We start from the raw sequence: 144,179 nt of genomic DNA, 5'->3' as shown, positions 1-144,179 counted from the left end.
TAGTAGTACAGTTGTGGGGAGTGGGTGGATTTGGGGGGCTCAGCACACAAGGTAAGGGAGGTATGCACCTGGGAGCAATTTTTGAAGTCCACTGCAGTGCCCCCTAGGGTTGGTGTCCTAGCATGTCAGGGGGACCAGTGAACTAGAAATGCTGACCCCTCCCATGACCAAATGCCTTGGATTTGGACAGGTTTGAGATGGCCGGCATCAGTTTCCATTATCGGCGAAAACCGATGCCAGCCATCTCAAACCCGGCCATCTTTGACATTTGGCCAGCCCCAACCGTATTATCAAAACAAAAGATGGCCGGCCATCTTTTTCGATAATACGGTTCGGGACTGCTGTTTGCGGTGCCGGCCATATAGATGGCTAGCGCCGTTTGATTATGCCCCCACATATAAACTTAGAGCAGCCTTCTTTCTGTTCTAACTTTATGAAATTCCTTAGCGGACTGCAAATCGATGCTAGCTAGCTACGTTTCTGCTCCATCCTAACTCTGCCTCCTTACTGCCCACAAACTAACCAGCTTTGGTATGGGTGGTTAGAGGAGATATTCAGCATCACTATCTGGTATAATATCACTGAATATCCACAGTTAGCCCCAGGCAAGTAATTTAAATGGCCAGGAGAAGCTGTGGAAGGTTCCTGTGATATACCTACAGTATTATTTATCTAACTAGTAAGAAAGGCCCATTTCTGACACAAATGAATCGGGCGCTAGCAAGGTTTTCCTCGGAGTGTGTATGTTTAAGAGAGTATATGTGAGAGTGACTGTGTGTGAGAGAAAGAGTGAATGTGCAAGTGTGTGTGTGTGAGAGAAAGAGTGAGTCTGGGTGCGAGTGTGTCTGTGAGAGAGAGTGTGTGTGTGAGAATGAGAGTGTGTGCAAGTGCGTATGTGAGACACAGTATGTGAGAGAGAGAGTGTGTTTCACACAGATACAGTGTGTGCGAGAGAGAGAGTGTTTGTGAGACACAGACTCTCTGTGAGATTGAGTGTATGAGACCAAGAGAGTGTGTGAGTGACTGTGTGACACATAGAGAGTGAATGTGATACAGTGTGAGACATAGAGTGTGTGAGAGACAGTGTATGAGAGTGAGAGAGAGAAAGACATTGACTGTGTGAGAGAGAGAATGTGTGTGTGACAGAGATACCTCCCCCCCCCCTACTCTCTGGTGTCAGGTCCCCCCTCCCTCCCTCCCTCTCTCTGGTGTCAGGCCCCCCCCAACTCTCTCTCTGGTGTCTGAGCGTTACTGTGCAGGACGCTGAGCTCTGGTTGTGCTTCAAGGAACTGACCAATCCTATTTAATAGAATGCACCTCCAACATTCTGAAGCCGAGAAACCTCGTGTGGTTGGTCACTTCTGCTTGTGATGAACCCGGAAGTACGTGATGTCAATTCAGGAGATGGATACAGAGAGCAGAAATGACTCAGCCATGCAGTCAGCTTCAGAATGTTGGAGGTGCGTTTTATTATATAGGATGATATAGCTGAATCAAGGAGGGGAAAAGAAATACTGAAAGACAAGAATTTGGAAGAGCTGAAGAGAGGGAGGGACGTTAACCTCCTTCTGAGGTCATGAGTAACTCAACTACTTGCCTATTTAGGAGAAGAAACTTCAAGAGGGCGAAGAGACTTGTTGTAATTTCCATTTATTTATTTATATTATTTAACAATCTGCTCAATCTCAAAAATTCTTGGCAGTTTACAACAAAATGTTCATAATAAAAGTCATAACATCCATGTTCAGTTGTATGTTTCTCTCCTAGGTAAAACTAAATACTGAGATGGGGAGGTAAATAGTATGTAGTGGACTTGAATGGAAATAGTTTCAGCAATAAAGCTGTAGATTCCATTCGTATCTATACTGCATGTTTATAAACTTACTTACATAAGTATATAAGTATACAAGTATTGCCAGATTGGGACAGACCGAAGGTCCATCATGCCCAGCACTCTATTTCCAACAGTGGCCAATCCAGGTTAGATTAAAAAAAAAATACAATACATTTTATGCTGCTTATCCAAGAAATAAGTAGTGGATTTTCCCCAAGTCCATTTTAATAATGGCTTATGGACTTTTCTTTTAGGAAGCTATCCAAACCTTTTTTAAATCCAGCTGCACTAACTGCTTTTACCTCATTCTCTGGGAATGAATTCGAGTTTAATCACACGTTGAGTGAAGAAATGTTTTCTCCGATTTGTTTACTACTTTGTAGCTTCATTGTGTGCTCCCTAGTCCCTAGTATTTTTGGAAAGAGTAAACAAGTTATTCACGTCTACCTGTTCCACTCTACTCATTATTTTATAGACCTCTATCATATTCCCCTCAGTCGTCTTTTCTCCAAGCTGAAGAGCACTAGCCACTTTAGCCTTTCCTCATAGGGAAGTCGTCCCATCCCCTTTATGATTTTTGTCGACCTTCTCTGTACCTTTTCTAATTCCACTATATCTCTTTTAAGATGCGGTGACCTTAATTGCACACGATATTCGAGGTGCGGTCGCACCATGGAATGATACAAAGGCATTATAGTGCCTTATTTTTGTTTTCCATTCCTTTCCTAATAATACCTAACATTCTATTTGCTTTCTTAGCCGCCGCCACACACAGAGCAGAGGGTTTCAATGTATCATCAACGATGATGTCTAGATCCCTTTCTTGGTTGGTGACTCCTAATGTGGAACCTTCATTTTCATAGCTACAGTTTCGGTTCCTCTTTCCTACATGTATCACTTTGCACTTGCTCACATTAAACGTCATCTGCCATTTGGATGCCCAGTCTACCAGTCTCTTAAGGTCCTCTTATAATTTTTCACAATCCTCTTGTGATTTAACAACTTTAAATAACTTTGTGTTGTCAGCAATTGTAATTATCTCATTAGTTACTCCCATCTCTAGATCATTTATAAATATGTCAAAAAGCAGTGGTCCCAGCACAGACCCCTGGGAAACCCCACTATCTACCCTTCTCCATTGAGAATACTGACCATTTAACCCTATTCTCTGTTTTCTATCTTTTAACCAGTTTTTAATCAACAATAGAACACTACCTCCTATCTCATGACTCTCCAATTTCCTCTGTAGTCTTTCATGAGGTACCTTGTGAAATGCCTTTTGAAAATCCACATACACAGTATCGACCAGCTCACTTGGTTCAGCTTCAAACCTAGGTCATGATTTGTGAAGCACACAGGATCATATACCACAGATTCATCTCCCCAGAAATATTTAATTTTATGCACCTTAAATTCTGGTTAAGAGAAGGCAGTCCAAATGAGGACAGAAAGAGCCACAGTTGACTCTTAAGCATCAGAATATCAGTAATGTATAACTCCTTCCTGTGTGTGTAGGGTTCATATTTATATGACTCATACTTTGCACTCATGAGACCTGCCATGCATGTGATATGAGCCAGTCAGCCGACCTTCAGCTCTGTTGAACTGTTAAGTTTGCATGCAGCTGGAAATAATTACTCTTACTTAAACATATGGTGATTTGTAGAAGGAGCTGGTGTAGCAGTAAATGGAAATTGAAATTATGCCAAGACTACAAATACATATACATATAAATTACTACTAGTAGTAATTTATCAAATGTCAAATTACTACTAGTGAACAACAAGCCATTAGATATCAAAAATATTTAGAAACTTCAGAAAGCTAAGTAATTAAACAGCATCAATTTAAGTTATACTTTTTGATGCCTAGCACTTTGTTGCACTAAGTGTCAGTGTGAGTGGTGTTGACATGAGCTATTGGAATTTGCCGCCATCCATCCATCTTCTGAATCAAACATATAAATCGCAAGTGACCGACTCACCTGCAAATGCGCAGTAGAGACTTCCTTCTCTTTCCCGCCCTCGCGTCAAGACGTGATGATGTCAGAGGGCGGAACAGAGAGGGAAACGGAGTCGGACTGTCGGATGTTGCCGCTGCCGCCTGGAAACAAACATTGCGCGCACCAACCTACAGCCTCCCCCCCATCCCCGCCGCCGCTCCCGCCCCCCTCCGTATCGGGCCCCCTGCACTGACCTGACAGCGCCTCTCACCTCCGTGTGGAAGCGCTGCAGGCAGCAGCAGAGCAATCTGCTGCTGACTGTAGCGCTTTCACACGAAGGTGAGAGGCACTGTCAGGTCAGTGCAGGGGGCCCGGCACGGAGGGGGGAGGGAGCGGCGGCGAGAAGGGTAGCTGGACATGGGGGGAGGGCAGGGGGGAGAGGGCATGGTTGCTGGACATGGGGTGAGAGCAGGGCAGAGAGGAGGGTTGCTGGACATGGGGGGAGGGCAGGGTTGGTGGACGGGGGAGGGGGAGGCCAAGGGAAAGAGGAGGGTTGCTGGATATGGGGGGGAGGATCGGTGGACGGGGTGAGGCCAGGGGAGAGAGGAGGGCTGCTGGACATGGGGGGAGGGCAGGGGAGAGAGCAGGGGAGATAGGATGGTTGCTGGGGGGGGAGGCCAGGGGATACAGGATGGCTGCTGGACATGGGGGGAGGGCAGGGGAGAGAGGAGGTTTGCTGCACATGGATGGATGGAGGTGAGAATTATTACATTTTGCAAAACACAAATCTCGCCCATTTTAACGGGCTTAACGGCTAGTCTATATATAGTAGAACAACTATATTAATCCTAAAATGTTATTACTGCCAAACCCAGACAGCTAACAGATTTAAAATTACATTGGCTCTTGTGGAATTTGCTATATGTTGGAAGTCTGCCAGGTTCTTGTGACCTGGTCTGGCCACTTTTAGAAACAGGATACTGGGCTAGATAGTCCCTTGGTCTGACCCAGTAGGGCAATTCTTATATATTTATGGATGTTTAGGGCCCCTTTTACAAAGGTGTGCTAGCGTTTTTAGTGCACACTAAAAATAAGCATGTGGTAAATGTTAGAGACCCCATATATTCCTATGGGTGTCTCTAGCATTTAGCACGTGATAATCATTAGCACGCTCTAAAAACACTAACATGCCTTTGTAAAGATCCCCTTAGTTTCCTCTTCAGTATTGTCCTTAGCTATGTAGAGGTCAATATTGAAAAGCACTTTCTCCCTAATTTTATAAAAGTTACCAAAAATTACATGTGCAATTTGGGCATGCACCCAATTTGTGTGTGCCATTTAGTGTTTAACAAGCATTTATTGATATTAATTAGATTTAATTGGCATTTATATGCATAAATTTAGGTACTTAAAATTTACATTAAAATCTTAAAAAGGGAAACAGAAATGGAAGGATCATGGGATGCTCTCAAAATTAATATATGTTGTGACCATATGCATTCTATCACTGAGAAACATGTCCCCTGGCCAAGAGACGTTGTTCCTTGCCAACTATAGGAAGACCATTTGGGTTTAGTCCATTCCATCATACTCAGGGTAGACTCCTGGGACCCTGCTGGGGTGGTTGTAGTCCGAGGTAGCAAAGGGGGGGGGGGCGGTGGGGGCGGTCCGCCCCGAGTGCACACTGCTGGGGGGTGCCGCGCGCACCTGTCCTTCGTTCGTTCCATGCTCCCTCTGCCCTGGAACAGTTCCTGTTCCGGGGAAGAGGGTGCATGGAACGAACGAAGGACAGGCACGTGCGGCGGCACCCCCCCCCCCCCAGCGGCGTGCACCCGGGGGGGTTCTTTCACGGGGTGTCCTTTCGCTGGGGGGGGGGGCGCTGCACCTGGGGGATGGGGTGCATCAGCGATCCGCCCCAGGTGTCAGCCCCCCTAGGAACGCCACTGCGAGGTAGAGACTATGCAGGAGGTGGCAGGGACAGACTGACCCAGTCCTAAATAGTATTGGAGTGGGTTAGTATCATGAGAGAAACTGTGGACATACTGTGTTGACTTAACCAGTGATCTGCATATCATTTGCATACCAAGAGTCACCAAGATTTTGGAATACTTGGAAGCCCTACGAGAGGGGAAACTGGACCCAGTGGCTATTAGAGCCTGTAGGGGAGAACTGAAACCCCTGGACCTATTTGGGGTCACCTGGAGGAGTGTTTCTGGAAATAGAATATTTTCACACTGAGTAAAAAGGGACCTGTTCAGAGGATCCAGGGGCTCAGGCAAACCAGAAAGGCATAGTGTGGTCTTTTTGGAGAGCTGGAGTTGGTTTGTATTTTGGCAAGTAGTGCATTTGTATTTCAGCTTGTAGTGTTTAATATAGTAGTGGTGGAATTCTGCTGAATCATCCAAAGAAGAAGTTGGATCTGGCTATAAGTTCTCTCAGTGAAGACAATCTTGGCTTGGGGGAGTACACTCAAAGAGGTTGGTTTTCAGGGAAGACACTCCTCATCAGCTTGAGTAGGCAAAGGATACCTTGGCTTGGGGCAGTGTATTTAAGAGATTGGTTTCCAGAATTGGAGGGTAGTGTGCTTGGGTGTCAGAAGCAGTCTTAAAATAGATTACCGGCCAGATACAAGTCCAGCAAGAGGCCACAGAGAGGTGATTCTCCCAAATAGTGGAGTGGCAATGTCAACAACAACAGCCCATTTTGCAGTTGATGGTGGCGCAAACCAAAGAATTAGAGAGACTGGCCAATGGACTCCAAAAAAGTGTGATTCAACCAGACTCAGAGGTGGTCTAGACTGGTGGGCCTCAAGGGACAATTCCCCTGGAGTGGTGCAAGGGTTTGGCATTAACCAAGTTAGGGCCAGGGGATGACCCAAAGGCATTCCTTACCACCCTTGAGAGGGTAGCTACAGTGGTGGGATGGCCTAGGGAACAGTGGGCTATCCGACTGGCCCCATATTTGATGGGGGAAGCCCAGGCAGCCTATAAGGCCTTGGAGGCTGGCCAGGCTTTGGACTATCAGCAGATACAAGCAGCTATCCAAGACCACTTGGGACTCTATCCACAGCAGTACTGGAGGAAGTCCCAATTAAATCTAATTAGTGCCAATAATTGCTTGTTAAAAAGCCAATTATTGGCACTAATTGGCTTGTTATTCTATTAAATTGTGTGCGCAAATTCGTGTCTCGCCTAAATTTATGTGCACAATTACCACTCCTGCATGCCCTTATAGAACAGTGTTCAGGGTTCTAACACATGTAAGTCCTTTTTTTGTACAAATATATGCGTAAAGGGGCACCTAGCCACAGACAACTAGTTATTGAATTGTCCTTCACATGTGTTGATGCTGATATTCTGAGAAAAGCTGAGTCTTTGAAGGTCTGATACCAAATGCTAATGTGATCTTTTATATTAGAAGGCCCTGCTTCAGAAACATAACCATAATATTCTGCTGAAATGGAATAAAATCACATGGAACTGGTCAGTGGAAAATAAAATTACATTTCCTGTCAGATCTCAGGCAACTGACTCCAGATAGAGGAATTTGCTTATAAGCTATACATCAAGCACATGATAAAAACATTAATTATCAAAAAAGCAACTACTTTTTCCAGTTCACCACAAACTGAATGATGGACTGATAATGTAACTTGTTGAAAATAGTGTGGAGATACCAAACTTCTGTAGTGCACATGTACATATAAGATATTTCTATTAAATATGAAGAGCACATCATAGTTATTTGTAGGTGTTAATATCTCTCTATATAAAACGCACCTCCAACATTCTAATGAAGCCTCACTTTCCCAACGTTCTAAAAGTGAGGTGGCAGAGACCACTTTTTTGCTCCTTGAGTGTCTGCCCCGCCCACGCGTCAAACGTGATGACAACGGGGGCGGAGCAATGACACTCCTCCCCCCTCCCTCAGTCGCTGTCCTCTCACTCTCAGCACCGTCTACCTGCCTTTCTCGGCACTCCAAACTTCACTTTAACACTGCTGCGCTGAAGGCATCCTGCTTTTCTCACTCACCCAAACACACTCTCTCTCTAACATCCGACCCATGAACAGCACGTTATGTCAAAGGAGAAGAGAAACTAAAGACAGATGCTTCACTACTCCTCCCCCCTCCCTCAGTCGCTGTCCTCTCACTCTCAGCACCCTCTACCTGCCTTTCTCGGCACTCCAAACTTAACACTGCTGCGCTGAAGGCATCCTGCTTTTCTCACTCACCCAAACACACTCTCTCTCTAACATCCGACCCATGAACAGCATGTTATGTCAAAGGAAGAGAGAAACTAAACACAGATGGTTCTGCCAGGTAAAGCAGAATTCCTTCATCACAGCATGCACAGTCACAGAATTTGGCCAGCATTTCAGGCATAATATTTACTTCATTTAAATTTCTTATGTACTGCCTGCAAGCTCTTGAAACACTGTACATCACTCTCTCGCTCTCATACACTCTCTCGGTCTCACAGAGAGTCTGTGTATCGCACACATACTCTCACACACTCTCTCACACTCACTGTCTCACATCCGCACTTGCACACACTTTCATTCTCACACACACACACTCTATCTCTCACAAACACACTCGCACCCACACTCACTCTCTCTGTCACACACACACACTCACACATTCACTCTCTCTCTCACATAGTCACTCTCACACACACTCTCACAAACATACACACTCCCAGGAAAACCTTGCTAGCGCCCGTTTAATTTGTGTCAGAAACGGGCCTTCTTTACTAGTGGTATATAAAAGCAGTATCTGGGTGCTAGTGTAACCCATTCAGGCCTGCCAAGAAGTTAAGGCAGATTTTTTTTTCTGTTTTTCACACCTTGCTGGTTGTCATCCCTATCAATAAATAAAACCATTTGGTTCCTTTTGAAATTGCTGGGACAAAAAGCCAAACACATTCTCATAGAGCCATGATGACACTGTTGTATACAAAATATAATTGGGTAGTACTTCTACCAAGGAGAGTTATCCGTGGAATAAGATTAATATATAATGTGACATGCTGAGTTAGACTCAGGTCAGACAAGGTCCATTGAGCCCAGCATCCTATCTTCAACAGTGGCTGGTTGAGATCAAAAGTACCTGGCAGATTCCAAAAAGGTAGATCTGTTTCTCATGCCTTTTTCCAGGGATAACCAAAGACTAAGTTTACCTTTGTGGACTTTTTTCTTCAGAAATGTATCTGAACTTCTTTGAAATCAATTACATTAGTCACCTTGACCCCATCCTCTGGCAACAGATTCTACAGCTTTAGGTTTTGCATGATAAATATATATATTGCACTTTGTTTTAAATCTGTTGGTCATTAGTTTCATGGAGTGACCTCTTGTTTTTGTGTTTTTGAAATATAAACGATCTTTCCTATTTAATTTTACCAACCCACTCAAGATTTTATAAACTTTATAAACCAGTGTTTCCCAAGTACCCCTTACTAGTCAGGTTTTCAGGATATCCACAATGAATACGTATGAAAAAGATTTGCATACAATGGAGGCAATATTTGCAGATCAATCTCATGCATATTCATTGATGATAACTTGAAAACCTGACTGGCAAAGGAGCATTTCAGAACCAGCTTGGGAAAAACTTATAAATTTCTTCTATTTCCCCTTTAAATCATCTTTTCTGCAAGCTGAAAAACCCTGACCTATTTAGCCTTTCTACTATAGATAAGGGAGACATTCTGGCCCCTTTGTCATTTTTGACACTCTTCTCTGAAGCTTTTCTTATTTTACTATGCAGCTCATTTTTGAAAGAGAAAAACATCTAACAAGTGGAATAAAGCAGCATTTGAATGTGGGGGTTTTTTTCCGCCAAAACGTCCTAATCAGTATTTTCGAAACCCATTTTCAGGTGTTTTTCTATGCAGTTCATCTGCATTGCATCACAATTTCAAGGGGGCATGTCAGGGGCGTGTTAAGGGCAGGAATTGGGCATTCCTAAAATCTGGACTTTTTTGTTTTGTTCCATTATGGCTGAAAAACGTCCAGGACTAAAACTAAGATGTTTTGAGCGAGACCGCTTTTAATAACAACTAAGATATAAATGAAACAGTACACAGCAGTCTCTATGACAACTTCAGATATTATGGCCAGTCCAATTAGAGCAGCAAGCAGGTTTCTAGAGTAGCCTAGTGGTCAGTGCAGTGCACTGTAGAGAAAGGGTCCCAGGCCCATATCACACTCTAACTGTTACACTTGTGGTGGAAAGTGTGAGCCCTCTAAAACCCACCAAAAACCTACCTACCACATAGTGATGAAACCTGCAGGCCATTAGGGCTATTGTAGTGGTGTACAGTTGGGTAGAGTAGGTTTTTGGTGAATTTTGGATGGCTCACTATACAATATAAGGGAGCAACAGTGAGATGTGTACTTGGGAGCTTTTAGGTGATATCTACTGCAGTATCCCCTAGGATACCCCACTGGTCTGCTGGAATGTCTGTGTGGCCAGTCTACTAAGAATGCTAGCTCCTTCTACATCCATTTGTACATTTTTCACTTAGACTTTTTTTTTCAAAAACAGACCAAAAAGATAAACGCACAGGGCACAAAAACATCTAGCAAGTGGCCATTAAAAAAAAAAAAGATAGACTTTTTACTGTTTCGAAAATCGCTATATTTGCTATTCAGATTGTGGACATTTTGAGAAAAATGCCCAAAGTCGGACTTAGACGTTATATCAAAAATGCCCCTCCACATCTATTTCAAGCTAGGGCAACCTGAACTGCACACAGTACTCAACGTGTGGTTGCACCAGGGACCTGTACAAAGCTAGAATGATATTCTAAGTTTTGTTCTTTATTCCTTGCTTTTTAGCAGCCACTGCATACCGGGCTGAAAATTTTAACATATTACCTCATGATTCTAAGATTATTTTTTTTATTAAACTTTATTAATATTTTCAATGGTTTCAAACTTGAGCAGGCCATCACAAACAAATTATGTCACAATAATGCAAAAAGAAAGTGAAAAGCCATACAAACAGTGGTGTGCTGGAGCCGGCTTGCTCCGGCTCGCAAGAGCCGCTTGTTAAATTTTGACAGCTCTTGCGAGCCACTTGTTCTTCGGGTCGAGCCGGCTCCATTACACGAGGTAAGCATGGCAGTAGGGCGCCATCACAGGCCTCCCGCTCCCAAACATGTACAGCGATTGTCCTTCGCCCCACCCTCCCCTCCCGCTCCCATCCATCTTTTTTTATTACCTCCGTTGAAGCGCCGCATTATTTAAAGCCCTGCTGCCCGTCTCTAGCCTTCCCTGCTTCTGATGAGTTTGTGCCCTTAGTCCCGCCTTCTGACGTATGAAGCCGGCTCGCTCGACCTGAAGAACAACTGGCTCACAAGAGCTGTCAAAATTTAACAAGCGGCTCTTGCGAGCCGGAGAAGTGGGGCGGGAGAAGTATTGCTGGGCATGGATGGATAGAGGGGGGCAGGGGAGAGAAGACAATTGCTGGGCATGGATGGGTAGAGGGGGCAGGGGAGAGAAGACAATTGCTGGGCATGGAGGGCAGGGGAGAGAAGACAATTGCTGGGCATGAATGGATAGAGGGGCAGGGGAGAGAAGAGAATTGCTGAGTATGGATGGATAGAGGGGGGCAGGAGAGAGAGGAGAGTTTCAGGACATGGATGGAGGGAAGAGCAAGAGAAATTCTGGACATGGATGGAGGGAAGGGAAGGGAGAGAGAAGAAATGCTGGACATGGAGGGAAGATAGAGGAAGGAGATTAGATGAGGGAAAAGGAAGTGAGGAGAGAAACTGCACATGGATGGAGAAAATAGGCAGAAGCTGGATCCACTGTACAGTCAAGTCTGCGGAGGACCAGAAATGAAGAATAAAGGAGGAAAGAAAAGAAATAAATGGAAAGGAAACCCTGGAAACAGAGTCAAGGGAACAGATAGAGAGCAGGAGAATCAGATACTGGGCCAGCATGATCAGAGAAACAAAGTCACCAGACAACAAAGGTAGAAAAAAATAATTTTATTTTCATTATAGTGTTTGGAATATGTCCACTTTGAGAATCAGGTGCTGAACGTTAAAAGTTTATATTTATTTACTATAATGACCTTCCCTAGAATGAAAAATAAATAAGTAGGCTTGGGAAGGGGGGCATTTGCCACTTCCCCAGACTTCTGTCAACTGGCCCATAACCATTCCTGCAATTTCTCTCCACCTAGAAATCGGCATTTTTTTTTGCACTTCTCTCCTTCCCCCTCGCATACAGTACATTATCTCACCTTCTCTTTCAATCCCCCATCCCCCACCCCACTGATCTCCTGTCTACATTAAAATTTCTATTCTCTTTTCTGAGATGAAGTTTGTTGCTGGCTGCAGAGATAGGCATATGCTGCCTGTGGCCTATTTCATAGACTTTCCACTGACCCCCATTCCATCCCCTCTGATACAACATCTGGTTTCTGCAGGGGCAGCATGGCTCAGAGGAAAAGCTCCAGAACAGGCTGCAGATAGTATATGTTGATTGCTGTTGCTGCCTCCGCTGTTAAAAACATCCAGAAAACATGAAGACGAGCTGGAGCTTTAAGGTAAATGGTGATTGGGGGGACTGAGAGAGAGGAATGGTAAATTGTAAACAGGTATGAGGCAGGTGGGGAAAGGGCAAAGATGCTCGACCATGCATGGAGGGTAGAGGGAAGGAGAGAAAAAGGCATGGCCATGCACTGGTGGGGGAGGGGGGTGGAAGGAAAGAGAGATGCTAGACTCCTAGACAGGGAGGTGGAGGAACAGAAAATGTCAAACCATGTGAGGAGGGGGAGGGGAGAGAGATGCCAGGCCATACATGAGGGTGGAGAGAGAGATGCCAGACTGTTCATGGGGGGGGGGGGGGGGGGGGAGGAAGAGAGGGATGCCAGACCACGGACTGTGGGGTGGTAGATGGAGAGAGAGGGGCCAGACCAAACACTGGGAAAGGGGGAGAGAGATGCTGGACTACTCAGTGGGGAGTAAGGAGTGAGAGAGAGATGCTGGACTGCACATGGGAGAGGATGTGCTCTACAATACCAATAAGAAGGGAGGAGAAATGTTGGATCCAGGGGTGGAGAGAGGAAAGAGAGATGCTAGATTCAGGGTGGAGAAGAGGGAGAGAAGTGAGTGGGAGAAACGATAGACTTTTTTTTTTGGGGGGGGGGGGGGGGGGATAAAATATCCAGACAACAGAATATTTAAAAAAGTGTTTTATTTTGAATTTATTTACTGGAATATATTATTTTGGGAAATGCACATTGTGGATTTCTTTGTTTTATGGACAGTAGATGCTTTTCTGTTTTTATTTCTCCAGTGTTGCAGTATATGCTGAGTTTGACTTCTTGGGGTTCCCATTTCAATTTTTACCTTCTTATTTCTAATTTGTGATCCCTTGTTCTGTGTTTGATGAAGGTCTGTGTTTTGCTTGTGACAAAGGTTTAGTACTTCTGGGTACAGATCTGTAGCAATCTCACTTGTTCTGTCATAGTAGGTGTGTTGGTGTTTTAGGACCCAGTGGAACATCTATAATGTTACCTGGTCTTGATAGTTGAATCATAGGGTTAGTGCCACCATTGTATGGCATGCTTGCCAAATGTATGTTGAGTTAATTTCAGGTTTTGAATTATGTGGTTAGTGTAAAAGATTTAGGGGCCCTTTTACTAAGCAGCAGGGTTTTGAATTACTTAGTTGAAAGATTTAGGTGCACTTTTTCTAAGCAGCGGTATAAGGGCCCTGCGGTGGCATCAGCATGCAGGATTACTATCGCCGGTAAAATGCTTTTTTTTTGTTAAAGGAAATGGCCCTGAGGTAAGTTAACCACTTGCCATGAGGCCATTTCCTGGAGAAACCCTTACCATTTTGAAATGGACAAAAACCGTTAACTAATCTGGCAACATATATTACAAATACAGGTCGCTGGATATGTTGCACAGAAAAGACATAGTTAACATTATCTGTTACCTTTCACTTCCATATAACTGCCTGGCTCCTTGACAGATTGTGTGTTTTCTTACAAACAGAATAAAATTGAACAATGAGACTTACAGATGGGGCCTATTTATAAAGAAAGGCGAAAATAAAGTTCTCCACAAAAGTGGAGAAGTTGCCCATAGCGGCTAATCAGATACCTTGTTTCATTTTCCTAGAGAATAAAAAATTAAGCTTGATTGTTCACTATGAGAAGCTTCTTCACTTTTGTGAAGTGCTTTTTATTTGTTCAGCATTTTTATTTTGTAATAAATAGGAATGAGTTAACCAAGGCACCTCTCTACGCACATACCAAACGAAAACTACAAATAAATAACATAATATTCTGCTGTAAAAGAATAAAATCACAAGTACAAACTGTCTTCAGAAAGTACAAGGACTGCAATCAGAGCACTTAGACTCAAAATGTGGCCTGTTACCTCTTTTAGCATTCAGTGCGCGGAAAATTTGGAAATTAGCTGAGTTAGCATGATTTGTTATATTTCATACTCATGTCTAACACTAGCTAGGCAGCAGAGGCGTAGGAAGGGGGGGCGGGAGGGGCGGTCCGCCTCGGGTGCACGCGCTTGGGGGGGTGCCGGCCCCGCTGGTTCCCTGCTCTCTCTGCCCCGGAACAGGTTACTTCCTGTTCCAGGGCAGAGAGAGCAGGGAACCAGCGGGGCCGACGCAGCTCCGAGTGACGTGCATTCAGGGCGGATCGGCCCTCCCATAGGTAAGAATGCGGTCCGGGGGGGTTGCGCTCCGGGGGGGTGCGCCGCAGAGGGGAGGGGTCACGCCGTGCTGCACCTGAGGGGGTGTGCAGCGGCGACCCGCCCCGGGTGCCATTAGCCTTCGCTACGGCACTGCTAGGCAGATGCACATTCCAAAAACTGACATATTCTAATCACAACATGGAAAATAAAATTACTTTTTCTACCTTTGTTGCCTGGTCATTTTTCTAATCACGTTGTTCCCAGGCTCTGGTTAATCATTCCTCTGTCAAGGCCTTCTTGCTGTTTCTGGAGTGGAGGTGTAGCCTAGTGGTTAGTGCAGTGCACTTAGATCTCTGGGCAAGTCACTTAACCCTCCGTTGCCTGTATATACTATGTAAACCGCTTTGAATGTAGTTGTAAAACCACAGAAAGGCGACATATCAAGTCCCATTCCCTTTCCCTTTCTCTGAAGCTAGGAAGATCCCACCTCCCAGAGACACAGCAAGAAGGGCACCGTGGTCTCAACATATCACCCCCAGATCAACACAAGGAGGAGCTCAGTAGCCCAGATATATACCTTCTTTTACCCCAAGAAACTGCAGAAGAGGCTCAGTGTCTCCATCATATCATTTCTCAGTGGAAGCTTATAAGTTGGAGCTGTCAAGAATCTCTTGTTGTTTCTTTGAAACGGAAGCTTCCACCTCCTAGAAAAACAGGATGAACGGCTCAGCAGACCCAATATATCACCATTCAATCTCAGAACAATAACAAGAAGCACTTGACAGCTCCATATTACCTGTCAGTGGGAGCTTATAGATTGAGGCCATCATGCTCCTCTTCCTGTTTCTCCCTCTGAGGGTGGGAGGATCCTCCCTAGAGACACAGAAAGAAGGACCTGGAGTTCCGAAATCCAAGATGGCCGCATTCTATTGAGGCGCTGTGAGTCGTGTTTCATTGTTGCTTCTATAATGCCTAAACGAAGGGGGAGAGTGACAGCCAGAGCCCCGCTACCTACTCCCTCCTTACCTGGTCCTATGGACCGCTTTGCTCGACCGCAGAGAGTTGCTTTGGAAAGCGGGACGCTGCCAGTAGGGATGTCCGGCGTGTTAGGAGACTCGGTCTCCCCTGGATTAGACACCACTCTCAGCCCCGCTATGCGGACTCCGCCTCCCCACCCGGTTGGAGCAAGCTCCTTTCTTGTTGACTCGACGGGGTCTCCCAACGAAAGTGGGGTGGACCCGGAAGAACCTCGAGTGGAGGACTCGCTTTCATTGCAAGTCGGAGAGACGCTACCACCGTGGAATGCGGGGAGAAGCACCGAAGGACAGAGCGAGATCCATGTGATGGCGTCTGAGAGGTTTGAAATGCCTAAGGAATTAATTGTCAAACCAAAGGAGGTTACTTTAGATAAACTATGGGATTTAGTTTCTGCCTTGGGACATTCTTTCTTGAAACAGGCAAATGAAACTGTTCCAAAAGTGAACTTATTAGAGAAAGACTTAAGAAAGATGGAGGAAAAGACTAAAGAAATGGATAGTAAAGCCGAAAAGGTTGACCAAAGGATTATGAAATTGGAAACATTACAACCTCTGATGACAAATGACTTGACTAATCTTAGAAAAAAAATGGAAATCTTTGATAACTATACTAAAAGTCATAATTTAAGATTTGTAAACTTTCCTAAGATAAAGACTGTTCCTCCTCTTGATATGTTAAAGAGATACTTGCGAGATATTTTGAATACATCAGACCAGAATTTACCACCATTTACTTCTGTTTATTATGTCCCAGGAAAGGAACTGAATCAAATTCCTGAAACTCCAATAGATGTATCTCTTTTGCTCGAGACTTCTGATTCCGAATTAGCAACGGCGGCAACTTTGGTTGCTACCGTTGCGCTGTTACCGGATAAAAATTGGATCTTCCGTCTTTTCTTTCGTAACAGAGAAAAACCCTTTTTGGGTTACAAGATATTATTATTTCCTGATGTCTCTAAGGAGACAAGGAGACGGAGGAAACAATTCTTGCTCCTTAAGTCTGAAATAATACAATTGGGGGGCACCTTTTTTTTAAGGTACCCCTGCAAATGTGTAGTAAGACTTGATGGGAAGAAATATGTATTTACAGAGCCCGCGCATGCATCAGCTCTTATAACTTCTGTAAAAAAGGATAAACGCTAAAGGAATAAGTAATACACCTCAATAGAATTTGCATTAATTTAATTTAATTTCCTAAATTTGTTTTTTGATTCTCCTTGTATTCCTGAATCTTGGATTTCCAATTTATGGACTTGAGTATTAATAACCTCTTAATAGATTGTTAATCTTTAATGATATATGTTTAATTTTTTTTTTATGTTGCTTTTCCTACCAAGATGTTTTCTTGAAATTTTTGATGAAACTGAATAAATTTAAAAAAAAAGAAAGAAGGACCTGGTAGCCCCAGGATATCAAGTCCCACTCTCAAAGAAACAAAAAGATGAGCTTAATAGTTCCATTCAACTCCTTCATACCTGCCAAACCTCTACACGTTCTTTTATCTCTGTTCCATCATGCCTTCACTGTTGTGTTCTGTTTCCCAGACTTCCCTCACTCCACACCCTTACTTTGTTCGCTCTCCCCTCCTGCCCCTATTTACAAACCCATTCCCTTCTCTTTTCCCATCCTTCCCCTTCCCTTCTTGCTACCCCCAAAATCCCCCCTGTGTTCCCTACCCCTTCCTCTCCCTATCACCATCACTTTTTCTCTTGCTGTACCCACTCATCCCAACCCCACAGTAAAGCCTCTTTTTCCCCTTACCCAGTGCTGAGATTGCAACTTCTGAGCTGAAGAACTGGTTGCAAGGCCAGGGATTCAGAGGAAGCCAGGGGAGGAAGCTGCTTTCTGGCAGGGGTAGGATAATATGAGACAGGCTAAGGAGCAAGCTTGCAATCATGATAAAATGAGGTCTCTTGACCCAACTCTTACAGCCCTGGGGTTCAAAGGAGGCTAGAGAAAGGTGCTGCTTTCTGGCACTGACATGTCAAAGAGTAAGGCTGAAGCCACCATAAAATGGGGTCTCCTGACCCAACTCCCAAGGACACCAGGGTTCAGGGAAGGCATGAGAAAGGTGTGGCTTTATAGCAGTGGAGAGTCCGAATCAGATCGCTGCACATAAGCTACAGAGGCGCACTGCACATTGTACCAATAAAGCTCTTCTGCACATTTCCTGTATCGTTTCTGTGCCTGCTTCAAATTCAAGTGCTGCCTCTGAAGGACTGTGCAAAAAAGGGAAGGAGCAAAAGGGATCAATTTTCTTCCTGCTATGTACCCTCTGCAGAGTTCTCACTACAGAGGGCTCTAGTGCATGTGCCCTGTGTAGCTTCTGTGTCTGCTCCAAATTGAACTGCTGGTAGCTCAAGTGAAATGGTGGGCTGGGAATTCCTAATTTGGAAAAATACTATCAGGCAGCACAACATTAAGTCCCTCCAGGAGTGGCAAGTACAGCCTCCTAAGCAGTGGGTATTGGTGGAACAGGGCTATGGTGTTCTTCAGTTGCGGTTCCCCCCGTGTTCTGTCACTACATCCAGGGGCACTAGAGGGATTTCAAATCCCTTTATACAGGCCACTCTGGGGGTGTGGATCAAGACTCGTCCTCTCCTGATGCAGTGAATAATATGGCTTTATTATCAACCATTGAGGTATATGACTAGGTTTGCCCCGGGATGGGGTTTTGACTTGTTTCAGCATTGGGAGGGTCGGGGGGTCTTTTCTATTTTGCACAATTTGTAGAGAATGAGCAGCTCTTGCAGTTTGGTGCACTACAGGACTGCTATCAGTTGGAAGCTAAAGACCCCCCCCCCCCCCCCCATATCTTCAGGTTAAGCATTTTATGCAGCAGGAAAAGTATATAGTGGGGGATGGGGGTACTAAAACAGCTTTTGAAAAATTGGTAGGCTTACGAGTCAGCAGGAGATGTATGTCTCTCATTTACATTATCCTTAATACCCCAGATACATGGAAAGCTAGATATAGGAGAGTATGGGAGAAAGATCTGGGTCAGGTCTTTACTGCGGAGGAGTGGCAATTCATATCTTTGCAAACTCATTAGTTATTTTATGCACCTCAGATTATAGAGAATGGGTTTAATGTCCTGGTGAGGTGGCACCATTCCTCCTTTAGGCTGCAGGCTATTTTGAGGAGTGGGGATGGATTATGTTGGCGAGGTTGTGGATAGAGGGGGATCTATAAGCACCTCTGGTGGGATTGCCCCAATATCCAGACATTCTGGGGGAGATTTCTGCATATTTACACTAATTGGGGTTCCTTTAGTGTGTACTATTGAACTTGCTTTGTTGAATGGGAGAGTAGAAGGGATCACTGGAGCTCTGGGCAAATAAATACTTTTACTGCATCCAGGCTGTGTATTGCATCCCATTGGCGTTCTAAGGACGCTCCAACTTTGGTTATGGTTAAAGACAGACTTGGTACCTTGTGTGACTGCTATAGACCAGCAGCTATGCAAAATAAACAAATGCAGTTTCTTTTAGGTGATGTAGGGATGCTATCTTCAATTGGAAAGACGTGGATCGGGAGCAGGAATGGGGGAGGTACAGGGAGGGGGTGCAGTTTACTGTTTTTGTTTTTCTGATTGTTCAATGTGCTTGCAGCTAAGGGATTGGGTGGGAGAGCATTCTTGGTATTATCATTGCTATTTTTACTATTCCTTCTATTATGCTTTTTCTTGTTACTATGCCATTGTTGTGTGGCGTCTTGGTTGTCGGCCGAGTTTCATGCTTTATTGTTATTACTCAATAAAGATTCAATTATATTTAACAAAAGAAATCTTAATTCGGGAGTGAGCCCATCAAACTTTTCTGGACATAACCCCACAATTGCTAAGAACAGCCCTGCTTTCAGCGTAATTGACATCCCTACTATCTGGACCAATTGTCTGGGTGAGGAACAGCAAATATCTGTTTTTTGTACTATTGAGGGAATGTTTGAGTCTGACCTGGTCCAATCTCTACTAGTAATATTATTGCAAAATTACACTTGAGATATGGAAACATTCTAAAAGGATACTAGTTATGGCTGTTATCAAAATTGATGCATAAATTCCAGGGATTTGGACATTTTTGCTGACAGGTTTTGTTGAAATTATGTAGGACACGGTGTTCCTGTCTAACTTCATAGAATAGTGATGTGACTTTCAGAATGGCTCATTTAACAAATGCACTTAGCTTCTCACATTATTCTATGGTTTAATGAGCTGGTCTTTGTGCCACCTTGCTAATCCAAGAGCATTTAGGTACAAGGTGTACCTTAAAAGCTATATGGACATCAGTTGGAACGCTTAGAAAATGAGCCTTTATCTATGTTGTATAACATTAGCAGAGTAAAATAGTTGAGCCTTTCGTAGGTGAGGTTTTTATTAGGTCAATCAGATAATTTAATGATCATACCATGCTATTAACTGCTGAACAGCTATGTAGAATAGTTTTTTTTTCTCCCTGCCTGTTCAGTACATAACTAGTGGCTTACTGATACCTCTTCAATAGTGAAACTGGAGAGTAATTTCAAAAAGAAAATACTGTCTACCACTGATGAACCCAAAGATTATTCAGCCTTTAAGGCAAAGACAGACCTTTACTTTTTTTTTAGGGGTGGGCTTTCATTTGAAATGAAATAAGCATGTTTTGTTTTGCTTCTTTTTATTTAGAAAATTAAACCCAAAGAAATAAAAATTAAGGGGCTCTTTTGCTTTTTCTTAGCGGGCATTAACAGCAAAAATGAAAATGTGCTGTGTGGTAACTGGGATAATGCCAAACAAGTCCTCGGCAATTACTGCAATTAGCATGGATGCGCTTGGGGTCCCTTTTACTAAAGCTTAACGCACACTAACGGAATTAGCACACGCTAATTGCTAAGAAACCCATAGGTATAAAATGCATTTAGCGTGCATTAATTCCATTAGCACGTACTAAGCTTTAGTAAAAGGGCCCCTTAGTGCCTCTTATTGAGGAGATGCTAACCTGCTTATTTTCGAAAGACAAGGGCGGCCATCTTCCGACACAAATCGGGAGGTGGCCGGCCTTCTCCTAAGCCCAGCCAAATCGGTATAATCGACACCCAATTTTGGCCGGCTTCAACTGCTTTCCGTCGCAGGGCCGGCCAAAGTTCAAGGGGGTGTGTCTGCAGTGTACTGAAGGCGGGATGGGGCATGGTTAAGAGATGGCCAACCTCGGCCGAAAATGGAAAAAAGAAGGCCGGCTCTGACGAGCATTTGGCAGACTTTACTTGGTCCTTTTTTTGTTCACGACCAAGCCTTGAAAAGATGCCGGAACTGACCAGATGAGCGCCGGAGGGAATCGGGGATCACCTCCCCTTACTCCCCCAGTGGTCACCAACCCCCTCCCACCCAAAAAAAAATTTAAAAACATTTTTTTGCCAGCCTCTATGCCAGCCTCAAATGTCATGCCCTGCTCCATCACAGCACTATGCACTATGCAGGTCCCTGGAGCAGTTTTAGTGGGTACTACAGTGCACTTCAGGCAGGCGGAACCAGGCCCATCCCCCCCTACCTGTTACACTTGTGGTGGTAAATGGGAGCCTTCCAAAACCCACCCGAAACCCACTGTACCCACATCTAGGTGTCCCCCTTCATCCCTAAGGACTATGGTAGTGGTGTACAGTTGTGGGGAGTGGGTGTTGGGGGGTTTGGGAGGTTCAGCACCCAAGGTAAGGGAGCTATGCACCTGGGATCAATTTGTGAAGTCCACTTCAGTGTCCCTTAGGGTGCCCGGTTGGTGTCCTGGCATGTGATGGGGACCAGTGCACTACAAATGCTGGCTCCTCCCATGACCAAATGGCTTGGATTTGGCCGGGTTTGAGATGGCCGCCATTAGTTTCCATTATCGGCGAAAACCAATGGCGGCGATCTCTAACGTCGGCGATCTCTACGGGCGGCCCCAACCATATTATCGAAATGAAAGATGGCCGGCCATCTTGTTTTGATAATACAGTCGGGTACGCCGCTTTACGGGGCCATCATTAGAGACGGCCGCCCTTTTAGATGGATGGCCCCGTTCAATTATGCCCCTCCACTTGAACCTGTGCTAACTGCAAAAGGGACAGTTTACTGTAGTATGAAGTCTATGCTCCTTCTCCACCTATGACCTGTCTTAAACAACATGCAGTTAATGCACAAATTTACGCACACAAACTGACATGCCACCATAGTAATAGTTGTAGTATTTGTGTGAAAGTGGTTAACATGTTAATTTACACATTAACTGCTTAGCGCACATTAATAAAAGATCTCATTATTTTCCTTTGTTTTTTTGTTTAGTGCAACATTAAGGGCCCAGTTTACTAAGGTGGGCTAGCATTTTTAGTGTGCATTAAAATTAACGTGTGCTATACCCTAGAGACACCCATAGGAATATATGTGTTTAGTGTTTAGCACGCGCTAAAAATGCTAGCATACCCTTAGTGCAGCTTAGTAAACATGACCCTAAATTTTAAACAAATCTTCCCCACCATCCTTGAGCTTTCTTTTCTTCCTTCACGCATTCCAGGCCCCCTTTCCTTTCATCCTATTTGAGAGGGACGGGTCCATAAAGGGGAGGAGTAATCCTCATTAGTTCATCTCCACCTGACCAATACTACAAAATGACACTATGTGTGGGTCAATCAGGGCTATTTTAGAATATGATAGTGAATAAGATGAGGGAAGTTTAGAGGGAGTTAGAAAGGCATCCCTTTGGAGTGATATGAGAAATTCTGTGAGAAGGGGCTTTTTTTTTTTTTTAAATTAGATGATGTGATTTTGGTTTTAGTGCATGCTACTAATAGCACCATTAAACCAACAACAAAAAAACCCTACAAATCACTCCCCAACAACAAAACCAAACCAAAATGAAATTAACAAAACAAAAATATCACACACATCTAATGATTAAGGGGTCTATTTATTATCTTGCACTAAGGCTTTATAATTTAATTTAGCATTTATATTTAAAATACTGAGTGACTCACTTGTTTACTCTTTCAAAAAATACTAGGACTAAGGGGAATGCAATGAAGCTACTATTTAGTACGTTTAAAACTAACCAGAGAAAATATTTCTTAAATCAATGTGTAATTAAACTCTGGAATTTGTTGCCAGAGAATGTGGTAAGAGCAGTTAGCTTAGCAGGGTTTAAAAAAGGTTTGGATAATTTCCTAAAAGAAAAGTCCATAAGCCATTATTAAGACAGACTTGGGGAAATCCAATGCTTATTTCTAGGATACGCAGCATGAAATTTATTTTACTGCTCTGGGATCTTGCCTGGTACTTGTAACCTCGATTGGCCATTGCTGGAAAGAACATACTGGGCTTGATGGCCCTTCAAACTGTCCCAATATAGCAATGCTTATGTTCTTAAGGCTAGGCCCATATGGGACCTGACATTTCCTATAAAAAAAACATACGGATCCTAGACATGTAAGAGGAGGGTTATATAGCTGTAATGAACACGTCTATAATAGAGAAAGAAACCCCAAACCATGTGCCACTTTTGACTGTACTAAGGAGGGCACAAAGGGTTGGGGTGTATACTTTTGGCATACTCCTTCAGTATGATGCCTCAACAGAGCCACATCTTTTATAGCAGTGGGTAGATGATATCATCAATTAGCACAGGATCATTGAGGCATCTAGAGTGTCTGTAGTTCTAAAGTCCTCCTCCATCTTTGATATTTTGACAATTCTTCCATTATACCAAGAAATTTTACACCAAGAAAAGACAAACCAGTCATGATCTAACTCAAATCCCCACCTCTGAATTCAACAATGTTGAGGAGATTCATATAAAAATGAATTGAAATTAGATAATCTAGCCTAGTGCTTCTCAACCCAGTCCTCAGGGCACACCCAACCATTTGGGATTGTCAGGATACCTACAATGAATATGCATGAGATAGATTTGCATACCAAGAAGGCAGTTTATGCAAATCCGTTTCATGGGTATGCCCCAAGACTGGGTTGAGAAGCACCGATCTAGCCCAGAAATGTCACTTAAGTTAGAATTGTTAAAAGGTTTTGTGAATTTTGATAATAGGTTTGAGGTTGGCAGTGATGTACGAAAGATGCAACAATATGTCAAATCAGAATTTTCTTTATTGTTGCACTGTGAAAAAATGTCAGAAAAAAATTATAAAACCAGTTAGTAGTGCTTCACTTTCTAAATTAGTTAAATTAATCACCTTCTTTTCTAACTCCTCTTACTCTCTTAACTACCTATATGTTAACCATCTCTCTAACCTCATGTGCAACTTTCCTTAAATTAGTCATCTTACTTTATAACTCTTCTTACTCTGTTACCTGTCCATCCACCTTATAATTGAAAGAGAAAAACGCCTAGATTTCGACCCAAATCGGGAGATAGATGTTTATCTCACAAAAACGAATAAATCGGTATAATGGAAAGCCGATTTTGGACGTTTTCATCTGCACTCCATCGCGGAAGCGTACAAAGTTGACGGGGGCGTGTCGGAGGCGTGGCGAAGGTGGAACTGGGGCGTAGTTATCGGCCGAGGAGAGATGGGCACCTTTCGCCGATAATGGAAAAAAAGTATGCGTTTGTAGCTAGAATTTAGGGCACTTTTCCTGGACCCTGTTTTTTCACGAATAAGGCCCCAAAAAGTGCCCTAAATGACCAGATTACCCCCAGAGGGAATCAGGGATGACCTCCCCTGACTCCCCCAGTGGTCACTAACCCCCTCCCACCACAAAAAATGATGTTTCACAACTTTTTATTTTCACCCTCAAATGTCATACCCACCTCCCTGGCAGCAGTATGCAGGTCCCTGGAGCAGTTGTTAGGGGGTGCAGTGGACTTCAGGTGGACCCAGGCCCATCCCCCCCTACCTGTTACAATTGTGCTGCTTAATGCTTAGTCATCCAACCCCCCCAAACCCACTGTACCCACATGTAGGTGCCCCCCTTCACTCCTTAGGGCTATAGTAATGGTGTAGACTTGTGGGCAGTGGGTTTTGAGGGGGATTTGGGGGGCTCAACACACAAGGAAAGGGTGCTATGCACCTGGAAGCTCTTTTACCTTTTTTTTGTTTTTGTAAAAGTGCCCCCTAGGGTGCCCGGTTGGTGTCCTGGCATGTGAGGGGGACCAGTGCACTACGAATCCTGGCCCCTCCCACGAACAAATGCCTTGGATTTATTCGTTTTTGAGCTAGGCGCTTTCATTTTCCATTATCACTGAAAAACAAAAACGCCCAGCTTACAAATTGTCGAATAAAACAAGGACATCTATTTTTTACGAAAATACGGTTCGGTCCTTCCCTTCACGGACCCGTTCTCAGAGATAAACGCCCATGGAGATAGACGTTTTCGTTCAATTATGCCCCTCCATATGTTCTATCTTTGCTTATGCCCTTAACTGTCTATTAAAATGTTCTATTATATATTGTGTTCACATTGTAAGTAGTATACTATGCCATACTTTGTATTGTTATTTGAATATTTTTACTGCTATAATTGGAGGAGGAGGAGTAGCCTAGTGGCTAGTGCAGCAGACCTTGATCCTGGGGAACTGGGTTCAATTCCCACTGCAGCCCCCTGTGACTGTGGGCAAGTCACCCAACCCTCCCTTGCCCCTCCCCCTGACTGTGGGCAAGCCACCCAACCCTCCATTGCCCCAGGTACAAAATAAGTACCTGTTGTAAACCACTTTGAATGTAGTTGCAAAATACCACAGAAAGGCAGCATATCAAGCCCCCTTTCCCATTACTCATTTATTCTTACTGTACACCACCTTGAGTGAATTCCTTCAAAAAGGCAGTAAATAAATAAATAAGAGCTCTGAAATAATGTTACACATAATCCCCCCCCCCCCCCCCCCCAATATTCAGCACTATTTAACCACCCAGGAGCAGTTCCTGCCGGTTAAATAGTGCTTAACTGGCTATCTATGAAAATTCAGCGGGAGATAGTTATCTCCCACTGAATATTCATGGTCAGTGTTTAGCAGATAACCTGTTATATTGTGTGATATAACTGGCTATCCTCTAATATTCAGCACATCGCCATCTAAGTTTGGCGGCCAAATCAGGCTGCCAAAATAGCAGGCCTATATTTGGCCAGTTTAAACTTAACTGGCCAGCACTGAATATTGACTTGGCTGGTTAAATTTAAACTGGACAAAAATAAACTGTATAATCAATGTCATTTCACCGGAAACATCCCGGCATTAATTATCTGGTCTCAATATCGGTCCCAATAAATGTTACTACCTGAACTGAGGGTCCTTTTACTAAAATAATTAGGCTGTTAACACACAGTTTTATGCTTGTTAATAGTTAATGCATAAACACAGTAGTCACTTTTATGATATTTTTGCTATTACCATATGCTAAACCATGTGTTTATAACATTTTTTGCCAAGGGGCATAACTAGGCAGGATATGAAAAAGTTTTAGCAGTTAACTCGCTTCATTTATCATGCGTTAACACATAGTTAAGGGTCCTTTTACTAAGCTGTGGTAAAAAGTGGCCTGCAGTAGTGTGGCCGCACTGCCAATTGCCGCCGGGAAAGCCCCATGTAGTAGAAAACAGAAAAATATTTTCTACCATAGGAAACAGCGAGCGCCAATGTTGAAATTACCACCAGGCACCCATGCTACCACAGCAGTAGTGTTGATTTGGCGCGTAGTATCCATGTGTTAGCCTGCTTTGTAATAGGACACTTAACGGAACTTTTAATGTGGGACCTGTATTGAAAAATGTAGGCAATGCCCACAATAGGTGCTGCATTAAATATGCAGCTCCCACTTAGTAAAATCCCATGTTAAGCCATTGTAACTGGAAATTTTACCATGGTTTAGTAAGAGGAATCCTAAGAGCCCTGTTTACTAAGGTGTGCTTGCATTTTTAGTGCTAAAGACACCCATGTATTCCTATGGGTGTCTTTAGCATTAGTGCACACTAATTTTTTGCATGTGCTAGAAATGCTAGCAAGCCTGCAGTACGGCTTGTAAACAGGGCCCTTAGGGGTCTGTTTACGAAGCTGTGCTGGCTGCTCACTGTGCTGCAGCGGCTAAGAAAGCAAATAGAATGTTAGGTATTATTAGGAAAGGAATGGAAAACAGAAATGATGGTGTTCTAATGCCTTTGTATCGCCCCTTGGTGCGACCACACCTCGAATATTGTGTTCAATTCTGGTTGAGAAGGGCGACAAAAATGATAAAGGGGATGGGTCGACTTCCCTATGAGGTAAGGCTGAAGTGGTTAGGGCTCTTCAGCTTGGAGAAAATACGGCTGAGGGGAGATATGATAGAGGTCTATAAAATAATGAGTGGAGTGGAATGGGTAGACATGAATCATTTGTTTACTCTTTCCAAAAATACTAGACTATGATGAAGCTATAAAGTAGCAAATTTAAAACGAATTGGAGAAAAACTTTCTTCACTCAACGTGTAATTAAACTCTGGAATTCGTTGCCAAAGAATGTGGTAAAGGCAATTAGCTTAGAGGGGTTTAAAAAAGGTTTGGATAGCTTCCTAAAGGAAAAGTCCATAGACCATTATTAAAATGGCCTTGGTGAATAGCCACTGCTTATTTCTGGGATAAGCAGCATAAAATGTATTCAGCTTTTTTGGGATCTTGCCAGGTATCTGTGACCTGGATTGGCCACTGTTGGAAACAGGATGCTGGGCTTGATGGACCTTTGGTCTGTCCCAGTGTGGCAATACTTATGTACTTATGTATCAACGTGGTTGCTGGGAAAACAACAAAAAAACTATAAGTGATTACTTTTCTTTCTTTTTTTTTTTTGCCTCACCCTGGACATGATCTCTGGTGCAGTCACCTAAGTTTTAGTTTTGCAAAATTTGAATAGATGAATATAAAACACTATAGAATTTCCATGTTGTTCTCTTCATTTAACAATAGCACTGTTGTCAAATGGCATGTATCTGATTTCTGCAGCATTACCCAACAGAAATGCTATTGTAATAGGATTTGCAGCCGTGGATGAGTAATTTTAATGATACAGTACAACTCATGGAGCTTCTTTTTAATTCATATGGAGTGATATTTTAGAAAGGACGCCCAACTCAGAATATGGATGTCCAAGTTAGTACATCACAAATGGATGTCCATCTCACATGAATTTTAGAACAGGATAGAATCTGCTCTAAAATTCATGTGAGATGGACATCCATTTGTGATGTACTAACTTGGGTGTCCATATTTTGCAGCTGAACTTTGCAATAGCTGCAATCGGTTCAACTGCTGTTTACCGATTTTTTAGTATAATGAATTGCAGGATAGAATCTGTTCTAAAATACATATGAGATGGATGTCCATCTGCTGGGAGCATCCAGCATGAAACACTTATTTTACAAACTGAAATGTCCAAATTATGAACAGGGAAAACAAGGGACATGGATGTTTGTGTAGCAGCAAAGAAGTGTCCATCTTATAAAATGGCCACATAGAGGGGCATTTTCGAAAGGGACGTCCAAGTTGCGATTTGGACATCCTTGCAAAATGGCAAAATCCAGGGGCAGGGAAACCCGTATTTTCGAAACAAGATGGACGTCCATCTTTCGTTTTGAAAATACCGTCAGGGACATCCAAATCCTTAAATTTGGCCGTCCCTAGATTTGGACGTCCCCAGACATGGACATTTCTGACTTTCGCCAATTTTCGAAACCAAAGACATCCATGTCAAAAACAGCCAAATGCAAGCCACTGGTCCCCCTGACATGCCAGGATACCAACTGGGCACCCTAGGGGGCACTGCAGTGGACTTCATAAATTTCTCCTAGGTACATAGCTCCCTTACCTTGTGTGCTGAGCCCCCCAAAACCCACTACCCACAACTGTACACCACTACCATAGCCCTTACGGGTGAAGGGGGCACCTAGATGTAGGTACAGTGGAGTGGGTTTGTGGTGGGTTTTGGAGAGCTCACTGTTTCTTCCACAAGTGTAACAGGTAGGGGGGGGTATGGGTCTGGGTCCGCCTGACTGAAACGCACTGCAGTACCCACTAAAACTACTCCAGGGACCTCAATGCACTGTCATGGACCTGAGTATGACATCTGAGGCTGGCATAGAGGCTGGCATGACATATTTTGAAAGATATTTTTTTAGGGTGGGAGGGGGTTAGTGACCACTAGGGGAGTAACGAGAGGTCATCCCTGATTCCCTCCGGTGGTCATCTGGTCATTTCAGGCACCTTTTTGTGCCGTAATCGTAAGAAAAACAGGTCCGGGTGAAAACGTCCAAGTGTTCGTCAGGGACGTCCTTCTTTTTTTCAATTATGTGTCAAGGACGTCCAAGTGTTAGGCACCCCAAGTCTCGCCTTCGCTATGCCTCTGACATGCCCCCTTGAACTTTGGCTGTTCTTGCGACGGAGTGCAGTTGGAGACGTCCTAAATTGAGCTTCGATTATACCGATTTGGACGTCCATGGGAGAAGTACGTCCATCTCCCGATTTATGTTGAAAAATGGACGTCCTTCTCTTTCGAAAATGAGCCCAATAGATACCTATGCAGAGCTGAGGGGTAGCCCAGTGGTTAAGAGCAGTGGGTTAAGAATCAGGGGACCCAGGGTCAAATCCCACTTCAGCTGTTTGTGATTTTTTTTTTTAATCGTGAACCCTCCATGAACAGAAAAATATTGACTGTACCTGAATGTACACCACTTCAAAAGCTTCAGGCTGAAGTGGGATTTGAATCTGGGTCTCTTGGGCCTCAGTCCACTGCACTAATCATCAGGCTACTCCTCAGATCTACATATTGCTCTGCTAAGAATGACCATAGTACCTGAAACTGTCATAGATCCTGGCATCCCATGCAAGTGGGAGAAAGGAAGGGGTGAAACAATTACTGGGGGGATAAGTAAGTGGAATGCCTTAATCCCTCCAGTGGACAGCTGTTCAATCAGAGCACACTTCTGTAAGCTGGACTGCTAAGTATCAGCTCTAAATAACAACGGATATCTCTTTAAAAATGGACGTCACTTCCTCTTCTGTGATCGGAGTTAGATGCCCATATTTTGGCCGTCCCTAGTCCTGCCGAAAACATGACCAGTGGTCATATCCCAGTGTTAGATGTCCATATACTGGCTTTATATAATTGGGATGTCTATGCAATATGGACATCTAAATGCTAATTTTCTGGCATTCAAAACAAGAACACAGCTTCTAAAATAATAACCACCATCATCTGTAGATGATCACTTAGGTTCTTTTTTTAGCATTAGCTATTTTTTTCCCAGTTCTGAGATGGTTGACTGTTGCTACTGCATCTCAACCCTGGATGAGAAAGCTGAGCCATTTGCGGCCTGGGAGCCTCTACAGCCATTGCATGGGGTGAAGATTATAGCAAGACAAAGAGCAGTCCTAGTGTTTCCACAGCTTCTGCCTACAGGAAAGATTATAATGCTAAATAGTAGTAGTATAATGGGACTAGTTGCAATATGAGAGCTTCCCCAGTTGCTGAAATCTGTGTTGAGGCAAAGAGCAGGGATGGCCAAGAGCAGCCAAAGCCAGAGCCACAGCCTAGTGAAGGGAGCTAGAGAGTGGTGGGGATAGGCTGTGGTAAAGTGAGGCTGGTGAGGACAAACTGGAGGGAGAGGAAGACAAATAATAGTATGGCTAGACAGGAAGGAGAGACAAATAGGGATAAAGAAAAAACATGCTGTCTCATCCTCTCATCCCAACAAAGCGCGGACAACCCCACAAGTATAAACACCCCAGATTATACCCTCTCTATCTCAGACAGCCTGCAAATCCTTGGCGTTACAATGGGCCGTAACCTTACACTAGAGAGCCAAGTGAAATCCACAACAAAGAAAATGTTCCACTCAATGTGGAAACTAAAACGCGTGAACCCATTCTTCCCGAGGGAAACATTTCACAACTTATAACAATCAATGGTACTAAGCCACGTAGACTACTGCAATGGAATTTATGCAGGATGCAAAGAACAAACCTTAAAGAAACTTCAGACCGCTCAAAACACAGCAGCCAGGCTTATATTTGGAAAAACGTGATTTGAAAGCGCAAAGCCCCTCCGTGAAAAACTGCACTGGCTCCCAATCAAAGAACATATTGCTTTCAAAATCTGCACCCTGGGATACATGACAGACCTCATAGACTCACCAACCAGAAACGCATCCGAATCAACACGATCATATCTAAATCTCCACTACCCAAGCTGCAAAAGGACATAAATACAAATCAACTTACGCATCCAGTTTTTCCTACATAAGCACACAATTGTGGAACGCATTACCAAAAGCCTTGAAAACAACATATGACCACCTAAACTTCGGTAAATCACTAAAAACTAACCTGTTTAAAAAGGCATACCCTATCAATCCAACTTAAATGCTTGAACTCTGCAACACAACAAAACCAAAGCATGTAATGGGCATAACACAACTCTTCCGCTCTAAGATTCCCTAATGTGTCTGTTCCACATGAACCTTATCTTACCACAACATCACTTTGTATTTGTTCATACCGGAGTCAGGAAACGCCTCTCCGGTACTATGTAAGCCACATTGAGCCTGCAAATAGGTGGGAAAGTGTGGGATACAACAAATAAATAAATAGGTTGGGCAGGGTGATAGGTAGTGGAAAAGATAGACTGGGAGTAGAGATACTGGAGGGGTTAAGTTGCGAGAGATAAAGAGACTAGAAGAGATAGACTGGTGTGGTGACAGCCTGACTCCTAGCAGTAGTACCGTGTGATTTACCACTAGTGTCACAGGTAGTATTTTTGAAACCAGAGGTGAGGGTTCAGAAACAAGTGGAGATCATTACTGCTCCCACTAGACACCAAGCATCAGTAAAGCCAGGAATAGGATCTGGGGTGGGGCATATAGGGATCTGCCAGGAGAGTTCTAGTCAAAGGGATATTGTTTTTTGAGATGGGGGTCTGTCATAGGGAGTGTTAGTTGTTGGGGGTATATTCTTTGGGTCAGGGTCAGCAGAATACCATTTTGTTTAGGAGGGCCCAAGCCTCAACCCCACCCACCCCATCTCTGGCCCACTCCCAACTCCCTTATCTACCATCCTACAGTCCCACCACAGCATCCAGTGTTTCTTTCCTTCCCTACCTCTGAACCCTTTCCCCCTACCATAGTGTCCAGTATTTCTCTCGGTTCCTCTCAACCTCCCCCCTTGGTGTTCAGTGTTTCTTTCCTCCCCTACCTCTCAAACCCATCTCCTCCATAGTGTCTAGCATTTCTCTCTTTCCCCATGGTCTCCAGCATCTTTCTCCTTCTACCTGATACACAACCTGTCAATGATCTTACTTCCCTTCCTTGGGCAACAATCCTGCTAACAGCATAACACCACAAGCACTGGGGCTGATGCAGGACCTTGAGCATCTGTGCATGCTAAAGGCCTGCTGTCATTCGTCCCCTTCAAAAAATCCAAGAGGGTGATCTTTTCAGAAATAAATGATCAGTGAACCAGAATATACTCCCTAATTCCCAGAGTTACAAATTCCAGTCAATACTCCTTAGCAAGAATGTTGCCAGTTGGCACACTTTACTTAAAATAGAAAATAGTTCTGTAAAAGTGCCTATAGTGATATCTGTCAAATTAAAGAGAGAGAGAGAGAGAGAGAGATCTGTTATATCTTACCATGAACATCAGCAATAGCTTCATCTCAAAACTCCAAGTCTCCCCAGTGATTTCCAAGATGAGTTCCTGCTGTTGAAGTCTTTGGTGCATCCAGCAGCTCGAGACTGTGCTCAGAAAACTACAAGCACTGGTGACAATAGAACAGATAGAGCTGGTAAAAGGATTGCCCGGGGGGTCACACCAGTGAAAAGCTGCCAGAGAAACCATCTCCCAGGAAGGGGCCGTTCCATGTACTATCACCATGGGAACAGGGAACTGAGGCTATAAGAGCCTGGCAGCCAGGATAGAGCAGCAGCTGGCACTACACTATGTGATCTGTGTCAGAGCTCGAGCACCCACATCTTCCTGGAAACCAAGTAAACAGGCAAAATGTTCCCAGCATGCTTCACGCTGGACGCACTAGACAGCCACATTGTAAACTCTCATGCAGAGCATGTCCGCATCCCACTCATGTTCACCAACTGCCTGCATGACACTGTGCTCAATTTGTTCATGCACCTGCTGCTGGAGTAGGGTGTACATGTGAAGGAGTTGGACAAATTGGACTGGTTGCACTCAGCCTGGCCTGCAAGCTTGGCCACCTGAACACTGTCAAGCTGCTGATAGAGTTCAATGCTAACCCTAAGATCGCTGACTGCACTGGCAACTAGCCGATCATCTACAGCATAATACTACAAGCATTGGTGCCAATGGGTGTGAGGCCTAGAGCATCTGTGTATGCTCAAGACCTACTGGCACCTTCCCTCTTCAAAACAGGAAGTTCTAAGGAGGCAGAATAGAATAGAACAGGAAGTGAGGTATTCTCCCCAACTGCACCCTCTATTTCCTAGAGGTATCACAGAAGATTATACAACAGCTAGAATGACTCTTCACACAGGGGAGGCACAAAAACCAATGGGAAATTTTGTAAAATATACCTGACATACTCTTGTGCAAACTTATGAATATATGTATATTTTGTGTACTGGTCACACAACACCCAAAACACATCCCCTTAGAAATTAATACATCCTGTGGTATCTACACATGTGAACAGAGTCATTGTGAAATTGGCATTTTCACATGTATGTCATTTATACCACACAGCCATTCTAAAATAGCCTCCTTTGAACCTGAATCTTGATTAGTTGACCACAGATTTTATAGTGCTAGAGATCTGGAAATCTTCAACTTAATACTGTATATTATAAGCTACCCTTGTTTTGTAGTTGAAACTTGTTGGAGAGATGATTGAGAATAGCAATGACAACATTAGCAAGAAAAATATTATATTTATTGAATTTGATGCCCCCTTGATGGCTGTCAGGTTAAATTCACATCCTTTCTGTCAGATCAATTTCAGGTTGATTTTTAGATGATATAATTTAGTGATATTATGAAAGATGACTTTTTGAAATTGTTGATTACTCACTGAAGAGCTGAAGGAGATCAAATTTGTAATCTTTTATGTCTGCAAATTGCAGCCAGACTGAGGATCGTAGTGCAAAATATTAGTTTGATTTTTACTTGACCAGCTTCCTTGCTGTTGTTATCTTCACTTTAGCAAAGTCTGTGAAATGACTAGATAATACCCTTAAAATAATTCTACACCATTCAAGTTTGCTAGCACTTAGGTTGTTAAGGGATGAGATACTGATGTGCACCAAGCAAGAGGAAGATCTTAGGTTGATCAAATCTGATGATTTTGAGGTAAATTAAATAGCAAAACAAACCTGTAGTAAGAGTTAGAAGAATGAAATGATTTCTTGAGACCAGTATCAGCACAGAATATTAGAAGCACTGGGGTTTAAACAAGTGATCTAGAGATACTAGAGACAGAGGAACTAGGAGAAAGGCATAGAGACACAAGGGAGGTGGTGTCCCTGACATGTACATAGTCTCTTTGGAAATGACTAACACATACAGTGGTGGAAATAAGTATTTGATCCCTTGCTGATTTTGTAAGTTTGCCCACTGACAAAGACATGAGCAGCCCATAATTGAAAGGTAGGTTATTGGTAACAGTGAGAGATAGCACATCACAAATTAAATCCGGAAAATCACATTGTGGAAAGTATATGAATTTATTTGCATTCTGCAGAGGGAAATAAGTATTTAATCCCTCTGGCAAACAAGACCTAATACTTGGTGGCAAAACCCTTGTTGGCAAGCACAGCGGTCAGACGTCTTCTGTAGTTGATGATGAGGTTTGCACACATGTCAGGAGGAATTTTGGTCCACTCCTCTTTGCAGATCATCTCTAAATCATTAAGAGTTCTGGGCTGTCGCTTGGCAACTCGCAGCTTCAGCTCCCTCCATAAGTTTTCAATGGGATTAAGGTCTGGTGACTGGCTAGGCCACTCCATGACCCTAATGTGCTTCTTCCTGAGCCACTCCTTTGTTGCCTTGGCTGTATGTTTTGGGTCATTGTCGTGCTGGAAGACCCAGCCACGACCCATTTTTAAGGCCCTGGCGGAGGGAAGGAGGTTGTCACTCAGAATTGTACGGTACATGGCCCCATCCATTCTCCCATTGATGCGGTGAAGTAGTCCTGTGCCCTTAGCAGAGAAACACCCCCAAAACATAACATTTCCACCTCCATGCTTGACAGTGGGGACGGTGTTCTTTGGGTCATAGGCAGCATTTCTCTTCCTCCAAACACGGCGAGTTGAGTTCATGCCAAAGAGCTCAATTTTTGTCTCATCTGACCACAGCACCTTCTCCCAATCACTCTCGGCATCATCCAGGTGTTCACTGGCAAACTTCAGACGGGCCGTCACATGTGCCTTCCGGAGCAGGGGGACCTTGCGGGCACTGCAGGATTGCAATCCGTTATGTCGTAATGTGTTACCAATGGTTTTCGTGGTGACAGTGGTCCCAGCTGCCTTGAGATCATTGACAAGTTCCCCCCTTGTAGTTGTAGGCTGATTTCTAACCTTCCTCATGATCAAGGATACCCCACGAGGTGAGATTTTGCGTGGAGCCCCAGATCTTTGTCGATTGACAGTCATTTTGTACTTCTTCCATTTTCTTACTATGGCACCAACAGTTGTCTCCTTCTCGCCCAGCGTCTTACTGATGGTTTTGTAGCCCATTCCAGCCTTGTGCAGGTGTATGATCTTGTCCCTGACATCCTTAGACAGCTCCTTGCTCTTGGCCATTTTGTAGAGGTTAGAGTCTGACTGATTCACTGAGTCTGTGGACAGGTGTCTTTCATACAGGTGACCATTGCCGACAGCTGTCTGTCATGCAGGTAACGAGTTGATTTGGAGCATCTACCTGGTCTGTAGGGGCCAGATCTCTTACTGGTTGGTGGGGGATCAAATACTTATTTCCCTCCGCAGAATGCAAATAAATTCATATACTTTCCACAATGTGATTTTCCGGATTTAATTTGTGATGTGCTATCTCTCACTGTTACCAATAACCTACCCTTCAATTATGGGCTGCTCATGTCTTTGTCAGTGGGCAAACTTACAAAATCAGCAAGGGATCAAATACTTATTTCCACCACTGTACCCCTACAGATCAAGAAAGATGGAGCAGGCTTTTGGGGAGACAGACTGACTGGGGCTGCCAACCAGAACATAGAGCCTTTTTATATTCTTTTATATCTATTTTATTCTTTTATATTGTTTTTTTTTTCTTTTGCCTCCCTTTATGTGCTTCTCTCTCTTTCATATCATTAAACAGAGTTCTTTTCTCTTTCAAATTTGATTTTTAGTCTGTATATCGCTCTGTTCTGCCTTGGTAGCTAGAGCAGTCTAGCAAATTAAAATAAACTACATAAGGCTTGCAACCATTTAAAAAAACAAACAAAACCCTTTGCTGGTACATAAGTACATAAGTAATGCCATACTGGGAAAAGACCAAGGGTCCATCGAGCCCAGCATCTTGTCCACGACAGCGGCCAATCCAGGCCAAGGGCACCTGGCAAGCTTCCCAAACGTACAAACATTCTATACATGTTATTCCTGGGATTTTGGATTTTTCCAAGTCCGTTTAGTAGCGGTTTATGGACTTGTCCTTTAGGAAACCGTCCAACCCCTTTTTAAACTCTGCTAAGCTAACCGCCTTCACCACATTTTCCAGCAATGAATTCCAGAGTTTAATTACACGTTGGGTGAAGAAAAATTTTCTCCGATTTGTTTTAAATTTACTACACTGTAGTTTAATCACATGCCCCTTAGTCCTAGTATTTTTGGAAAGCGTGAACAGACGCTTCACATCCACCTGTTCCACTCCACTCATTATTTTATATACCTCTATCATGTCTCCCCTCAGCCGTCTCTTCTCCAAGCTGAATAGCCCTAGCCTCCTTAGTCTTTCTTCATAGGGAAGTCGTCCCATCCCCGCTATCATTTTAGTCGCCCTTCGCTGCACCTTTTCCAATTCTACTATATCTTTCTTGAGATACGGCGACCAGAATTGAACACAATACTCAAGGTGCGGACGCACCATGGAGCGATACAACGGCATTATAACATCCTCACACCTGTTTTCCATACCTTTCCTAATAATACCCAACATTCTATTCGCTTTCCTAGCCGCAGCAGCACACTGAGCAGAAGGTTTCAGCGTGTTATCGACGACGACACCCAGATCCCTTTCTTGGTCCGTAACTCCTAACGTGGAACCTTGCATGACGTAGCTATAATTCGGGTTCTTTTTTCCCACATGCATCATCTTGCACTTGCTCACATTAAACGTCATCTGCCATTTAGCCGCCCAGTCTCCCAGTCTCGTAAGGTCCTCTTGTAATTTTTCACAATCCTGTCGCGAGTTAACGACTTTGAATAACTTTGTGTCATCAGCAAATTTAATTACCTCGCTAGTTACTCCCATCTCTAAATCATTTATAAATATATTAAAAAGCAGCGGTCCTAGCACAGACCCCTGAGGAACCCCACTAACTACCCTTCTCCATTGTGAATACTGCCCATTTAACCCCACTCTCTGTTTCCTATCCTTCAACCAGTTTTTAATCCACAATAGGACATTTCCTCCTATCCCATGACCCTCCAATTTCCTCTGTAGTATCCAGTGACGTTTTTATGTTCTTCATGAGTGGTCTGGTGGCCTGGTTTCTGATTGGTCATGGATGTTTTTCCTTTGTCTGTTTCTTGATTCCTGCTTTCTACTCAGTCATTCTGATGACTTTCTTGTTTCCATTTGTTCCTTACATGAAATTCATGCCTATACTGGACTTTCACTAGCTACTGGATGTTTCAAACTTCTTCCTGATCCCCATTTCTTGACACCTGATTCACTAACTGGATGCTTGATTCTTGATCATTGTTGCTCTTTTCTTGCAGCTTAGTGTGTCCTGATTTGTCAAAGGATCTTTCAGGCAGTCACTAAGCCTGATTTCTATGTATCCTTGCTAGGTATCCAAAATGACCTTTAACTAGGTTAAATTCTAGTTGATTGTGCTGAGCAACCATAGACACCCCCTAATGGATCACTCAGAATTTATGAAATAACTGGTCTTGTCCACCTAATCCATTCAAGGTCAGATGGACAGATTGCCACAAGTAGATTCTTAGAAAGTTTTTAGATGTGGGCATCACTAACCTGCCAACAAGAAGCAGCATGCCCCCAAGGAACATATACTGTACCTATCATTGCATGAAAATCTGGGGGACAGCAAGAAGGCTTCCAGGGCTTTCTGCACTAGTGCTCATTGATGCTTAAGTGGAGTGGAGGTTTAGTCTTGTGGTTAGAATAATTGGCTAAGATTCAGAGAAGTCAGGGTTCAAATTCCACTGACATTCCTTATAACCTTGGTCAGTGGTTCCCAAACCGGGTCCTGGATGCACCCCAGCCAGTCAGGTTTTGGGATATTCACAATGAATATTCATGAGATAGATTTACATGCAGTAGAGGCAGTGCATGCAAATCTCTCTCATAAATATTCATTGTGGGTATCTTGGAAACCTGATTGGCTGGAGTGCTTCCAGGATCAGGTTTGGGAACCACTGACCTAGGTCATTTACCGCTGATTTTTATAAAAGTTGCTAAAAATTGCATGTGTAAATTTGGACATGCTCAATTTGTGCACACAATTGAATTGAATAACGAACCAATTATTGATATCTTAACAAGCAATTGGTGTTAATTGGATTTAATTAAAATTTATACATGGGTCCAAAAAGGGGGCATGGCTATGGGAGGGTCATGTGCAGATCAGCGTGTTACTTTAATTTATGTGCCTTGTTATAGAATAAAGGGAATCTGTGCCTAACTTAGGTGCAGGGATTTATACCAAAATTTTGTTGGTGTAACTGGTTGTGGTTCTCGGTGCTAAGCACTATTCTATAAACAGCGCCTAACTTTACAATACTTTTATTTATTTTATTTGTAGCATTTGTATCCCACATTTTCCCACCAATTTGCAGGCTCAATGTGGCTTACATTTGCCGTAGTGGCGATTGCCATTTCCGGTCAGTAGAATTACAAATAGTATTTCGTTCAAGTGCATACATACATGATAGAGGAATACATTAAGGTATTGCAAATAGATTCTTAAGTAATAGATTAGATTGTAACATATGTTGGGTCATTATTTATAGAAAGATCATTTTCGACATTAGGGTAAAAGTGGTAACGTTTGTACATTAAAAGCAGTGAGGCTAGCCAGTCAGGTGATTAGAGATTGGTTTTGTCTCGTTCCTGATCAGTCTTATTGTTTAGTAATTATGATGGTTGTTTGTGGTATGCCTTCTTGAATAGGTCAGTTTTCAGTAGCCTTTGGAAGCTAGCCAGATCTTGCGTTGTTTTTATGGCCTTTGGTAATGCGTTCCATAGTTGCGTACAAATGTAGGAGAAGCTGGTGGCGTATGTGGATTTGTATTTGAGTCCTTTACAGTTGGGGTAGTGGAGGTTGAGGAATGTGCGTGATCTTTTTGCGTTCCTAGGAGGTAGGTCTATAAGGTTTGACATATAGGCCGGGGCTTCCCCATGAACGATTTTGTGGACCAGGGTGCAAACTTTGAACGCGATTCGTTCTTTTAATGGAAGTCAATGTAGTTTTTCTCGTAGGGGTTTGGGGCTTTTGTATTTCACTTTCCCAAATATGAGTCTGGCTGCTGTGTTTTGAGCGGTTTGAAGCTTCTTAATGATTTGTTCTTTGCATCTGGCATAGATGGCATTACAATAGACTAGGTGGCTTAGCACCATTGATTGTACCAGGCTGCGGAATATTTCCCTTGGGAAGTAAGGTTTGATCCTTTTAAGTTTCCACATTGCATGGAACATTTTCTTTGCTGTATTTTTCGCGTGGTTTTCAAGTGTGAGACTGCGGTCGATTGTAACTCCCAGAATTTTCTTCTAAAGCGTAACTCACAACACTTTCAAGTAACAAAATGCTCACTGGAGTACAAACTTTGGCCACAGTCAGAGCATGTTGCAAGTGGAAGCAGAGTCGCATGAATGCTTAAGTTTGAATTTTATATTAATGTCACGCTGCTGCTGGGATCTATGAAAGCTGGTTTCATTGGAGCTTTAACAAATTCATTCTCAAGGGGTTTTTTAATACCTGTGAAGCAATTTTACCATGGATATTCCTACCACATTTTCTTCAGAAGTACAGTAGTGGAGGAAGGGTTCTGTGGCTTTTTCCCCTTTGAGTTTTTTTGTACTCTAGTGAGCGTTTTGATATTTGAAGGTATTGTGAGCTATGCTTTAGAATGTTGTGAAGAGAATGAATATATATATCAAATTATATCCATGTCTTAATTATAGTTGGACTGATAAGTCTACTGACATGGGATGTGCTCGATTCAACATTTCTCTATCTTTCAAAATGAAAAACAGTTGCTGAATGCCATATCCCAAGCGTTAGGGAACTTGACTAGAGATAACCAGAATGCACCTCATAAAACCGAGACAGCCAATCCAATCTACCTCAAACTAATAACATAAGGCAGAATGTTTTCATGAGCAGCGAAATGAACCAACCCTCCAATCCTGTTTTAAGGAAGTCTGACTGCTCCTATTAAAAATTATCTGACAGTAATCAATATTCCAGCTGATTTGGAATCATCTATTTCACTCTATATCCTGATTGGCTATAAATTCATGGAACATAATAAAGACTGAACATAAGAAGGAACACTAAAGCTGAGTGGAAAAGTAATCCTGCTCCAGTGTTGGAACCAATGTCAGTCAATGTGACCTGACCTTGACAGACCTTGAGGAATGAAGAGAAGTCATAATAGGAAGGGGTTTACTTCTAATTTCAAAAGGTTTAACTGGTTAGCCATGAGTTCACTGTTTGAATTTGACCCATTTGAAATACCCCTTTGACTAATTATATTTAACACTTTTCAGAATTATATTTAACAATTTTCAGAGCACATAAATTTAGTCATTTGAAAAAGGAGATGAGCCAAGAATTAGTTAGGTTACAGAGGGGAATGTAACTGGTTAGCACCAAACTTCAGCACTAGCTGATTAATTTAGGGGCCTATTTACTAAGCCACTGTACTGCACAACGTGTGTTAAATGCTGAATTTGGTGCTTAAGTCACTGGCTTATCAGTGGCATTTGTGCTAATATTTCTGACTAGTAAAAGAGGCTCGTTTCTTAACGCAATGAAACGGGTGCTAGCAATGTAATGAGTTCCTGCCATTAATGTTTCCACGGTTGTATTCTGAATATAATTGTTGTTTACATGTGTAAGATTTCTTTATATACAATATTTTTTGTGTAAACTGTGTTACAATGTGGTAAAAGTTTTCCTTGTTCAGGCCCTTCAATCTGTTTAACAATCACATCAGAAGAGCTCCTTACTCGTGAGAATGCAACATACAGTTGCCCATGTGAGAGACTTGAGAGTGACAGTGTGTTTTACAGACAGTGTAAGAGAGAGATACACAGAGTGATTGAGTGTGTGTGTGTGATGTCTGTATGTATGTGTGTGTGAGTGACAAAGTGATTAAATGTTTGTCTTCCCTTCCGTTCTGTGCACTTGCCTCCACTGATGTTCGTACCTCCCTGTATATGATTGTTTGTTAGAGATTCAATCCACTCCACTTCCCTCCTCCAAGTTCCGTTCTGTCTAATTGGTTCTTCATTCCTGTGACGTTGCGTTTGTTTGCTTGGCAACTATGCAGCATTCCGTTTCCTCGACGTGAGGGCGGAGACAGTGAGAGCCAATGAAACGCTGAACTACAGACTTATGAACCCTACACTGCCACAGTGCCACGGAGTCAGCTTCAGAATGTTGGAGGTGCTTTTTATTATATAGGATATTGCGACCACAAATCAGGCTCAGAGGGAGATACACTAAACTTACCAGGCCAGCAACATGATTTCTTGACCAGTTCCAGCCAGTTTAGTGAGCATATTATTCAATGTGGAAATGCACAAAGGGGCTCTGCAGGCTTTTTAATGTCTATGGCAACAGTCAACGGTAATAGCATGCTAATTCATTTAAATGAGCTTATCTGTATTCACATGTGCATTCTGAGGGATGCACAGCCATTCCCCTGTGATGCAAAGAAAGGAGTCCTTAGCATGCACAGATGGCAGAACTAAAAAAGAACACTTTAGTGTGTCCCACGTTAGGCCACTTACGTTTTGTTAGGCCTGCATTAGTGCCTAGCGCAGCTTAGTAACAGGCCCCTAAGTTACTTACCAGCTTATAATCGAACGAGAATAACGCCCAAGTTCCGACCTAAATCGGGAGATGGGCGTTTATCTCACAAAAACGAATAACGCGGTATAATCAAAAGCCGAATTTGGGTCGCTTTCAACTGCACTCCGTCGCGGATGCGGACAAAGTGGACGGGGGCGTGTCGAAGGCGTGTCGAAGGCGGAACTGGGGCGTGGTTATCGGGCGAACAGAGATGGGCGCCCTTCGCCGATAATGGAACAGTTTTGAGCTAGAATTTAGGACACTTTTCCTGGACCCTGTTTTTTTACGAATAAGGCCCCCAAAAGTGCCCTAAATGACCAGATGACCCCCAGAGGGAGTCGGGGATGACCTCCCCTGACTCCCCCAGTGGTCACTAACCCCCTCCCACCACAACAAATGATGTTTCACAACTTTTTACTTTCACCCTCAAATGTCATACCCTCCTCCCAAGCAGCAGTATGCAGGTCCCTGGAGCAGTTGTTAGGGGGTGCAGTGGACGTCAGGCAGGTGGACCCAGGCCCATCCCCCCCCTACCTGTTACAATTGTGCTGCTTAATGCTATTAGTCGTCCAACCCCCCCAAACCCACTGTACCCACATGTAGGTGCCCCCCTTCACCTCTTAGGGCTATAGTAATGATGTAGACTTGTGGGCAGTGGGTTTTGAGGGGGATTTGGGGGGCTCAACACCCAAGGGAAGGGTGCTATGCACCTGGGAGCTCTTTTACCTTTTATTTGGTTTTTGTAAAAGTGCCCCCTAGGGTGCCCGGTTGGTGTCCTGCCATGTGAGGGGGACCAGTGCACTATGAATCCTGGCCCCTCCCACGAACAAATGCCTTGGATTTATTCGTTTTTGAGCTGGGCGATTTCATTTTCCATTATCGCTGAAAAGCAAAATCGCCCAGCTCACACCTTGACGAATAAAACATGGGCGTCTTTTTCTTTTAAAAAATACGATCCGCCCCGCCCCTTCACGGATCCGTTCTCGGAGATAAACGCCCATGGAGATAGGCGTTTCTGTTCCATTATGCCCCTCTTAATGTATGTTAACAAAAACATTTTAATGTGCATTAAAAAAACAACAACTCATTAAAACAAATAGGTGAAGAGAAGCAAAGAAACCTTCTAAACTTTAAGGGAAAAAAGGCCAGTTGAGTCAGAAAAATTAAAATTAAATTTAAAAAATACAATAAGAATTGGCCATGTGTCAATAAAAGGTATGTTTCTTTTTATTTATTAATTTTTTTAATTTAGAGGGTTATGTTCCAAATTACGACTGAAATGCAGCGGTTCACTGGTAGCCGGCAGCTCTTCCTCCTCCTCCCTCCTCCCCCTCTGGTGTTCTGGGCATGTGCTCAAGAGCTGTGCTTAATGCACAGCTCTTGAGCACATGCTCAGGCACAATTCTCCTGCAGAAGTCCCTGATGCTCTGTGCTAAGAACATGCCTAAATTTTCATGGCATTTGCATTCAGCATTAAGGAGTTCCTTCCCCACGCTGTTGTGGTGGTATTTTTTTTTTTGAGCTGTTCAGTACAGCACCGAAGTTTTGAGCATCTGGGCCTCAACACTTAGACATCTAATTAGAGGTCCTTTTACTAAGGTGTGCCAAAAAATGGCCTGTGCTGTTGTAGACGTGTGTATTGGACGTGCACAGGTCCATTTTTTAGCGCACCTTGTTTATTTTCTCAGAATCTGCCTTTGCTAATCAAGCAGCGGAAGCAGTGGCCTGTCTCATCTCTCTCTCTCTCTCTCTCTCCTTCTGCGTCTTACACTTCTCGGGGTGCTTCCTTTATACTGTCTCAACCCAATGGATTCCAATGGGATCCAGCTTTGTCAGCAGAACTTGCTATCCCTTATCAGTTGATAAGGAACCGATAAGGGTGACTTCATTAGGTCCCAGGTTCCAACTATACACAAAAGGGATGCTGCAGAAAAATGTATTTTGTATCAGAGATGACTTTGGATTTTTAAGAGAAGCCCAGCTCTTATTATGAGCCATTTGCTTGCAGAGGCCTAGCTCTTTAGCCTGAGCCATTGACCTGTATTTTACTGAGAGCAAGGGCGGCCATATATATACAACCTACAAAAAAGGCCTTTTTGGGGGGCCAAAAATGGATATGCGACAAAATAAAAATTGGCATGCGTTCATTTTGGGCCTGAGACCTTACCACCACCCATCGACTTAGTGGTAAGGGTTCATGCATTAACCGAGTGGTAATCATCAGTGCATGCACACTGCCGATTACCGACCAGTGAGCGTCACGCGGTAGAAAATAAAGAATATTTTCTGCCGCATGTATTAGACAAGCATAAAAATGGAATTACTGCCCGGGACATGCGGTAGCCGGGCAGTAGTTCCAAATTGATGCAAGTTGGACACACATATGTGCCTATGCGCCTTAGTAAAAGGGCCCTTAAGTTAAGCAACCAAATCAGACTGCATAAAATACAGTCTTATCTTTATGTGGTGTCACTTAGGCAATTCAGTGCTGAATATTGCACTTAACTGCATAAGAGATAGTTGGCTGCATACACCTGGATATTCAATGTTGTTGGCTAGTCATGGCCCAGCTTTGAATATCTGGGAATAATGTTGCCATCAGCTGAAAATGTGTACCCCAGTGATACCCTTTGGTCATGGCATAGTTCGGAAGGGTGAGGAGGCATTATACCCACTCCCCCCCCCCCCCCCCCCGCCCCCTCTGCATACTCTGCAGTCTAAATGCTTATTTGACCTGGGTGAATTAAAATAATATTCATGAGGGCCAAAATGGTATATAAATGATTCAATACAAATTCAAATTTATAAGTAAATAAAGAGACTTCCAGGATTTTGGTAGCCATTTTTCTCTCTGATATTTATTTGATAATAAAAACAAAGCTTATGAGAAAGAAACGTAATGTACAAAAGTATTAGATTTTACAATTCAGAGTACAGAAGCACTGTCTGAACTACATAGAAATGCTGTTGACTTATGCTTTATAACATCATCAATAAACACTATCAAAAAATCCCCAATGGAGAGACAAAAAAATGGAAACTAATAGTGGAGTCAATCCCTAAATATACTAGTGAAAAACAATGAGTTGAAACAGGATGCTTGCAGAGAACTTACAAAATGGAGGATTGACACAGACGTACACTGGCATCCCTGAAGAAGAGCTTTGTTTTGAAACAGAAATCTCTGTAGTAAGTGCTGAACCCCTCAGTGAACAAGCAGTGAATACAGCAGCTCAGATAAGTTGGCTCCTGTGGGGTTCTTTCCAGGGGCATAGCCAGACCTTGGTGGGAGGGGGGTCCAGAGCCCAAGGTAGGGGGGCACATTTTAGCCCACCTCCCCCAGCTGCCACCCCCCCCCCACCACCAACCCTCCCCCGCTGCCAACGACCCTCCTCCTCCGCCGCCAGGTACCTTTGCTGGCGGGGGTCCCCAACCCTCACCTGACGTCCACATGCAGGATACGCGTGCAGGACATCAATCAGGACTCACAGCATAGATCAGCAAACGTGCTGGAGACTGGCGCTGAAGAAGACTAAGGCTGCCGGGTGTTGGTCAGCGGCAGTGGGGGGGGGGGGGGGGGGAGGTTGAAAGTAGAAGGGGCTAGGGCTAAATCTGTGGGGGCCCATCCCCCTGTGGCCCCACCTAGCTACACCCCTGGTTCTTTCATTCCAGTGTCTATTTTGGAGTTAAATTAGGTCTTGTTAATAGTCAAGATTAAGCTCTATTATTTCATAGTGATATCTTGCTTTTTTCTCCAGGTGAACATTGGGAACACAGTATACTCAGGGAGAACTCAAATATGTTATAGATTGATATTTGATCTTTTATCACTAGGGTTTAAGCATTCACTTTATATAAAAATATGGTTGGAGGGTTGATTCTAGAGGATATTTCATGATGTGTAGAGCTGTTCAGGTGAGCTGCTTTTTAGCGATGTGACTCACTGACATGTTGCTCGGCTGTATGTACAGCCTATACCCCTGATGGCCATTTTCGGTGACACGCGGCCGCATGTGGCCGCATACAGAGAAGCAGCGGAGTTCCTTGCTGACACCCGGGGCGGATCGCCGATGCGCCCCCCCCCCCCCCCCGGTGCAGCGCGACCTCCCCCCCCCCGGCAAAATCACCCCCCCCCCGGTGCATGTTTACCCGCTGGGGGGGTGCCGTGTGCGCTCCTATTGGCTCCCTCCCTGCTGCTCCCTCTGCCCCGGCTCCTGCACGGCCGTTAGGGGATCTTTGACCTCACTTCCGGCCGGCGGAGCAGAGAGCAGCGGAATGCCGTGAGGGACGCATCTCTGAGGGCCCTGTGATCACCATTACCAGCAACCATCATCCAATCTACTGTTCTGGGGTGTCGTGGATTTGTAATTGACCATCATTACTGAGATAGGTGAGGGGGAGGCTGGGAGAGGCGAGGGCATGTGCTTTGGGTGCCGTTTCCCGCCATTAGAAATAGCGGCAGCCATCTTAATTTACATAAGGTGGTCAGTTAGGCTAGTTAACCCCTAATTGCCTGCAGGGCTAACAGGCTATCTATAATTCTATCTTCTGTCTCTGCCCCCCTGATGGAGAACCCAAAAAATAAAAAACCAAGGTTAAGTAAAGGAAGTGGTAGTAGCAGTAGCCGACCCTTTCAAGAGACATGGACCGAGATGTATGGCATTATAGAAAAAAATGGCAGATCATTTTGCGTTCTATGTACTGAAACGGTAGTAAGCAGAACGTGGAATATAAATAGACATTTTGAAACTAATCATTCCCAGCTCTTGAAAAAAATTGAGGATGAAAGGAAGGAATACATTTCCAGGCAGCTACACTTTTATAAGAGCCAATCTAAGTCCATCCTTAAATTTGTAAAAGGTTCTACAAATTTAACATCTGCAAGTTTGAGCATTGCTCACTCCATAGCTCAGCATGGAAAAGCACTCAGTGAGGGAGAATTTATTAAAGAAACTCTCCTAAGATGTGCACCAGTTCTATTTCACGATATGCAGAATAAAGATGCAATTATTAAGAGAATATCTGAGTTACCACTCAGTAGCAGGGGCGTATCTGGAATTCGGCGGTAGGGGGGGCCAGAGCCAGAGAGGGGGGGCACATTTTTGCCTCCCTCCCCCCCCCCCCCCCGCCGCCGCCGCCGCCTCTCTCCACCCCCTCTCTCCACCCCCTCCCCGCCGTCAACCCTCCCCCGTTGCTTACTTTTGCTGGCGGGGGGCCCCAACCCCCGCCAGCCGAGGTCCGACCCGCAATCTCCATATTTCGTCTTTCTCCGTGGCCATGTGCTTCAAGGAAGTAACGCTGCAGTGCTGATTCGTTGAATCCAGTTCGGCGTCTGACAATGGTCTCACAGTTTTTAAAACTTGAACTTTTTGCCACAACCTACAGCATTAACAGATAACATCTAGAAGGCACACCAGGGCCTAGGTTAGTCTTCATTTCCACTCACTCTCCCCAAATCTCGCCCACCTCTTCATTTATAGTCTTAACATATAGTCAATTATTCTAATTAGGATAACAAGAGGGATGTTTTCATTACAGTTTTAATTACATTTAATTACTTTCTGAAAAGCAAACACTAAATAAATCACTCTTAAGGTTCTTTATATTAATCTACTATCCCTAGTACCTAAAAAAGTTTAAACAACACAATAATATTAAGATGCAGACAGCAGTCTAGCAGCAAGAGGGATGCTATCCAGTCTTTTACCACGTGTCATATGTATGGTTTTTCTCTCAGTTGGAGAGAGATTATATGTGTGTGCTTGATGCAAAGAGCTCCTAGCTCTCAGAGAACAAGTCTATTCTCTTGAGGATAGAATAGCAGACTTGGAGAAGCTGAAGGAGACAGAGAGGTACATAGAAGAAAAGTCCCATGTCTAGTCTGGCAGCCCATGTGCTACTTTGAAGGAGGGAGGTCTCCTAGAAGGAGAGCATCACCCTGGTGAAGTAGGAAATAATCATGTAGCTAGGACCTGCCCAACAGGGTATTCAACATCCTTTCACACTGAAGGTGTCTTCTATAAAAGCACGTTAGTGTTTTTAGTGAGTGCTAATGATTAGCGTATGCTAAACCCTAGAGATACCCATAAGAATATATGGGTATCTCTAGCATTTAGTGCATGTTAAAAATGCTAGTGTGCCTTTGTAAAAGGACCCCTGAGCTACTTCTCATGAGGAAATGGTTAGGAGAGCTGTTGAAGTTGGTGAATCGATCATTAGGCATGTAGATAGCTGGTGGATGGTGAGCGTGAGGATCGCCTGGTCACTTGCCTGCCTGGAGCGAAGGTGGCAGACATTATACATCACTTAGATAAGATTTTAGGTTGTGCTTGGGAGCAACCTGCTGTCTTGGTACATGTGTCTACCAATGACATAGGAAAATATGGGAGGTAGGTTCTAGAAGCCTAATTTGAAGGTCGTAGGTAGAAAACTAAAATCTAGATCCTCCAGGGTAGCATTTTCAGAAATGCTCCCTGTTCCACACTCAGGACCCAAGAGGCAAGCAGAGCTCCGCAGTCTCAAAGTGTGGTTGAGACGATGGTGCAAAGATAAAGGATTTAGATTTGTTAGAAAGTGGACAACATTCTAGGGAAGGGGGAGCCTGTTCCGAAAGGATGGGCTCCGCCTTAATCAGGATGGAATCAGGCTGCTGGCAGTAATATTAAAAAGGTGATTGAGCAGCTTTTAAACTAAAATGGGGGGGGGGGGGCGGTGAGCCAACAGCCACCCAGGAGCACCTGGTTCAGTGTGGAATATCCTCGAAGGGTGCTTCTGAAACAAGATTTTCAGGGAATAATGGTGAAATAAAGTCAGGAGTATTTAATAGGATAATACAGTTTAGGATGCAAATTATCCCCATCAATGTCAAAGCAGCTTGTAGATGCTAGGGGGGGGGGGGGGGGGGGGAACCACCATTTGAAGTGTCTATATACAAATGCTAGAAGCCTGAAGAATAAGATGGGAAAGTTGGAGTATACAGCAATGAATGAAGAGGTAGATATAATAGGCATCTGGTAGAAAGAAGACAATCAATGGGGCACAGTGTTATCAGGGTACAAATTATATTGCAATGAAAGACTGGATCAAATTGGATGGGGGTTGTGCTATATATTAAAGAGGGAATTGAGTCAAACAAAATAAATATTCTACATGAAACAGATAGCAGTGTGGAACACTTGTGGACAGAAATTCCATGTGTGAAGGGAAAAAGAGTATACAGGTAGGGCTGTACTACTGTCCACCAGAACAAACAGACAAATGAACAAATGTTTACAGAAACTAGCAAAGCTGGCAAATTGAGCAACATTTATAACAGTGGGTGATTTCAATTACCCCAGTGTTTTCTGGATAAATGCTACATCAAGAAGTGCTAGGGACATAAAATTCTTAGATGTAATAAATGACTGCTTCTTGGAGCAACTGGTCCAAGAATTAATAAGAGGGAGGGGGGGGGGAGCTATTTTAGATCTAGTTCTTGGTGGAGTGCAGGGCATAGTACAAAAGGTAATGGTGTTGGATCCACTGGGAAACAGTGATCATAACATGATCAAATTGGAGCTGATATCTGGAGTGAAGTCACTAAAAAACCTTACTGTAGCATCATTTAATTTCGAAAGGGTGACTATGACAAAATGAGGAAAATGGTTAAAAAGAAGCTGAAAGGGTCGGCCACAAAGGTTAGGACTTTAAATCTGGCATGGATGTTGTTTAAAAATACTACAATGAAAGCCTAGACCAGATGTATTGCATGCATTAATAAAGGTGGAAAGAAGAGCAAATAACAGCCATCATGGAGAGGCTATTATAGCCAAAAGAGCATCCTTCAAATAATTGGAAAAGTATCCAAATAAAGAAAATATGAAGCAAAATAAGCAGTGTCAAGCTAGATGCAAAGCATTGATAAATAAGGCTAAAAGAGAATATGCAGAAATACCGTGGAGACAAAAACTCATAGTAACACCTTTTTCAGGTACTTCAGAAGCAGAAAGTCTGTGATGGAATCTTTGGGACCGTAAGATCAAGAAGGAGCAAAAGGAATACTCAGGGAGAACAAGACCATAGTAGAGAGGTTGAATGAAGTTTTTGCTTTGGCCTTTAGGGAAGAAAATGTAAGAGATAAGAACATAAGAATAGCCATACTGGGTCAGATCAATGGTCCATCTAGCCCAGTATCCTGCTTCCAATCCAGGTCACAATTACTTTGCAGAAACCCAATTAGCAGCACCATTCCATGCTACCAATCCCATAGCAAGCAGTGGCTTCCCCCATGTCCATCTAAATAACAGACTACAGAATGTTTGTACATTTGGGAAGCTTGCCAGGTGCCCTTGGCCTGGATTGGCCGCTGTCGTGGACAGGATGCTGGGCTCAATGGACCCTTGGTCTTTTCCCAGTGTGGCATTACTTAGGTACTTATGTACTTATGTCTTCAAGGGTGAAAATGTGGAAGAACTGAAAGAAATCTAGGTGAATCTGGAAGACTTACTGAACCTAAGTTAAAGAGTGATGACTCATCTGGATCGGATGGCATACACTCCAGGGTACTGAAAGAACTGAAATATGAAATTGCTGCTTTGTTGTTACTGATCTGTAAAATAATTTATATTACCTGATGATTGGAGGGTGGCCAATGTAAAGCCAATTTTTTATCTAAAGAATAAAAGTATGGAATACATAGACAAGCATGGTTTAATGGGACATAGTCAGCTTGGGTTAGCCAAGGAAAATCTTGCCTTACCAATTTGCTTCATTTCTTTGAAGGTGCAAATAAACATGTGGGTAAAGGTGAGCCAGGTTGATGTAGTGTATCTAGAAGACTTTTGACAAAGTTCCTTATGAGAGACTCAAAAGAAATTTAAAAAGGCATGGGATAGATGCAATGTCCTTCTGTGGATTAGGAACTGGTTATTGGACAGAAAAGAGAGGTTAGGGTTAAATGACCATTTTTCTCAATGGAGAAGGGTGAATAATGGAAACAGGATACTGGGCTAGATGAACCATTGGTCTGACTGAGTATGGTTATTCTTATGTTCTTATGCTACCTTACCACAATACATCTGGGAGCTCAATCAAAATTTGATTTCTTACAAGGTAGACCTACACAAGCTTGGCCTGGTGAAATACATTGTTATTCTGGTTTTCAGGCTATCCCAGATGAATATTAATAAGATAAACCTGATTATATTGGAAACCCAGCATGCATATTCATTGTGTATATTTTGAAATCCAAGTTGCTGTTGAGTCACCATAATAGTTTTGGGAAGCCATGTTCCAACATGTCTCCAGGTCATCATCTTATGCTTCCAGTAATATTAACATAGTAGTTCATGATAGATTAGCCTTTTTCCCAAGTGAAAATGTAAACAGAAAATTGGCAACTTCAACAATTGCAAGTTACCTCTTGAGCTGAAAAAATTGAAATATTTTTGTCAAAGATAGTAGTTTCCAAATGGTTTTCTTTCAGTTTATCCATGGCATTCTGTTTGAATGTTTCCAAGAAGTTGTTCAGTCTGAAATTTATTTTTTAGATTTTGGTAAATGTTTGATTCCAGAAATCTGGGATATGAATCCCTCTCCATGTGCCTGTATACTATTTGTTGAGCTTCTGCAAAACAGTCCTCTGTTGGGGCTTGAAGATTCTTAACAATAGCTTCCCTTATAGGACTGTCTATGTTAATCTGAAAACAAAAAGCAAACAGATGAAGAGAGAGGATTGCTGAAGGATCAGTAATGTATTTTATACATCAATATGATACTGTTCTCTGAAAGCCTTACAATAATCTAATGAAAGTGCATAAAAATAGTACAAAACAACATATGACAAATACTTTTGGAAAAACAATAGAACTGGTGAATCTTCCTGTAAGTTTAGGGTTGAAAGACATGTGGGAAGGAAAGCTGATCCAGATAGAGAGATTCACTTATGTTCGTTTTGAACATACAAGGGCAAGTATCAGAACAAATCTGAAAAATAATTTTTGTTATTTGTGGAAGACAGATGGCCAAAAGAAAAAGATATTGGAGTGTGCAAGAAAAGCCACCATAAAAGACCCAGGAACTCTTTGTGCTCTGATTTCAGACCTGCCTTGAAATATTGATTCTCTTTTATGATGCTACTAGACATACATGCAGTGCTATACACTAAACACATATGAAACAGGTCCTGATTGGCAGAGATTACAATCTCTTCAAGACAAACAGGACGAATAAGGGATTAGAGAGCTACTTATTGTAAGAATGATTAAAATAGACATGGGCTCTGAACAAAGTGAATAGGAGTTAAAAGCAGCCTCAAAAGGTGGGATTTTAGCCTAGATTAATTGATTTGGATTTATTAACTGCTTTTATGAAGAGATTCACCTGATACAACCAGAGACACAGTTTGACATACTGACTCAGGAAGCCTCTTCCAGGCATACAGTGCAACAACATAAAAAGAACGGAGTCTGGAGTTAGCAGCAGAGGAGAAGGGTACAGATAACAGACTTATCCATGGAATAAGTTCCCATGGAGGAGTGTAGAGAGAGATAAGGGTGGAGAGATACCGAGGAGCTATAGAAGGAATGTACTTGTAAGTCAACAAGAGGAGTTTGAACTGTATGCAGAAATGGATAGGGAGCCGATGAAGTGACTTCAGGAAAGGGCTGATATGAGTGTAGTGACACTGATGGAATATAAGTCATGTAGCAGAAATTTGAACAGATTGTAGGAGATAGAGATGGTTTAGTGGGAGATCTGTGAGAAGCAAGTTGCAGTAATCTAAGTGTGAGATGATAGGAGTGTGGATAAGTGTTTTGGTAGTGTGCTTAGAAAGGAAGGGAACATTTTTGGTGATGTTATAGAGAAATAAACAACTGGTTTTAGCAGTCTGTTGGATATGTGCAAAGAGAGAGAGAGGAGTCAAAGATGACCACTAGTTTACAAGCTGATGAGACAGAGAGGATGAGAGTGCTATCTACAGAAATTTAGAATGGAGGAAGAGGAGAGGTGGATTTATGGAGGAAGATAAAAATCTCAGGGCTCCTTTTACAAGGCAGTGCTACTGATTAACGCACGCTGAATACAAAGACTAATACTACTTATCATTTCTAAAGCGCTAGACGTACTATGCAGCGCTGTACACTTGAACATGAAGAGACAGTCCCTGCTCGACAGAGCTTACAATCTAATTAGGACAGACAAACAGGACAAACAAGAGATAAGGGAATGTTAAATTGAGGATGATAAAATAAGGGTTCTGAACAAGTGAACAAGGGTTAGGAGTTAAAAGTAGCATCAAAAAGGTGGGCTTTTAGCTTAGATTTGAAAACGGTCAGAGATGGAGCTTGACGTACCATCTCAGGAAGTCTATTCCAGGCATATGGTGCAGCAAGATAAAAGGAACAGAGTCTGGAGTTAGCAGTGGAGGAGAAGGGTGCAGATAAGAGAGATTTACCCAGTGAACGGAGTTCCCGGGGAGGAATGTACGGAGAGATGAGAGTGGAGAGGTACTGAGGAGCTGCATAGTGAATGCACTTATAGGTCAATAAGAGGAGTTTGAACTGTATGCGGAAACGGATAGGAAGCCAGTGAAGTGACTTGAGGAGAGGGCTAATATGAGCATAACAACACTGGCGGAATATTAGTCGTGCAGCAGAATTTTGAACAGATTGAAGAAGAGAGAGATGGTTAGTGGGAGACCTGTGAGAAGCAAGTTGCAATAGTCTAAGCGAGAGGTGATAAGAGTGTGGATGAGGGTTCTGGTAGTGTGCTCAGAAAGGAAAGGGCGAATTTTGCTGATATTATAGAGAAAGAAACGACAGGTTTTAGCAGTCTGTTGAATATGTGCAGAGAAGGAGAGGGAGGAGTCGAAGATGACCCCAAGGTTACGAGCTGATGAGACAGGAAGGATGAGACAAAGAAGCCCATGGAAATTGAATGGGCTTCTTTGTAGTCAGAACACTGCTAATCAGTAGTGCTGCTTTTTAAAAGAAGCCCCCTGTCTTTGGCATATTCAGTTTCAGAAGGCAGTGATAGGTACCCATCTTTTAATCTCCTCCAGAAGCCCTCAGATTATGATGTTTTTATCCCCTACTGGCAATATAGCTGTCGGGAGCATGGGCATTCCAGTCTAAGGAGGCTTTTAATCTATTGTACATCTCCATTGCTATCTTTTCATGATTATAGTAGCATCAATAGTGCTCCATTTCAATGCTGTCAAATCAATTCAGAAACTTGATCCTTTCTATTTTTGTCAATTTGTTTAAATGTCCTTCCTTCTCTTGTAATTTATTTATTTAATAGGATTTATTAACCACCTTTATGAAGAGATTTACCTAAGGCAATATACAAGTATAGCTTGCATTGTATTAACCGCATAATAGTAAAATGTCCAAATGTCAGCAAAAGGCACAGTTGGAACAATATGGGAGACAGGAAAATTAAATCCTACAGTAGAAACTACTACTACTTAACATTTCTAGAGCACTACTAGGGTTATGCAGCGCTGTACAAAATAAACAAAGAAGGACGGTCCCTGCTCAAATGAGCTTACAATCTAAAGAACGAAATGTCAAGTTGGGCAGTCTAGATTTCCTGGGTAGAGGTGTAGAGGTTAGGTGCCGAAGGCGACATTGAAGAGGTGGGCTTTAAGCAGAGATTTGAAGATGGGGAGGGAGGGGGCCTGACGTATGGGCTCGGGGAGTTTGTTCCACGCGTGGGGTGAGGCGAGGCAGAAAGGGCGGAGTCCAGAGTTGGCGGTGGTGGAGAAGGGTACTGAAAGGAGGGATTTGTCTTGAGAGCGGAGGTTACGGGTAGGAACATAAGGGGAGATGAGGGTTGAGAGGTAAGGAGGGGCTGCAGATCGAGTACATTTGTAGGTTAGTAGCAGAAGCTTGAATTGAATGCGGTACCTGATCGGAAGTCAATGAAGTGACTTGAGGAGAGGGGTGATGTGAGTGTATCGGTTCAGGTGGAAGATAAGACGAGCAGCAGAGTTCTGAACGGACTGAAGGGGGGATAGGTGGCTAAGTGGGAGACCAGTGAGGAGTAGGTTGCAGTAGTCAAGGCGAGAGGTAACAAGAGAGTGGATGAGAGTTCGGGTGGTGTGCTCAGAGAGGAAAGGGCGGATTTTGCTAATGTTATAGAGGAAGAAGCGACAGGTCTTGGCTATCTGCTGGATTTGCGTAGAGAAGGAGAGGGAGGAGTCGAATATGACACCGAGGTTGCGGGCAGATGAGATGGGGCCGATGAGGGTGTTGTCAACTGAGATAGAGAGTGGAGGTAGAGGAGAAACTGCAATAATATGTACAGTATCAGTAATGTACACAATAAAACAGAACAATAGAGCATTCATGCAACAGAAATATAGATTTTGAATTAAATGTTATTATTTATGTCCCTATTTTCCAGGGCAGCAAACAAAACCAGCATATATAATGATTACATAAATAACAACTTAGTGGCCTAGTGGTTAGGGTGGTGGACTTTGGTCCTGGGGAACTGAGGAACTGAGTTTGATTCCCGGCACAGGCAGCTCCTTGTGATTCTGGGCAAGTCACAACCCTCCATTGCCTGCCGCATTGAGCCTGCCATGAGTGGGAAAGCGCGGGGTACAAATGTAACAAAAATAAATAAAATTAGTGAACAGCATACCCAGACAGCAGTCTTCAGTGATAACAAAAAAGAATAGCAGTCATGTTCCAATACAGTCCAAACTTCCCAGGCAGCTATTACCTATACCCAGTAGGGATGTGGTAGGCAACCTTCAGATGACGCTTTAAAGTCAATAAATGAGTTTCATTTTTCAGACCATAAAGCAGTTTATTCCATTCAGTTGGTCCAGTAATCGAGAAAGTCCCTTTCCTTGTTGCATCTAAACACACTTGATTCAAAGTAGGCTCTACCAAATCACAAGCCACCGGCGACCACAACTGTCATGATGGCACATACTTTTAAACCACATGTTTCAAATAGAAAGAAGAATCTTGATGTAACACACAATGGATCATCAGTAACAATTAGGGCCCTGTTTATTAAGATATACAAGCATTTTTAGTGCGTGCTAAAAATTAGTGTGCGCTAACGCTAGAGACATCCATAAAAATATATGGGTGTCTCTAGCATTAGCACATGCTAAAAACGTTACTGCGCCTTATTAAAAAGGGCCCATAAAATTTTATGTGATATGTGATAGGCATAATATAAAAAAGCATCATAGTAAACAGCATGATAGAATATTTATATAACACAAATATGATGCTCACAATGTCAGCAGAATACAAAAGAAACAACTTAATAGGCAACCATATTACATCATTTATGCAACATAAATATTATGCTCACAATGTCAGCAGAATCCAGCAAAGGGGACAAGTGCAGTTGGGATATGTGGAGGGGAATAATTGAACAAAAACGTCTATCTCCATGGGCGTTTATCTCCGAGAACGAGTCCGTGAAGGGGCGGACCGAACCGTATTTTCGAAAAAAATAAACGTCCATGTTTTATTCGACAATTTGTGAGCTGGGCGTTTTTGTTTTTCAGTGATAATGGAAAATGAAAGCGCCCAGCTCAAAAATGAATAAATCCAAGGCATTTGTTCGTGGGAGGGGCCAGGTGTCGTAGTGCACTGGTCCCCCTCACATGCCAGGACACCAACCGGGCACCCTAGGGGGCACTTTTACAAAAACAAAAAAAAAGGTAAAAGAGCTCCCAGGTGCATAGCACCCTTCCCTTGGGTGTTGAGCCCCCCAAATCCCCCTCAAAACCCACCGCCCACAAGTCTACACCATTACTATAGCCCTAAGGGGTAAATGGGGGCACCTACATGTGGGTACAGTGGGTTTGGGGGGCGGTTTGGAGGGCTCCCATTTACCAGCACAAGTGTAACAGGTGGGGGGGGGGGGATGGGCCTGGGTCCACCTGCCTGAAGTCCACTGCACCCCCTAATAACTGCTCCAGTGACCTGCATACTGCTGCCAGGGAGGTGGGTATGACATTTGAGGGTGAAAATAAAAAGTTGTGAAACAGCATATTTTGTGGTGGGAGAGGGGGTTTGTGACCACTGGGGGAGTCAGGGGAGGTCATCCCCGATTCCCTCCAGTGGTCATCTGGTCATTTAGGGCACTTTTTGGGGCCTTATTCGTGGAAAAACAGGGTCCAGGAAAAGTGCCCTAAATTCTCGCTAAAAACGCATATTTTTCTTCCATTATCGGCGAAAGGCGCCCATCTCTGATCGCCCGATAACCACGCCCCAGTTCCGCCTTCACCACGCCTTCGACATGCCCCCATCAACTTTGTCCGCATCCACGACGGAGTGCAGTTGAAAACGTCCAAATTCGGCTTTCGATTATACCGCTTTATTCGTTTTTGTGAGATAAACGTCTATCTCCCGATTTGGGTCGCAATATAGGCGTTTTTCTTTTTCAATTATAAGCTGGATAGATAGATAAGATGAGCAAGACAACAACACTGGGATACATATGTGAGTGGTTAGGTTAAGTTACATTATATCGATTCTTGAACAAGATATCTAGTGGAACTGTCTGAGTTATAGAGTGTGCGAGAAACTGGCCTAGATATGGAACGAGTGAAAAGTTAGTAGCCACAGCCATTAAAGGCTAAGAAAAAAGCCAGGTTTTCACCTGATTCCTATAAAACAGGTAGTCGTGTTAGGCATAGCATCCGTGAGAATGAGTATATGAACGAGTTACGTCTCATGAGGTTTATTGGTGGGTATCATATCTCATGATTTCCTTTGCTGAACGTACAGTTTGAATACTCCTTGAGATGACTTTAGAAGCCTAAAATATGTTTAGAGGGCTAACATATTCTTTATGTATTGTTTGAAGGCCTTTAAAATCAGAGGTAGAGTTTAAATTTGGACCTGTAAGGTATAGGGAAATAGTACAGATTTCTCCAGGAATGGCAAGAAGTGGTCACACCACATACAGCCATCTGTCAGTCATGTGAAGCATTCTGAATTAATTGGAGTTGGTAGAAATTCTTTGTGGTCTGACCAGAATATGGGGCATTATAGTAATCTAGCCGTTACATTATCACAGCATGGATTAGACTCATCTCTGTATATGGAGAGACATTTTGTAGCTGCCGGAGGTGATAGAAGCAGCTTTTAAATGTTGCCTGAATCTGTGGGATCAAAGTAAGGGATGAGTCCAGCAGTATTTCAGGATTCCTGATATGTGATTTCAGGGGGAGTTCGTCGCTTCCAAATGGAATTTTGATGTTAGGTACCTGTCTATTTATGTTAGGAACCTATAAAATCTCTGTTTAATTTAAGGGAAATTTACTCAAAACTTTGGGCATATCTGGTTCAATGGGTTTGAGTAGCTACACATCATCAACATAGATATAAAACTTTACATAAGTACATATGTATTGCCATACTGGGAAAGACTGAAGGTCCATCAAGCCCAGCATCCTGTTTCCAACAGTGGCCAATCCAGGTAACAAGTACCTGGCAAGATCCCAAAACAGCACAATACATTTTATGTTGCTTATCCTAGAAATAAGCAGTAGATTTTCCCCAAGTCAATTTTAATAATGGTTTAAGGACTTTTCATTTAGGAAACTATCCAAACCTTTTTTAAACCCTGATAAGCTAATTGCTTTTACTACAATCTCTGGCAATGAATTCCACAGTTTAATTACACGTTGAGTGAAGAAATATTATCTCCGATTCATTTTAAATTTACTACTTTGTAGCTTCATTGTGTGCCCCCTAGTCCTAGTATTTTTGTAAACAGTAAACAATCGATTCACGTCTGCCTGTTCCATTCTACTCATTATTTTATAGACCTCCATCATATCTCTCCTCAGCTGTCTTTTCTCTAAGCTGAAGAGCCCTAGCCACTTTAGACTTTCCTCATAGGGAAGTCGTCCCAACCCCTTTATCATTTTCATCGCCCTTCTCTGTACCTTTTCTAATTCCACTACATCTTTTTTGAGATGCGGTGACCAGAACTGTACACAATATTCGAGGTGCGGTCACAACATTGACCAATACAAATGTATTATAATGTCCTAATTATTGTTTTCCATTCCTTCCCTAATAATACCTAACATTTCTTAGACACCGCCGCACAATGAGTAGAGGGTTTCAACATATCATCAACGATGACACTTAGATCCCTTTCCTGGTCAGTGACTCCTTATGTGGAACCTTGCATTACATTGCTATAGTTCGGGATTCTCTTTGCCACATGCATTACTTTGCGCTTGCTCACATTAAACGTCATCTGCCGTTTGGATGGCCAGTGTCCCAGTCTCATAAGGTCCTATTTCAATTTTTCACAATCTTCTTACGGTTTAACACCTTTGAATAACTTTGTGCCATCAGCAAATTTAATTACCTCACTAGTTACTCCCATCTTTAGATCATTTATAAATATATTAAAAAGCAGCGGCCCCAGCACAGACCCCTGGGGAACTCCACTATCTACCCTTCTCCATTGAGAATACTGACCATTTAACCCTACTCAGTTTTCTATCTTTTAACCCATTTTAATCCACAATAGTTCACTACCTCCTATCCCATGACTCTCCAATTTCCTCTTGAGTCTTTCATGAGGTACTTTGCCAAATGCATTTTGAAAATCCAGATACACAATATCGACCGTCTCAACTTTATCCACATGTTTGTTCACCCCTTCCAAAGAAATGTAATAGATTGGTGAGGAAAGATTTCCCTTCACTAAATCCATGTTGGCTATCAGGCTTATTTTCGAAAGTGATCGCTGGGCATCTTCCGACATAAATCGGGAGATGGCCGGCGATCTCTCAAAAGCGGTGAAATCCATATAATCAAAAGCTGCTTTTTTGACAGCATCGCCGCTTTCCCGTTGCCGTGCTGGCGAACGTTCAAGGGGGCGTGTTGGCGGTGTAGCAAAGGCAGGACATGGGCGGGAATGGGCATGGCTACCAGATGGCCGGCTTTCGCGGATTATGGAAAAAAAGCGGCATTCATCAGTATTTTGCCGGGTTTACTTGGACCTTTTTTTTTTCATAACCAAGCCTCAAAAGGGTGCCCCAACTCACCAGATGACCATCGGAGGACATGGGGAATGACTGCCCCATACTCCCCCAGTGGTCACCAACCCCCTCCCAAACTAAAAAAAATAAAAATAAACACCTTTTTTTGCCAGCCTCAAATGTCATACCCAGCTCCCTGACAGCAGTATGCAGGTCCCTGGAGCAGTTTTAGTGAGAGCAATGCACTTCAGGCAGGTGGACCCAGGCCCATTCCCCCCTGCCTGTTACACTTGTGGTGGTAAATAGGAGCCCTCCAAAACCCCCTCAAAACCCACTGTACCCATGTCTAGGTGCCCCCTTCTTCCCTAAGGGCTATGGTAGTGGTGTACAGTTGTGGGGAGTGGGTTTGTGAGGGATTTGGGAGGCTCAGTACCCAAGGGAAGGAAGCTATGCACCTGGGAGCTATTTGTGTATTTTTTAAAAATTTTTAGAAGTGCCCCCTAGGGTGCCCGGTTGGTGTCCTGGCATGTCAGGGGGACCAGTGCACTACAAATGCTGGCTCCTCCCATGACCAAATGCCTTGGATTTCGCCGGGTTTGAGATGGCCGGCATTTTTTTCCATTATCGCTGAAAAACAAAACCGGTGATCTCAAACCCGACGAACTCTGGCATTTGGCCGGGCCAAACCGTATTATCGAAAGAAAAGATGGCCGGCCATCTTTTTTGATAATACAGTTCCGGCCAGCTATTGCGTCGCCGCCAAAATAGATCGCTGGTGACCTATTTTGCCGGCAACGTTCGATTATTCCCCTCCACGTCTCATTAATCCATGCTTTTGAATATGCTCTAATTTTGTTCCTTATAGTAGTCTCTACCACTTTACCTGCCACAGATGTCAGGCTTACCGGTCTATAATTTCCCGGATCACCTCTAAAACCTTTTTTAAAATCTTCCGGTACCATGCTTGATTTTAAAAATAAATTACATATTACTAACAGTAGCTCTGTAAGTTCTTTTTTTCCAATTCTAACAGTACTCTGTGATGAATATCATCTAGTCCACGCGATTTGCTACTCTTCAATTTCTCAAATTACCCCATTACATCTTCCAGGTTTATAGAGATTTCATTCAGTTTCTTTTCTGGCACTGATATCTCTCCCATATCTTTCTCAGTGAAGACCAAAGCAAAGAATCAATCTCTCTACTATGGCTTTGTCTTGCCTGAGTGCCCCTTTTTACCCCTTGGTCATGTAGCGGTCCAACTTATTCTTTTGCCGGTTTCTTGCTTTTAATATACCTAAAAAAGATTTTACTATGTGTTTTTGCCTCCAACGTAATCTTTTCCAAAGTCCCTCTTTGCCCCTCTTATCAGTGCTTTGCATTTGACTTGCCATTCCTTATGCTGTTTCTTATTATTTTCAGTCAGATCCTTCTTCCATTTTCTGAAGGATTTTCTTTTAGTTCAAATAACTTCCTTCATCTCATTTTTTAAACCATGCCAGCTGTTTGGTCTTCCTTCCTCCTTTTTAAATGCAAAAGTACTGCAAGACTGCCACTAGATGTCATGACAGCCATTTTGAAGGCGCAGCCACAATGAGCAGGAGTGAGTGGGCATTGATCTTGCCCATTCTCTGCTAGACCACAAGGGATTGGGCAGGTTAACCGAAGAATCTGGGGGCAGGTGTATGTTGATGTTCCGGGATGATGGGAGTGAAAAAAGAAAGTGGATCAGAACTTTTTTTTGGGGGGGAGGGGGTGTTCAAGACCTGGCCAAATACCCTTATGTGAGTTCTGGCCAGTATTTAAGCCAGAACTCATATAAGTTGCCATTGTGTCTTTCATAGGCAATCATGTGTCTTTATAAAATAGACTTAGAATAATAGCCTTGAGGCCCTCCCACATAAATTCTCTGTCATAAAATTAGACCCGTAATGCTGGATATTTGGGAGTAATTCTATAACACAGACACTGGCATTTACACACCCATTGTACACTTAAATGCTTAGAATAATGGCAGTTATACAATCATGTGTGCACAAATGTGCATAACTGCCATAATTCCATCTAAGTGTTGTCCTGTGAATATCTACTTAATTTACATATTAGATATTTCCAAAGAGGGTGTACACGTGGGTGTAAGATGGGCAGGGCTCAAACATATGCACAAAGCTTACAGAATACCATAAATTATGAAGGCATCTGCCACACTTAGGCAGTAACATGTACAGCAGCTCTATGGCTGGTGTAACTGCTCTATCCTAAGCAGCTACATACCAGTTACACTCAGTGGCATTCCTATGTCGGCTACCATCCGGGGCAGATCGCCAACGCACACACCCCGGCGCATCACCTCCACTCCCTAGTGCATCACCTCCTGGGGCTGCAGGTCGCACGGCTGTCGGCTCCGCCGGTTCCCTGCCCCAGAAAAGGAAGTAACGAGAGAGGGAGCAGGGAACTGGTGGAGCTGACAGCCTCACGGCTGCTCCCTGCACCCCCTTGTAGTGTGCACCTGGGGCAGACCACCCCCAATGCCCACCCCCTTGGTATGCCACTGGTTACACTAGCATTCTATAAAGGAAAGTAGGAAACTGCTTTCCTTTATAGAATAGGCTCCTACTATGAGCCCTTCTGGCACCTAATTGTAGGTGCCTTGATATAGAATTGCCCTCATCATGTGAGCGCCACCCTGCTGAGTTAGCAGGTGGCACTATAACAAGGCTGAGCTAATCATCTAAGTAAAACGTAACATAGTAACATAGTAAATGACGGCAGATAAAGACCTGAATGGTCCATCGAGTCTGCCCAACAAGATACTCTAATTTTACATGGTATGTGATACTTCATATTTATACCCGAGTTTGATTTGTCCCTGCCTTTCTCAGGGCACAGACCATAAAAGTCTGCCTAGCACTGTTCCTGTACTAAAAATAAACATAAACCACGTCTTTTTCACAAACACAGATACATCCCCACCCAGTATAGAATAAGTAACCACAAATTAAAACTAGAAGTATGTAGACAAAAATTAAACTCATTAAGTATGTAGACAAAAATTAAAATAATCATCCCGCACATTCCTTAATCTTCACTTCCCCAACTGTAAAGGTCTAAAATATAAACTAACACATGCGTCAACCTTTACTTACCTAAGCACACAATTCTGGAACGCGCTGCCGCGCAACTTAAAAACGATCTTTGAACTAACTAACTTCCGCAAACTATTGAAGACCCATCTCTTTAACAAGGCATACCACAAAGATCAACAAATGTGAACTCCTATACATATATCCAGATCTGTTTTACAATACTTGCTTGTTAAACTACTATCATGTTTTATCATTATCATGTTACCCAAGATCCTTCTGTAAACTAACGGTATATTTTCTTATATATTTCCACTATTCATGATGTATTGTAAGCCAAATTGAGCCTGCAAAGAGGTGGGAAAATGTGGGATACAAATGCAACAAATAAATAAATAAAACTGAACCCCCAAGAAGCCAGATTCTGCATACAACGCCACAGAAACAGTGATACTAGAGTACTGTGCAAAATATAAAGATAGATGTAAATTTGAAAAAAAAAAAGACTGTCAAATACCAATCACCACTTTACAAATTAACAAATAGAAATAAAACAAAAAATGGAAAATAAAATAATACCATTTTATTGAACTAATACATTTTTCAATTAGCTTTCAGAGGCCAAAACCTCCTTCCTCAGGTCAGTACAGTACACTGCTGTGAAGGAGGGAGGGGGATGGAAAGTGCAAGGAAAGTAGGCTGTAGGAGAAGGATAATAGTAAGGGGAAAAAGTTTGGTAGAAGGGAGGGAAGAACAGATGAGATAGGAGGGAAAAGCAGATTGGTGCAGGGATAGATCTTGGCAATCAGGTTGGGGTAAAGGTTGTGGAGTGGGAGACAGTTTTAATGGGAGGGAATCTTGGGTTGGGAGCCCAGGAGTTTAGTGAAATAATGTTAGTTCACTACCGCCTAACTATAACTAAGTGTTAAATTGTACGAGTTCATATGTTCCTGTAAATGTTGAAATGGTTTTGTTGTTGGAATAACTGTTAGTAATAAAGCTGCGACTGGTTTTGCCATTAATGGACTGGCTGGTTTATTTTATTAACAATGTGAGAAGTGATGACCACTGTTCCCTCTAAGCTGAGTGGGAGTCCTCCACCTATAGTCCTGCCAGTGGGGGGTGCTGTTTTACAATCACATTTTCAATAGTGAGGGGCAGGCAAGCTCTGCAGGACTTCAGGGAAACTGCCTGTGTGCTTGAAAACACAGTATTGAAGCACCATCCCCCTCTGGCAGAAATGCAGTTGGAGGACTCCCACTCAGCTTAGAGGGAACAGTGGTGATGACGTGCATCGGTTATGGGACAATTCTATAACCTAGGTTCTCACATTTATATGTGTATTATACATGTAAATGTTTGAAATGCTAGCGTTTATGTGTGTATGTACCTATGCAGATAAGTGCTAGCATGCTACAGAATAGCAAATACCTGCTTAATTTATATAATATGAGGGAGCATAAGCAGGGGCAGAGCATGGGCAGGGTATAAGGGGTGCTGCACTTATGCAGAGAACTTACAAAATAATGTAAGTTACATGCATCCCTGCCATATTCAGGCACTTACATTTATACCAGCTCTATGCAGGGCCACTGAGAAACTGAACTGGGATCAGGACAGGGCTGCCGCCAGGCCTGAGGCAGGGCCACCGCCCCCCCTCCCCGGATCGTGTCCACCGCCTCCCCGGATCATGGCCACCCCCTAATCGTCGCCACTGCCCCACCCTCCCAGATCGCTGCTCAATTGAAATACCTAGTTGGCTGGCAGGAATCCCGAGGCCCCACCAGCAGAGGATGTCTTCCTCCAGCACTGCTCTTCTGCTGATTGCCTGCCTCTGCTTTTTCTCTCACGGCATTCTCGGTTTCAAAACCGAGCATGTGCGTCTGAAAGGAAAAGCAGCCATTCAGCAGGGCAGAAGAGCAGCACTGGAGGTGCTCCTCCGGGTCCTCCCCAGCCTCCAAGGGGGGGCCCAGCTGCGGCACCAGAGTTTTCTCTCTCCTGCTCCTGTCAGGACGTGATCACTCAGATCCTGTCCGGACCACAAGAGAGAGAGAGACCCCAGCGCCGGGACCCCCTTGGAGGCTCGGCGAATTTTGCCCCCCCCCCTTCCCCCCCTCTCGACGGCCCTGGATCTATGACTAGCATAAGTAAGAGTGGCTATGTGTTAGGCGCATTAATACCCAGTTATGCTAGCATTCTGTAAAGGAAAGTAGTTCCAAGACAAAATCAGTAACTACTTTATTCCATTCTGACGAGGTCCAGAAAATACTAAAGTAATCATATATTTAAGGATTTGCATGGTGGTGACTGTTTAAAAGTTATTGTAATAATCATTCCTGGTTCCATGTCAGAAATAACAAAGCTGTAAGGAGCAAATATTTGTACCCTTTCTCCCCTGCTTTTCTCTTTCCCTCTACCCCCTCCACTCTGATACATAGAGGCCGATATTCAGAAGGATATGGCTTCTAAAAAGGCACTTAGACGCAGCTATCTGGGGCTGAATATCGCTGGTTAGTGTCTTAAACATAGCTGGTGGAATAACTTTGGCCGGTCTGACTTTAACTGGCCAGCCCTGAATATCAACTTGGCTGGTTAAAGTCAGACTGGCCAAAGTTAAACTAGATACTCAATGCTGGTCACCAGAAATGGCCTGGCATTGAATATCCGGGTTCAGATAGCATTTTATCCTTTTCCCATCTCTTCTTCCTCAACTCAGATGTCAGGAAGAAAGCTGCATGTTCCTTGCTTTTCATCTGCTACTAACCCACACTTGCTTTTGAGTCATCCCTTCCTCCTTCCCCCAGGGCTTTGCAGCTGGGGCAGTTTGTCCCTCTTGCCCAACCTTAGTTATGGCCTTGAGCCATAGCAGCTCTTAAAGTCTGCTACAGCAAATGAAATCCTTATAGGTCAATGTACTAACCCACTACATTTCTGATAAAGTTAGCAGTCTGTCTGTATGAACATTTTACACTGATGCTTTCTCTGTGGCAAATTTTCACTCATTCATTTGCTATGGGGAAGACTGCAAAAATTAAAGCTGTAACTCATTCAGGTATAGTTCTCAATTCACAGTTCACATTTATTTAATATACCGCAAATCATGACAGCTAAGCGGTTTACATCAGAAATCTAGTAGACATAAAATAAAATGGGAGGCACTAAGAGGAGGAGGCCTGGGTTACAGATGTAATTAAGCAAGCACAGTGGAGGAAATAATAAACACAAAATAATTAACTCCATTTAAACCATAAAACGCAGAGAGGATGTACTGGCAGAACACCTAGACAGGGACACTGTATTGCTGCCTGAGGATGGTCACATGTTTCAGCTAATTAGTCATGTAGGTTTAGGAAAGGCCTTGTTAAAGAACTGAGTTTTAATAAGCACTTTGTACTAAAAAAAAAAAAAAAAAACAGTGCTCAAGCTTAGTTTCAATTGGAAGAGAATTCCAAAGTGCAGGGGCTACCACTGAGAAACACAAATTAAAGGCTATAGGCAACTTGATTTGTAGATAAGAGGGTACAATAAGCAGTTTTTGTTGGGAAGAACACAAAACACATGTAGGGGAGTAAAGGATGAGAGATCTGTTTAAGAACTGAGGGGCCCCTGTATGAAGAATCTGAAGTACCAGGATGAGAAATTTGTAAGAAATACGGAAAGCTTAGCGGGGTTTAAAAAAAGATTTGGATAGTTTCCTAAAAGAAAATTCCATCAGCCATTATTAAGTTGGACTTGGGGGGAAAATCCACTGCTTATTTCTAGGATAAGCAGCATAAAATGTATTGTACTGTTTTAGGATCTAGTCAGGTACTTGTAACCTGGATTGGCCACTGTTGGAGAAAGGATTCTGGGCTTGATGGACCTTTGGTCTGTCCCACTATGGCAACACTTATGTTCCTAATGAGTTTAAGCACTGTATTTTGAACTAGTTGTAAATGATGTATTTGATATTGGGGTATGCCCTGAAGAACAGAATTGCAATAGTCAGGTTGTGAAATGATGAATGAAGGGGAAGGGAAATGAGACTTGATATACTGCCTTTCTGTGGTATTTTGCAACTACTTTCAAAGTGGTTTACATATATACAGGTACTTATTTTGTACCTAGGGGAATGGAGGGTTAAGTGATTTGCCCACAGTCACAAGGAGCTACAGTGGGAATCAAACCCAGTTCCCCAGGATTAAAGTCCACTGCACTAACCACTAGGCTACTCCTCCATTCAAGAAGATAGAAAGAAAGAAACATCAAAGAAAGACTGTGTAAATTGGATGCATCGCATGATACAAAAAGATTTCTTGACTAATGTTCAGTGAAGATTAGACAATCATCTATAATCATCTATTGTTTATTATATTTGATATACCATTTCTCTTGTAGTCAAATCAAAACGGTTTACAATAAAATCAAAACATTTATAATTGAATATAGATATATAGTACAAGGAACTCCAGTATAGATAGTAAATGACACTGAGGATCTTAATGGAGTGTTTGATTGAAATTTGGACATTGATCAGAGGAAAACTAGATAAGGTTGAAGAACCAATTAATGAAAATAAAAAGCAGTGGTCTTAGAAGGTTTAAGTTTAAGCATATTCTGTGCTATCCAATTAAAGATCAGAGACAGTAGTAAATTCTTGCACAGTATGATTTTAAATACAAAGGAGTTGAACATCGTAGGCAAAGATAAAAAAAAACAAAACACTTATGGAGTCTGTAATAGAAGAGCAAGTGGAGATAATGTATGTTGAAAAGATTAGGACCAAGCACAGAACCCTGAGGGACACCAAATGCGAGACTACAGGTATCAGAGAATGTAGAGAGAAAAAGATATCCTATCAAAATAAGAATTAAACCACTTCAATGCAGTTTCTCAGACACCTAGACTTTCTAAGAAGTTCAGCAGAACAGAGTGATCAATCAAGTCAAAAGCAGCACTAAGATCAAGAGAAGTTAAAAGAACTTCCTTACCACCATCATGCATCCAACATACATATTCCAAGTAAAGAATGTTCTATAGAGAAATATTGGCAATATCCAGTTTGACAAAGGTGTAATGCATTTGTCTTTACTATGAATGTTTTAAGCTGTTGGGCTACCAACTTGTCTGCAATTTTGGACAAGAAGGCATGCTAGGAAACAGTGCAACAAATTGAGGAATCGGTGGGATCACCAGAGGGATTTTTTAGATGAGGATAGAAAGTGATCAGTTTCCATTGCTGTGTGAAGACACCAGTGCTGAGGGGGGTGGAATAATAGGTTTGTTTCGGGAAGAAAGTTTGCATACGATCAGTGGGAGCCAATGAGGAATTGGAGGCCACACCAGTTTAGCAATTTCAGATTCATAAGGGACCTGGTAAACAGAGAGAAAAAGAGCTACAAAGAAAAATATTATCCTGATTATGAGTGAGAAGTGGATGGTGGAACAGTAAAGAGAAATAAGAGGTTTTGGCAAGTGCTAGACCATGTGCAGTGAAAGTTAGAGATGGAGATTAAGCACTTAGAAAACCAGTTATTTGAGGCAATATCTTGAATAAACAAGAAAAATTAGGGCCTCTATGAAGTAATGAGGATAAATAATCCTTCTTTGCAGAAAATATGGCACATTTGTAGTGAAATGCTGCCTGTCTGAAGTATAATGAGTTGATATATGAGATTTACATCATTAGTGTTCCAGGTGTCTCAAGTGGAGCCCCTGGTGATACCATGGATGAGATTGACAAGAGTTTAATTTTACAGGATGAATAGGTGCCACTGTATCCAATTATCAGAAAGAATAGTGTTCCAGATGGAAACCTGGTCATTAATTGTGAAATCTTTTTTGTGCACCATTGTTCTTCAGATTTTAATTAGGATAAACCTATTTGCATGATTTTGTACTGCAGTGGTTCATTAATATTGAAATTAAGTAAAACTTAATCTGCAAAAAACCATATGCGTAATTTTCCTAGTTGTAAAATTGAGAAACAAAATTGCAGACAAGTCTTCATGTGGAAAAATGTATGAAAATAACCAAATTTCAGGGATTCTGTAAAAGATTTTTACAAATTGTGTTAAGGTTTAGTAGCATATCATCTTCTTCCCAGCAGGCACACTACAATAACAAACAAAATTGTATGTATGTAAAATATTCATGATTTACCAAACAGTATTTTGAAAAGCTGTACTTGTTGAGAGTTTATGAGTCTTCTGTCTAACACCAAGGCCCTTTTACTAAGCAGCGGTAAAAGGGTCCCTGTGGTAGCGGCCATTTTTGCCACGTGCCAGGCTCCTTTTACTGCAGCAGGTAAAAGCCCCAAAATAGAAATGGCCATGTGGTAAGTTTGAACTTGCTGTGTAGCTATTTTGGAGGCATCACTTACTGCCACCCATTGAGGTGGCTGTAAGGGCCCCCATGCTAACCCAGCAGCAGCTGGACAGCGCGTGGCACTGCCCAGTTACTTCCAGATAAACTCCTGTGGAAATATTTTTCAAATATTTCGGCTGGGACTTGAAATTCTGTGCACTGGGGGTGCATCTACCGCCGGCGCATGCATTGGGCTGGTAGTTGTTCTGAATTGCTGCGTGGCAAGCCCATTGCTGCACTGCAACCCTTTTGTAAAAGGGCCCCTTTATACTGTATGGCCTGTTTACTAAAATGCAGTAAAGTTTTCCACTTGTTGCATGATAAAAGAAAAATTCAATCAGTGGCGTTCCTAGGGGGGGGGGGGTGGTGGGTGCGGTTACTTCCTGTTCCGGGGCAGAGGGAGCATGGAACGAGTGACGCCGACAGGCATGTGGCACCTGCCCCCCCCCCCCCCAGCAGGTAAAAATGCACCGGGGGGGGGGGGGTGTCGCTTCGCTGGGGGGAGGAGTCGCCGGGGGGAGAAGGTATCATTTCGCCGGGGGAGGGGGCGCATCGCCGATCCGCCCCGGGTGTCAGCCGCCCTAGGAACGCCACTGAATTCAATTAACTGGCCCCTATTTAAGGCACCAAGAATGTGACTATTTGGGATAGTAGATAGCATGAATGGGCAGACTGGCTAGGCCGTATGGTCTTTATCTGTCTTCATTTTTCTCTGTTTCTATGGAGCCCATTCTATAAGGAATAGCAGGCACCTACCTCTGGAACAGTTTTTTGGGTTGAGTGATATTGCGCTCACAGGACACCTCTTCCTTGAGTTTAATAGAGGACTAGAATTTAGTAAATACTTCAATCCTAGGTGATGTGGAGGGGCATTTTCGAAAGGGACGATCAAGTTGCGATTTGGACGTCCTTGCAAAGTGGCAAAATCCAGGGGCGAGGAAACCTGTATTTTCGAAAAAAGATGGACATCCATCTTTTGTTTCGAAAATACCATCAGAGACGTCCAAATCCTTAGATTTGGACATCCCTAGATTTGGACGTCCCTAGAAATGGACGTTTCCGACTTTCGGCGATTTTCGAAACCAAAGACGTCCATGTAAAAAATGTCCTAATGCAAGCCATTTGGGCATTGGAGGAGCCAGCATTTGTAGTGCACTGGTCCCTCTGACATGCCAGGATACCAACCAGGCACCCTAGGGGGCACTGAAGTGGCCTTCATAAAATGCTCCCAGGAACATAGCTCCCTTACCTTGTGTGCTGAGCCCCCAACCCCCCCCCCCCCAAACCCCACTACCCACAACTGTACACCACTACCATAGCCCTTATGGGTGAAGGGGGGCACCTATATATGGGTACAGTGGGTTTGTGTGGGTTTTGGAGAGCTCGCTGTTTCCTCCACAAATGTAACAGGTAGGGGGGGTATGGACATGGGTCTGCCTGTCTGAAGTGCACTGCAATACCCACTAAAACTGGTCCTGGGACCTTCATGCACTGTTATGGACCTGAGTATGACATCTGAGGCTGGCACAACATATTTTAAAGATGTTTTGTGAGGGTGGGAGGGGGTTAGTGACCTCTGGGGGAGTAATGGGAGGTCATCCCCGATTCTCTCCGGTGGTCATGTGGTCATTTTGGGCACCTTTTTGTACCTTATTCATTATAAAAACAGGTCCAGGTGAAAACGCCCTAGTTTTCGTCAGGGACTTCCTTGTTTTTTTCGATTATGGGTCAAAGACGTCCAAGTGTTAGGCACACCCAAGTCCCGCCTTCGCTACACCTCCGATACACCTCCTTGAAATTTGGACGTCCTTGCAACGGACTACAGTTGGAGACGTCCAAAATCGGCATTCTATTATACTGATTTGGACGTCTCTGAGAGAAGGACGTCTATCTTCTATTTTATGTGAAAAGATGGATGACTTGTCTTTCGAAAATGAGCCCAACAGCCACAATAAAATATAGCCCCCCCCCCCGCAAAATCAAACCCATGTGGTTTGTTAATACACTACTGCATCACAAATGGCTCTGTAGAAAGCTTGAAAGAAAATGGAGGAAAGATAGTTTAATTGACAATAAAGAAAAATGGAAATAAGTGTTAAAGCTGATTAAGTTTTTATTGAAGGAGAAAAAGAAGATGTTATTCAAAACTGATAGGTGAGAATAAAAGCTTTTTAAGTTGAAATTTTTAAAGAATCCTACTGATCTATTATAGAATACATGTACAAATTTTCATTTAGTTGATGATTTAACTTTTCCAGATTAAGATTGAATCAGTTCATCAATATCTATTATCACAACCTCTAATTCAATATCAGGAGGACGTTAGAAATCTTTTGGATGTATGACCTGCAGATAGATATTGGACAGATATTAGACTAAGTATAGCTGAGCAGTCAATACCCATTCTCAACTCATAATCCCCCAATTCTCTAAAGAAGCTTTGAGATGCACATGCAAATTTGGGTGCATACCCAAATTACGTGCACATTTTAACTGAATAATAAGCCAATTAGCCCCAATAATTGGCTTTTTAACAAGTAATTATTCATACTAATTGGAATCAATTAGGATGAACACGTGTAAATTTAGGCATGCGATCCATGCCTAAATTTAACATGCGTCTCGGAAAAGGCACATGGGTCATGGGTGGTTTGCAGCAAATTGTGGGCAGGAATTTTGGTTACATGCTTAATTACAGAGTAAAGGGGCTCTGTACCTAAATTTAGATGCTGGCATTTGCACCACATTTTCGTTGGTGCAAATGGATTTGCCTAAATTAGGCTTGACCCTCTGTGCTTAAGCATTATTCTATAAACTGCGCCTAACTTTAGGTGCAGCTTATAAAATAGCACTGAGCATTTTTTTTTTCGGTTACAATTTTTTTAGGCGCCACATAGAATTCAAACTATTCCCGGATACGCATGTAGTGAGTGAATTAGCATGCTCTTTCATGCCTGCATGGTAATAGTTACTGCGGCCATGAGCTATCAGATACTTAGTTCTCTTCTTGTACAACTGTTTGCCACTTTTTAGTAAAGGAGTCCCATGCGTCTTTTTCTGCACAGCTTGGACCCTAACACGGTACATTACATTAGGCTACCTGTTGTCTGTTATGTGTAACTGATAATGCTTATTCACCTCTCTGGGAGAATTGGGCTGGATGTACATTTTAAATAGCTTCTTGGCTCTTGAAATCCTTTTCCACTGGGATCTGATTTTCGTGTAATTCTCACATGCAAACCAAAATTCAATGTTCTCATCACTGTATTCAGATCTTAGGTAAGCTCGATACACTACTGGACCATCTGAAAATATGCAATAAAAACAGAAATACATGTAATATCTTGGAGGATTATATACTGCATATATGTGCATCTGAATAAATGATTTAACAATTCTCTAGGGGCCCTTTTTACTAAGCTGCTGTAAGCACTAATGTGTGCTAACTGTAGGTTAAAATCCGCCCCTGCTGTAGTTTTTGGATCCACGCATGCTTTCCACGCGCTAAAAAATAATTTTTATTTTTTTAGCGCTGGGGGCATGTTTCAGGGCAGGAAGTAGGTGTGCCCAGTGGGAATTGGTAATTGCAGCCGCATCACTGCATGCTAACCAATTAACATGTGATCAATCAGTGGCCAAGTGGTTAGAGCACCGGTCTTGCAATCCAGAGGTGGCCGGTTCACATCCCACTGCTGCTCCTTTTGATCTTGGGCAAGTCACTTAACCCTCCATTGCCACAAACTTAGATTGTGAGCCCTCCTGGGACAGAAAAATATCCACAGTACCTGAATGTAACTCACCTTGAGCTACTACTGAAAAATGTGTGAGCAAAATCTAAATAAATAAATAAACATGCAGGAAGCCTTATTGCCTAGAAAATAGGTGTTGGTAAGGGCTGCCACACTAAATGGCCATTCCCTAATAAAGAAATTAATGTATGGCCATTAATTTAGGAAACAACAAATGTGGCCATTTTACAGCCGTGCTAAAAGTGGCCTCAGCTAGTTATGATGCAGGCCGATATTTTAGCACAGCTTCGTAAAAGGGTCCCTTTATCAGTTATTGGAAACAGAAGGCAGCAATTCCAGTACTGGGCAATGAACCTCCCTATTTGACTGGCAAAGGGGCACTTTTACTTAACTGCGCTGAGAAATGGGATTAGCGTGCCCTTATGCAGGTCTTTCCCACAGGCTAAGACCATTTCTAGTGCAGCCCTAAAATTGGGCTTTTTCTGTAACATTTTTTGGGCCAAGTGCTGATGTTAGCATTAACTAGTGGCCATTATAACAGTTAATGTGGGAGCCCTTGCTGTCTCTATTTTGAAGGCAGTAAGGGCTCCTGCATTAAATCTGCATTATTCAGTTAGAGTGCATTAATGTCAGCATGCTAGTGAATAGTGCATCCATGCCCATTCTGCACTCCTGACTCGATCACTCACAAAAATGTTTTTAAAAATTATAATGACCAAGTGGTTAGTGCACACAGATGACAAAACTAACATGGAATGCTTAGTGTGTCGCATGTTAGACCATTTTTGCTGCATTAGATACACATTAGCACCTAATGAAACTTGTTAAAAGAATCCCAAAGTCAGTTGGGAGATGTAGGAAGTAAGGGTATGGAAAACTCCATCTACCTTTAACAGTTTTGGATTCTGTGGCAGAAATAAATGACATGCAAAATTCAGAGACCAAAAATACAGACTCATAAAACTGGAAGGCTTACCTCTCAGAATTATTTGCAAGGAAAAAAAATAAACATTTTGGGGCCGAAATTCAGACCACATGAGATAAATGGGCTGCCTCTCGTGGTTGGCGCTGATCTCGGATATTCAATGCAAGGCCGTTTCCGCTGACCAGCATGGAATATCTGAGTGTTTTTTGGCAAGTTTAAATTTAACCAGCTAACTGATATTTAGCAGATTGGCAAAAGATATTACAGCTATTTTGGTGGCCTAATTTGGCTACCAAACTTAGCCAGTGATGCGCTGAATATCAGAATATAGCTGGTTATACCACACGATATAACCGTCTATCCGCTGAGCGTTAACTGGCAATATTCAGCAGGAGATAATGAGCTATCTCCCACTGAATATTGCCGGATAGCTGGTTAAGTGCCACTTACCCAGCCAGGAGCCGTTCCTGGCTGGTTAAATGGTTTTAAATATCGCTAGCTTGTCTTCAATTTCCTCTTTACTAGTCAAGTTCTCAATATTTCAGTAACAAATTTGCCATTGAGATTGCAGTACTTTTCATAAACCAACCAAATTCTCTCCCATCCCCTCCCCTTTTACTAGTCTTTTACACTAGAAGTATCACCTTTTCATGAAAATGTTAAGAGGGGGCGGAGCAAGATGGCGGCGCTAACAACTGCTCGCGCTGGTGACTACTCCATCGCTGCTTGAGTTTCTTTTGATTCCTCTTGGTTTTTTCCTAAAACTTACCTTAAAACTTTTCTTATTTCAACGTAATGCCTCATACTAAGAGGAAGGGAACCGTCAGGGCGGTAGCCCAGACGTCCCTGACATCAACGCCCAACCAGCAGACTTTGGAGCGGTTCCTAATGCGGCAATCCACTTCCTTGACGTCGGGAGGTCCCGCTGATCTATCGGTATGGAGAGACGCCGAGATCCTGGGAATAGACACCTCGTTGTCTCCCCCGACACAGCTCCCGCCTTTACAGCCGACAGTACAAGACCTGGAAGGTGATTCTCTGACTTCGGAAAGCGGAGAAGGAGCCTCGCTGCTGGGCCAGCATGTCGAAATATCTGCCGGAGCTCCCTTAACAACGGAGCCGAAGGGCAATGCGACCCTTCGAGAAAAGCTAACAACAACAAGCGCCCCACCTGTGAAGGTTACGCTGGAGGCGATTTGGGAAGTCCTCCAGCGTTTGGACAATACTATGAAGACTTCAACAGGCAAGATTGACAAACTTTCTGAAAATGTACAGAGTTTACATGTTGCATTTAAAGATATGAAAAATGAAATGAATGAAAAGATAAACCTTTTAAGTGTGGACTCTATTAAGATGAAGGAAATTACCTCAAAATTGATACAGGACAATACACAGATACATCATAGACTTGAATACTTTGAAAATTACAATCGGAGATTAAATCTCCAATTGTTAAATTTCCCCAGAACACCAGTGTATTTGCCTTTAGACATATTTAAAAGGTATTTGATCGAAAATTTAAAATTTGCTTCAACTGATATACCACCATTGAACAAAATTTACTATCTCCCAACAAAAACCAAAACAAATGCAGACTTACAAGACTCTTCGAACTTACAAAGAGATCTTAATGTTTCAGAACTGTTGGAAACTTCTTTGAATTCTACAACAGACAGACAAACATTGCTGGTATCGTTTGTATTCCAACAAGACTTAGATCTTGTGAGAAAAATGGCCTTAAGAAACTTACAGACTCCTTTTTATGGAGGGAAGATCTGGGTTTTCCCAGACGTTACCAAACTGACACAGGCCAGAAGAAAAGAATTTATAGCACTGCGACCAGCTATTTTGGCTTTGGGAGCTACCTTTAATTTGAATTATCCATGTAAATGCAACATAAAATATCTGGGTGTTAAATATCTTTTCTTTAATCCTGTTCACTTAAAACAATTTATCGATCAGAAAAAATTGTCATGAAACTCTTTGGAGAAATCTAGTATAGGTTCCAGGGATAAGTGGATAATTATACAGTGGATATATCGTTAAGCCTTTCTTTGTGATTTTTTTCTTTGTATTATGATTCTCTCCTAAATCTAATCAACCGACCCTCCTACCTTTGGTGGTCTAAGACAAGATATAAAATTTGTTTTCTTTACTTATTACAATATTTAAGTATATACTCTTATATAAAAGTTTTCTTTCTGATTTTCCTACTCAAGTTTTTGATGCTTGTAATGTGATTAAAATTTATAAATAAAATAATAAAAAAAAAGATGACCTGCACTTCGGCTTGAAATACCATTTATTAAGGGAGCAATTTTCAAACTGCCTGTGTTGCTCAAAATCAGTGGGAACTTTTCATCCACAGTCTTTGTACCAGTTGTGAAAGACCCTTTTTTTTTAAATTTAGATTTTGCTCACACCTTTTTCATTAGTAGCTCAGGGTGAGTTACATTCAGGTACTCTGGATCAGTGGCGTCGCGAAGGCAGCTGACACCCGGGGCGGGTCGCCGTGGTGCCCCCCCCCCCCCCCCGGGTGCAGCGCGGCGCACCCTCCCCCCTCTGGAGTGCAACCCCCCCGAGAACATACCTGGAAGGCGGTGAGGGGCGGGCGGGAGAGCCAATCCGCCGAGTGCATGCCGCTGGGGGGTGTCGGCACCTCGCTGGTTCCCTGCTCTCTCTGCCCCGGAGCAACCTGTTCCGAGGCAGAGAGAGCAAGGAACCAGCGAGGCGCCGACACCCCCCAGCGATGTGCACCCGGGGCGGACCGCCCCACCGCCCCCCCCCTTCCTACGCCACTGCTCTGGATATTTCTCTGTCCCAGAAGGGCTCACAATCTAAGTTTGTACCTGAGGCAATGGAGGGTTAAGTGACTTGCCCAAGATTACAAGGAGCAGCAGTGGGATTTGAACTGGCCACCTCTGGAAGGCAAGACTGGTGCTCTGGCCACTCCTCCACTCCTTCACTCCACTATTTTATAAGGGTATGCCTAAGTACTATACAGTGCATTTTGTCTAGCAAAAAAGGTGCCGGTACTCAAATGCCAGGCCACCCTTCAGGGGTGGAGTGATCATTGAGGGACTCCCCCCACAATAACCAGGACCCCTGCAACCAGTCATAGAATCTATGACAAGGCAGAATTTGTATGTAGAACCTGAACTCTTTCATTAAAATATGAGAACCATGGGTCAACTTTAGCAGACAGTGGAAAAGGTGCCGGTACTCAGTACCCCCAAGTACCCCCTCAAAAAAAGCCCTGGTACTATAGCACATACATGTAAGGGGGTATATATATGAGTGGAGCATGGGTGGGGCTCTCAGTTATGTTTAGAGTGTGAGTGGGGCTCTTATTTATGTGTGTATCATGGGCGGGGTTCTCACTTATGTATGTATCATGGGTGGGGCTCTTTTTTTTTGTTTGTATCATGGACGGGGTTCTCAGTTATGCATGTATCATGGGCGGGGTTCTCATGTATGTGTGTATCATGGGTGGAGCTATCACTTATGTGTGTATCATGGGCGGGGTTCTCACTTATGTGTGTATCATGGGCGGGGCTCTCACTTATGTGTGTATCATGGGCGGGGCTCTCACTTTTCTTTGTATCATGGACGGGGTTCTCAGTTATGCATGTATCATGGGCGGGGTTCTCATGTATGTGTGTATCATGGGTGGAGCTATCACTTATGTGTGTATCATAGGTGGTGCTCTCAGTTATGTGTGTATCATGGGTGGGGTTCTCACTTATCTGTGTATCTTACAGAATACTGTAAATTATGCATATTTCAGTCATATTAACCAGCCATGGGTTACACCAGGCCTATGACTGATGTCACTGCAGACACCCAAGTATAAGGCACACCAATACCAAGTTACTCTAGTATTCTATAATTCTATAACATCCAGATGCTGTTATATGGGGCATCAGAGTGTCCACAAAGAGGTACCCATTTATAGAATTGCCACTCTATTGTCCATGGATTGATTATGGACTAAGTCAGGGGGAGAAGCTTACAAGAAGAACGAGAAACAAAGTTTCTTTTTTGTTCTGTTTTATTTAGAGATCAAAAAGGACTAAAATAGGACAAACCCTTGACATTGTCCGTTTCACACCAAAGAAAAGCATGTCCCTAGTGGAAAGTTTCCTTCTGAGAAGTTGGAAGAGGGTGCTCCAGTTGGAGTCACAGAAGCGAGATTACAGACTTTTTGCATTTTATTTTACCTTGTTTTGGTCTAAAATTTAAATCTGGCCTCTGGTATCTAAAGCATATAGAAGAAAGCTGATGGTAATGGGAACAATTTAAATAAAGGGCTTTTCATATAGAAAGGCATTTCTACATATGGAAAAGTCCTTTCTTACTAGAGTCCCATAGTATGTGCACACTGACAAGATGGCATGTTATTTATATATGCACTTTGAATAGGCATTCCTCAGGGCATAGTGTGGGAGGAGCAGGGATAGTGCTGTAATGTACCCGCATATTTTGTAAAATTCATGAGTATATGTACATATTTACAGCTGCTCTGAAGCAGGTAGAAATTTGTGCATCAGCATTTGCACACTTTGGTGGCTTGTTCTACATGCCTATATATAAAAGCATATAGGCACTTATCCACGGATCCTATATATGGCACAACTTAATTGGATAAGGAGCCATTAATAAGCAATAATTGGATGCCTAAATTTGGGTGCAATCTCAAGATGCATGCACAACTTAATAGGCAGACAAGCCCTTAATGAGCAATAATTGATGTCAATTGGTACCAATTAGGATTTGTGCATGCATTTGGCTTAGCGCTATTCTATAATGCTGGGCACTCAAATCCCATGGTATGCAAAACCATAAAGGGGCATGGCCATGGGAGGGGCATGGGTGAGTCAGGAACATTCTAAAAAGCTGGGAGCAGTGTTATAGAATATAGGTGATCTACACCTAACTTGTGCTCCTGTTACACCAGGTTTCAGCTGGCGTAAAAATCAAACCCAATGACCTAGGCAGTTTACAAAAATAACACACATAAAAACTCAAAAACAAAAAAAAAACCTGATCACATTCCACACCTTCCAAATAAACTAAAAACTGCATATACTGCATGCTACTAATACATAGCATGTACCTTTAAGTTATATATGCATATACTTTACAGGGGATCAAGGTTGAGTGGAGTAGGAGTACAGCACGTGATTATCTGTAGAAACTGAGCCATGTTAAAATCCTCAGTTATACAGTAGCATAATACACTACATGGGATACTAACATATTTCAGTACCACTGGTTAGTGATTCATGCGGTAAATTACTTTTTGCATTGCTACATCTGCGACAATGAAAAGATACAAATCCCAACTTGGGTAATCTATTTATTAAGGGACCAGTTTCAGAATACAATCACCCTCATCCTCTGATGCCCCAGTTCAGCTGACCCAAGCTCCAATCTCACAGTCCCTGATTCCCCTACAAACCACCTACCCATTCCAAGATCTTAATTCCCCCCCCCCCCCCAAACCTCATTATCAACCCCTACAACAGAAACTTCCTTCAAAACTAGCCTCCTATCCACATTGTCTCAGCACCTATTATGGTCTCCCTGGTGGCTTAGTGGGGGCAGGAATGATTCCTAGGTGTTCCATGGTACGACCTCCCCTTGAATTCTATTCAATTCTAGTTGCTGAATCTCAAAAAAGATATAGTGGAAGCATAAAAGGTTCAAAGAAGAGCTACCAAAATGATAAAGGGGATGAAACTCCTCCCATATGAGGCTAAAGAAGTTAGGGCTCTTCAGTTTGGAAAAGAGACAGATGAGGGGAGATATGATTGAGGTCTATAAAATCCTGAGTGGTGTAAAATGAATAAACATGAATCAATTTTTCACTCTTTCAAAAAGTACAAAGACCAGGAGACACTCAATGAAATTATATGGAAATACTTTTAAAACAAATAGGAGGAAATATTTTTTTCACTCATAGAATTGTTACGCTCTGGAAATTGCTGCCGCAGGATGTGGTAACAGCATTTAGCATATCTATTTTAAAATAGGTTTGGACAAGTTCCTGAAGGAAGAGGCCATAGTCTGTTATTGAGATGGACATGGGGGAAGCCATTACTTGCCCCAGGATTTGTAGCATGGAGTGCTGCTACTAATTGGGTTTCTGCCAGGTACTTGTGACCAGGATTGGTCACTGTTGGAAGCAGGATATTGGGCTAGATGGACCATTGGTCTGACGCAGTACGGCTACTCATATGTTCTTATGCTCCTGGCCCATCGGCATCTGGGTTCAAAATGGCCAAAAACCCTTAACAGTAGTCTCACAACACTACTGTTAAAGGCTCAAGCTGCCACCTTAGTTTGTGCAAATTTATATTTACTTCACACTGCTGTTTTATGCTGAAAAGGGCTTTATAAAATTGTCTCCATTGAGCTTTACTGTATTTTGTGTTCTTGGCCAGAATTGTAAATGCCTAGTAGTTTGTCTATCATTTTCTTTTGTCACCTGGTGTAGGTCAGTTGATTTCTACTTTACAAACAAAACATCAAAATAATCTCACAGCATGGTAGAATTATATCAGACTTACATTTAGTAGCCATCAAGTTTTGAAGTGATTGGGACCACTGTAATACTTCATCTAAAGAAAGTCTTGGGGCAGAAAAAAAAGATTATATTATACTCCCAGTAATGTTTGAATTCATGACGTAATAAGAAAAATATGTTGTTATTTTAATTTACTTGTAATAGAGAAAAGTTCTAACAAACATTGAAGCATTTTACTGTACAGCGGTAAAATGTGGCCTTAACATGTCCTCATGCAGGTCATTCTCATGAGCTAAGGCCATTTTTATCTCTGAGGTAAAATGGCCGATTTTCAGATTTGTTCAATAATGGCTAAACTCTAATGTTCTCATTAGTGCATGAGCTCCTAAAGCCACCTATTTTGTAGGTGGTATGGACTCACATGATAAACCTGTGCTAGTTGGTTAGCACGCAGCAATGTAGCTGTGTTAACCTATTAGCACTTAACATGACCACTCTCCATCTCCAAAACAAACAAAAAGCACTAAGAGCCTTGAAAAAAAGGAACAGATTTTTTTGCTTGTTCTGCATTTTTTTTTGTGCTTTGACCCTTTCTGTGTTGCTGTGCTGAATACTCTCCACCTCTAGACACATCCTGTGCCCAAAAATTAATTTTATTTTTTAGTACATGGGTAGCGCACACACACATTGCTACTACTACTTAGCATTTCTATAGCACTACTAGCAGGGGCGTAGCCAGACTTCGGCGGTAGGGGAGTCCAGAGCCCGAGGTGAGGGGCACATTTTAGCCCCCCCCCCCCCCGGTGCTGCAGACCCCCCCCCTGCCGCCGCCACCACCAACTTTGACCCACCCCTGCCGACGACCCTCTCAACCCCCCTTCCCGCCTCCAACCCTCCCCCGCCGTCGCCTACCTTTGCTGGCGGTGGACCCCAACCCCCGCCAGCCGAGGTCCTCTTCTTCCGGCGCAAGCCTTCATTCTGTTTCTGTGAGTCTGACGTCCTGCAGCATTCTGGAATCAACTTTGACTGGGGGGAGATCACTGGCGGATGGCTCCTAGTTAAGCAGTACTGGGATTTCTAACCCCCATACCACCCCCCTTACATCACTACCCTACCTCCCTCAAGATGCCCCCAGAATCCACACCCGTGACCCGCACTTCACAGCCCAGAAAACGTTGCCAAGATATTCATGGTCTGCTGCATGCTCCACAATGAAGACAGCCCCTGCCAGAGGACACAGCAGCAACAGCATCAGGTAGAACGTGAGGACAATGCCCCCCCCTCCGCCGACAGAATTGACCAGGGACCACACCAGCTGGGGTCCATGTCACACAAAGATTCATACAGACCAATTTCCAGTAAAGGTCAGTGCAGTATTTATTTGTGCTCACCATATCATATTTTATGCCCCGCCATCACCACCACCATGTTAAATATTTGCCTCACAGCCCTACCTCATCCTCTCCTTCCCCTTTGCCACCTCTCCCACCCATCCATCTAGCTGCTGGGGAAAGTCCATGCCTTGTAGCAGCAAACACAGTTTCCAAGTCCTCCCCTGTGGGGCTCCCATTGCCCTCAGAGGTGTCAGGAGATGCAGCTACTTCTGCTGCCTTAGAGAAATTGGGCCACCTGGTTGGCCATGTGGCTGAGTTGCTGTTGGGCCCAGCACCCAGCAAAGCAGTGTGTGCTGCGCCAGAGCGACATGGCTGCAAATTAGACCCACTAGCCTGGGTCCCCATCCACGCCTACTTGGCTGGAGCTGAGGAGGTGAGCTGTCCTAAAATTCACCCGGCACTGAATATTGCCAGCAGCTGCATAACCCCCAGCACTACCCTAACGCTGCCCCTTATATCATCCTCGTACATGGGAAAAACAGTCCCTGCCACTACAACAGGGCCTTTTTTCCCGCAGCTTAGTAAAAGGATCCTTGAGTTTCTATAGCTGTCAAAATCTAAACAACTGCCTAGTCTGCCTAATGGCATAGATTTACCTTTATTTGTCTCTAGAACACAACACTAGTTTTGATAGGCAGATTACTACCTGTCTAAATATATAAATATGATAGATATTATTTACCATAAGGTTTATTTTTTTATTTTTTTTTTTTTGTTCTCAGGGACTATTCTTTTGATCTAAGTGAATTTTGCTTGTGTGCAGATATGTAGATCAGCAACCTATTTTGATGTTAGATGTGAAAGATACCTGATTGTAGGATTTCAGTGATACTTACTTTGAAGTTTCATTGGATTCAGTATTGGATAACCTGCAAAGCCAGCAGATCTTTGGGCTCATTTTCCTTAAAAATAAAATAAAATGAAAAGTTTATTTTAATTTGTTTTTCAGAACATGACTACTACCTAGGGAAATGGGGGGAAAAAAACAATAATAGAAAACACAGCAAATGATGTGCTTTAGGTTGCAGAAATCCTTATCAGTAGTGTACCAAATTTTGAAAGACATTTCTTTAGCCCCAGAAGGTTTGAATGGCAAAATAGAATGGTGTCATTTCTTTTGAACATTTATAGAATACATGGTTTGAAAATAGCCTGTATAACTTTCAATGTGCCCCCCGAAAGCAGTTGAGACTTAGACGAAGAAGCAATGTACTGATTGGCCAAGCTCATATTTGGCGTCTGACGTAACTGTCTATATTAAGGGCGGCCATCTTTTGATGCATTTGTCTTTCAAAATTCTACCCGAGTGGAGGTACAACAATACAGCAGAGTATTGATATTGCCAAGACAGCATTGGTAGGAACGCTAATGTGTTTCCTTTTGCATTAGATTAACGCAGACCACAGGACCCTGAGGCAGGTGAATAGAACGCTGGCCATCGTAGGCCGTGGTCAGAATAAGCGTTGCAAGAAAGACCCATCAGAAGAAGGACACAACTGATAAAGCTAAGTTGTTTCCAACCTTTAAGACCCAGCCACGACCCATTTTTAAGGCCCTGGCGGAGGGAAGGAGGTTGTCACTCAGAATTGTACGGTACATGGCCCCATCCATTCTCCCATTGATGCGGTGAAGTAGTCCTGTGCCCTTAGCAGAGAAACACCCCCAAAACATAACATTTCCACCTCCATGCTTGACAGTGGGGACGGTGTTCTTTGGGTCATAGGCAGCATTTCTCTTCCTCCAAACACGGCGAGTTGAGTTCATGCCAAAGAGCTCAATTTTTGTCTCATCTGACCACAGCACCTTCTCCCAATCACTCTCGGCATCATCCAGGTGTTCACTGGCAAACTTCAGACGGGCCGTCACATGTGCCTTCCGGAGCAGGGGGACCTTGCGGGCACTGCAGGATTGCAATCCGTTATGTCGTAATGTGTTACCAATGGTTTTCGTGGTGACAGTGGTCCCAGCTGCCTTGAGATCATTGACAAGTTCCCCCCTTGTAGTTGTAGGCTGATTTCTAACCTTCCTCATGATCAAGGATACCCCACGAGGTGAGATTTTGCGTGGAGCCCCAGATCTTTGTCGATTGACAGTCATTTTGTACTTCTTCCATTTTCTTACTATGGCACCAACAGTTGTCTCCTTCTCGCCCAGCGTCTTACTGATGGTTTTGTAGCCCATTCCAGCCTTGTGCAGGTGTATGATCTTGTCCCTGACATCCTTAGACAGCTCCTTGCTCTTGGCCATTTGTAGAGGTTAGAGTCTGACTGATTCACTGAGTCTGTGGACAGGTGTCTTTCATACAGGTGACCATTGCCGACAGCTGTCTGTCATGCAGGTAACGAGTTGATTTGGAGCATCTACCTGGTCTGTAGGGGCCAGATCTCTTACTGGTTGGTGGGGGATCAAATATTTATTTCCCTCTGCAGAATGCAAATAAATTCATATACTTTCCACAATGTGATTTTCCGGATTTAATTTGTGATGTGCTATCTCTCACTGTTACCAATAACCTACCCTTCAATTATGGGCTGCTCATGTCTTTGTCAGTGGGCAAACTTACAAAATCAGCAAGGGATCAAATACTTATTTCCACCACTGTAAATGAGCCTTATATAAAGGCTATATATCACGAGGTTTTCAGGCCAATGATGAAGCAGCCCAGCCCCTACAGCTAATAATTCAGTAGCTGGGGGCTTCTTGAGGCCTTTCCTCCAACCACACGGAAAGTGAGGTTTAATCACGTGTGATAAGGCCAGATACGCCGAATATATAGATATTAAGATCTCCCATTTTTTCTAGATCGTCAGTTTAATATAAGAGGAGACTACCTTCATTGTGCTTATAGCTTGACAATCAATCTAGGTTAGCTACTGATCATAATATTCTCTAGTAGTGATTGTCAGCCCTATTTTTGACAGGTCATAGAAGTAGGAATTGAGACATGCAGGTCAGTGTGTCTCAAGTTTCACCATTATTTTAGAACAGAATCTGCTGACATACAGCCTGTTCTAAAATACAGGAGAAATGGACATTTATACCCTGGGTGCATGCAGCATAAACATACATTTTATGAAAATAAAGTAAAAACAAAAAATCAATAATTTCAAAGCCAGCACATAACCAGTTATGTTGTGCAATGACAACTTAACCAGTTATTTGCTGGTTCATAACTGATTATCTTTGCCACATTGGAAAACATAACTGGCTATTATCCTGATATTGTTACAGTGGTTGGTTTCCTTTGCCAGTTTGGCATTTGGGGGACAAAAACCTCTGGAGGATTAGGGGAACCTCCTATATTCTGCCAGTGGAGTGTTGCTCAATATCAGCTGTTTACCAAATACTAAATATGCGTGGAAGCAGATGTAACTCACAGTGTTGGTCTGTAAGGACATAGACATTTAGGGCCAGATTCTATATAGCATGCCAAGAGATCCACGCCAAAATCAAAAGGGGTGTGACTATGGGCAGGGAAATGGGTGTTTCAAGGGCATTCCAAAATTTACACATGTAGTTATAGAATATGGCCCAGTGTGCGTAAATCTACGCACCGGGATTTACACCACGATTTTGTTGGTGTAAAAAATGGACTTACGTAGTTTTAAGCACTAGGATATCAACTAAGCATATTCTATATACCATGCCTAAATCTAGGCACCGCTTATAGAATATGCTTAGGCAGAAATGTTTACTGAGCAGACTTTTTAGGCACCATATATAGAATCTGGCCCTAAGGGGCTCATTTTCAAAACAGAAAAAATATCCAAAAAGTGGGACAAAGCAGCAGATGGAAGTTTTTCTTGCCAAAATGTTCAAATCGGTATTTTCAAAACACATTTTAAAGACATTTTTCTATGTAGTTCATTTCCAGTATGTCCAAATCACAAGGAGGCGCGTTGGGGGCGTGATTTGGGTGTACCCACAACGTGGACTTTTTTTTGGCATAATGTAACATCAAAAATGTCCAGGGCTAAAAGTTGGATGTTTTGGTCTGGACCTGTTTCAATCACCACTAAGTCATAAAAAGGTGCCCTAAATGGCCAGATGACTTTTAGAGAGATTAAGGCATGACCTCCCCTTACTCCCCCAGTGATCACTGATGCCCTTCCATCACTCAAAGATGTAAAAGGAACAGTACATTCCAGCATCAGATGTTATGGCCAATCCTATTAGACCAGACTATTAGCAGCTTGTGGATGGGAGGGAATGGAAAAGGGTACATGCTGTTCATGGATGTTTGCTTTTTTGCAAAGTCCATTGCAGTGCCCCTTAGGATGTCCCACTGCTCTGCTGGGATGTCTGTGTGGCCAGTTTACTAAGAATGCTGCCCCCCCCCCCCCCCATATGTCCCAATGGCTTGTTTTTTTACATTTTGCCCTTGGAAGTTTTCCGAAAAGGGTCAAAAAAGAAAAATACACTAAGCACAAAACATCTAAAAATGGCCATTTTCAAAACAAAAAGATAAACATTTTTCACATTCAAAAATGGCCATGTTCGCCACTCAATTTTTGGATGTTTTCAGCAAAGCATCCAAAATTGGTTTTAGATATCACATTGAAAATGCCCCTTCTTAGATGAGGACTAAATGTCTATGACCTTCTTATGCCCTTGTCCTGACATGACCCTTGCCATTTGCACACTTGGATTTGATATGTGCATATCCCAGCTTTGTAAAATGGATCCTAGACATGTGTGTAAGTTCCAGTTTATGCACATATCAATGCAAATAGGGCTTAATGTGAGGGCCAGTATATATAGGAGCACAGAAACTCATAATAGTCTCTGAAAAGATTAGTGTGCAATTGCTGTTTCTGGTATATTACATCAATGTACTTCAAATTATAATGTTACACTCATACACAGATTGCTTTCATATGTTTGCTTGATCAATGAAATCAGTAGCCACAAGAACATAATTTATTCTTAAAATGAGTTGTGAGTGGAATAAAGCAAGAATGGGTACACAGTTTCCAAATATTTTAGCATCTGGGACTCAGTGAAATGAATATAATGATTCCAAAGCTGAAATCAAAGGGCTCATACACTGTAACTTTGCATGCAAGCTCAGGGGCTGATTTTCTAAGATTAATAAATGTATTTAACATGCATTAATATACATTATTGCACAATGTGAGTCATGTGCTTAGTATTTGAATAGGCCTCATTGGCAATAATGATGCTGGAATTAAATAATGTGCAATAAATCTTATTAATATGTATTAAAATATATTAACTGGTATTAATATGCTAATGCAACTTAGTAAATCTATCCCTATGATTGTTAGCATGCATGCAGAATAGTGTGCTATACAGAGAAAACTCACAATATGCTCAGTGCATCACTTGTGCTTCTAAAGTTTGCCATCGTTTAACAAAGAATAATTTTCAATCAAAGTTAGGTACTACTGTTAGTGATCCACTTTCCATATAAGGGCAACTTGCCGCTATGGGTTAGCACTGCCATTTTACAATACAATATAATAGACTTTTTGCCTGCTACATTATCAAAACTTTTAGTGTGGGTTACAAAAGAATTAAAAACAGGAGCAAATATACTCCCAAAGGTACAAATTTCAAGACAACAGAAATCTTTTAAACAATAAAGTCTTTAGCAATCTCTTAAAATCGATATAAGAAAACTCTGTACATATATTAGACAGTAGTAAATTCCAATGCACAGCCTGAAATAAAAAGGAACTGGTAAAATATTTTTGATATCGAACATTACAATTTCACGGAAAATGTAATAACAAGGCATTCTTTGTGTGACAACATCTTGCAGAAAGAAGAGGAAAAAGAAGCCTACACATATAGCATGGGCCGATTCCATGAAAGGCTTTAAACTCCATCATACAAAGTTTGAAAAAGCGACATGCTCGTATAGGTAGTCAGTGGAGCTTGATCAAATATGGGGTAGCTCTTTCAACATGATAAGCATTAAAGATTAATTTAGTTGCCGTGTTTTGGAGAACCTGTATACATATAAGAGTTTTATCCATACATCAGATATGTAGAAGATTACAATAATCTAAAGTTGATAATATAGTAGCCTGAGTTAATAGATTAAGATGCTCAGCAGAGATATACTTCCTTACATACCTAATCAATTCCAATTTGTAAAACACTCTCTGAGATATCTTTTTAATTTGATCTTTCATAGTTAAATGAGAGTCCAAAATCGCTTCTAAAACATGCAATTTGTATCTTCATACTCTTGATCTTAATATACACAAAAGGGAAATAAATGGAAGAAGGACCAAACCAAATAAATTGTATCATTTCTATATTGCATTTAAGACAAAGCAAAGTACCTCAATTTTCAACAATATTGAAAAATTCTTGAATAAGTGTATGAATATCTGGTAATGAAGGGCCAAAATGAATTACTACAGAGATGTCATCAGCATAAGTATAAATATGTATGCATAAATTTTAAGTTGTAAACCAAAAGTAGCCACAATAATATTGAAAAGAATGGGTATCCCTGATGGGACACCACACTCTGTCCTCCACGATCCATAAAATTAATTTTTCCATTTAACTTTATAGGCTCTTTCTTCCAAGAAACCTTTAAGCCACGGAAAAAATCTCCACCCCTAATACAAGTAGAACTTAACAGGTAAAGTAATAGATTGTGATTGATCAGATCAAACACTGCAGAAAGATCAAACTGTTATACCATTTCATGACAGCCCTTAGATAAATGTGCTTTAATTTCATATACTAGAGCTCCCAAAAGAATCTCTGTGCTAAAACACTTACGAACCCTTAAGAGATTCCAAGAGTCACTTGGGGCGGAAGTGGAGGAGACCACTCCCTCCCCCCTTCTACAATGATACCAGGGATACTTCAGTAATCCATGTCCATGTTCCATCTGGTGATATCCATTTCCGGAAATACATATATCGATTACGGAATGATTTTGGATGTCTATGAACCAGGTTCTATTATAGGGTGGTTGTCTCGTATGTCAATATTCTGTAATCCGCTATGAACTGTGGACTATGTGGAATATAAATATGTTTAAATAAATAAATAAATGTCTACCAGAAGAATGTCATCCAAAGATGCGTTTGTACTCAACGTTTTTGGATGGCTTTGCTTTCACCAAGTTTCTGCTTTTTTGCTGACGCTACTTTTAACTGCTTACTGGTATCCTTAGTCTTTTTAAAGACTTGATCTGTTCGTTTTTCATCTGCATATTTTTACTGTCTTACCTCTAGTCAACACAATACACAGACTCCTGATGCAGGCACTTTGCCAAAACACGGTGCTGTGTCAAGTCCAGTTTTAGTATTGAATAAAGACCCTATTTCTTCATTGCGTCACCTTGGACTTTTGGAAGAGTCCTGTTGATCATGCTACTTCTTCACTTCTACATTGTCCTATCCATAGCGGATCTCGTTTCTCTACCTTGGTGGATGTTTACACCTCCTCTGGGAACATTCATATTTGGATTTCCCTGCCTGTTATTTGTGTTTGCACATACATGTCATGGACATCAAAATGGCTCTTTTTGGCCATTCATATCATGAATAATGTTTCTAAAATAAGTGCCATAGTAATAAAGGGGGTCTTTACAAAGGTGCACTAGCAGTCTTAGTGCGCACTAATGATGCCCCTAGAAATATATGGGCATCTCTAATGTTTAGCACATGCTTATTTTTAGCGTGTGTACTAAAAACGCTAGGACACCTTTGTAAAAGGACCTTATAGCAAATAAAGGCAGATAAAGACCCACACGGACCATCCAGTTTGCCCAAGGCGGCCAGAACCACACCTGCCACTCTGCAAGTTACACTCTTTCCTGATCAAATACTGGGATTACAGATAGGCAGTTGGCAATTTGCCACATTGCCAAACATATATAGGCAGTTTCATCTGATACAATCTTGGAAGAGTGATTCTGTAATTATTGTTGCAGCATAGTCACATACATTGTTAATATTTGATTAAACCAACAATTTTGCAAATTGGCAATATTTTACTTGCTATCAAACTTAAGGTATACCCCCTTTGAGATATATAACATAAGGACAGGTTAGTGTTACGTCTGTGCTTTCCTTGCCCTCTGGTGGCCAGAACAGGTGGCTGCTATGGACCATCACCCATTCCAGATTTTAGCTGAGTTCGGTCCGGATCTTCCAGGCTGCCAGGTTTGCTTGCTTGGATTGAGCCTGCACAGCCACCATAGCTTCCTGGTGATTGCTGCAGCTGAGTCTTTCCTGTCTGGGCTTATTAGCCATTTTGAAACTCTCTGGCTTTGCCTTTGCATTGTGTCTTAGGCCCTGGTCGTGGGTGCTTGTGCACTTCTGCCTGAGAGACTTTGTCTGGACCTGTTTCTGTGTTTGCTGGTTTCCTGCCTTTTGAACCTTGCCTGATCCTGGACTTTGCTTTGCTTGCCGCCTGCCTTTTGAACTTTTGCCTGGACCTGGACTTTGTTTTTGCTTGCAGCCTGCCTTTTGAACCTTTGCCTGGACCTGGACTTTGTTTTGCTTGCCGCCTGCCTTGTGAACCTTGGCCTGGACCTGTCTTCTGCTTGCTGGCTGACCACCAGAGACCTAGCCTGGATTTGCCGGTACGTCTGTTCTGCCTTGCTTCTGGTGTGGGGTGGTTTTGCCTGCCACTGCTGCTCCTCGGCAGTGGCCCAAGGGCTCACAAACCCAGTTCCTGTTTAGTGAACGTGACAGTTAGTTGAAAGTCTTCTTACAGATAAATTATCCAGATATCTTTAAACAGTGGCCACTCTACTATATATATTGATCTCATTAATGTTAACATAATCATACATGATAAAAAATATTAAAGGGAATCTTTGCATGCAGATTCATGCAATATCGCATTAACATTTAAAATGGGTTAATTAAATTCACTTTAGTTTAGCACTTGTATCGCATCACCAGGCTTATTCATGGCAGATCACAGACATTGATTAAAACATGTTTTCCCCCACAGGTTAGCAATTACACCTCTATGCCACTTTCCAAGTAGAGAACAAGTGACACCATTACTTGGCTACGTTATGACTTCTGTGGAAGATTTTCTGGTTTACTCTTGAGTGAACTTGGCATGATGACAGTCACTACATTCTTCAAATTTTCCAGTTATAGATAGTCTGATATTGAACGGAAGAACCCCCAAAGGTTTAGAAGTTGTCCTGCAAGCCTGTTCAGATATACAAACATCAGCTACTTTTTCATAAGTTCTCTGAAATTTCCTTTGATCACAGTTAACAATGCTGAATGTATGGAATGTGCGGTGACCATGCCAGCATTGTCATTTTGTTTACTTATTTATTGGCATTTATTAAGTCATTATGAAGAGATTCGCCCAAGGCAGTATAGAACAGCCATAAAAATCTTTTTTAAATCTGTTCATTGACAGCAAAATTACAGAGATATACAAAATATTGTAACAAGGAACGATAACAATGCAACTCTTAACTGCCATTCCTTCTTAGACATCAAGTTATTTCCTTTTCTTCCCCATTTAACTCTTCCCCTCTCACCTTACCTATGCCCCCTATTTATAATTTGACCTATTTTAATGATGGCAACAATACAAATATAACCATATTTATATTTCTAGTTCACCTCTCCATAGTATAAAGTGGATTACAATGCAAAACATAAGAAATAATAACACAATCAGGACGAGCTAACAATAACACCATTCATAAGACAATGCAACAACACATACTGAAAAGCAACATTCCCCAAAACAAACAAGGCTCAAGGTGTATCAAAGCATCACAAATTAGTAAGCGTTCACCAATTTCCTAAAACATAATAAATCACTCCACAGCCTAATATCCTATAGAAGAGAATTTCCAGTGCACAGGACCAACAAAGGAAAACACATGTAGTATAACAATAGTAAAATAATCAAATGAAAAGAATAAAAATACAATTGGGGCCCAGATTACAAAAGTGCGCTAGTGTTTTTAGAGTGTGCTAAAAATTATCGTGCCTAACCATATAGATGCTCATAACCTTGGGTGTAGTTTGACTGTTTCATTTGGTGGGGCAAAGGATGGGGCGGGGAATATTAGCATACTCATTTGCCCTAGATCTGGGGCGTGTCAAGATGGCTGCCAAGTAAGACGCTGTGAGGAGAGTCTCTGCAAAGTTGGGAGATTTAAATCTTTTCTTCTAAAGAGTTTAACACTATGCCACATACGAAACGCAAAGGGATGTTGAGACAGGTTCCCCCGCCCTTCTCAACCCCCACCCCGACCCAATTGAGCATTGAGCGTTACCTCACTGGGACCTCCCAAATGCCGAGGGAAACGGATCCCAGCGTGGTGATATCCAGAGAGGGGGAATCGCCACTGGGAGAGGAAATTTCTCTTTCTCAGCCATCATTGCTTCTTCCTCCATGTCCGGCTTCGGCAGCTGCCCTGGAAGCGACTCAGTCTGTAGCCGGAAGTGCTTCAGATGTGTTGCAGAGCGAGGGACTAGAGCCGTTGCGAGAGAAGCCGAGGACCAAGACTAAACTCTCGGAAAAAGAAACGGAGGTTAATCTGGAAACGATGTGGTGGATGTTGACCGAAATGAATTCAATACTACAAAAGTCGTCAGGTGAAGTACTTGCTCTTAATGAAAAATTTCAAGATTTGAAAACTACAGTAGAATCAGTTAAGCAAGAACTAGCAGTTAAAGTTACAAATTTACAAGAAAATGTTGAAAAACTTCAAGACATTAAACATATGGTGGTTAAAGATAACACTGAGATACGACGCAAAATACAACAGATTGAAAATTATAACAGAAGATTGAACTTGAGAATTCTTAATTTTCCTAAACTACCTGGGAATTCCCCTTTGGACTTATTTAAAAGATACCTTAATGAGAATTTGACAATTCCTCTGGATGTTATACCTCCGATTAATAAGATATAATATATTTTGAATCCCGGTAGGGAACAAGGAAAAAATAGAGAAGCAGAAAATTCCAATATAGATCTGAATAATTTAATAGCCCTTTTGGAGCAAAGTTTGGATACAATAACTGAAAGAACTACATTGTTAGTGTCATTTGTATTCGAGCAAGATCTTAATCACGTAATGAAGTTATACTTTAAGAATAGTAATTCCCTCTTTGGAGGAGAAAAAATATGGATATATCCAGATGACAAAACATCTGGTAGCACTAAATATGTCTTCTATTCACCAGATCAGTTACGATCATTTCTAGATATGAAACAATTGTAATAACAGCTTTAAATTTAAAGTTAAAGAGGAGGTAATGCAGCTTAATTTCCTTGTTATATGTTTATGTTTAAATAATCTTCTCTATTCAACCTCCCCCCCCCCCCCCCACATTATCATGTGGTCTGAGAAAGCATAATAATTTATATTGAAAAGTTTATATTAGCTAAAAGTTATTTACTCATTTTTTTTCTCCCTTTCCTCTTCTTTAATGGATTTTATATGTTTGTATTTAACTTTGGCTAAATGTTAAAATGAACATATTGGCTGTATTTCCAGATGAGAATAATCTTGTCAAATAACTTGAAATAAATAAATAAAAAATTTAAAGGCCTTTTTTAAAGGCATGCTAAAAGATGGATCTGTGCGCGCCCAAAACCCGTGCCTACACTACCGCAAGCCATTTTTCAGCATGCCTTTATAAAAGGACCCCTTATTGTAAATCTTCACTCGACTCAACATGGGCCATGTTTCGGCTATAGGGCCTGCATCAGGAATCTGGAAAATAGTTCATAGAAATGAAAAAAAAAAAAAGGTAGAGCGCAGGCAAGCCTCACAGCAAAAATACAAGCACCAGAGTTCCAGTTTCACTGCTGGTGTTAAGCACTGGTAATCTGCAGTGAAATTGGAGCTCTGGTGCTTGCATTTTTGTTGAGAGGCATGACAGCTCTCTACCTTTTTCCATTTCTATGAGTATTTCTATGTGGATTTTTCTGTGTAAGTTCTTTTTCAAAATGAAATCTGCTTTCATGTTCTCTGCTTCAAGTACTGTTTCCAACGTTCTTCTCTTGGAATTATGCTACCTCTTCCCCCCACCCCCCCCCCCCCACCCCCCTTTCCTCCCACCGGTGAGGCTATGTTTCATTTCAGGGCAGACAGGTAGTAGCAGATTTTGAGCAGGTGAGTAAAGGACATTTTTCCCCATGTTACTACTAGAGAATGAAGAGCTCATTTGCAGAGGGAAGCAATTGTCCAAAAAATTGACTCCAAGGAAGACGGTAGTAATGTAAGTAATATATTTTCAAAATATATATATTACTGATACTGAACAGGCTGACATTCAGAAGGTATGTCTGCAGGCTGGCTGGGTGGTGCTGCTGAGGCCTTTTTTCTCCACCTTGGTGGGGCTGGGTTGCGATGCGGGGGCTGGGTCGCATTGGGTGCATTTGTCTATGGTTGTAGAATTGCAGCTGGAGAGCTGTAACAGTGGATGTTCATATACAAGTTAAAATTTAATGCCAAGAAGTGTAGAGTGATGCAATTGGGGTGCAGAAACACGAAAGAGAGATACCAGATAGGAGGGGAGAGATTAGTAAGCTCGACTCAGGAGAGAGACCTTGAGGTGTCAGTGTCCGAGAATCTGAAGGTGAAGAAACAATGTGACAAGGCAACGGCCGTGGCCAGAAGGATGCTAGGCTGCATAGAGAGAGGTATAACCAACAGAAGAAAGGAGGTGTTGATGCCCCTCTACAAGTCGTTGGTGAGGCCCAACTTGGAGTATTGTGTTCAGTTTTGGAGGCCGTATCTAGCTAAGGATGTAAAAAGACTGAAAGTGGTGCAAAGAAAAGCTACAAAAATGGTATGGGATTTACGTTGCAAACCATATGAGGAGAGACTTGCCGGCCCGAACATGTATACTTTGGAGGAAAGGAGAAACCGGGGGTGACATGATACAGACCAGGGCCATATCTGCATGGGTCCACGGGAGCCTGGTCCCCTGCAGATTTCGCCCTGGACCCCCCTACCTTTGCTGGAGGGGGACCCGAACCCCCGCCAGCAGAGCCAAGGTCTTCTGTTCTGCTTCGTTCTCTGTGGCATGCTGTTCAAAGAGCTGCAATCTAATTTCGGAGTCTGACGTCGCTGCACGTTGTATGTGCAGGACATCAGACTCAGAGAAACAGAGTCTGTGAGTCTGACGTCCTGCACGCACAATGTGCAGCGACGTCAGACTCCGAAACTGGATTGCAGCTCTTTGAACAGCACGGCCATGGAGGACGAAGAAGAACTTGAAGACCTCAGCTCGGCTGGCGGGGGTTGGGGTCCCCCACCAGCTGAAGGAATATTTTTAAAGGCAGGAGGAAGCGGACCTCGGCTGGTGGGGGTTGGGGTCCCCCGCCAGCAAAGGTAGGTGACGGCGGCAGGGGGGGCTATAATGTGCCCCCTCACTCTGGCCCTGGCCCCCCCTACCGCCGAACCTCAGATACGCCCCTGATACAGACATTCAAATATTTGAAAGGTATTAATCCGCAAACAAACCTTTTCCAGAGTCAGGAAGGTGGTAGAACTAGAGGACATGAATTGAGGTTGAAGGCAGGCAGACTCGAGTAATATCAGGAAGTATTTTTTCACAGAGAGGGTGATGGATACATGGAATGCCCTCCCGTGGGAGGTGATGGAGATGAAAATGGTAATGGAATTCAAACATGCGTGGGATAAACACAAAGGAATCCTGTTTAGAAGGAATGGATCCACAGAATCTTAGCGGAGATTGGGTGGTGACGCTGGTAGTTGGGAAGCAAAACCGGTGCTGGGCAGACTTCTACAGTCTACGCCCTGATTGTGACTGAATAGATAGGGATGGGCTTGAGTGTAAATTTTAAGGGACTTCAACATTAGCTTCAGAACTTTTAGTACAAGAAGAGTGCTGTGCAGACTTATATGGTCTGTGCCCTGAGAATGGCAAGGACAAATCAAACTCTGGTATATATATAAAGTATACAAATTCCACAACAGATGCTCTGCTACTGTGCTAGATAATCTCAATACATATATAGCAGAGTTTTTTTGCCAATGAGGGAAAAGTCTCAACTACTACGGCTATTTTTACACATAGGTGTTCATTGTATAGCCCGTAGAAAAAGTCATCACTGACTCAAAAACCCTCAATCTTTCTGCTTTTTTTAAAACTTTTTTAATTTCAATATGTGAATGTCTGTTTCAGACTCAAAAACTTATTAACCTTATCAAAAATATATCAAAACTAATTCACTTATCTTGCCCAGTATTGCCAAATGTTCTTTTCGATGCTGTGCTGTGCCAAAATTGATCTCTTTAAAGAGGCGCTGGATCCAATTAAACCATAAATAATGCACTGGTTCCTACGGTCCCGTTTCGAATATCTTCATCAGGGAACCACTTTGCACCTGGAACACTGCGCCGAAAAGAACATTTGGCAATACTGGGCAAGATAAGTGAATTAGTTTTGATATATTTTTGATAAGGTTAATAAGTTTTTGAGTCTGAAACAGACATTCACATATTGAAATTAAAAAAGTTTTAAAAAAAGCAGAAAGATTGAGGGTTTTTGAGTCAGTGATGACTTTTTCTACGGGCTATACAATGAACACCTATGTGTAAAAATAGCCGTAGTAGTTGAGACTTTTCCCTCATTGGCAAAAAAACTCTGCTATATATGTATCGATATATATAAAGTATCACATATCAAGTAAAATGAGTTTATCTTGTTGGGCAGACTGAATGAACCATACAGGTCTTTATCTGCCATCACTTACTATGTTACTACGTTACTATGTAATGTTTAGAGTTCAGTTGGCTTGAAGGATCTTTGATTTGATCTAGTATGGCAGTTTTTATGTTCGTATGCCAGATTTTCGTGGTTAAAATTCCCCAATCTCCACTGACCAACTAAATTTTGTGTGTATAAGTTACAGCATTCACAAAATCTACCTGGTTAAAAAAGAGGCAGGACTGGGGGTGTTCCCAGGGTGCTGTTTTGTTTTGCTCAGTGCCAATGTTCAACATTATCTGGCCTTACTCTACCTCAGGCCTCAAGAGCTGAAATTGTGAGACTTCCCCAACTTTCTGCACTATGTGGCTCAAGTTTATAGACAGCTGAATTGTGATGCAGAACCAGGAGATACTGGTTGCGAGGCAACTCTGCAAAATAAATGAAACAGGAAGAAGAAACAAACAAAACATTCAGGGGTATGAAATGCAGGGCGAATTTCTAGGCGTCATGTGATCCAGTGCCTGGACTTTGTTGAACCTTGTGCTACCCAGACAGATTCTTCTGGTATCTTCAGACCACATGCATACAGACTGAATACTTAGGCAAAGTTGTACATTAATTTTCCTATTCAGCAGATTTTGAATATTGACCCCTAAGAGGGTAATTTTCACAAAGGGTAAAGGGTCTTGGATTTGATATACCTCATTTCTATAGTACAACCAAAGTAGTTTATATTGGAAATAATTATAAAAAGTCATTTTTGCATACATATATGGTGGTAACTATATAAAGTACACACTAACATTTTTATGCAAATTATGCATGTTAATGTTTAGAATAATGTCATATATGTTCATATATGTACACAGATGTGTGTAAATGGCAAAAGTCTGCCTAAAAACATGTTATTCTGTAAATAAATGCATATTTATATACTGAGTATTTTACAGCTGAGCCTACAGTAGGCAGTCACTGAGTAGGGGGTAAAAGAGTGGTCATAGATTTGATATTCTGCCTTTCTTTAGTACAACCAAAGTGGTTTATATCTATTATATGCAGAGCATAGGTGGGACTCACATTTACACATATACATTATAGAATACTATAATTACTTGCATATATCCAGGAGAGTCATAAGCCACAAACATGCCTTATCCCCCAGATTCTATATAGTGCACCTAAAGTTACGTGCGGTTCTGCATGTAAATCTAGGTGTATTCTATAATTATGCATGTAGATTGTTTTAACAAGCTATTACACGTTTTAACAGTCATTGATTATAATGCGTTTACTTTGTAATATATGAATACCCCAAATTAATGATCTCTTTTACTACATCTTAGTGCGCGCTAACAGAATTAACATATGGTAAACGCTAACATACCCAGCTCCCTGACAGCAGTATGCAGGTCCCTGGAGCAGTTTTAGTGGGTGCAGTGCACTTCAGGCAGGCGGACCCAGGCCCATCACCCCCCCTACCTGTTACACTTGTGGTGGTAAATGTGAGCCTTTCAAAACCCACCAGAAACCCACTGTACCCACATGTAGTTGCCCCCCTTCACCCCTTAGGGCTATGGTAGTGTTGTACAGTTGTGGGTAGTGGGTTTTTTGGGGGGTGGGGGGCTCAGCACTGAAGGTATGCACCTGGGAGCAATTTCTGAAGTCCACTGCAGTGCCCCCTAGGGTGCCCGGTTGGTGTCTTTGCATGTCAGGGGAACCAGTGCACTACGAATGCTGGCTCCTCCCATGACCAAAGGGCTTGGATTTGGTAGTTTCTCAGATGGGCGTCCTCGGTTTCCATTATTGCTGAAAACCGGGGACGACCATCTCTAAGGAGGACCATCTCTAAAGTCGACCTAAATGTTGAGATTTGGGTGTCCCCGATCGTATTATCGAAACGAAAGATGGACGCCCATCTTGTTTCGATAATACGGGTTCCCCACCCCTTCACCGGGACATCCTGCGAGGGCGTCCTCAGGAAAACTTGGGCGCCCCATTCGATTATGCCCCTCTTTGTAATATACAAATAGATTATTAAGGGGCCATTTTACTAAAGCTTAGCGCATGTTAATTGAATTAGCACACACTAACCCCTGAATTCTATATAGCAGTTACTGATACTAATTGGCATTAATTGGAATTTACTTGCAGAACTGTCTAAGCATATTCTGTAACGTGATGCATGTAAATTCTAAGTTACATAGTTGAAAAGGTGGCATGGGCATGGACGTGGAATGGGCAGGTCATGGGCGTTTCAAAAATCTATGCACATTGTTGTAGAGTACACCTGGTCCACACCTAATTTAGGCATTGGGATTTACACCAAATTTTACTTGGCATAACTGCTTGTGACTAAATTTAGTCATGCAGATGGGCGCTCGGCATATTTTATAAACAGCACAGATACACCAAAATTAAGGTATACTTTATAGAATACACTTAGGAGTGTTTTATTTCAGCACTTATTTTTTCCGCGTGATATAATCTAGTCCTAAATGCTAAGAAGCCCAGTTTATTACTGTCTGTTGAGCCCTTTTACCAAACTGTGGTAAAAAATGGCATTAGCGTGTACTTATATCCAGCACGCTAAGACCATTTTTACAGCAGGGGTAAAATGGTCAATGTTCCCATTTTCAGTATTAATAGCCACATGTTAATTTTCCCATTAGCGCGTTAGTCCCTACTGCCACCTATTTTGTAGGTGGTAAGGGCTCACGTTCTAAACATACGCTAATTGGTTAGTGCATGGCAATGTAGCTGCACTAACCAGTTAGCTCTGAACTTGCCCCCTCTCTGTCCATAGACCCTCCCCCAATGCTAAAAAAATAATTTTAATTTTTAGCTCATGGGTAGCACACACACATCCAAAAAATTTTTTATTATTCAATAAATACTTCTTTAAATTTCAAAAATTACCATGGGACACCTCAGCACGCCCCATGGTAAGGCATTTTTTTTCCTGCGGTAAGCACACATTTGTGCTTACCACAGCTTAGTAAAAGGACCCCATAGCAGTTCTTATAACCAAAGGGCACTTGGAAGTAAACACAAGGTGTGATTTGTTTTTCAGTTTCCATAAGCAAATCTGTTTGTTTCAAGTAAACTCGGGTGGACAGAGAGGTTAAGCTTATCTCAAATTGAATTAAAGACTATTTGTTCCTTGTGTGCATTTTCAAGAACGGTTAATCTTTCTGTAAAGGTCATTTAGGAATGGTGCCGCTGTTAGAAAACATTTACTTTCACTGCCTGTTCTCTTCCTCCTCCTTTGCACAAGGTTTCCAATTTTGCAACAAAGTTCTTGGATAGATAAAATGATTGAACATGTGACCAATTGACTAGGTAATTTGAATGCATTAAACAGTTCTGACATACATTAAAAATGGTTATTAATTAATGAACTGGTAGAACATTCAAAAATTTGACACCAAAGTTCAAAAATAACCTAAAAATAAACTATAATTTTCTTATACATTCTTAATGAAGATAATTTTATAACAGGGTGTCTGTTTTAAGAGGACAAGGAGGTGCCTTCATAAGTGCTATTTTATAAAGACAGGAATACAAGAACATAAGAATAGCCATAATGGGTCAGAGCAATGGTCTATCTAGCTCAGCATCCTGCTTCCAACAGTGGCCAATCCAGGTCACAAGTAGCAGGCAGAATCCCAACTAGTAGCAAGATTCCATGCTACCACTCTCAGGGCAAGCAATGGCTCCCCCCATGTCGTTCTCAAAATTGAATCACTTTTACCTGTTCTACACCACTCAGGATTTTGTAGACCTCTATCATATCACCCCTCAGCCTTCTCGTTTCCAAGCTGAAGATTCCTAACTGCTTTCCTCATATGAAAGGAGTTCCATCCCCTTTATCATTTTGGTTGCCTTTCTTTGAATCTTTTCTAATTCTGCTATATCTTTTTTGAGATACAGCGACCAGAATTGCATGCAATACTCAAGGTGAGGTTGTACTTTGAAGCGATACAGAGGCATTATAATATTCTTCATTTTATTTTCTAACCCTTTCCTAATAATTTCTAGCATCCTGTTTGCTTTTTTGGCTGCTGCTGCCGCAGAAGATTTCAACATAATGTCTACAATGATACCTAGACCTATTTCTTGGGTGCTGACTCCTATGGTAGACCCTAGCATCAAGTAACAATGATTTGTCATGTTCTTCAACAAAAAGAGGAAGTCCAAACCTCACGAATGTGCGAAATGCTGGTGGGTTCATCTGGCTCATGAAACACTGGCTGTTCTTTCATACAAGCACTGATCTGCACTGGATATTTTATGTCATTTTTGGATGTGCACTGAATAACTTGCATTTCAGGACACAAATGGTAATTCGACTCCTGAAGCAGGCACATATGATCAGGACTGGTCTTAGCATTTGCGGGGCCCTGTGCAGCCCAGTTCAGTGGGGCCCCCTGCTCATGCCCCCGCCCACACCCGTGCCCCTACCACTGCCCCCGCCTGTGCCCCCCACGCCCGCCACCATAAGCCATAATTTATCAGAGTTTAAAAAGAAGTTTAGAGCTCTCAGAGCCTCACCTCTCCCCGTACCTTGATGTGCACCCACCACATTTCAGCAGAGAGCAGCACACAGTGCAGTGATTTTCATATCCTGTCAGCTGCTGAGCCCAGAGCCTCCTTGCTGCTGCATCCTGCCCTTGTGGAAGCAGGAAGTAGCATCAAATGGGGGCGGGACCCTGCAACGAGGAGCATCTGGGCTCGGCAGCTGATGGGATATGAAAATCGCTGCCGCTGCCTGATGCTCTCTACCGAAATACAGATGAACATTAAGGTACGGAGCAGGGAGGTATTTCAAGACAGGAGGACAGACGTGCCAGAGATGCAGGGCCCTTAGGAGCGTGGGGCTCTGAACGACTGCCCCTGCCTAAGACCAGCCCTGCACATATGACAAAACAATGCTGTGCCAAGTCTGTGATTGGAATAGCTATCCAATTCTGTGACTGGAACTGGTATCCGTATTAAAGTTTTTTAACACACATTTTTTGGAATCCTCACTTCTTTTTTGTATCACTCCTTTTGGGTTGCTGTTGTGTTATTCTTCCCAAAGTGCATCAGTTTGCATTTGTCCACATTAAATTTCATTTGCGATTTAAATGCCTAAGGTATTCCTCCAATTTTTCACAGTGTGCATGTGTTCAGAAACTTTGAATAGTTTTCTGTCATCTGCAAATTTAACCACCTAATTTGTCATTCTGATTTCCAGATCATATATAAATATGTTAAATAGCACCAGTTCCAATGGAGATCCTTGTAGCACTCCAGTATTCACACTCCTCCACTGAGAAAAATGGCCATTTAACCCTCTCTCTGTTTTCTATCCTTCCCACCCCATAACTCCATAAAACCTTTTCCCACTTGACAGCCCACCACACCGCACCTCCAAACCCAACTCCTTGCTCCATAAAAATTGTCATTGGTAGCCAAAGTGAGCCCATGGGTTTCCTTACCCTCCAACTGGCCCTTGTGACCCAAGTGGACATCTACCCATATCTCTGGGAACTCCCACTCAATCTCTGTGCACATCCAAAAGTTGGGAGGCAGGGATGATACCCACTTACTTCTACCTCTGGCACTGTCATTTTATAAACTGGTGGTGCTTGACCTACTACTACTATTTAGCATTTCTATAGCGCTACAAGGCATACGCAGCGCTGCACAAACATAGAAGAAAGACAGTCCCTGCTCAAAGAGCTTACAATTTAATAGACAAAAAATAAATAAAGTAAGCAAATCAAATCAATTAATGTGAACGGGAAGGAAGAGAGGAGGGTAGGTGGTGATGTATCCTGATGTATCACTAAGGGTCAGTATACCACAAAGAGCAATGGTTCCCTAGGATTGCCTTATATTGTGGACTGTTCCCCAGTGATATATCCAAACATGTTGTTAGAGGGTCAGTGTTCTGTCCCCTGATGTCTCGAGAGATTTGACAGTCAGATACCACAATTTTGCAAGATGGCAGTGTAGGTGCATAGGGGATCGGCAAGTGCAACGGGGAATATGGGATGGAGGTCCACTATGGCCACTAGGGATAGTTTTGGGGGTTGAGGGGCAGGGGATCTGTGGACCTATTTGAGCTACCAGGGGCAGGTTTTATAGAGTCAGGGAGTGGGGATCTGAAGCCTCACTTGGGCAACAAAGACAGATTTGGTGGGGTCATGGGATGGGAGGCACCAGGGACAGTTGTTTTGGTGTTGTACAGCCTGCTTGAGCCACCAGGATCTTGAACATAACATAAGAACATAAGCATTGCCATACTGGGACAGACTGAAGATCCATCAAGCCCAGTATCCTGTTTTCAACAATGGCCAATCCAGGTCAGAAGTACCTGGCAAGATTCCAGAACAGTAAAACCAATATTATGCTGCTTATCCTAGAAATAAGCAGTAGATTTTCCCCAAGTCCATCTTATTAATGGCTTATGGACTTTTATTTTAGGAAATTAGCCAAACCTTTTTTTAAACCTGTTAAGCTAACTGCTTTTACCACATTCTCTAAGATCGAATTCCAGCGTTTACTTACTCATTGAATGAAGAAATATTTTCTCCAATTCTGTTTAAATTTACTACTTAGTACCTTCATTGTGTGTCCCTAGTCCTAGTATTTTTGAAAAGAGTAAACAAGCGATTCACGTCTACCTGTTCCACTCCACTCAGTATTTTATATACCTCTATCATATCTCCCCTCAGCCATCTCGTCTTCAAGCCGAAGAGCAATAGTTGCTTTAGCCTTTCCTCATAGGGAAGTTGTCCTATCGCCTTTACCATTTTTGTCACCCTTCTCTGTACCTTTTCTAATTCTACTATATCTTTATTTCTATTTGGGATCTTACCAGGTACTTGTGACCTGGATTGGCCACTGTTGAAAACAAGATGCTGGGCTTGATGGACCTCTGATCTGTGCCAGTATGGCAATACTTATGTGCTTATGTACTTATGAGATGCAGTGACAAGAACTGCACACAGCATTTGAGATGCACTCGTACTATGGGGCGATACAAAGGCATTATAACATTCTCAGTTTTGTTTACCATTCCTTTCCTAATAATTCCTAACATTCTATTTGATTTTAGCCACTGCTGCACATTGAGCAGAGGGTTTCAATGTATCATCAACAATGACACCTAGACCCTTTTCCTGGTCAGTGACTCCTAATATTGAACCTTGCATCATGTAACAATGGTTTGGGTTCCTTACCATATGCATCACTTTGCACTTGCTCACATTAAAAGTCATCTGCCATTTGGATGCCCAGTCTCCCAGTCTCGTAAAGACCTCTTACAATTTTTCACAATCCTTTTGCAATTTAATAACTTTGAATAACTTTCTGTCATCAGCAAATGTAATTACCTCACTAGTTATTCCCATCTCCAGATCATTTATAAATATGTTAAAAAGCAGCGGTCCCAGCACAGACCCCTGGGAACCCCACTATCTATCCTTCTCTATTGAGAATACTGACCATTTAACCCTACTCTCTGTTTTCTATCTTTTAACCAGTTTTTAATCCACAATAGGACATTGAGGCATATTTTCAAAGCACTTTGGGAGGCTAAGTTCCATAGGTTTCTATGGAACTTTGGGAGGCTAAGTGCTTTGAAAATGAGCCTCATTGCCTCCTATCCCATGATTTTCTAATTTCCTCAGGAGTTTTTCATGAGATACTTTGTCAAATGCCTTTTGAAAACCCAGATAGAAAATATCGACTGGCTCACCTATATCCACATGTTTTCACACCTTTAAAGATATGTAATAGATTGGTGAGGCAAGATTTCCCTTGACTAAATCCATGTTGGCTTTGTCTCATTAATCCATGCATACTCAATCCACAGTTGATTTACAGCAAAGTGTCACACTTCACCTCAGATCACCCTCTGCTCCTGCAGTTTCTCTTTATGTAGGCTGAGTTGGCATAATAATTCAGTGCTACAAAGAAACCTCTGCTAGATTTTAGCACATCCTTTTTACATCAGAATTTGTTTTTATTTGCATGTGTTTTCCATGTCTATTGTCCTATATTTTAATGCAATGATTTATTTTATTTATTTGTTACATTTATATCCCACATTTTCCCACCTATTTGTAGGCTCAATGTGGCTTACATAGTACAGTAGAGGAATTACAGACTCCAGTGTAAACAAATACAAGGTGATTTTGTGGTAAGATAAAGTTCATGTGGCACATCCAAACTAGGGAATCGTACAACGGAAGAGTTGTGTTATGTCCATTACGTTCTTTAGTTTTGTTGTGTTGCAAAGATCAGGCATTTATTGTACATTGATTTTCCTGTGCTAGTCTTTCTTCCTGCATCAGGAGTACGTTTATCACCAGAAAGTCAAGAGTAAACCACTGAGTTAAATGGTAGCATACTTTACTGCATCAGGCCTTCAGGGTGAGAAGCCCATGGAACTATGTGATCAGCTAAGCGAAAGGTCCCAAAAGTAGGGGATATGGCATTTATACTACAACATAGAGAAAACACTCTCTATCACATCTTCAAACATACCCACTAGTTCAGGGATGGTCCCTGTTTGATACCACTACAGAATGCACTTCTTTCTACTCCAACATCGACTTAGTAATATGCATTGAGTGAAAATGAATTCCATCTGTTTATTAGACCCATTACCATCTCGCTGGCTGAAAATTGCCTACCAATGACCTTTTGCCACTATGGCCACTATGCTTGCAAATGTTATCCCAGAGTTTGCTCGATATGCCCTTGTTTCCTGAAAAAGAGCTATTGTTGAGCTAATTTTAGACCCATCCCAGAAAACTACCATCCCATCTCAAATCTGTGTATTGTTTCTAAATTGGTAGAAAATATAGTATTCAACCAATTGGCCTCTCATTGTGATCAGTTATCCACACTGCATCCTCATCAAATGGGTTTCCATGCACACCATAGCACAGAAACTATCATTATAGCTCTACTCAATCAGGTCTATACTTCCTTTGATGGGGATGATATAATTCTTGTTATTTCTCTTGACGTAATAGCGCCATTTGACTTGGTGGATCATTCACTCATACTCTCTCGTCTTCAGCAAATCTGACACAGTTCTTAACTAGTTATCTCTTATCTAACAGACTGATCCATCTTTGTGTCTACACCTTCTTCCTCTTCTTCTGATTTTCCTTTGCTTTCAGGTGTACCTCAGGCTCTATCTTGTTACTGCTCTTATTTGAGCCCCTTTGACGACTTTAATTCAAAGTTTTAATATCCAATTTTTTTCTATGCAAATGATATACTTTAGATTTTTGTCTACTTCCTCTCTTTCTCCTAATCCTGATCCAATGCAAACGGTGCACTTTCAAAATGGCTTCCTCAGCACAAACTGATACTGAATGCTTCAAAAACTATTACCTGTTGGGTTACTGGTTCCTATCCAAAACCAAAACCTTCAGTTGTTCCAATACTGTTCAAAATGCCCATTCCTACAAGAAACTCTTTTCAGTATTTAGGAGTAATTTTTGATAGCAAGCTTACATTTGAGAAACAAATCTCCCAGGCCATAACATAAAGTTTCTTCTTACTCAGAAGAAGACTTCACTGAATTCACAACTATTTAGACTTTTCTTTGCTTCATATTCAGATTCAGGCATTTATAATATCATCACTCGATTACTGTAATATAATCTATTCAGGGATATCTAAAACCCAATTTTATAGACCAGACACTCCAGAACTCAACTGCCCAGCCACTGTGCAAAACCTGAAAGTCTGATCATGCTTCCCCTTTACTGACTAAACGGCATTGGCTACTGGTTCATTTGCATATTCAGTTTAACATTTTATCTATTGCCCATAAAACTATTCATCTAGGTACTCCACTATGGGGCTCATTTTCAAAGCACTTCAACTTACAAAGTTCCATAGGTTACTGTGTAACTTTGTGAGTCTAAGTGTTTTGAAAATATGCCTCCAAATCTCTCATCCTTACTTATATCTTATACTACAACCTGCTGTCTCAGATCTCTTGATGCACACGGACTTGTTCTACCATTCCCCAAAAGAGCATACCATGAATTCACTAGGACCTCAATTTTTTCTTTAAGATTCCCAAACTGTGGAATGGCCTCCCTTCCCCCTCCATTAGTTCAGAAATTTCATTTTCAACATTTAAGTCCTGTCTGAAGACTTATTTTTTTAAATTGGCTTTTGGACTCTATGGGGGTGATATTCAGCCGGTGGATGGCAACCTGGATAAGTGCCACTGTCAGCGTTGACCCCAGATATTAAATGCCAGGACATTTCTGGTGACCGGCATTGAATATCCGGGGTTCTTTTGGCCAGCACTAAATTAACCGACTAAGCGAATATTCAGCACTGGCCGGTTAAGTTAATAGCGGCAAAGGTAGGACTGCTATTTATACAGTCTGATTTGCTAAACTTAGCTGGTCAGTGTTGAAATTTTTGACGCTGTGAATATTCAGCGGAAGTAACCAGTTTTCTTGCACTGAATATTCATGGTTAGGCACCAAAATGCTATTTAGCCAGTCAGTGGCAGTTTCTGGTCAGTTAAATAGCTTTGAGCATTGCGTGTCCTGTGATAAGCCCTTTTAAGCTTATTAAAAGGACCCCAAAGTATGTAACTTCCAAATAAAATTACCCTCATTGTGTGTATATCATTTGTTACAATTATGGGATTAAATTCTCATAAATTATTTTTGCAGAAGGCTTGCCCCCCTCCCCACCAATGAATTCATATCTCTGAGAGCAAGTGTTCTATATTGGGAGGCTGCACAATAAGGACATGAGCAAAATGTATGAATAGACCTAAAATATTGCGTAAGTTTATAAATTCCCTAGGAATGTGGATTCAATAGCACACATGCAATTCATTAAGGCAGTTCCCCTTCCCCCCAAAAAGTGCAAAAGTAATTATATTCACATGAACCTACAAAATACTAAGGGGGACATTTTACTAAGGCATGGGAGGGCTAATGCGCAGGTAGTGCAAGCCAAATTGGCACCACTACTGGGCTAGCACATGTGCCCGGTGGTAATTCTGAGTTTCGCATGCATTGAATTCCACAATGGAAAATAATTTTCTATTTTCTACTGTGGAGGCATTCCCAGTGGTAATCAGCATGGTAATGCATGGGTAGCAAGTGAGTCCTTACTGCTATGTCCATGGGTGGCAGTAAAAGCTCAGGCCGTAAATAGGTGTGCACTAGTTTTAATTTCAGTGCACACCCATTTCCCAACCCATTAAGAAAAGCCCTTTTCCCAGCCATGGTAAAAAATGGCCCAGCGCATGCCCAAAACACCCATCCACACTACCATAGGCCACTTTTTACCACAGCTTAGTAAAAGGACCCCTATGTACAGTAAATTTGCATGCATTAAAATATTTGGACATGGGTTAAACATTGTTACTAACATCAATGTGTGAATCAAGCTGAAAAAAAATCAACATGAATTGGAGGAAAAGCCCCATTTTTTGATAACAATTTTTTTGTCTATGCATATCCCTAAAATTCCCTTATCTATAGTAGCTCACTCAGTGTTCTATACTCAGCCCATGGTAGTAAGTGACTTGTAAGCTGCTTCTAGCCGTGAACTGAACTAACTCCTCATATTCAATGCATTGATAATCTGGGTATGCCTGTTGATGATATTCAGAACAATGCCTGGTTAACTCAGGGGTCCTTTTACAAAGCTGTGGTAGAAAGTGGCCTATGGTTACTGCAATGCCATCTATGCCGGATGCAAAGACAAATCATTAAGAAACTCCAAACTGCCCAAAACACAGCAGCCAGACTCATATTTGGAAAAATGAAATACGAAAGCGCCAAACCCCTAAGAGAAAGACTACACTGGCTCCCACTAAAAGAACGAATTGTGTTAAAAGTTTGCACCCTTGTGCACAAAATCGTTCACGGTGAAGCCCCGAACTATATGTCAGACCTTATAGACCTGCCAACTAGGAACACAAAAAGATCAGCACGTACATTCTTGAATCTCCACTACCCCAGCTGCAAAGGACTTAAATATAAATCCACATATGCATCCAGCTTCTCCTACATACGTTCGCAAATATGGAACGCACTACCAAAGGCCATAAAAACAATGCATAACCTAACAATCTTCCGAAAACTACTGAAAACCAGCCTGTTCAAGAAGGCATACCACAATTACCCACCCTAACTACTAGGAAACTAGACTTTACCTGAACTACACAATAACAAACTCTTTACATCAGACTGATAACCTTCGCAGCTACAAATGAAAGTTACACAATACGCACTACCACTTTATTTCTCATGCCAGAAATTAACATTATTTCTTATGTCGGAATTGAACTTTCTATAGTTGATAATCTAACCTATTTGATAATTCACTCTATCATTCAGGAACTTCAAGGCAATACCACTTTGTATTCTACTGTAACATTTATGTGCCTTAATGCAATATCACTTGTAATTCTCTATCTGGAAATGGCGATCGCCATTACGGCATAATGTAAGCCACATTGAGCCTGCAAATTGGTGGGGAAATGTGGGATACAAATGCAACAAATAAATAAATAAATGGTAGTGTGGGTGTGTCTTGTTGGTGCACTGGGCCACTCTTTAACACAGGTGGACTGGGAAATGGGCATACGCTGAAATTAAAATTAGTGCGCATCTATTTATGGCCTGAGGCCTTACTGTCAGCCGATGACCTAGCGGTAAGGGCTCATGCACTACCCATGTGGTAACCATGCAGTGTGTGCCAACGTGGCTGCGCTGCCAATTACTACTACTACTACTTAACATTTCTAAAGTGCTACTAGGGTTACGCAGCGCTGTACAATTTAACATAGAAGGACAGTCCCTGCTCAACGAGCTTACAATCTAAAAGACAAGTGTACAAAGTGGGGCAGTCTAGATTTCCAAAAGGTTAGGTGCCGAAGGCAGCATTGAAGAGGTGAGCTTTGAGCAAAGATTTGAAGATGGGTAGGGAGGGGGCTTGGCGTAGGGGTTCAGGAAGTTTGTTCCAGGCATAGGGTGAGGCGAGGCAGAATGAGCGGAGCCTGGAGTTGGCGGTGGTGGAGAAGGGTATTGAGAGGAGGGATTTGTCCTGCGAGCGGAGGTTATGGGCGGGAACGTAGGGGGAAATGAGAGTAGAGAGGTAGTGAGGAGCAGCAGACTGAATGCATTTGTAGGTAAGGAGGAGAAGCTTGAACTGTATATAGTATCTGATCGGAAGCCAGTGAAGTGACCTGAGGAGAGGGGTGATATGAGTATATCGATTCTGGCGGAATATAAGACGTGCGGCAGAGTTCTGAACGGATTGAAGGGGGGATAGATGGCTAAGTGGGAGGCCAGTGAGGAGTAGGTTGCAGTAGTCAAGGCGAGAGGTAATGAGAGCGTGGACGAGAGTTCGGGTGGTGTGCTCAGAAAGGAAAGGGCGAATTTTGCTGATGTTAAAGAGGAAGAAACGACAGGTCTTGGCAGTCTGCTGGATATGCGCTGAGAAGGAGAGGGAGGAGTCGAAGATGACCCCGAGGTTGCAGGCAGATGAGACGGGGAGGATGAGGGTGTTATCAACTGAGATAGAGAGTGGGTTCTACATGCTAAATTTAGTGTATATAAATGACTCAAAGCAGTGCTATAGCGAACTGGCTATGCTTTCTAGAAGCAGGTGTCTGATGAGATAAATAGGCCGACTGCTGAAACAGCAACTCAAAATGAGAAGGAAAATCTAGACATTTGTTTAAAGAATAATTCTCAGTAAATAGCTGGTTATCCAGAGCTGATTATTTCCAGCATACAAATGTATAGGGGTACTAGGGCAAAGGTCTGAAGATCTGGTATATGAACATTACCACTTTCATAACAATTATAACTGAGTATATATAAGAAGCAGCTGATATCAATAAGACTTTTAAGAGAGAAATCTTGATAGGTAATATGTTAGACTTTATCTCAAAGCAACTGAAAAGATAAAGGAACATTTTCCTTTACTGCAAGATTGAGTCTTGTTCTTTGTATGTTATTTTCACCTTTACAATTTATGAAAGACTTTTTGATGGAAAAACTGCTTATATAGAGAGTTACCACCTCATTCAGATTAACCTGAAGATGCTGATCCAGTCCTGGTTTCATCATAAGAACATAAAAATAGCCATACTGGGTCAGACCAATGGTCCTGCTTCCAACAGTGGCCAACCCAGGTCACAAGTACCAGGCAGAAACCCAAATAGTAGCAGCAGTCCATGTTACCAATCCTGGGGCAAGAAGTGGCTTCCTTCATGTCTATCTCAATAGCAGACTTTTGATATCCAGGGGTGCCCAGTTCAAATCCCACTGCTGTTCCTTGTGATTTTGGGCAAGTCACTTTTGCCTCAGGTACAAAAATTAGATTGTAGGTCATCCAAGGACAGGGATGTACTTAATGTGCCAGAATGTAGCTTATTTTGAGTTACCTCTGAAAAACAAATGTGAGCTAAATCCAAATAAATAATATCACAAAATGATGGCATCCCCTCACTATAATTCATAACTCTAACCCATACATGCGTTAGGGTAAATTCAGAACCCCAGTCTGCATCCTTAGCTCCAGCTGGATGAGGTGGCAAATAAAGTTGAACTAAAACATAAGACTGAGGGCTTAGAATATTCTTACCACTGCATTATTATTATTATTATTATTATTATTATTATTATTATTATTATTATTATTATTATAGCTTTAGTTCTAGTTTTATCCTATTGGTTTATTGGACTTTAAGGTGGAAATTATCAACATGGGCTAACCTTAAGTTATTTTACTATTAACCCTAGTTAATTAGACGTGCTCAAATAGCATGACTTAGTGGTAAAATAACATATCTTAAAGGTAGCCCAGATTGATAATTAAGCCCTAGAATGTGGAGATCAAAACTGAGATGTCCAGGCCAGTACATGCTCGGTTCTGGTAGTATTTTAGAAAAAGGATCTGCTAATGAAGAGCCTTTTCTAAAGTACCTGTTGTAGTGTAGTGAGACCTAGTCACTAATAACTTGGGCTAATAGTAAAATAACTCAACTTAACAGTAGCCAACATTAATAACTTCCCTCTAAGTAGTGAGGCCTCAATTTAATGTGGTTTCATTTTGGAGGTAGAAATCAACTATAAGGGAATAAGGAGAATGACTCTCTTATTCCCTTTTATAAAGACCTGGCTGGAGCAAGTACTTTTTAAAAACCTATATGCACTTTTGAACATATAAAAGGCTCAAAGAGGATAGTTTTCCACATGCATGTTTATTCTCATTGTAAAATGTAGAATACATGTGTAGACTTCAATCCCTCCCAAGATGTGCCCAAGCCATACCCACCATATCCTTGAAATCTCTGTGGTGTGGACAGAAATCAGAATTGATTTATGTATGTGATATATATGTGTAAATGTGGTTACTTTTCCAAAATATTGGCCTTAATGTGGAGTACAGCTAGGTATGTTAATGATAGCATTCTGTTTCAATCACTAGAGAACAAAAGTTCAGCTCCCAGGATTACTCAGATAAACAGAGGCCTAGTTTTCCCATGAAAACCCAGTCTTCAAGTCCATGCATCTCCCTGGATAAAAACCAAAGCTATTTTGAAAAAACTGAGCTACCTCATCAAGTCTGTATATCAGTTGCTTTGCCTTATCAAGATGTCCAACAAACTCTTTACCTTATTTATGATCTTCCTTTAAGAAAAGGAACCAACTTAATTCCACATTTCAAGCTTTCCTAGTACTTTTGGATAATATTATTCATATACAATGACTGATGAAAAGGACTAAATATTATTTTAAAAGATGCCAATTTCATTTATTAACCATAAAAAATATACAGCTTAGTTCTCTCTCGTAGGAAAATATTTACTAAATTGTGTTCAAATCAGTCATTATGTTTCTTTAGAGAGTTGCAGCTGGGGTAGGTGAAAGGGTTTATCAGGTGAGGGGAGGGCATGGTCAGTGAGGTGATGACTAGACCAAACTAGGATGTTGACCTTGTCTTGGGCAGAGTAAGGTATCTCAGGCCCAGCAAGGGACCTTTCTTTCTTCTACCAGGGGGTTAAGGCAGAGAGGACCCAACAAAGGTCTTACTTCTTAAACCTAGAGTATACCTTCTTTCTGTAACCCTCCATTGCCTCAGATGTAAGGGAAATGCCCGAATGTACTTCACTTTGAGTTATAGACTAAACTTAAAAAAAAAAAATAGGGGGAGGATGAGGACACAGATTTTTTTTTTAATCTTAGATTCAATGGGGTAGGAGTGGGTCAATCCACACTGACAAGTACATTAGCTTCCCAAGGCTAACTGCAGAACTTAGGTATAGTTTATAAGGCTATAGTGTTTGTATGCAGTGCAGGTAAGTTTCACTTTGTTTTGTGATTGCATTTGGTCATGTTTAGGTTAGTATTAACATAGGCCTAGTGGTTAGGGTGGTGGACTTTGGTCCTGGGGAACTGAGGAATTGAGTTTGATTCCCACTTCAGGCACAGGCAGCGACTTGTGACTCTGGGCAAGTCACTTAACCCTCCATTGCCCCAGGCACAAATAAGTACCTGTATACAATATGTAAGCCGCATTGAGCCTGCCATGAGTGGGAAAGCGTGGGGTACAAATGTAACAAAAATAAAATAGGGACCATTTTATTAAGCTGCATAGGCATCTACGTGCACCCAACACACGTCAGTTTGAAGTTTTTGCCTGACTACAGTGTGGCCTGGGCTGTAATTCCATTTTTTATGCACATCCACTATGCGTGCTGGAAAATAATTTTATTTTGCAGCACGCAAGCGGTAATCGGCATTTGAATTCATGTAGATCATTACTGCCCAGTAAAGTGTGTGGTGGTAAGGTTTTAGAAACAAAATGGACCCACCCCAATTTTTGTTTTGGGCACGGGTAATCGGCATTTGCATTCATGTAGACCATTACTGCCCAGTAAAGTGAATGGGTGGTTGTAAGGTTTCAGAACCAAAATGGACACACACCTATTTTTGTTTTGTGCACATCCATTTTTGGCCAAAAAAAGGCAACACCAGCACCAACACCAGGACACTCAGATAAGTGTTGGACCGTATTCCTCCAGGGTGTTAAAAGGTTAACACACAGCCGGTTTCTTGTTTAAACCGTCGAATAAGTGATCTGAGATACAGATATCAAAACACAATTCTAAGCAGATTGTTGTCTCGAGAATATATGCATTGCTCAGAAAAAGAAAAACAGAAAATAAGATTAAAAAACATAAAAAGGAAAAAAGAGCACAATTGAGGCAGGCTGGGGGTCAGTCTATGATTATAATCGTCACAACCCAAGGGATAACTAGCATTGGGGAGAAACCAGAATACCTTGGTGACAGTATGAGACTTTCCCTGAATTAGAATTATCCTAGAAATAAGCAGTGGATTTTCCCAAGTCCATTTTAATAATGGCATATAGATGTTTCTTTTAGGAAATTAGCCAAACCTTTTTGGCTAACTGCTTTCACCACATTCTCTGGTAACAAATTCCAGAGTTTAATTACACATGAGTGAATAAATATTTTCTTTGATTCACTTTAAATTTACTACTTTGTGACTTCATTGCGTGCCCTCTAGTCCTAGTATTTTGGGAAAGAGTAAACAATCGATCCATTCACGTTTACTCATTCCACTCCACTCATTATTTTATATACCTCTATCATATCTCCCCTTAGCCGTCTTTTCTCCAAGCTGGAAAGTCCTAGCCATTTCAGCCTTTCCTCATAGGGAAGTCATCCCATCCCCTTTATCATTTTCTTCTCCCTTCTCTGTACCTTTTCTAATTTCATAATATCTTTTTTGAGATGCGGTGACCAGAACTGCACACAGTATTTAAGGTGCGGTCGCACCATGTGTCACGTCTGTGGCCGTGACCACCCTCAGCCTTACCTTCTTTCTGGGGGTCAGCAGCTCTGCTGGCTTCTGTCTGTGTTTGTGTTTGTCTTGTCTCTAGTCTCTGTGCTGATTGCTTCCCTAGACCTCACCTGTGTGGGCTATGCCTCTCTAGGGAGCCAGCATCTAAGATGGCTGCCACCGGCTCTGTGCCAGCTTCCAAGATGGCTCCTGCTTGTCTTTCCTGTGGGCTCACTTCCTATGTGTGTCAAGCCTCTCTTTGGGGTCAGTGTGCTTCCTGATTCTGTCCTACTGCTGGTGACTCATCAGTGAGAGCCTTCATAAGGAAGTGCTGTGCTTGCAGTCAGGGCCTTTGCATAAGTGTTATGCTCTTAGGCCAGGTCAGGTTAGTAAGTGTCTGCTGCACTACTGCTTAGCCTCTCTCTGGGTTCCAGCCCAGTTTCTTTCTGTGTCTGTGTCTCTGTTGTCCTTCCGTGGGGGGTCTTCCCTGCCACTGTCTGTCTGTGGACTGCGGGTCCTTCCTGGCTTACCCTGTGTTTTGGGTGAAGCCTCTGTTCCTGGCTTACCCTGTGTTTGGGGTGAAGCCTCTGCTCCAGGCTTACCCTGTGTTGGGGTGAAGCCTCTGTTCCTGGCTTACCCTGGGTTGGGGTGAAGCCTTTGTCCGGGTTTGTTCTCTGTCTGTATGCGAAGCCTCAGCCTTTGTGGGTTCCCCAGTCAGTGTGTGGAATGACTGTGGCTTCAGACCCTTGGCCTGTTCTTCCTGGTTACTCTGTTTGCTGTGCTGCCTGCCCAAGACCCTTGGCCTGTTATTCCTGGTTTGCTGTCTTTACCCTGAACCCTGCCTTGCCTAGCCTGTGTGCCTACCCTGCTTGTATATCCTGTGGGTATATCCTGAATCCTGTATCTGTCTGGCTAGTGTGTTTTCCTGGGTGATTATTCCTGTATCCTGTCTCCACCTAGCTAGAGGGTTTACCCTGTGGGTATTCCCGGATCCCCGTTCTGCCTAGTGTGTTGCTGCCCTAGTCCTTGCTCCTGCTAGCTTCTGTACGCCTTGTGTTCCTTGGTCTGTCTTCTGGGTCTTGCTAGTGGCTGTGCAGCAGCACACTGTCTGAGTCTAGTTCCGTGCCCTGTCGCCCTCGTGTATCCCAGACCCCGGGGTGGGTCCTCTGGATCTTCAGTTCCTGCCTTATCCTGCAAGTCCTGCCGGCCGCCTGCACTTCGGAGCTCAACTCCGGAGGAACGGTGGCTAGGTGCAGGTGACGCTGTTCCTGTCTCATCTGTTCTAGTTGCCTGCCTTGTACTACTACAGTCCAGAGTTCCAGTACTGCTCTTCTGTGTTTCCAGTCCCGAGGTGGTCTTGCCTGCCGCTGCCGCTCCTCGGTATTGGCCCAAGGGCTCACGAACTCCAGTCCTGCCTCGAGGACCTGACAGAATGCCAAGGCCCTCGAGAACGCAACACCATGGAATGATACAAAGGCATTATAACATCCTCGTTTTATTTTCCATTCCTTTCCTAATAATACCTAACATTCTATTTGCTTTCTTTGCTGACGCAGCACACTGAGCAGAGGGTTTCAAAGTATCGTCAACGATGACTCCTAGATCCCTTTCCTGGTCGGTGACTCCTAACGCAGAACCTTGCATCACATAGATATAGTTTGGGTTCCTCTTTCCCACATGCATCACTTTGCAGTTGCTCACATTAAATATCATCTGCCATTTGGATGCCCAGTTTCCCAGTCTCATAAGGTCGTCTTGCAATTTTTCACAATCCTTTCGCAATTTTACAACTTTAAATAACTTTGTGTTGTCGGCAAATTTAATTATCTCACTAGTTATTCGTATATCTAGATCATTTATAAGTATGTTAAAAAGTACCAGTCCCAACACAGACCCCTGGAGAACCCCACTATCTACCCTTATCCACTGAGAATACCGACCATTTAACCCTACTCGCTGTTTTCTATCCTTTAACCAGTTTGTAATCCAGAACACTACTTCCTATCCCATGCCTTTCCAATTTCCTCTGGAGTGTTTCATGAGGTACTTTGTCAAATGCCTTTTGAAAATCCAGATACACAATATTGACCTGCTCACTTTTATCCACATGTTTGTTCACACATTCAAAGAAATGCAGTAGAATGGTGAGGCAAGATTTCCCTTCACTAAATCCATGTTGACTTTGTCTCATTAATCCATGCTTTTGAATATTCTCCATTAATGTTTGTATTAGCATTCTTGCATTTCAGTAAACAGATCTTTTGATAACAATGCATTATTTTCTTTCAAATGTTTTACTAGAAAACTATTTCCCAAATGTAAATCTAAGTAAGCCAATCATTTACCTGTGCTGGGGAGTCCACAAATTGAACTATCCATTCATCGACTCACTGTTCACAGGTATGCATACCACCTAATGCCATCTTCCATATACTTTACAATAGTGAAAATAAATTCACATCACTCTTCCACCTCAATAAGAGATATAGGCCACCTCCTGTTTCGTTGCACTGCATCAGGAGGGGAAATAAGAATTCTTCAAAATGGCTTCAGTGTTTTAAAAGAATGCCACTACTGCATTTCACCAATAAAAAAGGAGGATACCCAATACTCTTCTCTCATTGGTCAAAGACTCCAATGACTAATAAAATGCTTTTCACGCTATTGGGCCATTCAAGCTGTCAGAGTATATTGTCTGTAGTTTATAAATCCAGCATTTTTCTTGCTGATGAAGATATTAGAAATATCATTTTCCCTTTTGGCAAATAGTTGATCAATAGCAATACAGGTAAAATCCTCAAAATGATGCTGTTTTTGCAATCAATGACAGACTAATAGAGCTTCAATTTTCTGTTTAGTGATACAATGCTTGTGTTCTATCATTTGTGTCTTTAATTGACATTTAGTTTGTCCTATGTATATTTAACCACATGAACACGTCATTTTATAGATTACACATGTAAAAACACAAGTAGTTGAACATTGTACCTGGAACCAACGGAGATGCACCAGACACCAAAATTGAGAGGTCCATCACAATACAAATTGAGCATGCTCCACATTTCTGATGCCCCATGTAAGTTCTCACTGGTACTGACCACACATCATGAAATTTAGGTCACCCTTAGAGGTGGTCATCCTTAGGTCATTTTTGAGACAGGTGTCCTCGGTTTCCATTATCGCCGAAAACCGGGGACGACCATCTCAATTGGACCATCCCATTTGGTCGTGGGAAGAGCCAGCATTCGTAGTGCACTGGTCCCCCTCACATGCCAGGACACCAAACGGGCACCCTAGGGGGCACTGCAGTGGACTTCAGAAAAAGGTCCCAGGTGCATAGCTCCCTTACTTTGGGTGATGAGCCCCCAAAACCCACAACTGCACACCACTACCATAGCCCTTAGGGATGAAGGGGGGCACCTACATTTAGGTACAGTGGGTTTGTGGTGGGTTTTGGAGGGCTCACATTTACCACCACAAGTGTAACAGGTAGGGGGGGATGGGCCTGGGTCCGCCTGCCTGAAGTACACTGCACTCACTACAACTGCTCCAGGTACATGCATACTGCTGCGATGGACCTGAGTATGGCATTTGAGGCTGGCATAAAAGTATTTTTAAAGATTTTTTTGAGGGTGGGAGGGGTTTAGTGACAACTGGGGGAGTAAGGGGAGGTCATCCCCCATTCCCTCCGGTGGTCATCTGGTCAGTTCAGGCACCTTTTTGATGCTTGGTCATGAAAGAAAATGGACCAAGTAAAGTCGCCCAAGTGTTCATCAGGGACGCCCTTCTTTTTTCCATTATCGGCCGAGGACGACCATCTCCTAAGCATGCCCCAGACCCACCTTCACTACCCTGCTGACACGCCCCTGTGAACTTTGGTCATCCCCGTGACGGAAAGCAGTTGAGGGCGCCCAAAATTGGCTTTCAATTATGCCGATTTGGGTGACCTTGCGAGAAGGACCCCCATCTCCCGATTTGTATCAGAAGATGGGCACCCTTCTCTTTCGAAAATTCACCTGATAGTTTGTTATTCTTCTCTTCCCATTGGCGTTTGGGATTTAACAACCACTCAAAATGATATATAGGGCTCTCTTATAAGCTTTCTTAACTGTAGTCTTTGGACAGCCTCTTTCAATTAATTTTTCTTGCAAAACCTTCGATTGTTGCTTTATTTTCATTAGGTGGTATGCATAACTGTGAACAGTGAGTTAATGGACACTGCATGATGCATGGATAATCCAATATGTAGACTCCCCAGCACAGACAAGTGTTCGGCTTTCTTCCACTTAAAGTATTTTTTTCTATAGAAACACTTTTAGTGATATAAAGACTTAGTTTTCTCCAGTTTTTTGCATCCTCTTTGAAACAAGGTTCATTAGCAGTTTGTTTGTAGCCTCCAGGTTTTTGAAGCAGTGGTTTTCTCTGTGTTTTTTTTTTTCAGGAGTTTATACACTGCTGTTTTTCTGGGCATGGTTGGTAAGCCTACGATGAGAGGTCCATTCGAGGGTGTTTGATAATATGCAATCTCACCCTGGATGACTGAGACTTGTTCTGTTTAAATATATTCTTTATACTGCAACACAACTGTGTTTCAGGTGGATAGCGATAATACACTTTTTTGTTGTCAATAGTATATCAGTGTTTTACCTTCTATACATTTTTGAATTCTTGATAAAGATATTATATTTTAAATTGCCTTGATATCATGTCTAGAAAGGTAGTATATCAAAACTAATTAACATAAGCATAAAAATAAGTCACTGATTGTCACTAATACTTCTTTTCACAGTCTCCGCAGAGACTTTAAAGCCAGAAATAGTGTTTTAAGAATTCCTGTAGTTGGCAATGCAGGCAGTAAGGTCAATAAATTAATTTGAAAAAACTCAGAAACCTTCTGAACCCTAGACCTTGTTATATAGCTCATAGCTGGGGCACACTGGTAGATTGATATAAAGAAGCCAGGGATGGACTGAAAGTAATCTAGGACCTCAGGAAGTAAAGGTCATTGGGCCCCCCTGGCTGCTTCCAGCTGCCCCCCCCCACTGCTGCACTGCTGCCACCGCCCCCTTCCCACACACTACAGTCCCCACTACTGCCACAGCTGGCAACCCCTCCCACACACTACAGTCCCCTGAGCCTCAGTGGGCCCTCCCTGGTCCTACCTTGAAGGGCCCTGGTAGTCTAGTCAGTGGCGTTCCTAGGGGGGCTGACAACCAGGGCGGATCGCCGATGCGCCCCGCCCCCCGGGTGCAGCATGACCCCCCCCCCGAGCAAAAGAAACCCCCACCGGGTGCACGCCGCTGGGGGGGTGCCGCGCGCTTGTGCGCTTCATTCGTTTCCATGCTACCTCTGCCCCGGAACAGGAAGTAACCTGTTCCGGGGCAGAGGGAGCACAGAACGAACGTAGCGGACAGGCGCGCGGCACCCCCCCCCCCGCCCCCCCAGCGGCGTGCACCTGGGGTGGACCGCACCCACCGCCGCCCCCCCCCCTTGGTATGCCACTGAGTCTAGTGCCTTCTTTGGGGGCAGTAAAGAACCCTACTCTTTCCTGCCCTCTACTGCTATTCTATCCGATGCTACCGTGTTTTCAAAATGGCTGCCGAGACTTCCCATGGTAGTCTTGCAGGTCTTGACAGTCTTGTGAGACTGCTGCAGGGAGTCTTGGCAGCCATTTTTAAAACAGTGGTGCAGCGCTAGGCAGAATAGCGGTAGTTGGCAGAAAAGAGTGGTTTTATTCCTGCCCCCGCAGATGCTACTAGACTACTAGGGCCCTTTAAGGTGGGACTGGGGAGGGCCCACTGAGGCTCAGGGAGCTGTAGTGTGCAGCAGAAGCCGTGGGGGGGGGGGGGGGGTCTGGGCCCACTAGAACTTCTGCCCGGTTGTCTAAATGGTCAGTCTGCTCCTGAAAGAAGCTAACTACCTATGGGATCTATGCACACAGCACTTTTGTCATTCACCCAGGCTTGGTGAATGCTGAGGAGTATAGTTATCAAGGTGCGCTACTGTAAGATATGTTATTTCACTACTAACTCATGCTATTTTAGCACAGGTCCCATTTTCTGCAATGAGATTCACGGAGAGAGTGGTGGATACTTGGAATGCCCTCCCACGGGAGGTGGTGGAGATGAAAACGGTAACGGAATTCAAAAATGCGTGGGATAAACATAAAGGAATCCTGTTCGGAAGGAATGGATCCTCAAAAGCTTAGCGGAGATTGGGTGGCAGAGCCGGTGGTGGGAGGTGGGGCTAGTGGTTGGGAGGTGGGGCTAGTACTGGGCAGACTTCTATGGTTTGTGCCCTGAAAATGGCAGATGCAAATCAAGGTCAGTTATACAGAAAAAGTAGCACATATGAGTTTATCTTGTTGGGCAGACTGAATGGACTGTGCAGGTCTTTCTCTGCCATCATCTACTATGTTACCATTGGGGGCATTTTTGAACGGGGACGACCATCTCTAAGGGCGCCCATCTCTAAGGATGGTGCCACGAAGAGGTGGGGCAACCCGTATTATCGAAACAATATGGACGTCCATCTTTCGTTTCGATAATACGGTCAGGGACACCCAAATCTTGACATTTAGGTCGACCTTAGAGATGGTCGTCCTTAGGTCGTTTATGAGATGGTCGTCCTTGGTTTTCGGCGATAATGGAAACCAAAGACATCTATCTCAAAAACATCCAAATCCAAGCTCTTTAGTCGTGGGAGGAGCCAGCATTTGTAGTGCACTGCTCCCCCTCACATGCCAGAATACCAACCGGGCACACTAGAGGGCACTGCAGTGAACTTCACAAATTGCTCCCAGGTGCATAGCTCCCTTACCTTGTGTGCTGAAACCCCCAACCCCCCCCCCCCCCAGGTCCGCCTGCCTGAAGTATACTGCACCCACTACAACTGCTCCAGGTACCTGAGGCTGACATAGAGGCTTGGAAAAAAGTATTTTTAAACTTGTTTTTTATGGTGGGAGGGGTTAGTGACCACTGAGGGAGTAAGGGGAGGTCATCCCCGATTCCCTCCTGTGGTCATCTGGTCAGTTGGGGCACCTTTTTGAGGCTTGGTCGTGACAAAAAATGGACCAAGTAATGTCGGCCAAGTGCTCGTCGGGGACGCCCTTCTTTTTTCTGTCGGCCGAGGACGGCCATTTCCTAATCACGCCCCAGTCCTGCCTTTGCTACCCTGCCGACACGCCCCCGTGAACTTTTGTCGTCCCCGCGACTTAAAGCAGTCGAGGGTGTCAAAAAATCGGCTTTCGATTATGCTGATTTGGACGACTTTGCGAGAAGGACGCCCATCTCCTGATTTGTGTTGAAAAATGGGCGTCCTTCTCTTTCGAAAATAAGTGTATATGTTACTTAAAACTGGGGTGAACAGGAAAATAACACATATTTACTGTAGCTCACATTGATAACTTCCACCCTGAGTCTTTTATAAAATATAAAATGTGTATAGCATTGCTGATGATATATGTATATGTGTCATGATACATAATATACTGGGCCATTTTATAAAGGCACATATGCACAAAAAGAGTGGCTTCACATGGGGGTGGGGTGGGGTGGCATATACATGTATGTAGCACTATTTTATAATTAGTGGTGATATGGATATATACAAGTCCTCTTAGACATAGCAGTGGAAAGTTTTAGAAACATATATTCACAATAGCAAAGTGAAGCTTTATCCCTGGGTGGGCAGATTAGTATCTCAGAGAGGTAAGCAAATCTCAACAATCACACAAGCTTTCTGCACTAGGTCAGTCTGTGATTACGAATGATTTTGAACAGGTGTAAATGTCCTACACAAGTGAAAACATCAAGGTGCTGCTATTATAAAACTATAAAAATGTAATGCAAAGAAGTGCAGAGTGATGCACTTGGGAAGTTTAAATCCTAAGGAGCTGTACGTAGGGAGAGGTGGAGGAGGGGGATGTTGAGATATGCATGGACCACTAGAGAAAATCTTGAGGTGACAGTGACCTATGATCTCAAGGTGGTGAAACAATGTGGCAACACAGTGTCCAAAGCCAGAAAGATGCTAGTCTACTTAGCAAGAAATATAACCAGCAGAACAAAGAAGGTATTAATGCCCCTGTACAGGTCATTGGTGAGGTCCCACTTGGAGTACTGTATTCAGTTTTGGAAGCCACATCTCATTAAGGACGTAAAAAGACTTGAAGCAATTCAGAGGACGTCAACAAAAATGGTATTGGGTTTGCACCAAAAAATGTATGAAAGGGGATTTGAAAACCTGAATATGTATACCCTAGAGGAAAGAAGGGACAAGAGAGATAGGATACAGATGTTTAAATACTTGAAAGGTATTAACAAGCAAACTAATCTTTTTCAGCTACAAGGAAGTAGTAGAACTAGAGGACATGACTTGAGACTTAGGAGTAACATGAGGAAATACTTTTTCTTGGAGAGGGCTGTGGATGCCTGAAATAGCCTCCTGGTGGAGACAAAAATAGTCACAATAAATAAATATGTGGGGCTCTCTTCTTGTAAATATAAGTCAACACACAGACTGTTGCTGGAGGAAAAGCCTCAAGAAGCTCCTAAACTTCTGATGATGACGTTTTGCTCCTGTAATTGTCTTACAGGAGCAAAACTTTATCACCATCGGCAAAAATAGTGACAGAATTCAAAAATGCGTGGGATAAGCACAGAGGATTTATTTATTTATAGCATTTATATCCCACAATATTCTCACCCATGAGCAGGCTCAATGTGGCGTACAACAGTCTATAAAAACAAACAACAATTCAGCAAACAAACAATCAATGTCATAAGAGCATAAGAGAGAAAGGGTACTAGCTAAGGAGGGAAAATATAGGGATCAATATAGAAAGAGGATGGAATCAAAGCAAAATAACCTTAGCACTTTTAAACAGGGCATAGAAAGGTATAACTTAAATGGAGCAGCAGATACAACTCTGGCCTCCTAGTTGGGCAGATTGAATGCACCATACAGGTCTTTGCTATTATTTACTATGATAAATGCAAATTTCATGTACACTTTGTAGAATTCCTCAGAGTATGCTCTTTTCTGTAATCTCAAAATCCTATATTCTGCCTTGCATTCATAGAAACATAGTAAATTGAAGACAGATAAAGACCATATGGCTTATCCAGTCTGCACAACTATCCCATCTACTATCCCTTCCTCTCTCTTAGGGATCTTATGTACTTGTCCAAAGCTTGCATGAATTCAGATATAGCTTTTGTCTCTTCGACCTCCACCATAAAGATGTATTTGCTCAGTTTACTCCGGAGTCTGTCCCCTTTCACCTTCATCCTATGTCCCCTTCATTCCAGATCTTCCTTTTAATTGAGAGACTCGTCTCCTGTGCATTTATACCACGGAGGTATTTAAACATTTCTACCACATCTCCCCTCGTCCGCATCTTTTTCCAAACCGTACATACTAAGATCTTTAATTCTATCCTCAGACTTCATGATGAAGACTGCTGACCATGTTTGTACAGTTTCTAAATTCACTCCTTACATATTCTGTTTTGCACATATAAGTCCATTATGTATATATAAATTGAGTCAAGGTTTTCTATAATTACCTCCAAAATAAAAAAAAACTGTTAATGCTTCTGGCCTGTGTCAAGGTAAGCATTAAATCCTTTCATGCTACAAACAGATTAGGTTTTCAGGCTAGTCAAATTGTGCAAACTATTATGTTTCTTGGATAACTTGCATGCAAATATAGCTCAAGAATGCTCCTTGCAAAAGTCCTGAAAACCTGTTTGTGATGGATGTTCACCATCTCTGTGCTGTACCTATTCATAAACCAAATCCTAATGCTGGTAGTCTGGCACATTTCTGTAACAGTAATTAGAATAAAACCTTTTAAACATAAAGAGAATGAAACATGCCATGACATAGCCATACCTTGCATATTAGTTACATACTAACTTCAATCGTACTACCCTCTGTTGATCTCCTTTCATGAAAGCACAGTAAGACTACAGAAGAGAATTGTGTAAAATCTGCCATGAGGAAGTACAGTTTATTTCCTGTGGAAGTTCAGTACAATGTTGTACTGCTAGTGAGATGTTTATGTACAGTGTTCCATGAAGCAGAAACCAATACTGTTGTAAAATCATATAAAAGAATTACTGTATTCAACACCAATGTTACAAAATACTAGCTTGAAAGGAAGCCTCAGTCATCATGTTATTTATAAAAATAATTCAATTAGATGCATCACTTCATTTTCTTTAGAATTATATCAACATATATCAAAACTACATTGTTGATGGAAGGGAATACAAGTCAATCAGCAAACAAATATTGTGCTAACTTAATACATTACTTAACTAGCTTACAGAAGTTATAGTCCTTTCATTAGGCGAACAGAAAATGGTTATTTACCCTGAGATTCTATGTATCGTGCCTTAATTTCTGCATGTATTCCATAACAATGTGTATTAACAGTTAATTAGCTAATCAGTGCTGTCAATTGGATGTTAACAAGCAATTATCAGCACTAATTGGTATTAATTAAAATTTATGTGCTCAACTCACTAAGGGGCATGGCCGCATGCTGGTCTATTTCCTGAGCATGCCGGAAAATAGAAGTGCGGCAAAATGAAAACCATTTTTGGCCCGAGACCTTAACACCACACATTGACTTAGCGGTAAGGTCTTATGTGCTAACTGGGCAGGAAGCACCCAGCATGCGCCAACTACCGATTACCACTGGGTAAGCACCCTGGGGTAGAAAATAGAAAATATTTTTTACCACGTGTTTTGGGCACGCACCAAAAATGGAATTACTGCCCGGGTCGTGTGGTAGCTGGGTGGTAGTGCCAATTTGACGTGCGTTAAATGCACATAGGTGCCTACGTGCCTTTGTAAAAGGACCCCTAAGTGTTTTCTATAACGTGGTGCATGTAAATGCTAAGTCGCATAGTTGAAAAGGGGATGTGGCCATGGGCTGGGTGTAGGCATTTCTAAAATCTATGCACATCAACACCCACTCTGCACCTAATTTAGGCATCGAGCTTTACACCAAGTAAAACATGGACTAAATGGCCATGACCAAATTTGGTCACGTGGAGAGTTGCTTGGCATATTCTATATACTGCGTGGAAATTTAAGCCTATTTTGTCAAATTTAGACAGACTTTAGAGAATACGCCTTGGCATTTTTTTTTTCCATGCAGATGTTTCAGGCACCATATACAGAATCTAGCCGTTAATGGCCTTTCTTTTGCTAGACTAACAAGGCAGCTACAGTAATTTGTCTAGTATTGATGGAAAAAATCCACAGGTCAAAAAATATGTGGTATCTTCTTCCTTGAGCACAAACCCTGGGAGATTCTATCTGGTTTAATATAAGGATCTGCCTCAGCTCAACAGAAAGTTCAGTACTTACAGACTGTCCTCTTGAGCTATGTCACCTTCTTAATGTGCTCCCTTTCTCTGCATCAGTCCCAGAACTGAAGTCCTTGATCTCATTATATTAACAGCACTTTCTTCTGTTACTTAAGCAAAGCTGTGCTGTTACTGTTCCTCCTGCAGCCTTTTCTGATCTCCTGTCACACAGTTGATTTACTTAGTATATATGCAAACAGTTACTGTGGTTGGTGTGAACAAAAAAGTACTTCCTCTGGCTTTTGATGCCACAGATAGAGGGCTGATTATTTTGACGCCATTGTGACATCCACAATGAAGGAAGGCCTTATAAGGCACATCTCTGCGTGAACACGAATGCTGTGCTGGCAAAGCATTACAGTTATGTGGTCAGTATCTTACATCATCTGACTACATGGTGTTTCCTGCATACCATAGCGGATATGGCTAATTTTTGAAGAACATACACAGTGAGATTTCCTGGGCAAAAGATAAGTTGAGTTAGTTTTTGTGAAAGTTGAGGGGACTACATATTTCAATATCTGGGTGAGTTCCTTTTTGGATATAGCAATGTCACATAGCTTGATTCAGTACTAGAAAGAATAATCTCAGCTGAGAGCTTACCACATTTTTATCTTGCAGACACTGACTACTGAGCATTTAGAAATATTTTCTCTACCAAGGAAATTTTTATTTTATTTATTCATATATTTATTTGTGTCCTGCTGAGTGAAAAGGTACCAAAACTTGGGTTTCAAATAATACAGATAAAGGCTATAAAAGTTTGGAGGGGCAATTTTCATTTTTGAAAGTTTTGTGTACTATAGGGTCAGAAGAATGGGACTATGCAATTTTTTTTCTCAACTTTGATGTTTTTCATGTTCTATAGCTTAAAATCTGCAGGTACCCAAAGTGGGTATGCAATTTTTGTGATTAATTACTTTTTTATTGATAGGCATTTTTTATTTTTAAAAGACATAATTAGTCCATACCTGAAGCTGAAATTTGGAAAGATTATGCAATTGATATCCCTGTATCTTGTGGTATAAATAAATCACACACCCCACTTTTGATACCTTTTCTTTCAGCGGGTCAAATTTATTTATAGCTTTCAGTACATTTATACTCCATAAAACGGATCAAGACTACCCTATGAGGTAACCAACTGCATATATAAAATTAATTGAAATAGACCCATGCAAAGAATGTTCTAGATAATACCAGTAAAACAAATTTTGAAGATAACCAGGTAAGTAGAAAGTATTCTGAAGAACTTTAAAGATCAATTTTAAAATGTGATCCTTTGAATAATAGGTGGCAAGTGGGGAATAAAGGAGAGGAGAAATAAGTACGTAAGTGCATAAGTATTGCCATACTGGGAAAGACCGAAGGTCCATCAAGTCCAGCATCCTATTTCCAACAGTGGCCAATCCAGGTCACAAATACCTGGCAAGATCCCAAAAAAGTAATATGTTTCTTTATGTTAATTTCAAACAATCTAAACTTTGCACTTCTTTGGTACATACACCAAGACCCTTCATTCTTTCCTTTTAGCAGGTTTTAAAAAAAATGAATCCATTCCTGTGTCTTCAGTTTCTGTCCATCAGTTGTGACACTTGATAGCATAGGCAGGGACTAGCAGCCCAGGTATGCAAACCAAAAATGCAACTGGTGGAGTTGAAGATCACCACTAGAGCAGCCCAGTTCAGTTCATCTTGCTTGGTTAAAGACAACACAAAAATGAAGTGACAAACGAATACCTGTTTCACCATCACTGATCAGACTTGCAGAAGAAAAAGGAGGACAGCAGTGCCTCAGGTCACATCCTCCTCCTCCACTGTTGCATGGGCCCACTGGCACTTTGAAACATATTTCAGTATGGCACCTCAAATGGTTGAAAACATCTATCTGGCTCCCATGGCAATGTTGGTATTGATGAACCCCATTCTTCTTCTGCTGCTAGCTTGCTCAGCAATGTTGGGAGGGAGGAACTGGAGGGTTAATGTCATGGTCTCAGGCTCTCGGACTCTGGAACAACGTGAGCCCATGGGCTACTGTCGAGGAGTGGCAGCAGCAGACAAAATCCCCCAACCAGGACTGGACAAACGAGCAAGGATGGAGCTGGAATCTGGAATGGACTTGGCTTGGCTGGACCCAAATACTGGAATGGACTAGACTGGAATAACAGGACTGCAGCAACCGGACTTCACCTGCACTTACCACCATTCCCCAGAGGTTGAACCCCTAGGTGCAGGCGGCCTGCAGTACTTACAGGACGGAGCTGGTAGACAAAAAATGCTGGACTAGACTGAATGGAACAACAGGATTCTCACACCAGACACTGGATACTAAACAAGCTTGACTAAATCAGGATTCAGGACTCAGGACTCTCACACAGGGTATAGGATACTGAAACAAGCTTGACTGAACAGGGACTGAAGGTCAGAGGGAAAAAGAACAAACAAGGCAGGCTAGGCAGGACTGGAACAGGATTCAGGATTTACAACAAGCTTGGCAGAAACAGGATTCAGGATACTCAAGCAAGAGTCAGGATTTACAAACAAGCTTGGTGGACACAGGATTCAGGATACACAGGAAGGGTGGGACTGGAGCTAGAGACAAGCAGGGTCAGAACCAAAGCTGAAGGCTTGCAAGACAGAGACAAGTAGGAAGGGAACCGAAGCTAGGGATAGGCAAGCAGGATACAAAGCAACAACCACAGACAAACAATAAAGCAATGGCAGGAGACTGACAAGCAGCCACAAAAGGATAAAAGCAGAAGAGCTAAAGAGCTTAACTGCATACAGACCAAACAAGAATAAGGCAAGGCAAACAGGCAAGAAACAAAGCAAGGCAGAAGTGCTACTAACAGCACACCAACTAACCTAGGGACCCTTGGCGTTGCAAAGGCCCAGCTGAAAGGGCCAGGTGCATAATAAAGGCAATTACAAGTGAGGTCACAGGTAAGGGTGCTGCTTAGTTCCAAACAACCCATGCAAGTTTGGCAAGCAGGAAGATCCGAACCGGATCGGAATGACTTCTGAAACATGCTTGGGAAACAGCAAAACAGTCTATAGCAGCCACCGGTTCTGGCCACCGGAGGGCAAGGTGAGCACAGGCATGGAAAACCATGATAATCGTAACAGTTAAGGAGGGGCTGAGGGATTAGTGAGCGTGAGAATGGAAAGGGATGAGATTGGAATTGTTTTTTGGGTAATAAGAGGCTATGGAATATCACCTATTTTTGTAGCACCAAAATAGATGTGTGGTAAGTGGTTCACTTCCTGCATGGCCATTTCTTTTTCCCAAAAAAGGGCAGCCTTTTACCTGTTGCGGTAAAAGCACACGCGGTAAAAGCACATGTGAAAAACACACACTGATGCTAGTGCATGCCCCTCTTTTACCACAGCTTAGTAAAAGGACCTCTTAATGACTGAAACAGAGATTTTGGTCTGGTTAGTACAAGCTGCAGACAATGCACCATGGGAGATGGTGGGAGGAGAATTATCTATTCAGGGTCTCTCTGCCACTTCTTTAGAGACTTCCTATCCTTTTTAATTCAAGCACCCACCTGATACTCAAGACCCCCTAGGTTTTAAAAAGTACATTAGGCCCTATGATTGCAAATGAACTCTTAACACCTGGCTGAAAACTAGCCATTGCATCATATCGGGACAAATTTGTTTTAATGTTGGTTTTGCTAGCTAATAGCAGTGGTTTCTTGGAGTGCAAATTTCCTCAGTTGTGTGCCAGAACTTTGATGTTACAAAAGATATGTTATCTGCAACAATACATTAAACTGCTCTAGCAGCAAGTCAACTCAATCATGCCTAAGAACTGAAGAGCTCTTCGGTGGCCAGTTTAGATTTTTAAAGAATATGATAAGTAGTAAATGAGTACGAATTTTATAGCTTGGCATGATTTTTTTTTTTTTTTTTACAAATGCCACCTGTGTTGTAACTTTGCATCTCTTAGGCCTTCTTTAAAAGAACTTTATCACTCACCTATATTGCAGAGAAAATATAGATCATACTAGGGGGTTAATTTTTTTCTCAGCATTTCATATGTATACTGTCCCTTTCCAAGTTCCCTAGACAGAAGTGCCCAGATTTAACCCAGTTTATCTGTGGGGACTTTTCTCCTTCAAAATAGATTTGAAAATACAAAACTGCAGTACTGAGAAAGTTTCTAAGTTTAAGTTTACGTTTTATAATGAGAATTAGAAGTTCTTCCAAGATACCCTTGTTCAATTGAAATTAGTCTTTCCTTCAGAAATAAGAGTACAAATTAAATAATCCTTAGTTTTTGAGATATACAAATGCAAAAAAGTTTAAACAATGGGCCTGCTTTGAAGCCTGGGTGGCCTGATTTTATCCATATACCCTCGGATTATATAAACAGTAAGTTGTGCGCACAACTTAATTGCTTAAAAAGCCAATCAGCACCAAAACTTGGCTGCTAACAACCAATTATTGGTGTTAATTGGTCTTAATTAGGATTCATGTGCAAATTGTTTTCTATAACAATCCGCATGCAAATCCTAAATTGCATAAAGTTTTGGGGATGTGGAAGGAGCATTTCGGGAGCATTCAGGCTATGTTCCAAAATTTTACAGAACTATAAGAGGTTGCAAACTACCTTCCTAAGGATAATACCAAATGAGACTTTAAAGACTCTTAGGGGCCCTTTTACTAAGGCATGTGCGTACAACACGCGTCAAATTGGAAGTACTGCACGCCCCAGGTGGTAATTCCATTTTTGATGTACGTCCAAAACACGTGGCAGAAATTTTCTACTGTGTGGCGCTTACCTGGTGGTAATTGGCAGTATTCAAACGCTGACGATTACCACCCGGTTAACATGTCAGATCTTACCACTAAGTCAACGGGTGGTGGTAAGGTCTCAGACCGAAAATAAACACGCACTGGTTTTTAATTTTGCCACATGTTCATTTGTGGCTACAAAAAAGGACTTTTTTTGCAGGCACACTGAAAAATGGACCTGTGCACATCCAAAACACGCACCTACACCAGTGCAAGCCATTTTTCAGCGCGCCTTAGTAAAAGGGCCCCTGAATTTTTCTCTAGGGTACCTTTGGTGTCAGTAGTAACAACTACCACTGAAGCTAAACCTCTTTTTTATTCTAGGGTTTTAACTGACTCAATTCCTACTATATCTCTGAAGCCTGACAACTATTCTAGTTGCTGTGGTTTTGACGGGCCTTTACCTTTAACAGCTCCAAAAGAGGTGGCAAACATTTGGAGGGTTGTAGCTGTCTCAACTCTGTTCCTTTTTTCTAGGGAGGTGACCCACAGATTATCAGAAGGAGAATCAGTATTGAGTAATCAGGTTTGAAGATAGTGGATCAAGGAAAGAGTATAGAGGCATTAGAGGCTGCATATTCTTCATTGGTCAAAGGCAATTTAATACTAAAGGTGGAAATGTTTTACATTCATCTAATTTGGAATTTTTGAATTTTCCCTTTTGCAAAATGATAGCAATGTATGCTAGATATTTTGCACTTAGATCCTGTTTGATTACTATTGATACTTAAAGACTATTGTATCTTCACAGTAATCCTATATAATAATTCTCACCTCCAACATTTGAATGTGCCTGAGACCATGCCTCCCTTGGAGGTGGTCTGCTAGGCAGGCACGCACTGACGTCAGTGACATCAGTGACAGCTGATACCAAAGCAAGGAGTAGGGAAACACATGGAGCGTGTTTCCCTACTCCTCCCCCTGCCTGGGAATCAGCTGTCATTGCGCCGCTCCCTGCCACTTCGGAGCAAGTGGCATGGAGCAGGGCAACACAGACCCCCCCCCCCTCGCCCACCAAGCTCCACACTCCGCCCTCCCTCCGATTACAACAACCCCCCCCCCCCCCGCGTTACGGCCCACTGGACTCCCCTTCCGTGACCCTGTTGACCCCCCTTCTCGGTGGAAACCATCCCCCGCCACCGTCCACTACCTGTGCTGATGGGGGACCACAACCCCCGTCAGCCGAAGTCGTGTGCTGGCCTTCGCGGCGTTGCTTCTTCAATGATCTTCAGTTCAAGTTCCTCTGCTTGCATCTGACGTCAGACGCACACAGAGGAACTTGAAAAAAGAAAATCATTGAAGAAGCAACGCCGCAAAGGCCAGCACACGACTTCGGCTGACGGGGGTTAGATTTAATTGTCATTTACATGCAATTTGAAAAGGGGTGACAAACTGAGAGGGTCAAAGGTGTAATGGGGGCATTCCTAAAATTAACGCACCTATTATAGAATAACAGGGATATGCACCTAATGTAGGCGCGTACATTTGCATCACATTTCAGTTGTTGCAAATGGCTGTGCCTACAGATAGGCATGATTCCTAGGCATAAGTGCTATTTATAAACTGCATCTAAATTTAAGTGCGGCATATAGAGTAGTGCTTTTTTTGGTGATTTTTTTTGGCACCATATATAGAATCCACCCTTTGATGGAGTTTATTATAGCCTAGGAGGAGAAAGTTCAAGGTCAGAATGTGGAGCAAGGATGTTGTGTGTCTGCTATTGTCACTTGAGGAAGAGGTATAAAATTATAGACAGGTGTTATTATACAAGATTTCTTTTTTTTTAATCTCTTTTACTTAACATTAATTTCTTTTCTTTTTTCTTCTCTCTTCCCAAACTGCATGATGGATTGAAGCTTGCATATGTATTAGTTTCCTATAGGACTGTATAATTGGAATATTGCTCTGTTTCTTTTGCAATGCTCTGTTTACCTTTTATATTATACTTTTAGGACTAGATTCAGTAAATGACACCCAAATTTGGGCACTGAAAAAATTGCGCTAAGAACTATTCTATGAACAGTGCTCTAAGGGGTCCTTTTACGAGGCTGTGGCAAAAGAGGGTCTGCACTGGTGTCAGTATTTGTTTTGACACATGCTGAGACCCCCTTTTACCGCAGCCAGTAAAAGGCAGGTTTTCCTTTTCTTAAGGAAATGGCCGTGCGGCAAGTGAACCACTTGCCGTGTGGCTATTTTGGGGAGAGAGGGATCACTTAGCACCACCCATTGAGGTGAGGCTGATTTTATAATGTGCATACATGGTGATAGAGAGTGCCGTAGCGAGGGCGGCTGACACCCGGGGCAGGTCACCGCTGCACACCACCACCCCGGGTGCAGCATGACGCACCCCCCTCGGCGCGTGCACCCCCCCCCCCCCCCCAGCGTATTCTTACATGCATTGAGAAGTGAAGAGCAGGCAGGAGGGCCGATCCACCCCCGAGTACACGTCGCTGGGAGCTGCGTCGGCTCCGCTGGTTCCCTGCTCTCTCTGCCCCGGAACAGGAACCTGCTCCGGGGCAAAGAGAGCAGGGAATCAGCGAAGCCGACACCCCCCCCCCCCCAGCGGCGTGCACCCAGGGCGGACCACCCCACTGCCCCCCCTTCCTACGCCCCTGGTGATAGACTTTATTGAGTACCACAAGGTGAATTACTTCAACTAATCTTTCATCTCCCAAGGAGCCTTTATTGTGGATTATGGCATCAGTTTCACAATGTCACATTCTGTTCCAGTTAAGGTGTACATCTTTAGATGTTTCTGCAAGCAGGATACTTCAGAAAGGTGGCACAAGGATTTGGTAGAGACCTGGGTCAAGAGGTGAGTGTACAAAATGTGGTACATGTAAAATAACTACTGAACTTCAAAGTTTTCAGAATCCTGTTGACTGTAAGAGTTATTCATTAAGATCACATATAACATGTTTATCTATTTATTTTGATTATACTCACACCTTTTCAGTAGTAACTCAAGGTGAGTTACCTTTCTCTGTCCCTGGAGGGCTCACAATCTAAGCACCTGAGGCAATGGAGGATTAAGTGACTTGCCCAAGATCACAAGGAGCAGCAGCGGGATTTGAACAGGCCACCTTGGGATGTCAAAACCAGTGCTCTAACCATTAAGCCACTCCTCCACATGTGATTCAGACTTTGTGTTTATTGTATTTGCTGTCCTTGTGATAAAAGTTTATATAGGTCAAACATCGAGGAAATTGTGACTAAGAATCAATGAACATCCGTGCTGTGTGAAAACCCAACGCTTTAAAGCCCTTCTGGTTCAACATTATGTAGATAAGAAACATCAGTTTTAAGGTTTGAGATGTTTTGTAGTGGAACACATCTCTGCAGCTAACCGCGATGGTGATTGTACTAAGATGCTGTTACAGTGAGAACAATACTGGATCTTTACATTGAGAACAATGATGCCAGTGGGTTTAAACACAGCAATTAGGGGTCCTTTTACAAATGTAAGGGCCTACGTGCATCTACGCATGCCAAACCAGTATTACCACCCGGCTACCATTGCCTCGGGTTGTAATTCTGAATTTGGCGTGCACCAAAAAAACAAGGTAGAATATATTTTCCATTTTCTACCACGTGGCGCTTACCTGGCGGTAAATGGCAGTGGGCGCGCACTGCATGCCTACCACCTGGGTAGCACATGATACCTTACTGCTAAGTCAATGGGTGACAGTAAGGTCTCAGTTAGAAAATGGGCATGTGCTGGTTTTTATTTTGCCGCATGTCCATTTCTCCGCCCCTTTAAAAAAGTTCCTTTTACCAGGACACGGCAAAAACTGGCCAGGCGCACGCCTAAAAGATGCGCTCGCACTGCCGCAGGCCACTTTTTGCCACTGCTTAGTAAAAGGGCTCCTTAATTAGCAATGTTTTTTTGTGATGGATTGAGATTTATATACTTTTTTTGGATAAAGGACTGTAAGGTTTACTGAAAATTCTGCTCCCTTTAATGTAGGCTTCCATTTGGTAAGCAATTTTCAAGATTTTGTAATGAATTGACTCTGTGAACCAACAAAATATGAGCAATGACTAAATGGATGGAGTTTAGTGAGCTTTTTAAAACTGGTGGTGCCATTTTGTTTCGATATGAATCAGGAGTAAAAGTTAATGTAGGAGTAAAGTGTGTATTTTTTTCATTTTTTGTTTCTCAGTGATAGAGATAAATGAAGTTATGAGAAATTATTCAGAGCTTTTCTTTCTCCAGAGGTTATACCAATTCCCTAATGCAGCAGCATGAATACTGATGGCAAAACCCTGGCCATTGTCAAAGAATGCCTCTTGGATCATAACTGCTGACTTTGAAAATTCATCAAGCTAAGAGATTTTTATATATATATATATATATATATATATATATATATATATATATAAAAAGACTTAGGGCCCTTTTACAAAGCTGTGGTATAAGAGGACCTGTGGTAGCACACACTGAATCCCTCTTTTACTGCAGCAGGTAAAAGGCTTAAAAAAAAAAAAAAAAATGGTGTGCAGCCATTTCCTGGAGGAGCCCTTACCTCCACCCATCTAGGAGGCGGTATAGCTCCAGCGCCAACCCGGAGGCAACAGAGCAGCATGTGGGGCTGCCCAATCACCACTGGGTAAGCCCCTAACATTAAAAAATAAAAAATATTTTTTTAAGTCCCAGAAATGTCATGTGCTGGTAGTGCCAAAGTGATGGTACGGGTACTGCCGCTTTGTAAAAAGGGCCCTTGTTTTGTATATTTAAATACTTTGGAAGTTTTTTTATACCTATGATAGAGAAGACAAGCATAACAGGTTTAACCCTAGATGTCGTTTCTGAGGCTTTTTCCTTCAATTTTTTGAATTATAAGTAAAAATTTAAAAATATAAAAATTATAAAGAGAAAAATGTCAAAAAAATGAATTAATATGAGGTTGGATACCTAATATAGGGTTTCTTTTACAAAGCCACGGTATCGATTCCTGTGTAGCAAATGAGAGGAGGCCCATTCAATTCCTTTGGACTTCCTCTCAATTGACGCATGGGAATCAGTAGCGTGGCTTTGTAAAAGAAGCCCATAGTGTGTCAGGTCTTCTTGCCAGCATCAATTTGGTGTGTGGCTGACTCTATTACATCCCTCATATAATCTATATGTGGGCACAAGCAGCCATAGCCCTATAAGTCTCACTGTTAAATTTTATGTACATTGGTACAGTTTAGGGAAAATAATGAAAGTTGAGATGGTGTCCCACTGATCTGTCAAAAAAGAAAAAAAAAGAGTTTGCACTCAAAAAAAAAATCCAGAGAACTATATTAAAAAAAATGGGGATGATATTCAGACTGTGAGAGGGAGCCCGGCTAACTCCTGCAGTTGGTAGTCAGCCCGGATATTCAGTGCTGGGTTATTTCTGGTGACCGACATTGAATATCCAGTTTATTTTTAGCCAGTTTAAAGTTAACCGGCTAAGTCGATATTACATAAGTACATAAGTATTGCCATACTGGGACAGAGCAAAGATCCATCAAGTCCAGCATCCTGTTTCCAACAGTGGCCAATCCAGGTCACAAATACCTGGCAAGATCCCAAAAAAGTACAAAACATTTTATACTGCTTATCCCAGAAATAGTGGATTTTCCCCAAGTCCAATTTAATAATGGTCTATGGCCTTTTCCTTTAGGAAGTCATCCAAACCTTTTTAAACCTCTGCTAAGCTAACCACCTTTACCACATTCGCTCGCAAAGAATTCCAGAGTTTAATTACAAGTTGAGTGAAGAAAACTTTTCTACGATTTGTTTTAAATTTACTACTTTAAAATCGGCCAAAGATATACCTGCTGTTTAAATGGCCTGATGTGGCCACTTACAATAACCGGATATGGATTGAATATTCGGAGATAGCTGGCTATATTACGAGATATAGCAGGTTATCTCCTAGATGCTAACCAGGAATATTCTGTGGGGGTTAACTATCTATCCCCACTGAATATCGCCAGTCGGTTAAGTGCCATTTAACCGGCCAGGTGCCACTCCTGGCTAGTTAAGTGGTTTTGAATATCAAGGGGAATATGTTTTATTGACTTTGAATTATCACATATAACCTGACATGTTTTGCCATCAGGCTGCACCAGTACAACCAAATTTCTCAATTTGCAAATAACAAAATCAATATATAACAGTGTCTTATCATCCACAGCGTGTTTTAAAACAAATACTACTACTTAACATTTCTAAAACGCTACTAGGGTTACGCAGCGCTGTACAATTTAACAAAGAAGGGCAGTCCCTGCTCAAAGGAGCTTACAATCTAAAGGACAAAATGTGCGGTCAAACAAATTGGGGCAGTCTAGATTTCCTGAATACAGCTGCATGCTGGTTGTACCAATCTCACAGAACTGGAAAATGCCGCAGTGCTAACCTAAAGATTACAGTCTTCATGCCTTGATTTCACTGGCAGATAATGTAATTTGTGCCAAGTTGTACTAAATAGCTATCAATCTATATACTGCGTCATTAAAGAAGACCCAAAGCGCTTATGGGAAAGGAAGCATTCACTTGATAAGGGCCAAGAGAACAAGGGCTGTCTTATTTTGGAAGATCATATACCTTGTTGGTATGGAAACAGAGATTTTAGTTTGATAACTGTACCTTGTCCTTTGGCATGTATACAACAGTGGTGGCCTTAAATGTGTGGGCATCTTGCTTCATGTCACTGGATATGAAAAACATTAGCTGGATGTTGCACAGGCAGTATTTGGGAATGTAGATGGATCCCCTTTGCATGACAAACTAGATGTTTCCACATCTCTCTAGGGGCTGGCATCCCAGATTCTGTAACTTAAAAACAACCTCAATTGGCCAATGCAGGCAAAGTGATGGGTGAGATTCCAGAAGATTTGTGAGCTTTGGCAAGAAAACTGTAAATATTATGGGACATATGGGGGGTGGTGGTGAAATGGACTTTAGATGATAGGTGACCCAGTAGCAGCTTTTGTGGGCCCTCTGCCAGATTCAACAAATGGCATACCAGGTAATCAAAGTATTAATTTATTTATGCCACCATAACCTCTCTCATCAAAATGATTTTATAAATATAAACATACACACAGTTATGCTTTAACATTTATTTTTTGTATGCTTTATAGCAATCAATATTCCACAACAAGATAATCCAATTACCTACATTCATACCCATTCATTCACATTCATACATTCTCCCACTTAGAGACTGCTAACTAATACAAATTTTGGCTATCTACCAAACCCCAAACTTCATGATACTAATAGTCCAAGTACTAAATCCACCAGTCAATTGACCCAACATAGTCATTAACATGCAACTAAACAGTGCTTGTGCTGTTTCCTATTAGCATTGAAATCCAATAATGAGTTCACAACCGACCATAGATTGGCTCCACAAATTAGTGCTCCATATGTTGATTGTGCCTGCCCGATGATATCATTTGAAAGTACTTATAGTTCAAGGCTTCTTGGTAGAATCACCACACCCAACTTTTAACAAGTCTCCACGTAATCCATAGTCCATAATCCATCCGTTGTAAATCACCCCAAACTCTACACAGTCTGTGTTTCGCTACTCGAGCGTCTTCAGGAGTCGGGTTCCTAAATGGATTAATATAATAATAAAACTTCATGGTTGAAGTAGGCTACCCTACATCCTACACCTTTACAATTTTATTATACTTACAATTTATCAGTATACTCTTTTCCTGGATACAAGACGGGAAGGAACTCAACCGTCCACAGGCAATCATCCCCAGCGTCAAACGCCAGCACATGCGTGTGGACTGCTGACTTACACCGTAAATTTAAGGCTCCCTTAACCACGCCCCTTCAAACAATCAGCCATTCCACTTCTCTATTTAATCCAGCTGGTTCAATGGTGTTCCACGTAAAAATTATTTGCTGTTCTTGATGTAACAATATCAATGGAATGTTCCCCCCTCTTCCCCTATTACTAATTTTCATTAATACCACAAACCTCACATCTTGGACCCCATGACCTGCCATGCCCCAATGAGCTACTAAAGGTGTTTCTTGTTTTGCCAAATGTATATTACTTAAATGCTGGGCGATTCTGTTTTTCACTTTCCTAATGATGTGGCCCACATACCATAATCCACATTGACAGTATATACCATAAATGCATTGCTTTGTATTGCAATTAGTTTGTGATCGTAATGTAAAAATACAGCCACCTGAATGGGGTATCTCCACTTGGTTTGTTTGAACTGCATAGTGACAGTATACACATGCCCCGCACACCCTGTGTCCTCCAGATAACTCTTCCCTATCTCCAACCTCCATCTTTTTATAATGGGACATGATTTCCCCCATATTTCTCCCCCGCGTTTACGTAAACCGGGGTAAATGACAAAACACATCGTGCACAACTAAAACCGGCCACAATCTTTTTATGGCCTTTTCAACTGCTATACTACCCTCTGTATAAGGTAGTATACACGTCAATCTGCGGGGCTGTGACTGTTGCTGTTGCTGATGTACAGCTTGAGACGACAACCACTCCTGCTGGGCATTAAATGCCCTCTTAGCTGCCCTGTTCACCACTCGTGAAGGATAACCCCTTTGTTTAAACCTACGGGCCATACCAACTGCCTGTTCTTGATAGGTTTTACAGGAGGAACATAATCTGCGAATGCGCAGGAACTGCCCAGTGGGTATGCTGTTTTTAAGGCGCATAGGATGGTGGCTGCGGTAATGCAACAATGCATTCCGATCTGTCTTCTTACAAAATGATTGAGTGATAAACGATCCCTGATGAAAGGTTATATTCACATCGAAAAAATTGACCGAGTTACCCCCTATATGATACTCAAATTTAATATTAACATCTTGGTCATTTAAATATTCGAGGAACTCAGCCAATTGTTGTCGGTCATCACCCCATATCATCAGGACATCATCTACATACCGCAGCCAACCTATCACTTTCTCAAAATAAGAAGACCTATATGCCCAGAGCTCCTCATACTACGCCATATAGAGACATGCCATCGTGGGGGCAACAGTGGCCCCCATGGCGACACCTCTCACTTGCAAAAAATATTTGTCTCCAAACTTAAAAAAGTTATGCAAAACAACCATTTATGCCAGCTGGTTCAGCAGAGCTATGCGTTTCTCAGATAACTGTAAAGTATTCAACAATACTTATATGATATGATACAAACATTCAAATATTTGAAAAGTATTAATCCGCAAACAAACCTTTTCCGGAGATGCGAAGGAGGTAGAAAGCCCATCTCTTCTCCCTTGCTTTTGGCGCCTAACCACCTTCCCCATCCATGATACCTACACTGACTACATAGCTTATTACCTTTAGATTGTAAGCTCTCTTGAGCAGGGACTGTCCTTCCCCATGTCTTAACTTGTACAGCGCTGCGTAACCCTTGTAGCGCTATAGAAATGCTAAGTAGTAGTAGTAAAGTGAGGACATGAAATGAGATTGAAGGGGGGCAGACTCAAGAAAAATGTCAGGAAGTATTTTTTTACGGAGAGAGCAGTGGATGCTTTGAATGCCCTCCCGCGGGAGGTGGTGGAAATGAAAACGGTAACAGAATTCAAGCACGGGTTGGGATAAACATAAAGAAATCCTGTTCAGAAGGAATAGATCCTAAGGAGCTTAGCCGAGATTGGGTGGCACAGCAGGTGGTGGGAGGCGGGGATAGTGGTTGGGAGGCAGGGATAGTGCTGGGCAGACTTACACGGTCTGTGCCCTGAAAAGGACAGGTACAAATCAAGGTAAGGTATACACAAAAAGTAGCACATATGAGTTTATCTTGTTGGGCAGACTGGATGGACCATGCAGGTCTTTTTCTGCCGTCATCTACTATGTTACTATGTTACTATGTTCTATCATTTGCACAGCATCCCTTTGCGGTATATTCGTATATAACGAAACCACATCTAAAGTGACAAGTATGACCTCACCATCCATTTGATTTTCATAGCCCGCCAACAATTGGAGCAAATGATTCAAGTCTCTCACAAAATGATTTTGAGACACATTTCTTCCATTTATTCACATCATGGTCAACTTAGCCTTCAATCAGGAGAAGCAAAATGACCCTGAAAATCTGCATTTGTATATCCTAAAATTAAAAATATTTCACTGTCTTCTTCAGATCCTAGTAATTTTCACCCAATCGCAAACCTTCCATTTCTAGCTAAAGTGGTGGAAGCCATGGTCCATAATCAACTCTCTGATTTTATTGAAAAAATGAATACACTTCACCCACATCAATCTAGTTTTCGCAAACACCATAGCACTGAAACAACTCTTTTAGGCATCAGCTCGCATTTTGTTTTTCTCCTCTCCTTAGATCTCAGTGCCACATTTGATCTCACTGACCATTCACTATTACTTCAGCGTCTACATGCTATCGGCCTCTCAGGAGTTCTACATTGGTTCCGATCTTATTTTCGTGACCGTCAATATTGTATTCATCACAATAATTCTCTCTCTACATTTTACTCTTCAACATCCAGTATTCCTCATGGTTCCATACTATCTCATCTCTTGTTCAACATTTTCCTCTCTCCACTACTTACTTTAGCACAGTCTCTCAGTTTTACTTTATATGTATATGCTGATGATATCCAATCGCTTTCAATAATAGATGGCTTTAGCCCCGCAGTTTTTTCTAACATCAATTATAATATACTTAAATAACAAATTGGCGTTGAGAATTTCACCTAATTCTTAATCCTAACAAATCTAAAATTCTACTACTTACTAACTGCTTGACTCAAAATCTTAGCTTACCCAAAAGAACCTCTCTATATTTATCGTCTACTGCTTCCATATGTCCCTTCACTTTGTTTCCACTCCCAGGGCCACAATCTACTCATTGTCCCAACTTAAACAAATCCTTAATGAGCACACTTGTGCTTCCATTTTCTCTGCTCAAGGTCCCCAGCGTTGGAACCTTCTACCTACTGCCTTATGACATCAAACCTCATTACCAGCTTTCAAGTTAGAACTGAAGACTTTCTTATTGCAGAATGCATTTCATTAAACCCCATGTAAGCCGCATTGAGCCTGCCATGAGTGGGAAAGCGCGGGGTACAAATGTAACAAAAAAAAATAAAAATAAACTCCCCTTTTTCACATAGCACCTGACTAACTTTCTGGAAAAGATGAGTATCCCCAATGTTTGTTCCCTCCCCCTCTTTCTTTCAATATATAGAATTCCTCCTTTTTACCTCACTCTATATTTGTCTGGTTGAGTGCACTCACTATTTCTTTCTCTTATATTTTTAAATTTATTGTAAACCACCTAGATGGTACTCCCAACTGGCGGTCTAGTAAATATTATTAATCTTGAAATTTAAAAGATATAAAAACATGTGCATATATAAACTTTTGTATTACAGACAGAATGAAACTACTTTCCGAGTCTGGAGGGGCAGAGTTATGTGCCCCCTGCTGCCTAACTGTCCCAGTGATGGCATGTAACTCTGCCCTCATTCCCTGCAGATGAATCAGCATGAGGCCATTGTGGCCTTGATGTTCCTGAAGTTCTACCGCACATCATTTTGCACTGACTATATTTGCAGCAGGACTTCAGGATCTGCAAACTCTGGGGAAATCGTACACAGACTTATCTGGTCCAGTAGCTCTGCTGCTGCAACAGATTCAGTTGCCTGTAGCTCTAGGGGCTTCCCTGTCTTCTTCCTCATCCTGGCTGTCTTGGGGTTGCTTCTCTTCCTACTCCTCCTCTTCATTTCTGCCTTAGTGTCCCTCTTCCTCCTCTTCTGGCTGTCTCATGGTTTCACCATATCTCCTCCTCACAGATTTTGTCATTCTCTTCCTCACAGCCATAGGCGGTCGGTGACTCAACTGTTTGGGGGGGTTAAGATGGGTGGGGCTAAAGAGTAGGTGGGGTTAAGGCAGGGCCAAGGTGCGGTTGAATGGAGTGTGATTGGGCAACTTAAAATCCTTAGAGTAGGGAGTAGCCCTTAGATTGTAAACCCTCCAGGGACAGGAAAATACCTATTGTATCTGAATGTAACTTGCCTTGAGCTACTGCTGAGAAAGGCGTGATCTAAAATCAAATCCCGAAAACTAGTACCACACATATAATATAATAAAGTGATATAAAACATTACAAATGTCACTTAGGACCTAAAGAACAATTCTACAATGCCATAATAGCACTAACTTCCAGGAGTCACACAACAATGGCAGCAGCATAAACAATGCAGTGGGCACTAGAACATCAATATTGGAAAGCTAAACAAGCCGGATTAGAACAGATCAGCCCTACATAGACATTCAATGTTAAAAGAATACCTAGAGGCATATTTTCAAGGCACTTAGCCTTCCAAAGTTCCATAGAAACCTGTGCAACTTTGGAAGGCTAAGTGCTTTGAAAATACGCCTCATTGTCTTCCACACAGAGAGAACATGGACAGACCCTCACCGGGTATAGAATAAGTAACCATGAACTAAAAATAGAAATATGTAGACAAAAATACAAATACTTATGGATTACAGCAATATAACTAGGCATGCCTCAGCTGTACGGTCATATATAAAGTATTTACATTTTCTTCAACCCATATTCTTAAAAATTCACTAATATGATTTTAAGAACTTCTGAAATTAAACTGAACCCCGAAGAAACTAGACTCTACAATGCAACACTAAAATATGCCAAATGTAAAGATAGCAGATGTAAATTTTAAAATACGACATATTCCAATCACATTACAAATTAACAAATAAAAATAAAACAAAAAACTGGAAATAAAGCAATATCTTTTTATTGGACTAACGTGATACATTTTTCAATTAGCTTTTAGAGGCCAAAACCACTTTGCTCAGTTCCGGACAATATATTGCTGTTGTGGTATACTATTCTGACCTGACGAAGGAGGCTTCGACCTCCGAAAACTAGTAAAAACAAAATATACAGTTTATTTATGCCTGACCAATTTACTTCAATTCTTTGAAGGAGTAAACAAACATGTGGACAAAGGGGAGCCGGTTGATATTGTGTATCTGGATTTCCAAAAGGCGTTCGACAAGGTACCTCATGAAAGGCTACAGAGGAAATTGGAGGGTCATGGGATAGGAGGAAAAGTTCTATTGTGGATTAAAAACTGGTTGAAGGATAGGAAACAGAGAGTGGGGTTAAATGGGCAGTATTCACAATGGAGAAGGGTAGTTAGTGGGGTTCCTCAGGGGTCTGTGCTAGGACCACTGCTTTTTAATATATTTATAAATGATTTAGAGATGGGAGTAACTAGTGAGGTAATTAAATTTGCCGATGACACTAAGTTATTCAAAGCCGTGAACTCGCGACAGGATTGTGAAAAATTACAGAAGGACCTTGGGAGACTGGGCGGCTAAATGGCAGATGACGTTTAATGTGAGCAAGTGCAAAGTGATGCATGTGGGAAAAAAGAACCCAAATTATAGCTACGTCATGCAAGGTTCCACGTTAGGAGTTACGGACCAAGAAAGAGATCTGGGTGTCGTCGTCAATAATACACTGAAACCTTCTGCTCAGTGTGCTACTGCGGCTCTGAAAGCAAATAGAATGTTGGGTATTATTAGGAAAGGTATGGAAAACAGGTGTGAGGATGTTATAATGCCGTTATATCGCTCCATGGTGCGACCGCACCTTGAGTATTGTGTTCAATTCTGGTCGTCGTATCTCAAGAAAGATATAGTGGAATTGGAAAAGGTGCAGCGAAGGGCGACTAAA

The 144,179-nt window shown here is 42.3% G+C and overlaps 1 protein-coding gene across 1 annotated transcript; it reads right to left on the bottom strand.

Moving 5' to 3' along the window:
- Positions 1-50,707: 50,707 nt before the first annotated feature.
- RGS13 (regulator of G protein signaling 13) lies at positions 50,708-125,800 on the bottom strand. Its single transcript, XM_030206911.1, has 5 exons — positions 125,654-125,800; positions 82,549-82,614; positions 80,362-80,423; positions 72,254-72,420; positions 50,708-51,396 (listed from the first exon to the last, which is right to left on the bottom strand). Exons 2-5 carry the CDS (start codon positions 82,608-82,610, stop codon positions 51,184-51,186), a joined length of 504 nt encoding a protein of 167 aa, XP_030062771.1. The 5' UTR covers positions 82,611-82,614; positions 125,654-125,800; the 3' UTR covers positions 50,708-51,183.
- Between the last annotated feature and the right edge of the window lie 18,379 nt (positions 125,801-144,179).

The sequence above is a fragment of the Microcaecilia unicolor genome, chromosome 6, assembly GCF_901765095.1.
Source record: "Microcaecilia unicolor chromosome 6, aMicUni1.1, whole genome shotgun sequence".
In the NCBI taxonomy this organism is placed as follows: Eukaryota; Metazoa; Chordata; class Amphibia; order Gymnophiona; family Siphonopidae; genus Microcaecilia; species Microcaecilia unicolor.
Note: the sequence above shows the minus strand (reverse complement) of the source record. Positions and strands in the feature narration are given on the sequence as shown.

Bases quoted from the DNA above. Each gene is read 5' to 3' on its own strand.
- RGS13 (XM_030206911.1), bottom strand. From the start codon at position 82,610: ATGAGCCCAAAGATCTGCTGGCTTTGCAGGTTATCCAATACTGAATCC. The intron at 80,424-82,548 runs GTAAGTATCACT...TTCTGCCCCAAG, and splicing joins GAATCCAATGAAACTTCAAA to ACTTTCTTTAGATGAAGTAT. The intron at 51,397-72,253 runs GTGAATAAGCAT...TTTTGTTTTCAG, and splicing joins AGCCCAATTCTCCCAGAGAG to ATTAACATAGACAGTCCTAT.